We start from the raw sequence: 144,179 nt of genomic DNA, 5'->3' as shown, positions 1-144,179 counted from the left end.
ACAAGTTTTTAGAAGAGCCCTTATATGGTACAGTATGTTTGAACCTCCCTATCTTATTTTTGACACGTTTTTCTGGCTTGCATAACATCCTGATGAAAGGAAAGAGACTACTCCATTCCAGAGGGAACTTAATTAGTTCAGGATTTCTTACCATAGATATTAGATTGCATAGAAATTTTTATCATATTTGTGAAAATGTAGGGATGCAACACTATTGGGAGCATCAGTGGCAGGGTTAGGATGCATATGTTTAGCACTATAACTTTTCCCTTTCAAGGGGACTATTTGAGAAGTGATAAGGCATCACTGTATTTTGAATCCAGCACTGGGAGGAAGAGCTATTAGAAGAGAATCAGACATTAGAGAAAAGTGCTTATTAATACAAGACTAACCCATTTTCTTCAGCTAATTTTTTATCACAGACATCATTTCTCAACATAATGATATCACAGTTTAAGAATGCATTGCTGCATTTGCTTACCTACATGCAATGTGTATTATATGATAACATATCCATAATAATAATATTCTTAATATTCTTAATAATAATATACTTATATTAAGTATAATAATATACTTAATATTCTTAATATTAATCTTAATAGTTACTTACTGCAACTCAGAATTTTCCCTGAGTTGCCTTTCCAAGATATTTTGACAGTGACGAAGGCAACAAAAATATCTTGATATCAGGGTTCTGAAATCTACCTCAAAATTTTTCCTTTCCTAATAGGATTTTTTTTCATGCACTGTAAAGAAAATCTTCAAGAAATAAAGGATCTGTATTCACATTTAAGAATTTTCCCCTTCCCCCCCCCATCCATTAGAATGTGCCTTACCTGAAAAATGAAAGGAGCTTCCAACTTGATTTCATAAAAACTATAATATTTTTTATTTTATTTTTAAGGACAAATTGACCTGATCATGTCAGAAATCAACAAACTGCAGAACAGTAAGAAGTTACCATTAATCCCTTTACCATTTACCAGTTACCATTACTTTGCTTTAAGAGCACAACACATTGTACCAATATTCTAGCTAATGCTGGAGCCTGCAGTTAACTTCAAGTGCCATTTCTTGTGGGTTTTTCCCCCCTTTCCTCTGTCTTGGCATTTCTTTTACTTTAAATGAAGTAATCAAGGCTCCAGATCTAGATAATTAAAACAATGCTTCAATTGTGTGAAAAACGTGTGAAAATTAATAAAACAAATAAAATTAATAAAACAAGTGAAGCATTGTTTTATTAATTTTCACACGTTTTTCTATCATAAGTATATTTCCAATAAGTTAGAGAATACTACTGCTATAATGTTTAGCTTCTATGTCTGGGATGTACACTATTATAATATATTTGTAAGAGTTATATCATTTGTATGACACACATAGATTTAAAAGGCATATATTTTATATATAAGATTTGGAAAGTTTAAAAGCTGTCTGATCCAACAACCTATTCCATTGAGTACCTTTACTAACTACCGGTATCTAAGCTCCAATTAATATTTTGTATGAAGATGAGCTGACTGGCTATATTAAAAAAGGAAGAGTTAAGCTCAAATTAATTACAAGAGCTGCTTTTCTCTTGGCATAAGAAGAAAATAATAATAAAACCTCTAGTTCTCTTAAGTATATAAAGTTCTTTCTGTGGTTATTTTTGCAAAGGACCCATATCAATCTGTTATAGTAGTGAATGAAAATCTCTTTACAAAAGAAATGAGTCATCATTTGTTTACACATGTGCATGCATCAAACTCAATGCTAAGAAGTATTTATATGAGTTTCCACTCTATATGATATATGTATTCACAAATGGCAATTAATTTCTTTTAGAAGTTCTGATTTCTTTGTCAACAAGGGACAGAAATGACTTTACCTCTGACATCCTTGTACCAAAGTTATTTTATTTATTTATGTATTTATTTTTGGATTTATATACTGCCCTACTCCCAAAGGACTCAGGGTGGTGAACAGCCAAAAGATAAAACACACATACTACAAAATTTAAAAAATCATATAAAAACACATTAAATAATTTGACCCATACAAATTAAAACACCCCTATTGTTTTAAAAGCCATGCTCTAAAGGTGGTAACCAAAACCTTGAAGTGCACCTGGAAGACCACCGGGAGCCAATGCAGCTCGCGCAGGAGAGGTGTTACATGGGAACCCACGTCGCTCCCATAACCACGCACGCAGCCGCATTCTGGACCAGTTGGAGCCTCTGGGTGCTCCTCAAGGGGAGCCCCATGTAGAGAGCATTACAGTAGTCCAGGCGGGAAGTGATGAGGGCATGAGTGACTATGTGTAAGGAGTCCCGATCCAGAAAGGGACGCAACTGGTGGATCAGGTGAACCTGATAGAAAGTCCTCCCGGCCACAGCCATCAAATGCTCTTCTAAAGACAGCCGTGAATCCAGGAGGACATCCAAGTTGCGAGCCCTCTCCATGGGGGCCAACGACTTGCCCCCAATAGTCAGTGATGGCACCAACTGACTATATCGGGACGCCGGAAACCACAGCCACTCGGTCTTGGATGGGTTGAGCCTGAGTCTGTTTTTTTTTTTTTAATTTGATTTATATGCCGCCCTTCTCCGGAGACTCAGGGCGGCTTACAATGTGTTAAGCAATAGCCTTCATACTTTTGTATATTTATACAAAGTCAGCTTATTGCCCCAACAAACTGGGTCCTCATTTCACCTACCTTAGAAAGGATGGAAGGCTGAGTCAACCTTGAGCCTTGGAGAAATTCGAACCAGCAGTAAATTGCAGGCAGCTGTGTTAATAACAGGGTGCGTAGACCACTGTACTATCACTGTACTTCCTCCCCATCCAGATCCGCACGGCCTCCAGGCACCAGGATATCACTTCAAGGGCATCATTGGGGTGGTCCAGGGTGGAGATGTAAGCTGAGTGTCATCAGCGTACTGATGGTACTTCACCCCGAAACCACGGATGATCTCACCCAGTGGCTTCACATAAATGTTGAACAGAAGGGGCGAGAGGACCAGCCCCTGTGGCACCCCACATACAAGGCCCTCGGGGTTGACCTCTGCCCCCCTGCCAACATAGACTGTGACCGGTCAGAGAGAAAGGAAGAGAACCACTGCAGCACGGTGCCCCCCACCCCCAATTCTTCCAACCAGTGCAGCATGATACCATGGTCGATGGTATCAAAAGTCGCTGAGCGGTCTAATAGGACCAGGACAGAGGAGCAACCCCTGTCCCGAGCCCTCCAGAGATCATCAAACAACGTGACCAATGCCGTTTCCGTGCTGTACCCAAGCCTGAAGCCCGACTGGAACAGATCTAGATAAACCGTTTCATTCAGGTACTAGGGAAGCTGTCGCGCCATCACACTCTCAACAACCTTCACCACAAAGCGAAGGTTGGAGACTGGACGATAGTTTGCTAACACTGCAGGATCCAGGGAAGGCTTCTTGAGGAGAGGCCTCACCACCGCCTCTTTCAAGGCGGCGGGAAAGTCACCCTCACTCAATGAAGCATTAATAATCCCCTGGAGCCAGCCTCGTGTAACCTCCTGAGAAGCCAGCACCAACCAGGAGGGACACAGGTCCAATAAACATGTGGCCGTGCTCAGTCTACCCAGAATCCTGTCCATGTCTTCGGGAGTCACAGGGTCAAACTCTTCCCAGATAACATTCTCAAGACCTGCCTCCATCATCCCTCCTGAATCTACCCAATCAGAGTCCAAGTCTTCCCAAATCTGAGTGATTTTGTCATACAGATACTGAACAAAGTCCTCAGCCCTGCCCTCCAAGGGGTCCTCCCACACTCCCAGGTGGAGCAGGGAGCGGGTCACCCTAAACAGGGCGGCCGGGTGATTATCTGATGGCGCAATAAGAGCAGAAAAATAATTATGTTTTGCCACTTTTATCGCCACTAGGTAGGTCTTAATATGAGACCTTACTAGTGTTCAGTCAGATTCAGAAAGGCTGGCCCTCCAACTGCTCTCCAGGCATCTTTTCCAGTGCTTCATCTCCCTCAGCTCCTCGGTGAACCGAGGAGCCAGGTGAGACCAGCACCGGGTCAGAGGCCGCAAAGCCATGACCCAGTCCAAAGCTCCAGTGGCCGCCCTATCCCAGGTGGCCACTATGTCTTCAGTCGAGTCGTGAGCCAGAGCCTCAGGGAATGGCCCAAGCTCCGTCTGGAACCTATCCAGATCCATCAGGCACCTGGGGTGGAACCACCTCATTGGTCCCGCCTCCCTGCGGCGGGGTGTGGCAGTTCGAAGGTCAAAGCGAAGGAGGGAGTGATCCGATCATGACAAAGGCTCAATCACTATATCCCCTACCTCAAGATCACTCAACCACTGACCAGAGACAAAAACCAAGTCCAGCGTGTTTCCCCCCGTGTGAGTAGAGCCATGAACTAACTGGGTCAGGTCCATAGCCGTCATGGAAGCCATGAACTCCCAGGCCACTTCAGACGCCTCACCGATGGATGGCAAGTTAAAATCCCCCATGACCATAAGCCTGGGGATATCAACCGCCGCCGCCATGTGGCAGGGAGCCAGGTACGTGATCAGCAAGCCCATCTGTACCCCATGGCCCCACTTCACAAGGAGGGACTCACATCCGGCAGTCTGAGGAACAATGGCCTCCCTCGGATCACGACCTTCTTTAATGACAACTGCCACCCCCTCCGCCCCTCCCCTGTGACCTCAGCTGATGAAATGCACGAAAACCAGGTGGGCACATTTCCATGAGGGGGACCCCCCCTCCTGGCCCAACCAGGTCTCCATAATACCCGCCAGATCCATTCCCCCCTCCTGAACAAGATTGCAAATGAGGGAGGCTTTATTTACCACGGATCTGGTGTTGCACAACCAGTTGAAGGCCCAGGCCCTGAGGATCTGTGCAACCCGGGGAACGAGAGGAGCATTGGGGGCCGAAGCTTGCCACTGCTCGAAGACAGTGAGCACGCACTCCCACAACACGATATGGCCCCCTGCTCCCACCATATCTGCCCCTCCCACCCACAGTACTGATGTGATGCCCATCCTCGTCACAGGCTCTAACCCCCTCCTCGACCCCGAGTCCTGCACCTCCTATGCCGTGCCCATGTGGGTTGTCCCCCACACCCACAACCTTAGTTCCAATCCAACCCTTCCCCCCTGGAACCTCTTAAAAATTGAGTTAAAAATTTGGATAAAAAACCCCTCAACCTCCTCTTCACTGCATGCCACCTCTCGGGGTCTATATTAGGCAAAAAATTAGATTGAGGACCATAGAACAATATTTCCAAAGTGCAAATGTTCTAGTGTCATTAACTTCATTTAACAACAATAACAACAAATCATATCTAGTTTTATTTTTATCTTTTACTAGGACAGTGAAGAAGCCAACTTGATTTGAGTTGATTCTGATTCAAATAGTCAGAAAATAGCCTCTTTCAACTCTTTCCAATGTTGGAACATAAAATGGGAAAATATGCTTTTCACTTACCTAGCTTAGAAAAAACAACTATCTTTAATCCCTACATCTGTTTTGTTTTTTATCAGAATGGAACAACTTTTACAGAATCATTGTTTTCTAGTTATTGTTCTTTAAAATGTGATTTATGAAAATGTCCATTTTTGCTTTTTCTCAGAATAGGATGAAACTTAAAAAAACTGAATCATTATAAAGAAATGAAATATCAAATGTCATAGAAATTAGTGCTGGATTTCCCCTCACAGTCTTTGAATTTTAACAATTTGACCATATATTTCTGTGGTAGTCTAAAAACTCTGTTATACTGCAATTGACTAAAATCTGTCTTTACCTAATAAAATAAAAGCTAATTAACAATAACTTTTTCAGGTTGATCATTTATTTAGAAAATCTATGCTAAATCAAAGAAAGAAGAGAAATAAGAAACAACCCAATTGTAAATATGTTGCGAAAAAAGACAAGACAGAAAAGAACTGAAAAATAGATAAACAAACTTGTTGAAATAAAATCAACAAAAATGGGAATTAGGATAATAGGAAAAAAATCAGATATCATTATTCAGATACAGTATAATGCTATTCAAGGCCAGAATCTGGGCAATTATGAAGTTTCATTCTAACCAAATTTGTCTGAATGACATTGTCATTTGTCCAACAGTCTGAGATTGAGTTGATAGATTAATTGCAAAGGTAACTGTGGTTTAAGGCCAGACCTATCCACCAGTTATACAGTAGTACTGCCTTCTCTTCCTATCCCAGTTCATTTTATGCAAGCAAATGACACTAGGTGTTTTAGCATGATTGCAAAGTCAAATATAGGAGTTTCCCTCTCAGGGTAAATTCTTAAGGAAGGCTTTTTAAAACCATCATAGCATATCCACAGACATGTGATCCAGAGGTGGTATTCAGCAGGTTCTGACCAGTTCTGGAGAACCAGTAGTGGAAATTTTGAGTAATTCGGAGAACCAGTAAATACCACTTCTGACTGGCCCTGCCCCCATCTCTGCCTGCCGAGTCCCAGCCAATCAGGAGGAAATGGAGATTTTGCAGTAACTTTCCCCTGGAGTGGGGTGGGAATGGAGATTTTACAGTATCCTTCCCCTGCCACACCCACCAAGTCATGTCCACCAAGCCATGCCATGCCACGCCCACCAAGCCATGCCACGCCCACTGAACTCATAGTAAAAAGTTTTGAATCCCACTACTGATGTGACCAAAATTAGGGCACTTGGCAATTGACAACTTTATGATGCTACAGTGACCAAAGGTCATGTGATTGCTTTTTGCAACCTTCCCAGATACCTTTCAACAGGCAAAATCAATGGAGGAAATCAGAATTATTTCATGACTGCATGATTCACTTAAGAACCGCAATGATTTGTTTAACTATGATTTTAAAAAAATTTAAATTGGGTGTGACTCATTTAATAATCACCTTGTTTAGCAATGGAAATTCTAGTGCCAATTGTGGCTGTAAATCAAGGATTATCTGTAATCTTGATTTTCATCACACAAAATCCATGGTAGCAATTAGTAAACAAACATCAAGTTAAGCCACTGAATGTTTTCATTTGTAACCATAGTATAAACATATCCTGGCTGATCAAACCTTATTTTTCTGTTGTGTTTCCTGAGGAGTGTGGTGGCTCATGTGGTTAGGACGCAGGGTTGACGATTAGCAAGCCCATGTACGAAACCCAAGTGCTGCTTGCATCAGGGTGATCTCCTGTCATTTGCTCCAATTCCTGCCAAGCTAGCAGTTTGAAAGTGAGTACTGGTAAATAGATAGATGGGTACCACTTCAATGGGCACATTAGCGGGGACATGAAAGGAGCTCCCAACCAAGTGTCCCCCAGGCAACAGTGATGTTACTGACTAATCCTTTCAACCTGGAAGAGGTTTGGTTTAATCTTGTCCCCAATTTGTGACTCACACAGGTTTTAGCTTTGATAGATTTGCTTGATTAGGTGCCATTGTTTTTGTATTAATAATGTGACAACATAGATATACTTTCTCCAAGATGATTTGCTCCTAATCTGGTCTTTCAGGTGTTCCCACCTTTAGCTGTAGAAGCAGTGGTGAAATTCAAAAATTTTCCCTACCAGTTTTGTGGGCGTGGCTTGGTGGTCATGTGACTGGGTGGGCGTGACTTGGTCACGTGACTGGGAAAATCATTTTACACAAAAATAACACAAAAGTTACACAACTGACTCACACACAATGCAAAAACAGCTGGACTTCAAACAAAATGGTCCCTGCAACAAGCAGGAACTTCACAGAGTCACAAAGAGGTCAAAAACAAACTACCACACTTTACACAAAAATACCAGTCTGGGCATAGGTATTAAATAGGTATTAAAAAATGCTTTAAAAATTAAAAAAAAGAGTTCCAACAATCGGGCAGGACAGCTGATTGTCGGAACCTTTTTTCCCTTTTTTTAAAGCATTTTTTTACTACCTTTTTGCCCGAACTGGTAGTAAAAAAATGCTTTAAAAAGTTAAAAAAAAAAAGTTCCGACAACCAGTGGTGCCATGCGATTGTCAGAACTTTTTTTTTTACTTTTTAAAGCATTTTTTAACTATCAGTTTCGGGCAAAGCAGTATCATTTTTATTACTGGTTCAGATGAACCATCCTGAACCGGTAGCATTTCACCCCTCTGTAGAAGACATAATTGAAAGTAATATGCCTTCCTGTTCTCATTACTCCATCATCCTCCAAGTACAGCCCAATTGCTTATGAAATTGTCAGCTATTAATCAAGTGACTTGGAACAAAAAATGATTAAAACTACTAATAATCTCTACCAAGAATTGCAGCTGTTTGAACTTTATGACCTGTAATGGACCAAAAGCTATTTCTAATATACAGCAGCTCCATAGTAAAGAACAGAGAACAGATGTCTCCATAATAGAGACATCAATGTTCATGGCAGAAGTTTTTTTGCTGAGAGAAGGAAAAATGGATTGCAGGTCAACTCAGCAAGAGAGAAAATCCTCTATGTTGCTTAATACAGTTCAGTATCTACATCTTTCTCTCCCTCGTTTGGGAGTCACATACAATGTAAATAATTGCAAGACAAATGCAATCTTCATTTCAACCTGCTGGCTTCTGCAGAAATTGGTAGAACAAGAATATTAGTCAGAATTGTAATCAAGTTTGTCTGTTATCATTTCTTATTGTTTCACTTAGGCATCAATGGAGCAGGGGAAAATGGGAGAAAACTGAAATCCCATCCTTCATGTACTTAAGTGCAATGTCATAACACAAGCTCAAAAGTGTGCAGCTTGCACTATGATGTCACAACACATCATCACTTTGCCATCTTTCTGGTTAGAAATGAATTCCTACGTTTTTCCTCACTAATTCTCTCTGAAGACAATAACTGGACTGTTGCTATTTCATGCAGTAAGTGGTAGTTGTACAGTTGTACAGTACTAATTGAGAAGCTTCTGACAGAGGGTCTGATCAAGACAATATGCAGAACAGATGGTGAATGCTGAAGGAATGGTTTGCAAGTAACATAGAATTCCCTCCTAAAGTATTTCTGCTGAATATTAAACAGGTAGTTTGCCAGGTCAGATAATTATTGAACTGGGATTAGTCACAATGTGATGCTATTCATAAATTATAATTTAAGCTACTTACCTCTTAGTGTAAGAGGATTCATGCCCAACAATCTGACTACAGATATGTCTCTGGCAGGGATGAAATCCACTTACCTTCACTACTCGTTCGCAAATGTGAGTGCGCGTGTCTCCTTCATGCATGCATAGAGCTTTCTGCTCATGTGCAGAGGGTAAAAAATGGGACATGATAACATCTGGACAGGTGGGCAGAGCCTCCTGCTGCCGGCGCTACCGGTTCACCTGAGCCAGATAGAACCAGCTGAATTTCACCACTGGTTTCTGGCCAAAAACTTTATTACTTTAAAAAAAAAAACCTTTTAATTACCGTATTTTCCAGAGTATAAAACGCACCGGAATACAAGACGCACCTTAGTTTTGGGGGAGGAAAATAAGAAAAAAGCTGATTGGTGAGTGGATCTCCCAGAATACCCCCAATCAGCTGTTTCTAGAGGTGCATTTTAGCAACAGTTTCCTTGGTTGTGACCTCTGTGCCTTGCTTTTTTTTCTGCCTCTGAAACTTCTGAAACTCAGAAAAAACTTTTTTTTTCTGCCTCTGAAAGCCACCAAAACAAAACTTCAGAAAAAAAGTTTTTTTTCCTGAAACTTCTTTCAGAGGCTTTTTTCAGCCTCTGAAATTTCCATTTGTGAGGTGGGGCGGGGCTACATTCAGAGTATAAGACGCACCCAGATTTTCACCCTCTTTTTTGGGGGGAAAAGTCTTATACTCCAAAAAATATGGTAATCATTTTAATTTAAAATCTTGTACTAAATGGAAAGACATTCCATGAGTGCCCACAACAAGTTTTTAAAATGTAGACATGGGCCAAGTTGTCTATTCTTACCTCAGAGAATGTTTATATATGTTTGAGTATGTCAACTAATGAATTTAAACTAGTTCACAAAGGTCTCCTCATGAAGCATAATAAAATAGTGTGGGAACTAATGGTTTTCCAGATATTATTAAACAAAAATCCTCAGCACTTCATTGTTGACCTGTTATATGAAGCTGTTGGAAACAGTGTTTCAGAAATGTCACAGGTTCCTCACTATTGTGATGGAACCAATCAGTTCCTTGGAACCCCATCCTGAAATGTTTGCTATATCCCATTCCTTTTATATCCTTTTGCAGGTTCAGGTGTCTTGTCTGACGACTGATTAGTGGCTCTTCCTCCTGTCCTTCAAGGTGATTCCCACATACTATTACTGATAATGGTGACAGTCTCCTATTCTTTGCTGTAGCTGCACATTGTATATTCCTAAAGTGTCTGTAATTTAGCATCATGCTTGGAAATTGGCAAAATATATTTATTTAAAAGGAAAAGTTTGTTTAACTCCCAAACACTTTACTTTTACCATGGAATAATGCTTTTACATTTGCTTATGGGAATAGAGGTAAATTAGTTTTTTTCCCCATTTAAACTTCATCTGTAGGACAGGATGGTTTATATTTAGGACCATGTCTCTTTTGTATATGCATAAAGAGGGAAAGAGAGACCCAGTATGTAAAGTGTAAGACAGAGGTGTGGAAAAGAGAGAGGCAGAGATATACAATTTGCATGCCATTCAAACTATCTATTTCACAGTAGGTGACAGCACCTAGCTGATGTTTTTCACTGATCATGGAAAAGCTAGGCAGGATCTGACCAGGAAAGTAACATTTCTAAAGGAGGGAATGGCAAAGTATTTCCATATTATTGCCAAGAAAATGATGTGGGATAAGTCACATACTCATCAGGTATTGAACCCCTCTCAAGAGAAACTTCGCCCTTTATCATTTATATGACATTATAATGTGCGCCCACTTGGAGAAAAAAAATTGATACCTGTAATAAAGTACTTCGTAAGAGAACTTAACTAGGGGAATAACCCACTGAATGCAATATAAAGGTAAAGGTTCCCCTTGCACATATGTGCTCCTGACTCTAGGAGGTGGTGCTCATCTCTGTTTCAAAACCGAAGAGCCAGCGCTGTCCGAAGACGTCTCCATGGTCAGGTGGCTGGCATGACTAAACACCAAAGGCACACGGAATGCTGTTACCTTCCCACCAGAGGTGGTCCCTATTTTTTTACCTGCATTTTTACATGCTTTTGAACTGTTAGGTTGGCAGAAGCTGGGACAAGTAACTGGAGTTCACCTGGTTATGCGGCACTAGGGATTTGAACCGCCGAACTGCCAACCTTTCTGGATCGACAAGCTCAGCGTCTTAGCCACTGAGCTACCACATCCCTGAATTCAAATATACATTATTATTTGCAATTTTAATTAATATGTGAACAGATATTCTCATTCTGATTGAAAACAGCATCTGCTTGTTGTTTATGAGACCTGCTGCAAACCAATTCTATAATGCTCGGGAAAAATGCATTACTATTTCATCAAATTCGCATATAAACAACCCAGATGTCAACTCACAAAGCATCCCTGGCCTGCTCTTGAGTTGCCATAGGCCAGGGGGGATGGGAAATTGGTGAAATTGTGCAGCAGCAAAAAACAGATGCACATTCCACACTTATCTCTCACAAGGCTGTATCCCAGGGATACTTACAGCAGTCAAAGGGGAGTGACCTCTACAACCCGCGATATTGCTCCATTGGCAAATGTGATTGATGACACACCCTGGGGCAGGTGTGAAATGCTACCATTTCAGGCCAGTTCACCTGAACAGGTAGTAAAAATGTTACTGGTTCACCCAAACTGGTAGTAAAAAAATGTGTTAAAAAGTTAAAAAATAGTTCCGATGATCAGCTGTGAATCAGCTGTCCTGCCCGATCATCGGAACTTGTTTTTTATTTTTAAAGCATTTTTTATTACCTATTGCCCAGACCAGTATTTTTGTGTAAAGTGTGATAGTTCGTTTTTGAGGTCTCTGTGACTCTGTGAGATTCCTGCTTGTTGCAGGGGCCATTTTGTGTGAAGTCCAGCTGCTTTTGCATTGTGTGTGAATCAGTTGTGTAGCTTTTGGAGAGGAGAGGAAGGTGTGTTGGATATATTTGCCATCTTTATTATTTTTATTTGTAAAAATAATAAAGATGAGATATAAATACAGAGCCGAGGTGGCACAGTGGTTAGAGTGCAGTACTGCAGCTACTTCAGCTGACCGCTAGTTCAGCAGATCAGTGGATCAAATCTCACCTGCTCAAGGTTGACTCAGCCTTCCATCCTTCGAGGTAGATAAAATGAGGATCCAGATTATTGGGGGCAATATGCTATTTAGTATACTGTCTTTGGTGTAAGCCGCCCAGAGTCCTCGGAGAGTGGGTGGCATAGAAATATGACAAACAAACAAACAAACAAACAAACAAACAAACAAACAAACAAATAAATAAATAAATAAATAAATAAATAAAATATATAGAGAGACGGGCAAATGACACAGTGAAAAATATTGCCATGCATATTGACGTGAACAATCACATTTGGTCTAAGGATGCTGAGTGTTGCGTTGGGGATACACATTCATAGTGATATTGTTTCTTTCTTTCATCCTTTGCTATGAATCTCTGTGGATAGCCATAATCCCCTGCCTCTCCTTACCCCTGCCCCACTTGGATTTTCCTGACTTCATCTTGTAGTTACTGCCAGATATATTTTTTTTTTGAAAGGTTCTATTTCTGCAAAAACGTGTGATCATGATCTTTTCTTTTCACAGTGAGGAAGCTACAGCTGCTGGTTCTTCTAAAGTCCCTTAAGCCAAGCAAAATGGACAGGAGTAGATGGATAGGCCTTACAAGTGTAAATGAAGGCCAGCAGCTGATCTGCTTTTTAAAAAGAAACACTTTTCACTTTCAATGGAACTGCAACACAAGCTTTTTTTTTCTTCAAGAACCTAATTTTTCTGAGACAGTGGAATATAGGGGCAATTACATGTCTTACTGTTTATGTCAGCAGCTTTTGCTTCGGGTAGACATCTCTTTCTCCCTTGCCTGCCATTCTTCCATTTCTTTTCTGGGGCACAAAACAAAGTAGTGCCATTCAATCAGTAAAAGTCCAAGCTTTTGAACCACCCTCCCACACCAAGGGTTTGTCTGTAGATCAAACACGATTAGAGGGAATGGCATCTTTTACATAAGAAGGGGCCTTTGCTCTGACTTTTCTACTGAGAGAACTATAGAATTATTTGGACCTCAGGATTGGATCTATTTAGAAAATTGGCAGTAAGTCAGGAAGGGCCAGGTAAGTGGGGAAAGAGCAAAGAGCAGATATATTAAAGCATGAAATCACTTGGAGATGGAGAGCCACATGAGGTACAGGAACTGCAGGATATCCTTTTATTTAGAGACAGATGACTTAGCAGCTGCTACTTTTTAATCTGTTGTCAGCACTGTGTTAGAGGATGCCCATGAAGAACCATTCACTGGATATATTGTAGTGCTCTTACAGTTAGCATGCTAGCTAAACTGCCTCTGTAATGCAATTATGGCTTTGAACTATTGTACTAAAGTATGGCTATATAAAAGCATAACATAATAGAAGTATTTTAGATCATAGCTATTAAAAATGTAGTAGAGGCTTTGCAAACATGTTGTTTCAAACTGATATCCAAATCTAGACATGAAAGATAACCATGAATACTGTTAATGTCAAAGGGAACCTTTATTTCCTGTGATAATTTTGTATAGAGCTGATCTTGGTGTCCCTTGCAGAATTATGTTCTCCTGCAGCTTTTTCTTGTCAGGTTAACATTTTGAAACTGTAGATGACTGTATACCTCAAAGGCAAATCTCAAAAGGCCTCTATGCCTAAGAATTTGAGCATGATGATAACTGTGGACTGCCAGATATTTGTGTTCTTGTGCAAAGTCCTTTAAAGAAGCAGATATTGATGGATGTAGGAACTTCCAAAGTATATCAGTGTCATCTGCTTTAAAATAGATAGTACAGAGGGAAATATCAATAACATCAGAATGTGCGCAAGAAAGCAGTCCTGTTTGCAATGCTATTCCAGAATTTGACAGCCATGATGTTGACTTAGGCCCCAAGGAGTTTGACTCTGTAAAAAAGAGACATTGATTTATATTGTTTGAAAGGTAGTAAAAGGTCAAAATAGTCTTCTAGATTCTTTGACACAATATAAAAGCTGAAACTGATTTCTTGGTTAACAGTGGGCTCTCTTTTAGGTCATAAATTCTTGTGCTTAGCTTTAAACTTGTGCATGGCTTCTAAGAAAATGTTTCTCCTAAATACAAAATATAGCTTTTTTCTGTAATGGCTTTGCTGTTTGGAGAGGATGAAAGTTGTAGAACAATAAATCGCAAAAACACCAATTTGGTAAAGACTGAGAAAGAGCATATTGTTTTGTTGTCTCATTTATTTGTGAAAATCATTTGTATGCTTCATTCATCTGCCATAGGACACCCCCTTGGAGAGGGGGGGGGCACAGTATATTTTAGAATAATTATCCAATGTATTAATATAGATTCCTCAGAGAATAAATATCATTGGGAATTATATTAGATTTACATATTATGTTTCTCTATTATCTCCCTTTTGAGTAAATCTGGGGAACATGTATCAGTTTTCCAGGATTGGTTGTATGTATTTCTGAGCCTGCAGATTTCTGAAAAACTAATAATGTTTTAGAATAGTTCAAATTTAAAATTGAAACTTGTTCACTTTAGAGGAATACTATATTAATATTAGTCTGTATTAAATTTGTCCAAAACTTCAATTCTGAATTTGTCCAAATCTGATGAAACTGTACTTCACTACTTTATCTTTTTTTTTGAGGGGTAGGAAAATTTTATTTTATATAGTAGAAATGCAGGTCATTATAATTATTCAAACTTAACTGATAACTGTGTAGGAAGGGAACACCACCAAGACAGTGTCAAGACCTCATCAACTCATGAAGGGGAAAACCCAGACATAAGGAAATGACCTTCCCAAAATAGAACACATAGATATCAGAGTCAGATAGAATTAAAAAGGAAATCCCAGGAAACGATACACAAAGACTCTAGACAAGATCAGGAAAGAAACTATTAACAGCAGAATAAAACAAAAGGTATGGCAGGGGATTAACCAAGGAAAAGATTTAATCAATAACCCAAAGCAATATGATAAGAGTCAAACCGGGGGTAAGGGCTTACCAAATAATAACATGATCATCTTAAGGGAGGAAGCAAATAATGAATCAGGAGAAAACAAAAGAATACCAAATCAGATAACACAAACACCATCTAGTCTGAAGTAGGAAACGATCAGAATAAGAAAAACAGAGCACACACACAAAGGAAACATAGACAAAAGTAACAATAGAAAACAAAGGATTCCCTTTGATCAAAAGGGTATAAGAATGTATGCTTACCTGGTAAAGATGTCAGCTCACCCAGGAACGCTGGTCTGCGACATCGCTCGATCTGACTTCCTGAAAAATAAAGAAAACTTGCTTTCACGCAGCTTGCTTCTCTCGTGGTTTTGCGCGGCGCCGGAACGCTCTCCCAGCCGGGAAATTCGAATCCTCGGGGGGGGGGAACCTCTCCTCCCTTCTAACAATTGGCGATCACGAAGAATCCCCAGCCAACCCAGCCACCGGACGGGGCCTGGAGATTCATCCCAGCCGGCACGGACCACTTTGTCCAGGGAAAAATCCACGGACCCTGCCCGGAGGTGTCGGGTAGTAAAGGGAGTTTTGAGCCTTTGCCTCAACAGCTGCTTGAAAGCAGGTAAGTACCGCTTTAAATTACAATAAAATCCCTAGAATACGGGGCGTATGAGAGTGTGTGAGTGAGTGCGTGCATGTGGGATTTCACCTGGACAGCAGCCTGATCCTACCCCTTTGAACGATCCCTAGCCGCACCTCTGCCTACTGCTAGCTCCACCGAGCCGTGACCGGTAGAACAGAGAAAGCAAGGGGGGATCGCCAAATGTAGGACTTTCTGCCTAACAGGGAACGAAAGCCGAGCAAATAGAAGCGCGTGGAAGGGGGAAATAAATTGCGAGAGGGAATCCCAGTGTACGTCTCAGAAGGTGCAAAGCCCAGACATGGAGATAGTGTGAGGAGGGGCCAGTACTCACTGCTGGGGTCAGCAGGTCCTCCCAGATCCCCTTTTCTGGATCTGAAAACTGTGGCGAGTTTCCTACGGAAGGGGCCCATACTTCGTAAGGGAATCGAAGTCCTTCCCAGAGCTTTTTCTCTGTAAACTTGAGGCGGGCCACCCGGCTAAGTCGAAGTGATCCTTCAGGTGAAAAGACAGGGTCATGGGTAGCGGTAGTTCGCGGGTGGCAGGAACCCCGATTGGAGAGTTGCTCGAGGCCTAGGACGCCAGGCAGATGCCCATTTTAAATGGCATGGATCAAAAACGAGCGGAAAAATTGTGTCAAAAGTGGGCTTTGCTTAGAGACGAAAACGGGAAACAAATTTGGCCTGATAGCGGTACCTTCGATATAAAAATCCTAAAAGCACTTAGACCAGACTAAAGCCCAGTCACATAACCTATTGGTATTGCTGGGCTGAACTAGCTAGGAATAAGGAATCCTTCATAGAAAATAACACACCTAAGATAGAAACAGATAGAGAAGCGAAGATAATGGCCCCCTTAATAAGCAGACCCATATCAGGGAGACAGAGGGGCGAAACTGACTACATTCTAACACACACACCCTTTTCGGCCTCAGATTTAGTAATCTGGAAGAAAGATGCCCCAACCTTCAGAGCAGACCCCCAAACAGTGATCAGGACCCTAAAAACCATTATAGATAGCCACAATCCATCATGGGGGGACATGAACCAACTACTGCATGTTTTTTTGACAAAAGATGAGTTGTTAAAACTTTTTGAAAAAATGGATCAGATTGCTAAACAACCGGTCATAAGGGTCCCGGGTCAGGTTACCCGCCCCAGGGTCGCCTGGCCCCTTGAGAACCCAGAATGGGACTATAACGATGACACCCACTGGGGCACTTATACCAGGGCAAAACAAAACCTACTGGAAGCCCTGGAAGAGATCGGGAAAAAACCCCTGAATTGGTCAGAATTCCAGCGAGTTACCCAGAGGGACCAAGAGAACCCCGATGCCTTCTGGGTCAGGCTTATAGAGGCAGCCACAACTTACGCCCACCTGGATGTGAACTGCCAGAAGGACCAGAGGATTTTAGCCTCGGCCTTCGTTGACCAATCTGCCCGAGATATTAAAGAACACTTTCACAGAATAGTCTCTAACTGGTCCACCTTAGATATCTCGGAATTGCGCAGAATTGCGAATTTCGTTTATGACCAGAGAGACAGACTCAAGGAGGAAGAAAGGGAAAGGAAAGAATTAGAGAAAGAAAGAAGGAAAAGGACAGAAAGACAGGAAGAAATGCAGATATTCGCTGCCATACACAGTAACAACAGGCAAACCCAAGGGCGGTTTCCCAGTAATTGGCAACGACGTATTAGGTGCGAGAAGACAGGATGCCCAGTGTATAAATGCCGCCACTGTTTCCGATGCGGGGAATTAGGACATTCAAGCCGAGACTGTAACCAGCCCCCTCCCCGCCGACAAACAGGACCCCTCCGAGACTTTAGACATAGGGACAACCCATTTAATCAAGACAGCCAGAGAAACCATTACCGCAGGGAACCACCAACGGCACCCCTACCTCCAAACACCTCATTTTATCACAACGAACGAACTAATCCAAACAATAATCATTGGGAGATAGAAAGGGAAAACAACCCTCAAGCTTTATGACTAGGAACAGACGAGGGTGAATTCTCAGCTACCCTCCAAGGGCTTGCGATTCCCCTAAGGAATGGTCTGGAGGGAGAGCCCATGATTTCCCTCCTCATAGGGGGAAAAGAATATGACTGTTTGGTAGACACCGGGGCCACCGCCTCTTTAATTGTCAAACCACCACACAGAAACTCAGTAAAACCTGGAGCTCATGATAAAATAATGGGAGTGGGAGGAACAGCTATCCCGGTAGAATACACAAACGATGTAACAGTTGAAGTAGGTCCCTTTTCATTGAAACATTCTTTCACCATATGCCCCCAATCTCCGGTCTCTCTTCTTGGAAGGGACCTCCTATGTAAATTAGGAGCAACCATCAGGTGTGGGAAAGGGGGCCTTGCCTTAGACATACCAGGAAGGAAAACCTTTCTACTAGCCACTCAAAGCACACTATTACATGCAGATTTGGCAACCCTACCTTCCTCTTTATGGGGATGGGATGCGACAGAGGTAGGACTCCTTAAAGGAGCCACACCAGTTACGATCAGAGTAAAACCAGGACCACCCCCCTGCATACCACAGTATAAAATCCAGGCTGAAGCCATCCAGCCCATACGCAAGCTGATAAACGCTATTTGGAGCAGGGAATTTTGCGCAAATGCACCTCCCCATGCAATACCCCAATTTTTCCTGTGAAGAAATCCACAGTGGACAAAGATGGAAACCCAATATTCAGATTTGTTCACGATCTAAGGCTAATTAATTTGCATGTAATTCCCCGAGCGCCGATCGTACCGAACCCGGCCACGATAATTACGGAGGTGCCGGCTTCAGCTACCCATTTTACTGTTGTAGATTTATGCTCCGCTTTCTTTAGTATTCCCGTGGACCACGCTTCCCAGTACCTTTTTGCTTTTACCTGGGAAGAACAGCAGTACACGTGGACCCGCCTCCCTCAGGGCTACACAGAATCCCCCACCCTATTTTCCCAGATCCTGAAGGCAGACCTCTCTTCCATCACACTGCCAGAAGGATCAACCTTAGTCCAATACGTAGATGATCTCCTGCTAGCCTCTAACAGTGAACAGGCATGTAAAATTGACACCTTTCACTTGCTGAAATCCCTGGCTGAGAGGGGACACAAAGCCTCCCCCTCAAAACTACAATACCTAAAAAAGGAAGTAACATACTTAGGTTATATCATTGGCCCGGGGGTGAGGAAATTGGCTCCAAGCCGAGTAGAAACCATATTATCAATGAAACGCCCCCACACTAAACGACAAGTCAGAGCACTCCTGGGGGTTCTGGGATTCTGCCGCCCCTGGATCCCGTCTTTTGGGGAAATGGCGAAACCTTTAATACAATTAACAAAACAGGACATGCCAGACCCCATAACATGGACTAAATCTCTAGAGCAAAACCTCTCAAGAATTAAAAAGACCCTGGCTTCGGCTCCCACGCTAGGTCTCCCAGACTACAACAAGCCTTTCACCCTATTCATTCACGAAAAACTAGGCATCGTGTCTGGAGTCCTGACCCAGCGCTTCGGTCCAGGGCAGAGACCAGTCGCATACTATTCTGTTAGACTAGACCCGGTAGCCCAAGGGACACTCCCATGCTTAAGAGCAGTAGCGGCAACCGTTGAAATAGTAAAAAGAACCAAAGATCTCGTTCTAGGGCAACCTCTGACATTAAAAGTGCCTCATGAGGTTTTTGCCATTCTTCTAAAATCACAGACCCAAGCCTTCACGCAACAACGCTTAGCACAATACGAGGCTGAATTGTTTACTTCAGACCACATAACATTTGAAAGATGTAGCACCTTAAATCCTGCTACCTTGCTTCCCACGGATCAAACAGATGATCACTTACATGACTGCCTCCACCTAATACAGGATGCAGAATTGCCTCGCCCAGATTTAACCGACACCCCCTTGCAAAACCCAGACTTAGAAGTTTTTACGGATGGCTCTTCCTTCATTCATGAGGGAAACAGGGTTGCTGGAGCTGCGGTAGTATCTCTTTATGAGATCATTTGGGCAGGACCACTCTCCGCCTGTTTTAGCGCCCAAGCTGCTGAACTCATTGCTCTAACGAAAGCCTGTGAAGCAACTAGGCATCTATCTGCTAACATCTATACAGACTCCAAATATGCATTTGGAGTCTGCCATGCTACTGGAGCTTTGTGGAAACAGAGAGGGTTCCTAACATCAGCAGGAAAACAAATTGCACATGCCACCCAAGTCTCCCAACTATTACAAGCCATCCAGCTACCGAAAGCCCTTGCAATCATCCATTGTAGAGCCCATCAAACAGATGATTCCATGGTCACTAAAGGAAATCACTATGCTGATACAACAGCCAAGTGGGTAGCTACAGAACCCCTTCCCTACAACATCGCTGCCCCAACAATGAGAGTTGATCCTGAAATTCAGTACAGGGACTTCCTAGAGCAGGGAGAAGCACAGATGTGGGAGGATAAATTAGGGGCAACATTTTCAGATGGGTTTTGGAGAGTCCCAGATGGTAGACCTATTGCCCCACGCCGCCTCATACGCTTAATCTGTCAGAGGCTACATGCAAAAGGTCACTGTGGGACCCAGGCTATAGTGGATGCTGCTAGGAGAGTATGGCATGCACCAGGTATATACACACAGGCAACCAGAGTAACCAGCAGTTGCCAGACATGCCAAGCCAACAATAGCACATCCCGAAAAGCCATCTATGAGGGAGGGAGGCCATGGGCACAAAGACCATTTGAGGCAATACAAATGGACTATATCCAATTGCCCAAAGCCAATGGATACCAGTATGCCCTCGTGTGTAGGGACCAGCTGACACACTGGGTGGAGGCTTTCTCATGCCGCCATGCCACAGCCCTGGAAACTGCCAGACACCTCATTAAAGATGTAGTGCCAAGATTCGGTGTGCCACGAATCTTAGATACAGACAGAGGGACACATTTCATAGCACAAGTCCTAACATACATATACCAAGCACTAGGCATAACACAAAATCTCCACTGCCCGCGTTCTCCACGTTCGTCGGCAGGGACAGAACGTGCGAACCACGAGGTGAAAACACTATTAAGCAAGCTTTGCCAGGAGACATACCTCTCCTGGCCACAAGTCTTGCCCATTGCCTTATTCTATATAAGGACGAGACCGAGAAGGGACATGGGAATCTCCCCTTTCGAGATTCTGTTTGGCCGTCCACCTGACACGCTATAAGGCCTTGACCCACAGTCTCTCAGCCTGGACAGGGGGGATATGGTCCTTTCTTCATATCTTTCAGCCTTACATAGGAGACCACAGGAGCTGTGGACACAGAGTGCCCTGACACAGATGCTGCCCCTGGAGGAAAACCTGCACCCGTTCGAGCCAGGTGATAGCGTGTGGATCCAATCCTTCACAAGGACCTCACCACTGCAACCGAAGTGGACAGGACCCTACCAAGTTCTGCTAACAACCCAGACAGCTATCCGAGTAGCAGAGAAGGACAGCTGGATACACTAGACACACGCCAAACCTGCAGTGGTGGACAACAGCCCAGAGATCCCTCCAATCAGGCTGAAGAAAAACCCAGGCACAGAAGAATGGACCTTGCAAGCATTTTTTGAACACAACGAACTTGACCAGTAATATCACCTTTAACACCATTTTGGTTATCTGGATACACATATTTACTTTTTTTTTCTCTTTTTTTTTTATTATTAGTATTTGTTTAAGGGGGGGGGATCGAATTGTAAAATGGGAAAACAAAAATCTATTGCAAGCATGCTATGTAACCTTTATGGTATATTGTTAATTGTAACTCAAGTAACAGGGTTCCTAGAACCAAACCTTATCCCAGAAAAAGGGAACATCTGGGAATATCTGGCAAAAGAGATACTGAACACCACAGAATTTTGTTTAGCCGGGGGGAAATCAGTAAAAGACATTTTAAAAACATGTTTAATAGGAGTAGCAATAGGGCCACAGGCTATACTCAATCACACATGGCTTAGACATTTCCCTATCACACAACCATACTCAACCATTTATGAGTGGGGAAATATTTCTATAACAAAAGATCTTGACATGTACACCCTCCATGTGGCTGCTGTCTCTGCCTCATCCTCGTGTTTTGAAATCTATGGGTGCAACAAATTGGGAAATGGAAATTGCATCAATTTAAATAATACTGAATTGAGATGCAATAATACAGAGCAGATCCCTTTTTCTTATAGCTACTTGAGGCTCCCTCATGGCTGGTTCATACTGTGTGGACTACAAGCCTATTCATATCTGCCAGCCAACTCAACAGGAGGGCCATGCACCTTAGGGAAACTGACCATGCTAATGCCATCCCTACAGAGACGACACAGGAGAGCTTTTTATTCCCTAGAGGCAGACTGTGACTCTCAAGTAAGTTTACTCACTAAAGCAGAATATGTTTCATTGGCTGTTTCGCTAGTGGGAGTGCCAGGACTAGCAGTCCGGAATTCCAGAAACCTAAATAGCTTGGCATGTACCCTAGCAAAAAGTTTAAATTCGACTTCCCACGCATTGGATGCCCTAAACAGAGAATTGAGACAAGTTAGGGAGGCCACCCTTGAGAATCGTGCAGCGATTGATTATTTATTACTAAAACACCATCATGGCTGCGAAGAATTTAAAGGGTTGTGCTGTTTTGACTTGGAACAAAACTCAAAACTTGTAGACACAGAAGTCAACCACCTAGAGGAACTGGCACAAAACATTGGCCATAGCCAGCCATCCCTAGATCTTTCTTGGCTTTTTTCTTGGTTACCAGACTTCTCTTGGCTCAAAATCGCCCTAACAGGTGCGGTCACTATCTGTGTACTGGGAGGCCTTTTGTGTTGTCTCTGTCATTGCATCCCTCCCTGCCTTAGCTGCATAAGGGCATGTAAGCCAGATCTTCCCCAGAGAAAAGCAGGACATAATCAAACAGCTCTCATGATGGTCCAGATTGATCAGGAGTACCAGATCTACTCCAATTCAGAAGTAACCCAAGGGAAGGGGGGTGTGAGGGGGGTTAGGGAGGAGGGGGGGGAAAGGGGGAAAATTTGTATTTGAAAAACTTTTTCAATTAAAAAAAAAAAAGAAGTAACCCAAGGAACAGAAGACAAAGAGACACCCATTTAACACATGCACACACACAGAAAAGAGAGAAAAAGAAGTGGGGATTGTAGGAAGGGAACACCACCAAGACAGTGTCAAGACCTCATCAACTCATGAAGGGGAAAACCCAGACATAAGGAAATGACCTTCCCAAAATAGAACACATAGATATCAGAGTCAGATAGAATTAAAAAGGAAATCCCAGGAAACGATACACAAAGACTCTAGACAAGATCAGGAAAGAAACTATTAACAGCAGAATAAAACAAAAGGTATGGCAGGGGATTAACCAAGGAAAAGATTTAATCAATAACCCAAAGCAATATGATAAGAGTCAAACCGGGGGTAAGGGCTTACCAAATAATAACATGATCATCTTAAGGGAGGAAGCAAATAATGAATCAGGAGAAAACAAAAGAATACCAAATCAGATAACACAAACACCATCTAGTCTGAAGTAGGAAACGATCAGAATAAGAAAAACAGAGCACACACACAAAGGAAACATAGACAAAAGTAACAATAGAAAACAAAGGATTCCCTTTGATCAAAAGGGTATAAGAATGTATGCTTACCTGGTAAAGATGTCAGCTCACCCAGGAACGCTGGTCTGCGACATCGCTCGATCTGACTTCCTGAAAAATAAAGAAAACTTGCTTTCACGCAGCTTGCTTCTCTCGTGGTTTTGCGCGGCGCCGGAACGCTCTCCCAGCCGGGAAATTCGAATCCTCGGGGGGGGGGGGAACCTCTCCTCCCTTCTAACAACTGTCATTAGAGCTATCATTTTTTGGCAATTACTTTCTAAAAGAACTGTTCTATTTTTGCACCTTTATTTTTCTAGGACAAAAAATGTGATTTAAAATATTCATGAATTAAGTGTGTTTCAAACAGGGGAAAATATTGCTAGTTTGCTGTTGTACTCTGGCTCTTGAAGAGGTCTCTTCAAACAAAACACTTGCATGCTCTTGCAATCACAAACATTTGGACCAATACAAAGAAAAGTCTTCCAGCCTATTTCTCCTAGGTCATACATTTCTCTAATATTGTGTAGGAAGAATAATAAAACACCTCCCCTTTTATTTCTATGCCCCCAGAGAAGGCAAAGAAAAACCATCCACAGAAACTAAAGCAATCCTGCCTCACAGCCAGAATGGCCTCAAGTAACCTCAGTTAGAAGACTGAGACAGGCTGAATTGACAGGATTAAGTCAGAAAACACAAAGCCACACAGAATACATTCCCCACCTTTCCCCAAGGCTAGCCTTGGCCCTGATCACCCTCCAGGAAATCAATTAGGGACAATTAGAATACAGAAAGGCACATTAGTAATCTAATCAAATAACCCCACTAGGCATCACAATCTCAAAGGTCCAAAAGGGTATAAAAATCACTTTACTTCCCATGCCAGGTTATCAGCTGTCACAGAACTGATGCTGAGTCACTTCGCTTCTGAGACCTCCTTTCCTGCAGCCTGCTTCCAAATTCATTGGCTCTTGTGTCTTTCCTGACTTGGAACTGGACTGGATTTTAGTTCCAACAATTGCTTAACTGACATGAATCATAAGGTGTGTTGGTTTATTTCCACTGTTCCTTTCAAAAGTTGCTCAGCATACATTTATAGCTTGCCTCTAAAAATGGCCCAGTAAAAGATCCCTTCCAATTGCTACTTTTTAAAAATCTGTGTAGAAAGCTAATATTGTATATTTCTAATGATATTGTTTTAAATTTCAACCCTGCCAGTTTTTAAAGAATAAAGCATGGTAGAATATTTAAGTAAAGCGTAAGGTAAAAGCAGCTGTAAGTGTAAAATGGCTCTTATAAATTTATCCGTTCAAATATCAAAAGGTTTAGTTTTTAGCATTTTTTTAGTTTCATGTAACAGAGCCACTGTAACAAAGTTTGACTGAGTTAAACATTCAACTTCAAATTTCACTCAACTATTAATGATATTGGATGATCTTGCTAGAATCATTCACAGCTTGTTCAGCTTGCTTAAGGTGAAAAGATTTTGGTCTTATACATACCTGGGCATTTTATGGCTTGCAGGCCACATTCAGTCCTTTGACTGTCCTCATCCAACTCATGGTAGCAGGAGGTTGTGGCAAGGTTCAGCAGCAGGGAATGGTTGCAGGGGTGGTGGCTGTTAGATATATATTGATGGTCGTGCTCATTTGGTTCTATGAGGAAGCTTCAGGTTCAAAAAGTTGTTTTTATTATTTACAAATATATACATGCATATGATAATGAACAGGGTGTCCTGTTATATTTTTACCCTAACTGTATGACTCAGATGTTGAGAGGAGAGAGAAGATCACGTATTGTCTCTCTGAGAGATAGATGAGAGAGAGAGAAAAAGACAGGGAAGATGTCTATGTGGTTTCTGGGTAAGAGTCCAATAAAAGAGTTCATTGGCTGATATAGTCACATGTGATGTCTGTAAAGACTTAACCCCTTCTAGTCTCTGGTACATCATATGCAGGCAATATTCTGACAGTGGCGGCGGAGGGTGGGGGAAAGCGCCCCTCCACAACAGTCCCAGTTTCCTATATGTCCCATTGGAAAATTAATTGCTCATCTCTAATCTCATAGGATCTCTATGTTTTTTACTATGATTATACGGAGGGAATTATTGCCTCAAGTAGCAGATACTGAAGGTCAGGAGCTGCCCTGCTATCCTCAAATACTATGGAAGATTACCCTTATCAGGGTTTTTATTCTATGAAGTTTCCAACCTCCAAGGTCAGATGTGTTTTAATTTAAGATGGTAAGAGATTTTGATCTGATTTTTATATACTTATCAAGGCATCAATTCCTTATCATTTTGCCATTAAGCCCATTTTTCCTATTAAACCCCACTGTGTAAAGATTTCTCCTGTCCAGTCATGTCTGTCTGTCTCTTTCTTTCTTTCTTTCTTTCTTTCTTTCTTTCTTTCTTTCTTTCTTTCTTTCTTTCTTTCTTTCTTATATAAAATGCAAAAAATAAAAAATTGGTAGAAAAAATAGAGGAGGGAAGGGGAAGGAAAGAATGCAGAAAAGAAGGGAAAAAGAAAGAAAAGGCGACTAGGCAGTAAAATAACATCCAACCTCAACTTTTTACTTTTACACAGTAGAATAAACTAGCCACTTCTATATCAATAAATCTATCTAATTGATAAAATCCAAAATCAAAGTTTCATTTTTTTTCCCACCTCAAGCACAGTCCAACACTAGGGGACATCTCTATTTCATATCCGAGGGAACCAGCATAATCTGAAGCCACTTCCATGGTTATGTGGATGGCCTGATTATATGCCAAGACATAAGGAATGCTGTTCTTTTCCTACCAAAGTGGTACTTATTTATCTTCTTGCATTTCCATGCTTTCAAACTGAAATGTTGTCTATTTATTAACTTCATAAACAAATGGTTAGTGACTCTAGGCATGAAAAGTGCAATACCAATCAGTAACGCATAAAGGACGTAACTTTTAGTAAGCTTTAAAATGTTATGAATGTCACAATATGTCACCTGCTGACACTTCAATTTAGGTATATGACGAAAGAATTAGCAGGTAATTGAGCAAACAAACTAAAATGTATAAAATAGCTATTTAACGATAGATGTCAGTTTATATGGATGTTAAAATAAGCTTCCTACCTAGACCTATCAATAAGTTCTGATTATAACCCTAAAGTGGAGAATTAGGAAAATTCACTATTGATTCAAGGAACAATAACAATGTCAAAAATGACAACTAAATACAGATGAAAAAATATAACAATATACATATTGAATGTTTATTCATTTGCAGACAACTGAATATTTATTTGAAACAAAATGATACAGGAGCTAGCCACTATCAAAGAGTTCTAACTTTACTAGATCTTCAAGCACAAAATTGAAGCAAGTGGTCTTTGGTGCTCTTTGAACTTGTTTTCTTGCAGGCATTTCATTACCCAAACAAGGTATCATCATCATAGTTTGGGTAATGAAATGTCTGCAAGAAAACAAGCAAGCTCGGAGAGCACCAAAGACCCCTCAAATCAATGTGAGTTACAAATAATCTCCTATATTAGGATAAAATTGAAGCATTTGTGTGATAAATTATGGAGAAAATTTTCTGAACAAAAGACCATTCTGTGATATGAACATGATCATGTATTGCTGTTTTCAAGGTAGAAATATTCTATCTGGATTCTGCTCTCAGGTTCATATTCTCTGTGCTTTTTTATTATTATTATTATATATATATATATATATATATATATATATATATATATATATATATATATATATATATATAGTGACGAATGAGACTTCGTCGAAACATTGCCAAGAAACCTCCAATTTTACGCGGGAGAAAACCCGAATAACCAAAGACCGACCTACCTACCTACCTACCTACCTACCTACCTACCTACATACATACATACATACATATATATATATTCTGAGGTTTTTGCGGGTGTTTGTATGTAGGTCTTTGGTTATTTGGGTTTTCTTCCGCGTAAAAATGGAGGTGTCTTGACAACGTTTCGATGAAGTCTCATTCATTATCTTCAGGCTGATGTTTTCGGCTTCGTGCTTCTAGGAGCAATGTGTGTGATCACAACTGTTTCTTCCTTTTAACTGCCAGTGGGGGTGTGAACTGATTGGGTGGGAGCTTGGCTGTGTTCTGATTGGGTGGAGGTGTGTTCTGATTGGTTGGGGGTTTGGCTGTGCTCTGATTGGCTGGGTGTGTGTTCTGTTTAGGTGGGGGCTTGGTTGTGCTCGGGTTAGTCTGAGTAGCAGAGGGATTTGAGCTGGTGAGCTGTGCTGCTGTTTTTTGGCTTCGTGTTCGTGGCTGTGCCACCTCTTCATGGTGAGTGTCAGTCTGCTTCATGTATGGATTGGGGGGGTTTAAAGTGGCTAATGATGCAGCTGTGGTCTGGCTTCTGGTCCGTGGTCGTGCCTCATCATCAGCGTGGGTTTGAGTCTGCTTTCTGCGTGGATGTGTGGTGGTTACATCCTGTGTGGCTCTCATGAGTGTGGGTCTGGTGTCATTCTTTGTATTAGGGACTCGTTTGTCAATAAGGGCGGGTTTCCAAATGGCTGGTAGGCGGGAGGTATCATCTTGTTTATTCATGCTGTGTGGACGTTTTTCTATCTCGATGGCTTCTCTGATTATTCTGTTGTTAAAGTGTTCAGTTTTGGCGATAGTTCTGGTCTTTTTAAAGTCAATATCATGTCCTGTGGCTTTGAGGTGTTGGACCAGGGAAGAAGTTGCTTCCTCTTTTCTGACTGAGTTCTTGTGTTCTTCAATGCGTGCACTTATTCTTCTGTTGGTTTGTCCGGTGTATGTGGTGGGGCAGGTGGTGTATGGGATTTCATATACTCCTTGATTTTCTAACTCAATTTTGTCTTTGGGGTTTCTTAGGATGGTGGATATTTTTCGGTTTGTGCAGAATGCTGTCTTGATGTTGTGTTTGTGGAGGATCTTGCTGATTCTGTCTGTGGTGCCTTTTACGTATGGGAGGAGGGCTTTGCCGTTTTCTTGTTCTCTGTCTTGGATTTTAGTGGGGGTTTCTTTTTGGATTAGGTTGGTAATCTTATTTCTTTGGAATCTGTTGGATGTTAGTACGTTAGTGAGAGTGTGTAGTTCGGTTTTTAGGTGTTGTTCGTCAGCTAAGCGTTTTGTTCTGGAGATGAGTCTCTTGGCTACGGAGTTGATCTGTGCTGGGTGGTGGTGTGAGAGTGCGTGCAGATAGCGGTTTGTGTGTGTTTTCTTTTGGTAGATGGTGTGTCTTAGGGAGCCATTGGATTTTTTGTAGACTAAGACATCCAGTAAGGGAAGTTGGTTGTTCGTTTCTGTTTCCAAGGTGAACTGTATATTGGGGTGTAGGCTGTTGAGGTGTGTGAGAAAGTTGTCCAGTTTTTCTTTCCCACGTGGCCAGATTACCAAACTCTCACCAAACAACTACAGCCCTATGCAGAATCCATCAACTCACATGTAAAAAACTCATTCCAGTTCATAGAGATCATAAAGAAACAAAACTTACAGCCCTGCGACCTACTCGTGAGCTTCGATGTCATATCCCTCTTCACCCAAGTGCCAATCAAAGAAGCCTTGACAGCTATCCAAAACAAATATAACCCCCCCCCAAGCACATCCTAGATCTGACCAACCACTGCCTATCCGACACATACTTCATCTATAACGGACAAAAATACAAACAAATAGAAGGAGCACCCATGGGATCACCCCTCTCACCTGTCATTGCTAACCTCTATATGGAACACTTTGAAACACAAGCTCTAGAAAAATCTGATCAGAAACCCAAACCCTGGCTCAGATACGTAGACGACACCTTCATAATCTGGCCACATGGGAAAGAAAAACTGGACAACTTCCTCACACACCTCAACAGCCTGCACCCCAAAATACAGTTCACCATGGAAACTGAAAAACTGAACACTTTAACAACAGAATAATCAGAGAAGCCATCGAGATAGAAAAACGTCCACACAGCATGAATAAACAAGATGATACCTCCCGCCTACCAGCCATTTGGAAACCTGCCCTTATTGACAAACGAGTCCCTAATACAAAGAATGACACCAGACCCACACTCACGAGAACCACACAGGATGTAACCACCATACATCCACTCAGAAAGCAGACTCAAACCCACGCTGATGATGAGGCACGACCACGGACCAGAACCCTGACCACAGCTGCATCATTAGCCACTTTAAACCCCTCCAATCCATACATGAAGCAGACTGACACTCACCATGAAGAGGTGGCACAGCCACAAACACGAAGCCAAACAACAGCAACACAGCTCACCAGCTCAAATCCCTCTGCTACTCAGACTAACCCGAGCACAACCAAGCCCCCACCTAAACAGAACACACACCCAGCCAGAGCACAGCCAACCCCCCATCCAATCAGAGCACAGCCAAACCCCCAACCAATCAGAACACACCTCCACCCAATCAGAACACAGCCAAGCTCCCACCCAATCAATTCACACCCCCACTGACAGTTAAAAGGAAGAAACAGCTGCGATCACACACATTGCTCCTAGAAGCACGAAGCCGAAAACACCAGCCTGAAGATGTCTTTGGTTATTCGGGTTTTCATCCGCGTAAAATTGGAAGTGTCTTGGCGACGTTTCGATGAAGTCTCATTCGTCATCTTCAGGCTGGTGTTTTCAGCTTCGTGCTTCTAGGCATTTCATCCACCATAAAATGAAAGACAAATAACATACAGTATATACTACTGTATATACTAGTCTTGTACAGTTAGTTTTGACCAACATATTCATTTTTTTTAAAAAAATTGGTTTATATGGTTTACAATGTGTTAAGCAATAGCCTTCATACTTTTGTATATTTATACAAAGTCAGCTTATTGCCCCCACAAACTGGGTCCTCAATTTACCTACCTTAGAAAGGATGGAAGGCTGAGTCAACCTTGAGCCTGGTGAGATTCGAACTTACAGTAATTGCAGACAGCTGGTGTTAATCACAATGCTATTAGTCTGCTGAGCCACCAGGCCCCAGTATTCATTCTAGTATATATATATTATATCTCATTCCAGGTCTACTTAGCCAAATTATTTCATGTTCTGGCTCCCACTGTGCATTTCCAGTCATTGATAAAATCTTTTCCTAGTGTCATAATATTCTATCTCTCCTTTGTTTTTTAACTCTAACGTTAATCTATTTATTTCTGCGCATACTAATATCTTCCTTATTATCTCCTTTTCTGAAGGGGAAAAGCGTGTTCACTTTTCCATTGCTGAGGATATACCATTCTCGCTGCTGTCAGGATGTGCAGTATTAGGTATATTGATCCTTTACTATAGCCATCTGTTCTGGTTTAAATTCTATATATTGTCCAACCATCCTTTCTAGCCACATCTGAATTTCCTTGCTTTTTTTACAGGTCCACCACATGTGATAGTATGTACCTGGTGATTGTTTACATTTCCAACGTTTTGGGGATATGTTGCTAAACATTTTAGCCAATCTTGCCGGACTAAGATGCCACCTGTAGAACATTTTATAAAGATTCTCTTTATAAAATAGTTGGAACTATTTTTTTTACTTTTTTAGTATTTTTTTACTACCGGTTCTCCAGAACCGGTAGTTAAAAATGCTTTTTAAAAAAAGGCTCTGATGATCACAGCTGTGCCATGCGATCATCAGAGCCTTTTTTTAAAAAGCATTTTTTGCAACCAATTCGACAAATAGGTTGTAAAAAAATGCTTTTAAAAGGTTAAAAAAGGGCTCCAACAATCACAGATGTGCTGCGCAATTGTCAGAGCCTCTTTAAAAATTTTTTAAAGCATTTTTTACAACCTATTCAGCGAATAAGTTGTAAAAAAATGCTTTTGAAAGGAAAAAAAAGGCTCTGAAGATCATGCGCCACAGCTGATCACCCCGCGTGCTGTTCTACTTACCCCATGCCTTCTTTTGCTGTGCACTGCGCACCTGCGTGCACCTCACATTTGGTGTATGGTGTGCACTGCGCATGCGTGTGCACAGCGCATGTTTGGCATGCAGCACGCATGTGCCCCCAGCAAAACAGTAGTAAACTGGTTCAGATTTCACCACTGTGTTATATCCAAAATTTTTAGCCCATACAACTATTGTCTCCTTAACTTGTTCTTCCTCCACTTTAGTCTAGTAAATATTTATATGTTGCCTTTATCAATTTATCATCGGTACCCACTAATAGTTTATCTAATATCGTTAATTCTCTATAAATACTTTCACATCCTTCACGTAGCATGATTGTATTTGCAGGTATGACCACACTCCAATTCCATCCCTTGTTCTTTTATTCTAATCTGGTTTTCAATTCGCCCTTCTTGTTTAATATATCCTTATATGAAACAATTTTTTCCATATTTATAAGGTTTGGGTGTATCAATGCTTCTAAGATGGAGAGCCAGACTGGTATTTTCATATAATTTTGTTCTTTGATTTTATTCCACGCCACTAATAATGCATTTCTTATGTAATGCCTTTGAAAGTATTGATGTGCCATGCTTCTCCTGTACCAAAGAAATGCATGCCACCTAGCTGGATATCATGACCCTCCAATAATAATAATCACCTATTCCTTAAGGTTATCCACTCTTTTACCCATGTAAGTACGGCAGCTTGATGGTACAATTCCCAGTTGAGCAGGCCAAACCCTCTTTTCTCTTTTAATTCTTGCAATAATTTCAATTTAATTCTCAGGTTTTTTCCTTGCCGTATAAACTTCGACATTATTTTGTTCAAGTTCTCAAAATACTTTTTCTCTAATTTTATAGGTATATTTGAAATAAAAAAAGTATCTTCGGCAGAATGCTCATTTTTATTGCAGCTATTCTGCCCATTAAAGAAAGTTGCAGATTTTTCCATCTCTCTATGTCCAATTTAATTTGATTTGTTAGTTTTGAGTAGTTGCCCTCTTTAATTGTTATACGCCTTGCTGTTAAATAAATTCATAGATATTTCACTTTTTCACTATCTGAAAGTTCATTTCCTTTATTAGTTTATCCTTCTGTTTATCTGTCATATTTTTGACTATCATTTTGGTTTTTTTCTTGTTTATTTTTAGCCTGGCTATTTCTCCGTATTCCTCCAGTTTCTCCATAAGTCTTGGGCCTGATTGTAGTGGTTTTCTGTGCTTTTTTTATTAAATGGATATTAAATCTCAAATATATGTACTTGCAAGGATGTTTGTATTAAACAACTTTAAATCCAGCACTAGCTCTTTAAACAGTATTATGATAACTTATATCTAGACATTTATATTTAGATAAGATCCAGTGGTGAAATTGTTTTATTACCGGTTCTATGGGTGTGGCTTGGTGGACGTGGCAGGGGGAGGATACTGCAAAATCTCCATTCCCATCCCACTCCAGGGGAAGGATACTGCAAAATCCCCATTCCCACCCCACTCCTGGGGGAAGGATATTGCAAAATCTCCATTCCCACCCCATTTTAGGACCAGCCAGAGGTGGTATCTGCTAGTTCTTCAAACTAGTCAAAATTTCCACTACCGGTTCTCCAGAACCTGTCAGAACCTGCTGAATTTCACCCCTGATAAGATCTCATAGATTCTTGATTTGAAATCAACATATAGAAGTTTGACTTTCATTCAGCAACTAAATAGATTATTTTTATATTGTTCATTATTTGCCAGGGAAAAAAATTGCTCTTTGTTTAAAGTGTATACAGGACACATAAAATGTATGCATACATTTTTATGAGTAAGAAAGTAAGTCCCACTTATTATAAAAATTTTGTTCACCAAGATCACCATTTTCTCCTACTTCAAATGATAAATTTTATAAATTATTACAATTATTATATTTCTCTTAATTCACAATTGTTATTCTCCAGCTATCAACTCTTCTTCACAATCGTTCTGAACGTTGTACATTTGCCAAAAAATGGGGAGGGAAGATGCAATAGTTGAAATGTGTTTGAATATTAGTAGTTCGGAACTTCGGGTTCATAGTTAGGCTGTTGGTTTGATGCAATACGTTTGAGACAACTCAATTCCTTATATAGGTAGTCAGGCTAGAGTTACTTTCTATACATATCTAAAAGAAGTCCTAACTTCACATTGAAGAGTTGAGGCCATTTAAAGCCAGTCCCCAAGATTTCTGATTCTTCTTTCCTTAGAAAAAATTCAACAACTACCGGTAATCTGAAGTTCCGAGGAGGATTTGATTTGTTATTAAGTGTATCGAGAGCGGTCTGTATGATTATTTTTTTTTGCACCCGATCTTTCGCTCTCTCGCTTTCCCTCCGATTTTGCCCGCGCCATGATTGTCTAGAGAGGGAGCTCCAATCGCGCAGAGGAAGAGAAAAAGAGCGCGCAGGCAAAGCATGGATTGAGTAGTATCTAGGAGGTGCGGGCGATCGCTTCGGATTGTTGTCTGCAGGCTTGTGGTCAAGAATCTGTTGTTCCGCTCCGTTGCCATGTAGGTCGTGTCTACATCCTTAGGAAACTCAAGAGGTTGTTATGGCTTAACTTCTTGGCATTCTCCGGGTGGCCGTCCATTCCCGCAGATTGGACTCAATTTCTAGTTTAATTTATTATAGGAGGCTCCGACAATCAGGGAAGCTCCAAGGAGTGGGCATTAGCATAGATGGTCAAGTTTTTCTGAGCCTGAGATCCCTGCGTAATTATCAACCCGAGAAAGCAGGAAGAAGAAGAAAACTGGCTGCCAAGATAAGGTGCATCTCCAGCATCCAGAACTGAGCGGCCAGTAAACGGCATCACAACATTCGCGCAGTAGGAGCATCACACGCGCTTGCAAGAGTCTTGGGGATTAGAGGGCAGGGATAAACGCGTGAAATAGCAAGTCTCCCTAACCCCCCCCCCCCGTCCCCTTAGCGCAAAGAAACATGTGAGCCGGTCACATCTTAACTCCTTTTCTTTTTAAGGCGGGAATTAAAACAAAGACTCATAAGAGGTAGACAACGCGCCGCGTGAAGCCTCGTTGCTTGCTTGTGTTGGACCCCCGACGGGTTGGGAGATGGAAGTGGAAGGAGTTTCTCCATGCTCATCGGAGCCCATCCCCCAAGCGCGAAGGTTAGGAGGCTGCCAACCGCCGACGTCGCAGGATGGGCAGACAGGGAAAAGCGCCGGCGACAGGGCCCAACTGCCAGAGAAGAAGAAAAGCGACGAGAAGGAAGAGAAAAAGGTAGGTTACGAGCCCGCTTGCTCAGGCGGAAATCGTTTACGCACAGAAAGGTGGAGCCGCTTTCAAGAAATTGGGAGGATCGTGGCGGTGGGGTGGGGGAGACTGGGAAGAGAGAGAGAAGGGGGGGAGGGAGGGAGGAAGAGGAGGAATAATCCGGATGGGGAATGAAAGATTGAAAGAGGGTGGGGATCTAATCTGGTGCTGTAGAGAGGTGGAAGACTCCAGGTTTCTCTGCAGAATTCATCTCGCATTCTCGATTTTGAAACCCCTCACCCTCGGGTAATACAGTGTATGCTGCATGAAGTTGTCTTCTTCTTCGCTCTCTTTTTTTTAGAAGCGTTCCCATCACTTTATTTCCTTTCTCTGAAATAATGAGTTCAGCTACTTAAGGAGAAGAACAATTATAAGATTGTAGAAGGATCAGGCAAATTTAGAAGAGTTCTGTGTGAGAAAGACCTTTTCCCCATCTTGTGAAGCTAGATAATTTATGGACATGACTGTGTTTCATTTTGTGAAATAATTCTTTAATCATAATGCAATAAAATTAAAATGCAGCAAAGTGGCTGGCTCAAAAGTTTCATTTTATGCTTAACAAACTCTTCTTTGCTCTATGTGTAGTGCATATGTTTGTGTGCATGTATGTTTTTGTGTGGGGGCATGAATATATATTTGAACAGAAGCCTAGAATTGAATTAAAATTGTTTGTGTGTGTGTGTGTGTGTGTGTGTGTGTGTGTGTGTAGACAAAGGGAATGTGTAAGATATATATTTCTTGCATCTAATATTTTTTGTTACATCTTTGCTGTGTTATTGCCAATTGCCAGCTCTTTTTTTGTATAAAGAGCATACCTTTACTTTTGGAGTTAGGTAGAGAAATGGGTCAACCTTGCCTTCATTGCAATTGATTTTATGAAATTTCTGCCTCCATAAATTCTTTGAAACAACTGAAAAAAATAATAAAATGTCACTAAAGACAGTATTAGCAAAGTGTATATCTGTAGGCATGCTTTCTTTTTCTGTAATATTTCTAAATTAATATTTTATAAACTGATGTATAGTTGGCAACAAAGATGCTTATGGTGGCCTACATTTTTAACCACTGTAAGCATGATTAAATGACTGAGTAAAAACATTATATGCTGCCAAACTGAATAATATTTCAGTAAAAGCACAGTTTTTCCTTGTAGATGGTAACTATTGCATCACTAGATTATCTTCTTAAAGCGTGAATGATTGTATAATGCCAGAATTGAATTGTTTCATTTGAGTAGTTTAAACATGATTCTATTAAGATTTGTGTAAAGATACATTCAGACAGCACTGAAATAAGCATGCACAGGTTAAAGAAAAGGTGCCCAGAATGTTGGAGTTCATTATAGCTTAATGAATTCCAGGTAGCACTTAGTATTTGCCGCTCACTTTGCTGCATGTTACATTTTACAAGAGTGTATAATTTCGGTAAGAAGCAGAATTATTAACATTTGTTCCTGGTTTTGGTATACAATGTTATATTCAATAATACTTTAGGTTTATTAACCAATTTGCAATGGATTTTATTAACTGGGTCTCCTTGTAATAAAGAAAATAAATTGAGAATTTTATCATTAGAATAGGGAAGACTGATCATTTTTCTGTTGGTTGTTTTGAATTTAATGTGGCTATGTGTTCAACATGTATGTATTTGCTTCAATATTAAGTTATGATTGCAGATTGCTATAGTATATGCTAATAAGATTTGGCAGTTTAAGTTTACAAACCATGTGGTTTGAATATTAGCCTGTTAGTGAAAATGCACTATTACTGGAATTTGTAGTAGCTGTGCAGCTGACTTTAGTTTTACAAAACCCTGTCATCAGCAGAAATCTGTGATCAATATTTTATATGTATTGTATGCTCTGTCAAATGTTTTAGTAGCAGTTGTAAGAAGAAAGTCAAATAAAACGTATCTGCTGGTGAAAGAAGACATTTACTTGGAAGACAGGATACTAGTGATTTATAGCTAACTGAAACAGATATAATATATAAATAAGTCTTCTGGTCTGATGGAATTTCTGTGATGTTTGTAAGCAGCTTCATATGAAATAAAATTATTGTTCTTTGTAAAGTGTGGCTTCAAAAGTGATACCTCAGCAGCTTTCTAAACTGTCTTTGATGTCTTGGTTAACTAAGAAATTGGTTTAAGACAAGAGGGCAATTATTAGACAGTTCTAAGTCTAGGATGCTAATCTACAACCCTAACTCATTCCTTATTTATTTATTAAAGATTTTCTTTTCTAAATTGGCATGAATGTGTGTATACCTAAGCATCTGGCTTTATTAAATGTGTTTAAATGCTGAATATTTACAAAGTAGCATTTTTTGTCTGAAACAATACAAAGTGTACTTTAGACATGGGCGCAATAATTCTGTGATGTAGGTCACTTAGTACACATTCCCATTTCCCCGAGTAAACTTCTTTAAATTCCATAGGATAGAGTTAAAAGTGCTTACATAAAGAATTTATTTCACAGATGGAGGAATGAGACCATGGTTTCCTGGATCCATTTTCTCTACTGCTTTTTTTGAATATTGAAACCACATCAGGTCTTTTCTAGTCCCCTGGCACCAAGAGTGCTAAAAGATTTAATTCAGTTATGTCAATAGCACATTATAAGGCATTGCTGCTTATTTAGTTAAAGTTCATTAGAATTGTACGCCACTTCTTTCCTTACCTGAAATATTATTCTCTGCTAAATAGCCTTTCCTCACAATATTTAAATATCACCATTGGGCCCTGATTTCAGAATAATATCTCAAGCAGCATGAAATCTTAAATATTTCAATTATCTTGTACATTTGTATAAATTTTTAATTATTCTGCAGCAAGAATTCTGCAGCAGGAATGACTAATGGAAAACTGAAAACAATGGGAATATCAAATCAATATAACATGTTTGTGCCAGTTTAAAGTTATTCCTGGAAAATAGATGGGAAAGAACTGGAGGTAGTGACAGATTTTATTTTCCTGGACTCCAAGATCACCGCAGATGGGGACTGCAGCCAAGAAATTAAAAGACACTTGTTCCTGGGAAGGAAAGCTACGGCAAATCTAGACAGTATTTTAAAAAACAGAGCTAACACCCTGCCAACAAAAGTGCGTATAGTCGAGGCTATGATTTTCCCAGTTGCAATGTATGGCTGTGAAAGTTGGACCATAAGAAAGGCTGAGCGCCAAAGAATTGAGGCCTTTGAACTATAGTGCTGGAGAGGACTTTTGCGAGTCTCTTGGACTGCAAGGCGATCAAACTGGTCATTCCTAGAGGTGTTCTGCCCCAGCTACGGATCCCAAAGAACACAGCACACACAAACTCTGAACAAAACTTAGTTTACTCAAGTAACACAGTTTTAGCAAATGCCGGCTGTTAATAAAGCATTCTTAACAGCCTGCCAGAATTCCACAGATAAGTAAGTAAGTAAGTAAATAATCTTTTATTGCGGTCAGAGACCAAATTAAAATAGACAAAGAAAGGGAGCATATTTTACAAATATGGATAGATCATGGGACAGTACACCATCTACTGCCTCAAATACAATCTGTACTGTCAATACTAGTGATCCTCTGCTGTCGGGCTTACCTGTCTCTTTTCCCGTTTTTTTCCAGCCACGATTGCAGCAAATTTTTTTGCCACCTTTAGGGGCATATTGGGGTCTGTGTCCTGGAGTAGGAAATAAAGGCTGAACATATCAGGTGAACCAGGGAATCTCTGGGAAATAGGAGAAATGAGTCTTGATCTTATATCCCGGTAGTGGGGACATACGAATGTAATATGGAATAGGGATTCCGGGGATCGGCCATCAAATGTACAATGGATGGATTTTACCCCCCCCGAAAGCCTACTGTCGAGGACATTTGAGGGGATCACATTAAATCGTGCCTTCATAAATGCGAGCCTGTGTTTCATAGAGTGTAACGCGGAGAGATAAGGCGGAGGGTGATACGAGGGAACAATACCAAGGGAAAACGGTGAGCATGTTTCTGATCCATGTGCCAGATTTAGTTGTCTATCAATGTCGTCCAGCCGTTGAAAGATCAACGATTTGGCAGCATCAGGGCCTAGAATAAAAGCTTCAATGGGGAAATTCCGATCTTCAAAAGTTTTGTATGGATATTACGGGCTCAGGGACTATGAAAAGGATCCCACCATAGGCATTGGCCTAGGTAATAGCCTGGGAGTCTGGTCCACAGGAACAACCAATAGCCAATTGCACGTTTCCACAAGATTGTTGCAAGTGAGGATATGCCCAGTTCCAAACGAATTGCGGCGTTACTTACGCGGGGGGGGGGGGGACTCCCATCAGATGGCATAGGAACTGGCTGTGAACAAACTCAAGAGAAGAAATGTTGGATTGGACCCAGAGGGAGGCGCCACAGGTGATAGCAGCTATCACCTTTGCCCTGTAGACTTTTAATGCTGAGGGGATGTGATGAGCTCCCTCAGTATGAAAAAAGTGCAGGAGGGCATGGGTGGAGATCTTAGCCTTATTACAGAGGGACTTAACCTGCGCAGGCCACTTGGTATTGGATTGAAAGAGGATACCTAGATATTGGAATCTGTGGACCTGTTCCACTGGGATGCCATCAAGGTTCCATTGATAGATTTTCCTGCTTCTTGCAAAAATCATGATTTTAGACTTTGAGTGGTTTATATGCAGTTGGTTAGCAGAGCAATAGGCAGAAAGGATTTTTAAGGCTCTAAGTAGGCCTACCCGGGAAAATGAAAGTATTGCAGCATCGTCAGCGTAGAGCAGGAGCGGACATCTATAATCAGCTAATCTAGGGGCATGGATGTAGACCATGTGATCCGAAAATGCCTTTCTCCAGTCACTGATATATAAGTTGAAGAGAAAGGGTGCCAGAATACATCCCTGCCTAACCCCCTTATTAACGGGGATAGCATTAGAGAGATCCCCCTGCGGGGTAAGGCGCACTTTTGCTTCTGTTCCGTCGTGCAGTTGGGAGATAAGCCAAAGTAATCTTTTGTCAATACCCCAGGCGGAAAGTTTGGCCCACAGCTTAGTTCTAGGGATGCTGTCGAAGGCAGCCTTTAGGTCTATAAAGGCAACGTAGAGACGACCCTTCCTGGGGGTGGAATATTTTACGGCAAGATGATGAAGGATCAGGGCATGGTCAATTGTAGAATGGTCTGGACTGAACCCTGCCTGCTCATATCCGAGCAGCTCGGCCTCTTTAGCCCAGTACTCCAGTTTGGACAGGAGATAACGGGCATAGAGTTTTCCCAAAATTGAAAGAAGACTGATGTTACGGAAGTTGCCGGGATCGGAATGGGCACCTTTCTTATGTATTGGGATAATTATGGCATCCTTCCAGAGCTTGGGGATGCGGCCCGTCTGGTTGATCACATTAAATACCTTGGTGAGAACTGGGGTCCACCAGTCCTTATGGGCTAGAATGGCTTCAGCTGGGATGAGATCCGGGCCGGGAGCTTTTCGAAGTTTGAGTTGTCCGATTAGTTTGGCAATCGTGGATGGTTCCACAGGAGGCCATCTGGGAAGGTGGTTAGGGAAAGAGCCTGAGGTCAAAGAAACTGGCACATCGGTGTCGTAAAAGACTAGGCGTAGAAAGAGTTCCCATGTGGTGGCAGAGATGGAGTGAGTGAGCCTACTAGTTGGCCTCCTGTTTAACAGACTCCAGAAATCTCGAGGGTTGTTGGATTTCGCGGCCTCTAGTAGTGCATTCCACCTTAGCCAGTGCCAGTCTTGCTTGGCTCTTGAAAGGGCTAGCTTGTATGCATTCTTGGCCTCGAAATAAGCGGGGGGGGGGCGTCGATGAACCTGTTCATTTGTGAGCAGAATATATAAATCTCATATGGTTCCTGGCTTGTTTGCATTGTGAGTTAAACCAAGGGGCTCCCTTCCTCCGGAAAACTCTACCAGGGGTAAGAGTGGGGGGCTGAAAGGAGGCTATAAGACTGCTTAAACACTCAGTGAAGGCGGTCAGTAACACACCGGGTGTAGCCTTGGTGCCGATTAAGGCTGACAAAGTATTGGCTGCTTCTTGATGATAAAAGCGTGCGTGAAAAAGGGCCAGAGACTTTGACCATTTCGGCAACATCAGGGAGTCTCTGGGATTAGACTCTATTGAGACAGCGTGAGCAGAATGGTCTTGAGGTCTATATAGCCGTGCAACCGTAATGAGAGGAAGGTGATCACTGAAAATCCTGTCATCTACTTTGAAGGAGGAAATGTATGGCAAAAAGGCTCTCGAAACCAAGGTATAGTCTATTGTGCTGTTGCCATTTTTGGCCAAGTGGGTAAATTTCCCAGGGACATCCGGGGCACATCTGCCATTAAGGGGGAAGAGGTCTAGTTTGACGGTAAGAGCTAGACAAGTCCCCGCTTTGTCAACTTTCCGATCCTTGGAGACTCTCCTTTTCAAGGCATCCAGGGGGTGGTCATCCCTAGTTGGGCCTGTCCACCAACGAGAGGCAACCAGGATTTCTCAAGTCCCCGCAGTGCAGGCGTTTAGATCCCCAGCCAGAAGAACCAGAGAATGAGGAAATCTAAGTGTGATGGTAGCGAGAAGGTCTTCCAGACCGGCCCACAGCTCATCCAAGTCCCAGTGAGAGCCCCCAAGAGGAAGATAGACATTAAACACCAGGAGCGAGAGCTTCCCGACGAATATCAAATTTGCCTGGGCATAAGGGGGAAGGGAGTCCACAGGAGTCACGTTTGCGTGCAAATCCAGGGAGATGCCTGTTGCAAGGCCGTCCTTCGAATGACCACCAAGCAGTGAAGGACGGGCTGGCAGGGATATGATTTCAAAACCACATAGTGAAATATTGTTAACCTCTCACGTTTCCTGAAATATGAGAATTTGAAAGTTTTTGAGGTAGTTCAAAAAGTCCGGGTCGGCTTTTTTGGATGCCCACCCTGCAATGTTCCAACTCATGATGGACCAAGGAAGAGTTGGAGAGTAGATCTTTGACTGTCATTTGGAAGCAACAGGGGGCTGGTGGAAGGACCGGGGGACAGTTAGACTAAAGAAATCTGTTATCTTGCCTTGTTTATCTTGCTTAGTTTTGGGATCATTGTTAGATCTTGGAGAATTCTGGTAGGAAGCCAGATTTGGAATGAGGTTATTGTCCTGGTCTCGGTAGTGGCTTGAATGTCGTACAGATGGAACTGTCGGGGGAGACAATGTATGGTATTGTTGTCATCAAAAGAAATGCAGCCGTTATGTGATTTGTGATAATGATAGACGGCAAAAGAGGGGGAGCCCGAGGAGTCTGAAAGGTCAAACCAGCCAGTTGTGGGGACTGAGAGTGTGGCATTTCGGGAGGCGAGATTCTCGGAGCAGAAGGGGAACAAGTGATCAGGGATAAGGGGACGAGTCCTGATAAGCCTTCAGCATCAGAGGTAGAGGGGGTTGATTTGGGAGCGCAACATTTCTAGTCCGGAGGTCGTCCTCCCGTTGTTGCTGGGTCACCAGCGAGTTTGTGGGACTGGTAGATGAAGCCCTCAGAGGGCTACCAGGTTCCGTGTGAAGGTCCTTGCACTCCGGCTCCGTCCGAAGGCAAGTGTCCACGTTGATTGGCTTCCTCCCAAGAGAGGATAGGTGAGTATTTATAAAGCATCTCTGAGGAAAGACTCCAAAGTGGGTCAGATGGTTGCGAAGATCACATAAAAGCAAGGGTGTCTTAGATGAGCTGAACTTGAGAATCAAACGTTTGTGGTGGGATGTGCTAGGAAGCCATTCCACGGAGAGCAGCTCATCGTTCAGGATGTGAGAATTGGATGGAAGCCTTAATGTGTCTAAAATGGTTTTGTGGTTGGTCCAGTCGTACTTATTAAAGTGAGAATGGGCCAGGTGCAGACATAAGGTGGCTGTGAGCAATTGGAGATTCACTAACGGCGTTGGTCGTGGAGGAAGATGGCTATCCGTTCGGGACGGACCCAGTGCATGTCTGGTAATTCTACAAGAATGTGATGCTGAGACCGACTTACTGAGGGATTCCACTTTGCCCTCCAGCACTCGAACGGAGGATGTCAAAAGGGTAATAGAGTCGGCCAGACGGAGACAGAACTGTTGCAAAAGCCGGATATCTGAGGGCTGAACTGAGTCAATAGGGACGGCAATGCAGTGAGACAGGGCAAGACAGAACTACCATCTGATGGTGTCGGGCAATCCAGCAAAGAAGATGTGTTGCAAAATGAGGCAGCCAGGGATTCCGATTCTTCCAAAGGAGAGCTGGGCAGAGATGTTAAGTTTTGGAAGAATTCTTCCAAAGAAATAATTGATAAGTTTGGATCCAAAGAAGTAATTGATAAGTTTGGATCTTGGTTCAATTTCATGGTGTCAGTCTTTTTGATCTTAGGCAAGGGGCCCATTATGTTTTCGAGGGAGGTCTCCAGACAAAGGTCCCTCGGGGACAAGGAACGACGACGTTTGTGTGGACTCATATCAGGGCAGCCAGTTGATCTCTTGGTGGAGGATGTTGGGTAATAATAAGGCCCAATGCTGGTTAACGTTCTGATAGTAAATTAAAGAAGACCCGGCTTATAGAGTCCCCCGGTTAAAAACAAATTGTATGGGTAATGCTTCAACGGAGGTCAGCCCATATACATCAAAGCAGTCAGAGCAGTCAAGGCAGCTCATAGGGAACATTTGCCGAGTTGTTAGCAAGCAGTATGAGTAATGAAGGCAGGACACTGGGCCAGGCAATTAGGCCTAACAAACAAAAATATCAGAGGAATTGCAAAACCGGGCTCGTTGCCAGAGTAAAATGGGAGTTGTCGCGAGAGAGTTGGAAAATTAACTGGTATGCAATTTTGCATTAAAACTCCCCTGCAAAAAATCGGGGGGTAAAGGCTAAAAGCACAATTAAAACCGCAATAAAAGACGAAGTAAAAAACCCACAGATAAGATATTCAGAGTCTTACTGGAGTTGGCAGAAAGCCCAGAAGTAAGGTTGCAGAGACATCCCAACGCGATGATTAGCGAACTAAAGTTGTTTCCTGCAGCTTGTTACCATCTGCATACTTTCTTAAATAGGCTAAGGGAGTGGCCAATTAGCCCCAAGCCTTACTCTCGAGGAGACCTCCTCCTGAGGAACCACTCCTGCCTTTTGGCAGCTCTGCGTGCCCGTGCATTGAGAAGAGGCTCCTCCTCTTCATCCTCTTCACTTAAAGGAGCCTCTGGAGGTTCTGAAGGCCCTGACTGAATCCCTGCCTCTGGCACCACATCTTCTTCAGCCTCTTCGCTGTCCAACTCAAGCGCTGGCTGCACAGACTGCTGGCGCAGCACCACACCAGCCTCCTCGTCGTTGGGATAAGCAACAATCCATGCAGACTGCTGGCGGGCCACAACAAGAGGAGATCAACCCTGAGTGCTCTTTAGAAGGCCAGATCCTGAAGATAAAACTGAAATACTTTGGCCACTTAATGAGAAGGAAGGACTCACTGGAGAAGAGCCTAATGCTAGGAAAGATTGAGGGCAAAAGAAGAAGGGGACGACAGAGAATGAGGTTGCTGAATGGAGTCACTGAAGCAGTCGGCGTGAGCTTAAATGGACTCCAGAGGATAGTAGAGTACAGGAAGGCCTTGAGGAACATCGTCCACGGGGTCACAATGGGTTGGACATGACTTCGCAACTAACAACAAAGTTATTAACCAAACAAATATCCAATCCAGCTTTTTGATCCAGGGCTTTCAGAAAATAGATTTTGCATTGGATTGTACATTTCAGTACAAATTGCCTTCAGAAGTTGTGGGTGCCTCATCACTGAAGGCTTTTAAGTAGAGACTGGACAGCCATTTGTCAGAAATAGTATAGGTCTCCTGCGTTGGACTAGATGACTAGATGACATCCAAGTCCCTTCCAACTCTGTTTGTCAGCTTTGGAAGCCATATTAGGCCAGAAGCTTCAATGCTGCCACCTTCTCATGTGTGGGAAAGTAGGAGGGGGGATTAAGGAGAGGGGTTGTTAGTAGACATAATAGCATTCTTCCTGTTGGTCAAGGTCAGGGCGATCCAGCATCTGGAGAAGGAATGGTTAGGGGGCTAGATCAAGATGGAATGGACGTTGATTGGAGCGTGTGATCAACTGGGGGGGAAAGGGGATGGTTTTGGGAGCTTTGACTTACTGAAGGAAAACCCGGGCTTTTCAGATTCAGGTTTTCCCAGATGTGCCAGTTTGCCTATTCCAGTAAAGAGAACTTTGGAAAAATGTTTGCTTCCGCGTCTTTACTTGGAGTTGGGCTTTTTTTGGAACGCTTACATTAACCTGAATCTCTCTTAAAGCCTAACAGCACCCCATAAGGGGGCTGTTGGGGGTGCTGAGCCCCAGCATCTATCTAAACCCTGGGTGGTGCAAAGACTCAGTGAAGATGGAGGAGAAAGAACTCGGAGAGGGGCCCGCCGGGGATACGGATGCTCAAGGAATTGCCGACCCCTTGCTTTCTCCTTCTGAAGAAATAGGGCAAGCCATGAAGGCTGCAGAGGAAGCCCTTCAGCTGGGAGCTCGGCCCAAGGCATCAGATTCCTGGAAGAGTTGCCAGTCTGACCCAGCTCCAGGAGGGGAAATGAAGTCACCCTGTGAGCCAGACTGAAGGATGGGGACTGCTGTGGGATCCGGAGACTCCCGGGACTGGGACCGGCTGCATCCAATGTGAAGCCAGTCCTTAACTAGGCTAATCCAGCTGGAATGCCCCCCCTCCCTCCAGCACAGCAAGCAGCTCAATAGCCAGGCCCCCTCCCCCAGTAGCCGATGACGTTGCCCCCCTCTCTCCAGCCCAGCAAGTCTCCCAGCAGCCGGTTGGAGTGCAGCAACCAGGAGCAGCCCTGCAGCAAGTTCTATCCCAGCCAGCCACGGCTGGAGCCCTCCACCTGCGAGGCCAATGCCACCCCGCTTCAAAGCAGCCTTTGATGGGACACCGGCCAAATTAGCTTATTTCTTCAACAGGGTCTGGGCTCACGTGGATCAGTATGGGGACGAATCAGAACGGGACTTGGTGTCGGCAATCTCAGATGGGATGAATGAGGGAGAGGCTTCTGAATGGATAGCCCAGCTGCACAATCAGGGCGCTGCAGAACTGAATGATGCCAATGGGTTTATTACACTGCTTCATTCCCGATTTGAGGATCCAGACCGTATAAATGAAAGCGAAGCCACACTAAAGGTCATGAAGCAAGGTAATCGACCTATAAAAGACTTTGTATGGGACTTTAGACGAGTTGCAGGGAATCTAGGGCATTGGCCTGACTGCATACTCCTACACTACTTTAAAGAAGCTATTGACCCAGAAGTCAGAAAAGCCTGTGGGATCCGGGGGGTGCCTGAGCGTCTCCACGACTGGTATACCATGTCCATTGCTCTAGACAGAAGTCCAACCCCACAGCAAAACCCCAACAGAGCAGCCACCTCGGAGAGCATTATCTAGAAGGCCCATTTCAAAGGCTACTAATATCACCTCCCCTCAACCGGGTGGGGGGCAATTAAGTGCTATTGGTGTAGACAAACAGGACGTCGAGCTTCTGAGTGCCTGGTCCCTGCCCCAGTTTCACAACAACGTCCTGCCACAGCTGCACGAGGCAAGAGGGCTCCAAGGAAACCCCCAGACACCAGCCAATTTGCCAGACAAGCTATGGAAATTCCCCTCCCCACTGAAGAGAGCGAGGACCCTCCGGCTAAAGAAGCCCCTCCCGGCATGGTTAGTGGGGAATGAAGACCCAATGGTGAGTGCACCCATCCCCCCCTTCTCAATTAAAGTAAAACTGGTGCTGCCAGAGTCAGGGAAACAAGCAGAACTGCCAGCAATAATAGATACTGGCTGCACCAGATGTCTAATCGGCCTTAAAGTTGTAAAACAATTGGGGATCAGGACAACAGCCTTAAACCACCCAATTAAATTTCACCAGGTGGATGGAACGTTAATTTGGGGGGGGGGTGTCCCTGCCACCCATATTACTGAACTGATTAAATTAGAGATGGGGAAATATCATGAATTTATATGATTTATAGTAACCCCAAAAATGTCAGAATCTATCATACTGGGCTTGGCTTGCTGGACAAATGGGCCCTCACCATCAACTGGGAAGATGGATACTGGAAAATCAGAATAGGGGTTGGCCCATTACCCCCTGCCCCTCCCCCCAAAGAGCAACCTACCCATAATGGCCAGCGGCCAGAAACAGCAGCAGTTTGTTCAGACGGGCCTCCAGGCGAACATCAGATTCCTAAGGTGTATGCAGACTTAACCAAAGCTTTCAGTGAGGAAGAATATAACCTCCTCCCCCCTCATCGGCCCACAGACTACGCCATCGAATTACAACCGGGATCCAAATTGCCAAAACCCAGAATGTACTCATGACACCTGCTGAAATGACTGACTGAAATGAAGTACATTGACAACAACCTAGCCAGAGGGTTCATCGAGCCTGCGAAATCCAGGATGGCCGCCCTGTCACTGCGTTTTTGTATTTACCAGATGAGCTCATATTTTTGGACTTTATGACTTTCCGTAGCTTGCCAAGTTTCTTATCAGTAAGCTAACTATGCATGTCCGCATTCCTTCACTTTCTTTTTTCTAATTTTCTTTGTTCTCCTGCCAAGAGGTCCGGCCCCAGAGAGGTGGCCGGCAGGAACATTGCCAAAATGTAATTAATTTAGATAGTGAGATGTTTTATTTTCTTTATAACAAATAAATGAGTTTTTCTTAGAAAAATATATCTTAGGGTTTATTTTCTTGCAAAAGTATGCTTCAAGGAAAAGTCTTGATCCACGTCTCTAAATCAAGGTGCGATTACCCAAAAGCAGAATGGGATTAATTAGCACTCTGACACGCCCCAGTACTGTTTAAAGAAAAAAAAAGATGGTACATTGAAATTGTGCGTTGGTCAAGGTCAGGGTGATTCAGTATCTGGAGAAGGAGTGGTTAGGGGGTGGATTGAGATGGAACGGACGTTGATTGGAGCATGTGAAAGACTGGGGGGGAAAGGGGATGGTTTTGGGAGCTTTGACTTACTGAAGGAAAACCCGGGCTTTTCAGATTCGGGTTTTCCCAGATGTTCCAGTTTGCCTATTCTAGTAAAAAGAACTTTGGAAAAATGTTTGCTTCCGCGTCTTTACTTGGAGTTGGGGTTTTTCTGGAATGCTGACACTGTTATTGTTATGGTTCTTTAAGATTGGTATATTGTAGCTGTAGCACAGTAAACGTTTTAGTAATGTGGTTTTTTTTAGTAATTTTTTTTCCCCAGCCTGCAAGTATATATTAAGATTTCCTCATATCAGGTTAATTCCTGGCAATAACAATTGATGTCTATGTTGTGTTCTTGGCAATTAAATAGATATGGGATTTTTTTTCTTTCCAATGTCGTGTACAGTTTAGGATTCCCTAATGATCTTTTATAGTGATTAGGTCTGATCTAATTTAGCTTTCTTGATATAAACCAACATTAGCTATACTATATGTGCATATATCAGTATTTAAATGTTTAAGAGGGGTGAGGGGTGTTGCCCGTTCATAGAATACATCTGAAGGGAAGTACAGGTAATGCTTGACGTAAGTTCACTTAGTGACTATTGAAGTACTGAAAAAAGTGACTTATCACACTTAAGCATCCCAATGATCACATGATTTACATTCAGATGCTTGACAACTGATTCATATTTATGATGGTTGTAGTGTCCCGGGGTCATGTGATCACCTTTTGCAACCTTCTGACAAGCAAAGTCAGTGGAGAAGTCAGATTAATTTAACAACCATGTTACTAATTTAACAACTGCAGTGATTTCTTAACAAATGTGACAAGAAAAGTTGTAAAATGGGACAAAATTTAACAAAATTTCTCACTTAGCAACATAAATTTTGGGCTCAATTCTAGTTGTATGTTGTATAGGCCTTCACAGTTGTGGCTTTAGTGCTTTCTTTCTCTAGTAAAGCCAGCACACAAACTTTTTGAAACATTGCAAATTTTGTTTGTTTATCCTGCCTTTATTGTTTTTACAAATAACTCAAGGCGACAAACCTATCCAACACACCTTCCTCCTCCTATTGTGAAATAGGTTGGGCTGAGAGGGACTAGTCCAAAGTCGCCCAGGCGGCTTTCATGACCAAGGCAGAAAATTACTTTTCTTCAAATAATTTGTAAATTATACTATTGGTATCTTAAACTAGGCAGAGTACTAGGCAAGGTAAACTAGGGCTGACTTAATATCTTAATTTCATACCCTTGGTACAAACTAGATTTTCTTTTAAAATTGGAGTTTCATATTAACTTACCATATTTTATAACTGAGTAAGTAAGACTATGAGATAAAGACTGGTTTCACTAAACTGTAATGTAGTTTGAATGGTTTTGGTTTACTATGTAACAGTGTGAGCCCCCTGGTGGATTTGATTTAAATCTAGTTGATTTAAATCACGATTTAAATCACGATAGTAAAAAGGTTTGATTTAAATCAACTCAGTTTAAATAATAATTTTTAAGGAGCTGTCATCTCTGTCACGTAGAAGCTTCTTCTCTGACACACTGTTGACTCACCGACAGGCCCCATTCACTTTAATGGTGCTTGTTGGTAATGTGGCAGTGACACAGGGTGAGGGACGTCGCAGGCAGCAGGTGAGTGGATGCCCGTTAACAGGTGCTTCCATGATGTATCTGAAATGATAAGTGCTTCTTAAATGTAAGGACTCATCCTTGCTGGTAATTAGAATCTTTAATATTATTTGCAAAAAAATGAAGATTTCCTATTTAGGTTGCAGAGCTTGGATTGATTGAATGAGTTTACAGAAAAGGTAAATATTGCAGAATATACAGCCTCATAACTAAACTCCATTTCCTGCTGAATAAACTAAATTATTAATGTATCTTAAATAGAAAACTATCTTTAGATAGATTTTTATTCCAAAAGCATTTTATTAAAATAAATTTGATTTTAAAAAAATCCAATTTAAATAAAAAAATCCTTTAAAAATAAATAAAAAATCATCTATTTTTATCCATTCTGGTGAGCTCAGTCATTGCAGCTTATAAACCATGATTTATGCTTTAGCATTATTTGTGAACAGAATTTCTTGTAATATTAATTAAAGAAACTAATGTTTAAAGTAATATGTAAATCAATATATATTGTGTCTTCTTTATCATTTTGGTACTATAATAAGATACTGTTTAATATTGTCTTCTTATATACTACTTGGAAAAACATTTCTAAAATATTTGTCCAAAAATACTTGGTAAGATAATAAAAACTACAGTAAAATATTTTACTTTAAACAAATAACCTTGGGCTAGTCACTTTTTCTCAGCCTTAGGAAGGAGGAAATGGCAAACCACTTCTGAAAAATCTTGCCAAAAAAACTGCAGGGACTTATCTAGGCTGTCTCTGAGAGTCAAACATGATTGCACAGAGGGAAAAAAAATTAGGACACATAGCATACCAATTCAGCAAGTGAAAAAAAAAGTTGTTTGAAGGCTCTTAGGGAATAGGAGCCAGGTTCTGAAGTTAAAACTGTCAGTATAAATAGCACATTTTTGAGTGATTTATTTTAAAAATCCATTCTGTTGAAATAGGTTCTTTCATGTTCCAAGCACTCTCCCGTTTGCATAGGAGGGTCATATAAAATGTCAAATATATTTATGCTGATACTTTGCTGAGTTTAACACATGCTTTTAAAATTAATATGTGTGGAATCCTTTGCTTCAGTGATGTGTGGGAACATGTATATCATTTAAACTGTCAAAAATCATAGCATCCTTTTCTGCCATTTAATGCAGAACTTTAAGTCACATTCTGCTAACCACAAATACATGTTACAATTTTGTTTTAAAAAAATTAGGCAGGTTAATCAGATATTCTCTTTCACTTTTGTTTTAAGGGATATCTATTCTTAGAAGCTCTCAAGAATATTAATTGGTACAGATTACTAACTAGTAGTGACATCCAAATTGCAGCTTGTTTCTAATTAACATAAGACTCTGGTGACTAGTTTGCCAACTTTCTAGGAAGCATGAGTAAAAACTCAGGATATAAACCCATGAAGAAACGGCATTGGTCGCGTTGGTGGATGATCTCTGGAGGGCTCGGGATAGGGGTTGCTCCTCTATCCTGGTCCTGTTAGATCTCTCAGCGGCTTTTGATACCATCGACCATGGTATCATGTTGCGCCGGCTGGAGGGGTTGGGAGTGGGGGGCACCGTTTTGCGGTGGTTCTCCTACCTCTCTGACTGGGTGCAATCTGTGTGGCAGGGGGGCAGCGGTCGACCCCGAGGCGCCTTGTCTGTGGGGTGCCGCAAGGGTCGGTCCTCTCACCCCTTCTGTTCAACATTTATGTGAAGCCGCTGGGTGAGATCATCCGGGGCTTTGGGGTGGAGTTCCATCAGTACACTGATGATACTCAGCTGTACATCTCCACCCCAGGCCACCCCAACGATGCCTTTGAAGTGATGTCCCGGTGCCTGGAGGCCGTGCGGGCCTGGATGGGGAGAAACAGGCTCCGACTCAACCCTTCCAAGACCGAGTGGCTGTGGCTTCCGGCGTCCTGATATAGCCAGCTAGTGCCATCGCTGGTTATTGGGGGCGAATCATTGGCCCCCACGGAAAGGGTTGCAACTTGGGCATCCTCCTGGATACACGGCTGTCTTTAGAAGAGCATATGACGGCCGTGGCCAGGGGGGCTTTTTATCAGGTCCACCTGATACGCCAGTTGCATCCCTTTCTAGATCGGGACTCCCTACGCATGGTCACTTCCCGTCTGGACTACTGCAGTGCTCTCTACATGGGGCTCCCCTTGGGGTGCACCCGGAGGCTCCAGTTGGTCCAGAATGCAGCCGCGCAGGGGATTATGGGAGTGACGGGGCGCTCCCATGTGACACCTCTCCTGCGCGAGCTGCACTGGCTTCCTGTGGTCTTCAGGATGCGCTTCAAGGTGTTGGTGACCACCTTTAAAGTGCTCCATGGCTTAGGGCCGGGGTATTTAGGAGACCACCTTCTGCCGCCAATAGCCTCCCACTGGCCAGTACGCTCCCACAGAGAGGGACTCCTCAGGGTGCCGTCGGCCAGACAATGTCGGCTGGCGACCCCCAGGGGGAGAGCATTCTCTGTGGCGGCGCCTGTCCTCTGGAACGACCTGCCCCCAGAGATACACACGATACCAGACCTCTGGACTTTTCGACGGGCCCTGAAAACACATCTTTTTCACCTAGCTGGGCTGGCTTGATCCCACTCCTTCAATTTTTAATTTGTAATTGGTTTTAACCCGGGTTGTTTTAATTGGATAGCCAAATTATTTAATGTTTTTAAATTGCTTTTAAATTTTATATGTTATGTTTTTACCATGGCTGTTCACCACCCTGAGTCCTGTTGGAGAAGGGCAGTATACAAAATAAATAAATAAATTAATAAATGAATGAATGAATGAATGAATGATAGATAGATAGATAGATAGATAGATAGATAGATAGATAGATAGATAGATTGGATGTACTGTATGCTTTAGGTATGTGTGAACTATTGCAATGGGGCTGAGTTGGAAATAGTTGTGATAGTAATGCAATATTAATAAGGCTGAACATTGCTTGAGAACAGGAATTAATTGCTTATCTGTGATTTATTAAAGCAGCTATTATTTTTAAGTTAATATTTTTTCAATATTGCATGACTGTAGGGTATCAATTGCAGCAGTATGATGCTAAAAACAGATGCAGCCACAGAATATTCGGCGGATGCCTCATTGAATTCAGTTAAATTTGCCTCGCAGGCGATGGCGGCTGGCATCACTTCACGGCGTCTCTTCTGGCTGCATCCGTGGAAAGCCGATGTTAAGACTAAGTGGAAGCTGGCGGCGGCTCCGTACAAGGCTTCCAACTTGTTTGGTGAAGCCTTAGACCCAGTCCTAACTGAGGACAAGGACAAGAGGAAAGTTTTACCCTCATCCTTTCGCAAACAGGACAGACGTTATACTCCTTATTCTCAACGCCAGCCCTTTCGTCCTTATTCGGGGTCCGGAGGCCCCGCCACTTTCAGACAATCTTTTCAGCTGTCTGACTGTTTCACGGACAGGCAGTGTTTCCAAGACCGCAGCAGACATCAGACCGCGTCCAAACGCTCCTTTCGTGGGTCCAACTCCAAGTCCTTCCAGAGGGGCAAATGACTCACCGACTCAGGGTCCTGTGGGTGGTGTCTTCGAGCTTTTCATCGCAGATGGGAGATGTCCACTCCGGATACGTGGGTGTGTTGTACGATTTCAGAAGGGCTCTCGATAGAGTTCACGGATCGCCCCCCGCAATGGTTCATCCGCTGTCCAGTTCCCTTGTCTTTCGACCGTCGCAGGCTCATGAAGGCAGAAATTTCACACTTGCTGGAAATCAACGCAATAGAACCGGTTCCATTAAACCAACGAGGGACCGGATTCTACTCGATTCTATTTTTGGTGCCAAAGTCCTCGGGAGGCGTCAGGGGGATTCTCAATCTCAAGCAATTGAACCAGGTGGTACGTTATTGCCGCTTCAAGATGCACTCCCTACGTTCAATCCTAGCTTCGATCCGCAAGGGGGACTTTCTGCAGTCGGTGGACCTGAGAGAGGCTTATTTTCATGTTCCGGTACTTTCCTCGCATCAACAGTTTCTACGCTTCGAATATGCGGGCGAGCATTACCAGTATTGTGCGATGCCGTTCGGTCTCTCTTCGGCGCCCAGGACGTTCACCAAGCTGGTGACGGTGGTGGCCGCGACTCTCAGTGCCGTCCCGGTGAGAGTTTTATGTTACCTGGACGATGTTCTGATCCTCTCGTCTTCCAGGGTACGAGCGGCACGCGACATGGAGCACGTACTGTTGACCTTCAGAGGGCACGGCTTCACGGTCAACTTGGAAAAGAGCGATCTCGTCCCTTCTACTTCGATCCTACACCTCGGGACCGTGATTGACTCTGTGAGAGGGCAGGTGTTCCTGTCGCCAGAGAGGGTGAAGAGCATCCACACGCTGTTGGACCAAGTCCTGGTCCGGAGGTCTGTGCCTCTGCTGACTTTATCGCAGTTGTTGGGGAAGTTGGTCTTGTGCTTCCGCATTGTGCCGTGGTCTCGCAGGCACTCCCGCCCTCTTCAATGGCTACTTCTTCCCTTTCAGCGGACGGGCTGTGCTGACTCTACGAGGAAGGTGATCTTGCCCCCCCAGGTCCGGCTGTCGCTTTGGTGGTGGAAGTCGCCTGCTCTTCTGAAGGGATGCAGTTTTCTGGAACTGGAACGGATTGTGGTCACCACCGATGCCAATCTTCACGAGTGGGGGCCCATCTGGGGGTCTAGGTGGCCCAGGGGCAGTGGACCCTGACGGAACACGCCCACAGTATTGATATGGCAGTATCAATCTTCTCGAGCTTTGGGCGATTCGTCTTGCTCTACTCCACTTCCGCCCGTTGATCCAGGGGCGCCACGTCCTAGTCCTGACAGACAATACGTCCGCAAAGGCGCATGTGAATCGAGAAGGGGGAACGAAGTCGAAGGTGTTGATGCTCGAGTCGGAGAGGCTGTTCAGCTGGGTGGAACGCCATCTGTTGTCAATTCGTGCAGACCATATTTCAGGGACGGCCAACACTCGAGCAGACTGGCTCAGCAGGGAAGTAATAGATCAAGCCGAGTGGCAGCTGCTCCCGAGGCTGTTTCGGGAGGCCTCTCTATGTTTCGGAGAACCGGTGGTGGATTTGTTCGCCAGTCCCACCAATGCCCAACTTCCCAGGTTCATCTCTCGTTACCCATCCCCGTTGGTAGAGGACGTGGATGCGTTGAGGTGTCGGTGGCCGGTCGGGCTACTGTACGCCTTCCCTCCGATCACGTTGATCCCCCAGGTGATCCGGAAGATGATTGTGGAGAAGGCGGAAGTGTTGCTGGTGGCACCCAATTGGCCGCGCAGACCGTGGTTCGCAGACCTCATGGAGTTCTCGGTGTCCAATCCATGGGTGATTCCGCCTCATCGAGTAGCACTGTGCCAGGGGGTCATTCACCACCCAGACCCCCAGTGGCTCCAGTTGGCCGTTTGGTATTTGAGTGCGTCATCCTCAAGAAGGGCCACTTGCCAGACAGTGTGATTGGTACGATGCAGGTGGCCCGCAGGCCTTCCACGACTAGAATCTACGAAGCTTCGTGGAGGGCCTTTTGTCGTTGGTGTGCCGGAGCTCACGTTGATCCGACATCAGCTACGATTCAGGACGTTTTAGTTTTTCTCCAATCGGGGCTGGACAAAGGTCTTGCCCCGTCCACTTTGAGACGTCAGGTGGCAGCCTTGGCCACGGTACTCTCTTTTCCTCCATACACTTCACTGTCCCATCACCCATGGGTGAGGGGTTTTCTTCATGGTGCCACGAACCTGAGGCCATCCACTGTTCATCGTTATCCTTCGTGGGATTTGTCGCTGGTTTTGCAAGCTCTTACTGTTTCCCCGTTCGAGCCTCTGGGTTCAGTTTCTCTTAAGTATCTATCGCTCAAAGTGGCCTTCCTGTTAGCAATTACGTCGGCCAGGTGCATTTCAGAGCTGGCCGCTCTGTCCGTCCGGGAGGACTTATGTATCTTTCACCCTAACACCATGGTGCTTCGTCTTGATCCGGCATTTACACCCAAGGTGAATTCGTGGTTTCACCGCTCGCAGGAGTTAGTTCTGCCGGATTTTTGCCCATTGCCCAGACATCACCGCGAGGTCCTTTGACACACGCTTGATGTTCGCAGAGCCTTGAGGCGTTACATCCAGAGGACGGCTTTGTTTCAGAAATCGGAGGCGCTGTTCATGTCGTTCCATCCGGCCTCGATGGGTCAAAAGGTGTCGTCGGCCACGATTGGTCGTTGGATCAAAGCTTGTATTGCCTTGGCTTACGAGAGGCAGGCCATACTTGTTCCGTCGAGACTCCAGGCCCATTCTACTCGGAGTGCAGCTACGTCGGCTGCTTGGGCGACTCAGGCTTCTGTGTCGGACATTTGTAGAGCGGCTACTTGGACTTCATTGTCGCCTTTTATTAGACACTATCGAATTGATACCTACGCTTCTGCTGAGGCGTCATTTGGTTGCAGGGTTCTGCAGAGTGTGGTTTCTGGGTCTTCTGGGGAGAGCAGTCAGTTGCCCGGCCCTGATAATTAGGCTTGGGTATGTCCCAATGCTGGAGTGTAGTAGCAGCGTTCTGGAAAATGGACGTTGACTTACCTGAACGTCCTTTTTCGGAACGCTGCGGATACACTCCATCCCCCCCGTTTGGTATTACCTTTTTGAGTTGTTTTTGTGGTTGCCGTTGTGTTTGGTTTAATAAAGAGTTTTGTTTCCAGTTACTGAGCTGTGTCTTCGTTCAAGACTGGGGATTCGAGTGCAAAAGAGGGTGTGGTAGGAGCACAGAGTGGCAGGCTAATTTAAATACAAGTTCTCTCAGTTGCTGTCAGATATGAGGATGCTGGAGTGTATCCACAGCGTTCTGAAAAAGGACGTTCAGGTAAGTCAACGTCCATTTTGGTTTAATTTACTTTTAAAAGTGCTGGATTTCTGGAGCTGTGCATCTGGAGAAGGTAGGAGATATTAATCTCTTTAGCTGCTGGTGGAGGGTTAGAAATCCCTGGGAACTCCAGGTCATCTTCCCCCTGGTCATTTTGCTGAAGCAGTGTGTCCCGTTTTGGGCGCCTCCGTGATTAAATTGCCACCGGTGAGTTGCTGGTTGGCCAGCTTAGCTCCTACTACCATCGCATTGTGGCGGCTCCGTAGTCACTGACTGGGACACCGGTGCAAACTCCGAAGACCAGGGAAGTCTTCACGACGCTTAGGAGGCTTGTTTGTTCTCCGCACCTATTGCTTTGCTGCAGGACTCAGCAGGGTCTTTAAAGGCATTTTAAATTGCGCCTGCCATTTTTGGAAGTGCGGAGCAGTTTCGGGTGCCAAAAAAAGCTGAGGCTGTTTGCACTGGTGCAAAGGAGTCCTTGCTTACGCCCACCATTTTGGCTATTATATGGGCGTTGACGGAGCAGAGAGAACCCGAGATCCCTAGTGTTATTTGGGGCAGCTGGCATAGCTTTTGGACTGGTGAAGCAGCATTTTTGGGTCATTTGACTCTGTGCCTCATTTCCTGGTCAAATTGTGTTTGGAGCTTTCTGCTAGCTGTGAATCTGGCAGTCTGTCTTCAGTGCTGGGAGCACTGCAGGAAAGGTTTGCCTGGGAGCAACGTGGTCCTTGTCTACTCTGATAATTAAGCCCAGCCATCTTATTACGCTGGCATTATCTGTCTTTTGATTGGAAATTTTTTTTGACATAAATAGTCTGTTTGCAGACATAGTCTTTGAAGGAATTTTCTCTGGCCTTTTTTTGTGAAGGTGTTTTTCTCTGTATATTCCATTTTCTGCTTATCATGTCTGATTCTGATTTATCTTCTGACATGGAGCATGCTCCCAGCCCTCCAAAAATCCATAAGTCCACACATGCTGGATCTAAATGTACTGCTAAATCTACTAGAAGTAAGTCAGCCAAAACTGGATCTTCATCAGGAGGATCTACAAAGCAATCTGCAGTGGCAGATAAAGATACTAGCAGGCACTACAAGGCCTTGGAGAAGCAATTTGATAAGGCACAGCACACTGCTTTGGTTGCAGAGCATATGCGTGCTTCTATATCTGGAGCCATCTCAGCTGCTCCAGCTGTTTTTTTTCCATTACATCCTATTGCTAATGGCCAAGGTTGGGCGACATCTGAGGCTGGTGTTTCTTTTCAGCCATTACCTGAGGTTGTGCACGCTGATCCTGGTGTTAGCCACAGTGCAACACCTGTGGGAAATATTGGTCATTTGGCGCCAGGGCGTCAAGCTCCTGAGGCCACATTTACCCCGATGGCAATGGGGTTACGTGCGGAAGAAGGGTCTTCCTCTGATAGACCCTTGGACATTCAGGCTTTGATTTCTGACACTCTATCCAGGATGCTGGCTGCAGAGATTCAGCAAACCAGTCAGGTGCCTGTGATGGCGACTAAACCTCATCAGCAATTGCATCCTGCTTTGGCAGGCAGACCTGCATCCCCTTCACAGCATGATTCATCTAGTGGTGAGGCTTCATCGAGAGGGGATGATTGCCAGGATGATCTGGAATTTTCAGAAGACGAAGGATTACAGCCAGGCAGGCTGGCATTTATAGGTTTTTTTCGACCATCGCTTTTTAAGTCTTTACTTCATAAAACTAAGGTGACGACTAATATGGGAATCGTTGAGGATCTTCAGGATCAACATCAGGATATAGCTTCTCCTAATGATGACTTGTTTCTTATACAAAGAAGGAACAGGAATTCATTCCTTGTTATGAACTTTTTTCTGAGGTAATTAAATGACCATGGAGTCAACCTGGTTCGCTTTCAGCTCCTAGTGGACATGACAAGAAAGTATATTGTTCGGAGCCTGAACTTGAGAAGTCACTTCTTTTGCCTTCTGTGGATGCCCAGGTAGCTGCTCTCAAGTCTTCCAACATTCTTTCCAATGATATGGTAGAAGGTCTTAAGCCTGAGGATCGGAAAGCAGAACTGACCTTTCGAAAGGCTCATGAGGCGGCAGCTTGGGCCATGAAGGCTGCAACGTCGGCCTCATTTTTTAATTGGGCTTCCTTGGTATGGCTTCGCCAACTATAGGAACAGCTCCCGCAAGATGACATTGGATTGCATCAAAAGGTTAATAAACTTATTGCAGCCACTGAATATTCAGGTGATGTGTCCTTGAATGCGGCGAAGTTTGCCTCTCGGGCTTTGGCATCCACAGTTACATCATGCTGCCTGTTATGGCTGCGCAATTGGAAGGCTGACATGAAGTCAAAGTGGAAGCTTGCTTCAGCCTCTTACAAGGGTTCACCTCTGTTTGGCGAGGACTTGGACCCAGTTCTCATCAAGGATAAGGACAAATGGAAGGTGTTGCCTTCTTACAAGCGAGCCAACTGCAGATATTTACCTTACTCGCAACGGCAGCCTTTTTGCCAGGAACCTGGGGCCAGTGGGTCTTATTTCAAGCGATCCTATTTGCAAGGCTTTGACAGACCATTTGAAAGGCAGTCCTTCCAGGAGCAGTATAGACGCCAGCACCCACAGAAGAAGCCCTTTTGTGGGGGTGGAACAAAGCCTTTTCATTGCGGTAAGTGACGCCAAGCCATCACTTCCCAGTGGTTATCTACAATATTTCCACCACCAGTGGGTGTCCGCCACGACAGATGCTTGGATTCTTCAGATGGTGGAGTATGGTCTCACCTTGGAATTCCGATCCAGCCCTCCCAACCGTTACCTGCAGTGTCCGGTTTCCAACCAGACCAACAACAAACTACTCATGGAGGCCGAGATCCAACATCTCCTGGATGTCAGGGCCATCGAGCTGCTACCAAAAGGCCAAGAACGAGCGGGTTTCTATTCCATCCTTTTCTTGGTGCCCAAAAGTTCAGGGGGCTGGAGAGGAATCCTGAATCTCAAACACCTCAATCATTTTATTATATACAGGAGATTTAAAATGCAATCTTTGAAATCTATTCTGGGATGCATATGGGAGGGGGCCTTTTGCAATCAGTGGACCTCAAAGAGGCCTACTTACATATCCCGATCCACCCGGCGCATCACAAGTTTATACGCTTTGCTTACGCCAGTTGCCATTTGCAGTATTGAGCCATGCCATTCGGTCTTTCGTCGGCTCTTCAGACGTTCACCAAGTTACTGGCGGTGATGGCAGTGTCTGTCCAGGTGGTTCTAGTCCGCTTCCTGTGTTACTTGGACGACATTTTGATTCTGTCATCCTCCCTATTGGAAGCTGCGAAGGACAGCGAGACAGTAATTCGTATGTTGCAACTCCATGGGTTTTCCATCAACTTGCCAAAAAGTCACCTGTAGCCTACCACCCACATTCTACACTTGCGCGTGGTGATAGACTCGTTCAAGGGCCAGGTCTTCCTGTCGCCCGAATGCCATTGCAGCATCAAGGTGTTGGTATCACAAGTAATCTCCAGAAGGTCAGTTTCCTTGCTCCAGCTGTCCCAACTACTTGGGAAGATGACTTCCTGCATAGCCATTGTACCCTGGGCTCACCAACACACTCGTCCACTGCAATGGTTCTTTCTGCCCTTTCAGAGGGCAGGGTGCAGCAACTCAAGGGCCAAAGTGGTCGTGACATCTCAGATTTGGTGCTCGCTTCACTGGTGGACTTCAGCGGCTCTGCTTCAAGGGTGTGTGTTCCAAGAACTCAGCCAGGTCGTTCTGACGACGGATGCAAGTCTTCAGGGCTGGGGCACGCACCTTCTGTCCCAGGTGGCTCAGGGATACTGGTCCCCAGTGGAACAGAAGAACAGCATCAATTGGTTGGAATTGAGAGTGGTGCCACTGGCCCTTCGTCACTTTCGGATCGAGGTGACAGGTCAGCATGTTTTGATTCTGACAGACAATATGGCCACAAAGGCACATATGGCCACAATATGGCCACAAAGGCATATTTTTTTTAAAATGTTTTTAATTGTCTATTATTGTTTTTAATCATGGGGCCAAATTTATATATATCTTTTTAATTGTATTTTAATGTTTGTAGTTTATGTTTTTACTTGGCTGTTCACCACCCTGAGTCATCAGGGAGAAGGGCGGTATACAAATTTAAAAATAAAATAAATAAATAAATAAATATCAATCGAGAAGGGGGCAGTTGGTGCAGGGCACTGATGGCTGAAGCAGAGAAACTGGTGCGTTGGGCAGAGATGTACATGCTGTCAGTGAAAGCGGAACACATCTCAGGAGCTTCCAATTTCACAACGGACTGGCTCAGCAGAGTGCACCTGAATCTGAATGAGTGGCGCTTACATCCTCATTTATTCCAGGAGTTGTCTCAAAGGTTCGGAGCTCCCATCCTCGACCTATTTGCCAGTCCAGAGAATGCACAACTGCTGAGGTACTTCTCCCAGTTTCCAAATCCAGGAGTGGAGGGTCACAATGCCCTTCACTGCCAATGGCCTCAGGGGATTCTTTATGTGTTCCCGTCCATACTACTCATTCCAAGGGTGCTTCAGAAACTGCTGGTCAAACAAACAGAGATACTTCTCATTGCTCCTCATTGGCCTCGCCGGCCTTGGTTCACAGATCTTGTCAGCCTCTCCGTATCCGGTCCCTGGAGGATTCTACGGGACAGGATTTTGCTCAGCCAAGGGGTCATTCTTCACCCAGAGCCACAATGGCTTCATTTGACGATCTGGCACTTGAGAGGGTCCACCTGAGCAAGGCTAAGCACCAGAAAGGTAATCCGCACGATGTAGGTGTCTAGAAGTGCATCGACAAACTGAATTTATGACACTTCCTGGTGAGCTTTCTGTCGGTGGTGGGCAAAGGAACATGTGGATCCTATGGGACTAGACAAAGGTTTGGCTCCCGCCACTCTTCATCAACAAGTAGCCACCTTATCGATGATACTTACTTGTGATTCTCACCATTCCTTATCTTGGCATCCGAGGGATCGTTCTTTCCTTCAAGGAGTGGCCAATCTCAGCCAGCCTGTGGTATATTGTTACCCCATGTGGGACCTGTCTCTTGTTCTTCAGGCTCTGACGTCTTCTCCATTTGAGCCGCTGAGTTCCTTCAGCCTTCACTTTCTAACTCCCAAGGTTGCATTTCTTCTAGCAATTACATCAGCTAGGAGAATATCGGAACTGGCGGCTTTGTTAATCCAGAAAGACCTTTGTATTTTCCATTCTAACAGAGTGGTGTTACGAATGGATCCAGCCTTTATGCCTAAGGTGAATTCTTGGTTTCACCATGCGCAGGAGCTCATTATTCCTGATTTTTGTCCAGATCCACATCATCCGATGGAAGTAAGGTGGCATACGCTAGACGTTCGACGGGCTCTCAGCAGGTACATCAGACGGACAGCTTCCTTTCGTCGGACTGAAGCCTTGTTTGTATCCTTTCATCCTTCGTCTATGGGTCGGAAGGTTTCCTCTTCTACGTTGGGCAGGTGGCTGAAAGCCTGTATAGCAAAAGCATATGAGAACAAGGCCAGACTTTTACGTGGATACATTTTGGCCCATTCTACTTGCAGTGCGGCCACCACAGTTGCTTGGGCCACTCAAGCTTTGGTTTCGGACATTTGTAGGGCGGCTACATGGTCGTCATTGTCATCATTCATCAGACATTACAAATTGGACATATTTGCCTTGGGGGAGGCATCATTTGGAAGGAGAGTTTTGCAAAGTGTGGTTTCCACCCAGGGCCAGGGGATCAATCAGGATCCCGCTCAGTGTTCATAAGCTTGTGTATATCCCATGCATGGAATATTGAAGCAGCACACTGTAAAAAGGACGTTGACTTACCTGAATGTCCATTTTCAGTGCACTGTGGAGATATTCCAACCTGCCCTGTAAGGTGCCTGACCCTGGCAGGGATGGGTGGGGTTTTTCTTTTTATCTCCTTCTACTACAGATTCTTGAACCACTGTGCCTTCGTGAAAAAGACTGAAGACCATAGGAAACAGGAGGCATGGTTATGGAAAAAGAAAAAAATTACACTCAGTCTTGAACAAATAGATGAGAGATTAACCCATGCATGGAATATCTCTGCAGCACACTGAAAATGGACGTTCAGGTAAGTCAATGTCCTATTTGTTTATAGATGGGAAGAAAAAGTGGTAGAAGATAAGAGAAGGGGTTTTGGGAGAAACTAGAAAGTTAAGTTGGCCTGTGCAGACTTGTGAATTGTATGCCTTAAATCAAGCTTTGAATTCCTTTGAAGGTCGAGACAATAATTGAGCTGACTTGGAAGCCAGGATGGCAGTGTCAGAAGGAACTGAATGTTTAATGTTAGGTGAGAAGGAGTTAGAGATTGTGTGAGCAGTAAAAGGAGGTAAATGGGATGGAAGGCATATTACCTTCCAGGTAATCAGGGTAGTCATTGGAGGACTAAGGTATGATGTGACTTATTTGTAGAAGCTTATGGATGCTGTGGATTATGACAAATATGTGAAAAATGTATAGTATGTAAAACAGTTAATAAACAAGTTCTACACATAAAGAAAAGAGAGGGCAACTTTAGCATGAGACCATTTCAATGCATTAAACTACCTCAAGTGGGGAGACTTAAATATTTATAGTGGGTCACTTGACTGGATGGGTTGAGCTTATCCAGCCATGAGAGCCACTGCAATATAATTCCAAAATTATATTGGAATAGATTCTACCTAGATATGGAGTAGTAGAAGCTCTAGACAACAACCAAGGGACTCATTTTACTGCTTCAATCAATCATAGAGGCATTGGGAAATCAGTGGGAATGTCATGTTCCATGGAATGCAAAATTGTCTATGCCATGAACCAAATCTTTACATTGGCCTTGCTCAGACTTCCAAAAAGAGTTACTGGTATTTTACCTTCTGAAACGATGTTTGGATTACCACACTTGTACAGAATGGGGGAAATTCCACAATATGAAACTAAAGAACTGTATACTTGGCCTCTCCTCTTCTTTATCTTACCTCAGAAACAAAGGACTAGTAGCTCAAATCCTACCTCTCGATTTTGCTGTTCATATGTTCCAGCCTGGTGGTTGGGTCCTGATAAAACCTGACATGATGAAAAACTTAGCCAAGCCTGGGACAGGTCCTACTAAGTCCTGCTGACCACTGAAACAGCAGTCCAAAATAAAGACAAAGGGTGGACCACTACACCAGTGGACCAGTGGAAGAACTTAAAAGAGTGGAAAGTGATTCCTGGCGAAGACCTGCTGAGAATAAGCATTCCCAAAAACTGATGTGGTCATTGTAATATGAATGGGTTTTGCTTGGGATTTTTCTCATTGCAGGAGTAGCAACTTTTTGGCCTTTCCGGCCTGAGTGGTGGCCTCTCTTATTCCATCTGAAGATCCCAAAAGAAGCTGTGCAACTTCGTACTCTACAGATTGTGTTGGTTCTGTGATTGTAGCTGTATCACTGAATGTTGTTGTTATTATTGTTGTGATTGTGAACTGATACATGCCTGTGGGGAATAGTGGGATACTGATTGTAGAAATGTGCAAAGGATTGCTCCCCATGTAAACTCTATATATTGGGACATTGAATCAGATCAATCTGACTTGAACACAGTAGCCCTAGGAGTTAGTGATATCAAAATCCCTGAAGATATAGAATGGATTAATTTAATGCAATGGTTCCATATTTGGGAATAATTTTCTTATGCATAGGACTAACAGGAGGAGAATATAATGCAATGATAAGTGTGAAAAATCATATATTACATACAAGGGTGTTTTCTTCATATAATGTCACCTTTCAGTCTGGAATTAACCTGACACAACCTAGTAATCCATTTGAAAATATAACTAGACTGAGTGGATTATGGATGGATGTGGTAACTCTTAATTGGCATGCTCTGGATGGCTTATATTAGATATGTGGAAAGTTTGCCTATGTGCAATTGCCTGGCTGATGGTATGGAGTATGTGTATTTGGAACTGTGAAACCTAGTTTTTTCTACTGTCCATACAATAAGGTGAAAGACTGGGTGTACCTGTTTATGAGGAAGTAGCCACAGAAAGATGACTGGCCTTTAGACAGAATAATTCTGGTAAATGGACCAGCTACCTGGGCAGAAGCTGGAATGTATGGTCATAGAAGTCCCATTTATATGCTGAATAGAATTATAAGGTTACATAGGCAATGCCTACAATGTATAGACATTTTAATCTCACAAACTGTTCTTTGCAAATAGATGATCAAGGACAAGCTTTAGAGGAGATAACTGCCAAAGTGGGGAAGGTCGCACACGTCCCAGTGCAGCAGCCTTGGACTGGGGCAGTTGACTTCAACTAGTTTGGCAGTATATTCTCTGACTGGTGAAGGAATGGGTTTCTACTGTTGTTAATCTTTGGAGGTCTCCTTCTCCTCCCCTGTTTCATCCCTTTAGAGTGAATGGGCACACAAGGAATTTGTCTAAGTGCATATGCTTTCAGTGTACAGTGTATTCAGTGTACTTTAATCCAAAGTATAGTGTCTTCTATCCCTCCCGATAAACCAGCAAATATCATGGTGCTCCAGATCATCCCCATTAAATATATACCCCTATTCCACCATTGACAGGACGCACCCTGTCCTAAAAGAAAAGGGAGGAATGAAGGGACATAATAATAGTAGAATAGGTAGAATTACTAGGACATAATAATAACTTGCTATTTCGCTTCCGTAAGAATTGCTTTGCTCCTGTAAGAATTAGACTTGCTCTGCCATTTGCCTCTACCAGTGATCTAACTCCTGTTATCTTGTTTTTGTGTACAACTCAGTGCCTGGTGTGGGGTATGTCATGGCCTGGCACGGTTACATCAGGCAAATACCTGTGTTGCTAACCACCCAGCCCCTCTGTTGCTAAGCACTCAGCCCCCTTGTTCCTTGCTGCATGGGCCAGGGGGCCAGAATTGGGTACTAAGCTGATTTCTCTGGAGGTATAAAAAGATGCCATACCTTCCTCAAGGTGTGGCCTTTCACTGCATGCTCTTTGTCTGTATGTTGTGGAATGGTCTACCCAGCTCTTCTTTGTACAAATAAAACCTGATATTTTTTCAAAGCCTCTTCTTGGGTCTCTCTCTCTCTCTCTCTCTCTCTCTCTCCCTCCCTCCCTCCCTCCCTCTCTCTCTCTCTCTCTCTCTCTCTCTCTCTCTGGCATTCTGATGACTCAAGTACATTTTGGGACCTTACAATATTATATTCAGTAGATTGTATTTGCTATATGAAGGGCATCAGATCTTAAACTGTTTCCTGAAAATACTAAAGCCATGGTAAAAACTTTAATAGGGCATTATGGAAAATTCAAGTCAAAAGGAAGCCATCTTCATAGAGCACATATAGCTCATTGCCATCAATATAGTGATGGCAATGAGCATAGATAGTTTTAAAGAGGAAGTATGGGCATTTATGAGGAAATGTTATCAGTGGCTATGAGTCATGATGCTATATATTTACCTGTAGCATTGCAGACAGCACTTATTGTTGCTGGAATCAGCAGCAAGAAATGACACAGCACTTGATGAGTTATACTAGTGTCATGGTGTTCACCATTCTGACAACAAAATTCATGCAGATATGCATTTTGTTGATTTAGTGAAGTTTTGCACTTGCTAATTTAAAGGCTGTTTCATAGGAGTAATTCCCAGCTTTGAAAGTAGCATGTTCTGCCTTTGCATTGGGAAGGGGATCTTTTGGATCCATTATCATGGAAAAACATAAGTAAATAGCTTTGTGTGTGCTTATCAGAATGGGTTGAATTTCATAAAAACATTGAACATTAAAAATGCAAGGGTTTATAAATTGTTTGCTTAGTTGCTTTTGACTCATGATTTGAGACATGTTATTTTGTCATGACTGTCTTGTCACTAATTGCTTCGTTAAGCACAGGCTTAACGAAGCAATTTCAGTGACAGTACCTAGCTACCTTCAGTGACAGTACCTAGCTACCTTCTCTAATGTTGGTTTTGTTTTAATTGCCTTCAGGTTCCCTTATATGTGACTTTGCCTCTTTCAGTAAATATGATGTTCTAAAATAACATGATTTATAACTACAAACGATCAAAATCCCATAGTGCAATCAACTAAAGAAAATAGTTCTTATAAAAGGCTCATAAAAATATGAGAAGTCAAAAAACTGGTTGCATATATTTTGAAAGATATAATCTTCCAAAGAAAATATACCAGACAGAAATATATTACGTAGAAAAATACAGAAGATCTCTGTACTTACCATCATTTAGTGACGGTTCAAAGTTACAATAGCAATGAAAAAGTGGCTTATGACTGTTTTTCACACTTAAACTGTTGTAGCATCCATATAGTTATATGATCAAAGTTCAGATGCTTGGCAACTTCAGTGTATTTATGCCTTAGGGTTATGTGATCACCTTTTGCCACCTTCTGACAAGCAAAGTCAATGGGGAAGCCTGATTCACTTAACTATGTTAATAGTTTAGTTTAGTTTATGTCATTGCACCTTGTGCAACGAAATTAAATGCCATCTTCAGTGTACATTATAACTATAAACATAAAACAGAAACACACATCCTTCACATTCTATACAATTGAACTGAAAGAGCCTTGGTACTACAGTGGTTTAAAGCACCCTGTTATTAACACAGTTGCCTGCAATTTACTGCTGGTTCGAATCTCGCCAAGGCTCAAGGTTGACTCAGCCTTCCATCCTTTCTAAGGTAGGTTAAATGAGGACCCAGTTTGTGGGGGCAATAAGCTGACTTTGTATAAATATACAAAAGTATGAAGGCTATTGCTTAGCGCATTGTAAGCCGCCCTGAGTCTCCGGAGAAGGGCGGCATATAAATCAAATTAAAAAAACAACAACAACCCAATATTGCATTAATATTGCCTATATACAGTGGTGGTATTCAGCCAGTTCTATCTGGTTCGGGCGAACTGGTAGTGGCAGCTGTGGGAGGCTTTGCCCACCCACTCAGACATCATCACGTCCCATTTTTGATGCTCTGCATGAGCACACTCACATTTGCAAACTGATAGCGAAAATAAATGAATACCACCCCTGACTATACAGTAGAATTCAATATAGTTACTGCCCTGGGATAGAAGCTGTTTTTCAGCCTATTTGTCCTTGTTTTTATTATCCTGTAGCATCTGCCAGATGGTAATAGTTCAAAAAAAAATGGTGCCCAAGATGAGATGGATCTTTAAGAATGTTTTGAACTTTCTTAAGGTAGCAGGAGCTATAAAGCTCTTCCAAAGAGGGGAGAAGGCAACCAATGACCCTCTGGGCAATGATGTTAACCTTCTGGTGTGCTCTTCTATCTGTCATTGTGCAATTGGCAAACCATACACAGGTGCAGGAAATTAAAATACTTTCTATGGTGCAGTGGTAGAAGGTCACCAGCAGTTTTTCATTCAGCTGTTATTTCCTGAGAAGTCTCAGGTAGTATAATCTCTGCTAGGCCATTTTGATCAGTGCTGCAATGTGAGTGCCCCAGGTCAGGCCCGCTTTTATGATCACACCCAGAAACTCAAAACTGGCCACTTGCTTCACTCAGTCTCCTTTGATAAGCAAGGGCTGGATGTCTGATCTATTCCTTCTAAAGTCCACTATAAGCTCCTTGGTCTTATTTGTGTTATGGACCAAGTTATTGTCTCCACACCATGAAAACAACCAGTCCACCTCATCTCAATAGGCAGACTCATTCCCCCCGCCCCCTGGAGATGTGTCCCACCACTGTTGTATCATCTGCAAATTTAGTAATAGTATTACTAGCTTGAGTGCGAATGCAGTCATGCACATAAAAGAGTATAGAGTAAGGAACTCAACACGCAACCCTGTGGTGTACCAGTGTTAAGAATAAGGGCTGAAGAAATATGATTACCTAATCTGACTCTCTGAGAATGGCCAGACAGGAAATCCATAATCCAAAGGCAGATTGAATAAGAAAGCCCAAGATACATAAGTTTAGACATTAGTCTATGTGGAAGTATTCTGTTAAATGCAGAGCTCAAAGCATCTACGAAAAGCATCCTCACATACCCCCCTCCCCCCCACTGTTCCAAATGAGTCAGAGCAGTCTGAAGAGTGATGGCTATAGCATCCTCTGTAGATCTATTTCTTCTGTATGCAAACTGGTGTTTATCAAATGTATGCAGAAGGCCAGAAATGATGTACTGGCAGGCCAATTTCTCAAACCACTTCATGATGATAGGAGTGAGTGCCACTGGTCTGTAATCATTGAGGTTATTGATAGGGAACTTCTTTGGCAGCAGAACAATGGTAGAACCCTTACCTCGGTAGAGCCGAGGATTTTGTACAGTATCTGTATGACAAAATCGCTCAGATTCGGGAACACCTGGACTCTGACTGGGTAGATTCAGGGGGGAGGACAGAGGCAGGTCTTGTGAGTATTATCTGGGAAGAGTTTGATTCTGTGACGCCCGAAGACGTGGACAGGATACTGAGCAGACTGAGCGCAGCCACATGTTTACTGGACCCGTGTCCCTCCTGGTTGGTGTTGGCCTCTCGGGAGGTTACACGAGGCTGGCTCCAGGAATTATAAATGCTTCTTCTTCTTTTCTTTTTTTTTATTGCAAAAGTTTTACAATTACATTTTCACCCCTTTTTTCACACCCCCACCTCCCTCCCCAAACTTCCCATCCTCCCTAACCCTCCCTAACCCTCCCCCCCCAGACTTCCCTATTATGTACTCATAACTAATAACACTGATATATAAGCTTGAACCCATCCCTCCCCCTGTGTAATTTTTCCTCTTTGTCTCTTTACATTAAAATATTTCTAATACATTATTTTCAAATAAAAGCTATTTGATACTTTCTAGTTTGGTATTTGTTCTGAACATATTCTATCCACCTTTTCCATTCCCATTCATAAGTCTCTTGTGGACAGTCTTTTAAATATGCTGAAATCTTCGCCATCTCTGCAAAACTGGCCATCTTCAAAGTCCATTCTTCGATAGTGGGCAAAGCTTCATTCTTCCAATATTTACCTATCAACAATCTTGCTGCTGTTATCATATACAATATCAGTTTTATTTCACCCCGTGTAAAACCCTTAACTATACCCAATAAAAACAACTGTGGAGAAAATTGAATTTTTTTCTTCAAAACATTCTGCATGACCCACCAAATTTTTATCCAAAAAGCCCTAACTTTCCTACAGGTCCACCAAACATGATAATACGTAGCATCTAAACATTCACATCTCCAACATTTTGGCTGAACATTAGGGTACATACATGACAACTTTTTAGGATCTAAATGCCATCTATAAAACATTTTATAAAAATTTTCTCTCAGGTTTTGCGACTGTGTAAATTTAACATTCTGAACCCAAATTTTTTCCCAAGTTTCCAGCATCACTGGTTCTTCAAAATTCTGTGCCCACTTAATCATACAATCTTTAACTAATTCCGTTTCTGAATCTCTTTCTAACAGAACATTATAAAGCCTTTTAATATGCATTGGACCTTTCTCTCTTATATGTCTAACCAGTTCTTCCTCATGCAACATAATACCAGTTTTTTGGTCCTCTTTCCATCTCAGTTGTAATTGATTATATTGTAACCAAGTTAAGTTAAACCCTTCATCCAACAGTGTCTGTAATGTCTTCAGCTGCCATCTGCCCGCATCTGTGAAAAGAACCTCTTTATATAAACCCCCCCCGAGTGACATTATATTTGTATTCCACAAAGTATGACCAAGATCCAGCCATAGCGGTATTTTATAATCCCATTTGAGTCGGTGCTTCTTCCAGACTCTCATCAAAGAGTCTCTAAGTATATGACTTTTAAATACTTTATCTACTTTGTCGTCATAAAATAAATAAGCATGCCATCCAAATTCAAGATCAAAACTTTCTGCATTCAATATTCCAGTCTTTTTACTTCCAAACCAATCACTTGTTAAAGTTAAAGCTGCTGCATCATAATATAACTGTAGGTTTGGGAGTTTAAGGCCTCCTCTTTCTGGAACATCTTGCATAATTTTCAATTTCACTCTCGGCTTCTTCTCGTTCCAGACAAACTTATTCACACCAGACTGCCAAACTTTCAGTTGTTTATCACTTTTAAGCACCGGAATCATTTGAAACAAAAACAGAAATCTTGGCAAAATGTTCATCTTAACTGCTGCTATTCTTCCAAGTAAAGACAGTTGCAGCTTTTTCCAAGTCTCCATGTCTTTCTGAACCTCTCGCCACAACACCTCATAATTATTTTGAAACAATTTCATGTTTGATTCTGCAACCTGAACTCCAAGATATTTTACCTTAGGTACAATTTCAAAACCTGCCCTCCTTTCAAGCTCATGTTTGCGATCTTGTGTCATATTTTTAACTATCATTTTAGTCTTTTTTGAATTCAGTCTAAAACCTGAAACTCTACCATAGTCTTGTATAATGTCCTTCATCAGGATTGTTGATTCCATTGGTTGTGATAGGGTAACAACCAGATCATCTGCAAATGCCTTTATTCTATAATCCTCTTGCCTTATCATTATGCCTTTCAAAATTTTAGAGTCCCGTATTGTATTTAGCAAGACTTCCAATGTTAAAATAAATAAAAGTGGGGACAACGGACATCCCTGTCTTGTTCCTTTTTCAATTTTAAACTCTGTCGTCAAACTTCCATTAATAATAATCTGTGCCTTTTGCTCTTGATAAATTGCTGAAATCGCCTGTATAAATTGGTCCCCAAAGTCCATCTTTTTTAAAGTCTTTAGTAGAAAATTCCAATCCACTCTATCAAAGGCCTTCTCTGCATCCAAAAAAACCAGCACTGCAGGAGTCTGTTTATTCCTATCAAGATATTCCAATAAATCTATTACTTGCCTTACATTGTCCTTCATATATCTGCCCTCAATAAATCCCACTTGATCCTCATGAATCACCTTTTGAATTACTGGCATCAACCTGTTGGCTAATACTTTTGCATAGATTTTATAGTCTGTATTCAAAAGAGATATTGGTCTATAATTCTCTGGTTTTTTAGGACCAACTTGTTCTTTTGGTATCAAAGATATATAAGCAGTTGTCCATGATGGGGGTATTTTACCCCCTTGTTGAATATTGCAAAATAAATCTCTAAGTTGTCCCACCATTTCAGCTTGTAAAGTTTTGTAATACACTGCGGTCAGACCATCCGTGCCACGAGCTTTGGCTGTTTTTAACTGTTTAATTGCTGCTATTATCTCCTCCTCTGTTATAGGATAATTCATTCTTTCCTTTTGTTGATCAGTAATTTTTGTAACTCTCTTATCATTTAAATATTTTTCTATAAGTCCATTCTGCACCTCCTCTTTGGCATATAGTTTGGTATAATAGTCCACAAAAGCTTCTTTAATTAATTTTTGTTGAAAAATTTCTTTCCCTCCAATATCAATACTATCAATAGTCGGTATACTTTGTTTTTTCCTCAATGTGTAAGCTAACCATCTGCCCGGTTTGTTAGCGTTGCAAAATGTATTATGCTTCGCATATTGTAAATTTGTTGCAACTTGTTCTGCCATAAGCATTTGAAATTGGTCTTTCAAAAGTTTTATAGCACTTCGTATTCTTTCATCTGTTGGGTTTTTAATAAGTAACTGTTCTTTATTCTTTATTTCCGCTTCCAATTCAGATCTTTTCTTTTGTCGGAACAGTCTATGTTTAGAGTTCATGTAGATAAGTACCCCTCTCATATAAGCTTTACTTGCGTCCCAAACAATTTCAATTGGGGTACCTTTATTCAAATTTGTTTCAAAAAATTCTTTCAAATGCTTTTTAAGTTCTATTGTATTTTTTTCATATCTAAACAAGTTCTCATTTAATCTCCAAGAACGTCTCTCAACCTTATCCATCTCAATTTCTATCCATACAGGGCTATGGTCAGTCAAAGTTCTTGGAAAAATCTTTGTTCTTTTTGTCTTAACAAGTAGATCATTTGACAACAGGATAAAATCAATCCTAGAAAAGGATCTATGTCTATCAGAAAAGAAAGTGTAATCCAATTCTTTTGGGTTATGTATTCTCCAGACATCTTTTAATTCCATATCTTCTTTCATATCAAAAAAAGTCTGTGGTAGTCTAATTCTAGACTTTGCCAAACTCTTTTTATCTAGTTTAGAATCAATTACTCCGTTCCAGTCTCCCATAATTAAAATAGATCTATAGTCCCATTGCAATATTTTAGTATGTAACATCTTATAAAAATAGTCCTGTTGTTGATTGGGAGCATAAATTCCAATCAAAAGAATTTGGCCATTTGCTGTAAACAATTCAATTGCTACAAACCTACCATCTTGATCTGCTTCTATAACTTTAGCTGTTAACTTTTTATTTACATAAATAACCATTCTTTTTCTGCGAAGTTGAAGATATAAAATGTGTTCCTAGTTTTGAGTTTATCAAATATTTTTGATCTTGAATTGTAATATGCGTTTCTTGTAGACATATTATATCATTATTAAATTGTTTCAAATATGTAAATAGTTTCTTCCTTTTCTGTGCTGAGTTCAACCCATTGACGTTCCAAGATAAACACTTAAAGGTCATCAGCCTCTTTCTGGAGCACAGAGCAAAATGCTTGAAGATCATCCGAAAGCTTCGATCTCGCTCCTCCCATCGCTCCACTCTCTTGTACAGTACTCTTAACTGCCTTCTTGTCTTGTCTTTCCTGTTGTTGTTGTTGCTTTTGTTTAAGTAGTTTAGATTGAGCTCTAGTTATACGTTGATCTTTAACTTCAGTCAACTGAATCAAATCCAAAATTGGAGAAGAATCAAACAAGGGCTCACTCAGAAAACCTCCTTCTGCACCTTGCACTACTTCTAATTCCTGCTTAGACTGTTCTTGCAATTGCCTCTCTTCACTCTCTTTAATCTCCAAAACTGTGGATGTACGTGGAGATGGTGTTCTTTCCTTAAGAATAGTAGTGTAAAAGTGTTGTGCCTTCTCCACGGTATTCAACCGATATCCTTCTCCCTTATATCTAAAAATTATCCCAGCAGGAGCGTCCCACCGGAAGGGTATCTGTAAATTTCTCAATTCCTTAACAAGAAAACCAAATTCTTTTCTGGCTTTCAACATTTTAGGAGGTAGTTCTTTAAAGATTTCAAGTCGTGAACCCCCCACTTGTACAGAAGTATGAAAAGATTTTTGCAGGATATCATTTCTAATTCCTCTATCTGTAAAATATATGACCACATCTCTAGGCAGTTGTCTTTGTCTGGCCACCCAAGAGTTCACTCTATAGCTTTTATCTATTTTGTGAAATACCACATCAGGATTAACTTGTAAAATCTTGGCCAAGGCTTCAGAACAAACTTGTCTCAAATCCTGTCTCTCCCCCTCTCGAATTCCCCGAAGCCGTATGGCGAATTCCATCGCCCGGAATTGTATCATAACAATCTCATCTTCAATTCTCTGCATTTTATTGTCAAGTTCATCAATTTTATAATCATTGTCTTTCATCTTGACATTAACTTCTGATTTAAATTCTTCAACTTTAAAATCAACTTTCCCAATAAATTCTGCCAGGCCAGACACCACTTCTGAAATTTTTTTGGTCACCTTATTTTGATTCTGTTTCACCATATCTTTAACTTCATTAATTTCCTACATAAATTCCTGGTGTGACTTTTGAAGTTTATCATCTATCTCCTGTTGACATTTTAAAAATTTATCATCCAGAGTTTTAGAAATAAATTGTTTTAAATCTCCCACATCAAATTCTTTTTTCTGGGTCTGTAACTGCTGTGCAGAGGGAGGCTGCGTTTCTTGTTTATGTGTGGGGGATCCCCTCCCTGCTGCCTTCCCTTCCTGCTTCTTTGAAGCCATCTTGCCACGTAGTCTGGATTTTCTAAAAGGGGAAGTTCCTTTTCCTTTCCCTCCTGCACAAAGACTTCTAAAAAAGTCCCCCAGATTTAATCAGTTAAAAGCTAAAGTAAAACAAAGTCCAGTATTAAAAAGGGAGAAATTTTCCACTTGCTTCTCTTCTCTTATAGCAAACAAAGTAACTTTGCAACAACTTGGAAACTTGTAACACAAAATAACTTCACCAATCCACATTCATTGGCTCGTTAACTTTAAGGCTAAGCGCCATGTTGTTTTTTTCAAAGCACTTTCACTCACTCAAATTTGTCTCGGTTTGAAAATTCAACAAAGCGCTGATACTTGCGTTTCCAAGTTTCAGGGTTCAGATAGGTTCGCTGTTTGTTAAAGCTGATTCTTTTCAAATTACGTTTCCTGCAGCCGGCTTGTTTTGCGAAAGCAAAATCGTCCCACGTCGCCCGGAGTTTCCGCAGGGTGGAAGGGAGCCACACCCGTTCTCTCCCCAGAAACGCTTCCCTGGGGGACAACGGGGGCTCAACCTGTGCCCTGCGATCTCTACTTCTTCAATCCTCAGGATTTTGAAGCTTTCAAGCCGCTTCTAAGTAACGAAGCGGCTCTACGGGCGACGGGGCTGGCGGAGCTCCGAAAGGCACCGCCGTCGCCGAAGGCAGAGAAACCGGAAATGCTTCTTTGAGTGAGGGTGTCTTCCCTGCCGCCTTGAAAGAGGCGGTGGTGAGGCCTCTCCTCAAGAAGCCTTCCCTGGACCCGGCAGTGTTGGCAAATTATCATCCAGTCTCCAACCTTCGCTTCGTTACGAAGGTTGTTGAGAGTGTGGTAGCGCGACAGCTCCCCCAGTACCTGGATGAATCGTCGTATCTGGATCCGTTCCAGTTGGGCTTCAGGCCTGGGTACAGCACGGAAACGGCATTGGTCGCGTTGGTTGATGATCTCTGGAGGGCTCGGGACAGGGGTTGTTACTCTGTCCTAGTCCTATTAGACCTCTCAGCGGCTTTTGATACCATCGACCATGGTATCATGCTGCACCGGCTAGAGGAGTTAGGAGTGGGGGGCACCATCCTACGGTGTTCTCCTCCTTTCTCTCTGACCGGTTGCAGTCCGTGTTGACAGGGGGGCAGAAGTCGACCCTGAGGCCCCTTGTATGTGGGGTGCCACAAGGGTCGGTCCTCTCGCCCCTTCTGTTCAACATTTATGTGAAGCCGCTGGGTGAGATCATCCGTGGTTTCGGGGTGAAGTACCATCAGTATGCTGATGATACTCAGCTGTACATCTCCACCCCGGACCACCCCAATGATGCCCTTGAAGTGATGTCCCGGTGCCTGGAGGCCGTGCGGATCTGGATGGGGAGAAACAGACTCAGGCTCAACCCATCCAAGATCGAGTGGCTGTGGTTTCCGACATCCCGATATAGTCAGTTGGTGCCATCACTGACTATTGGGGGCGAGTCATTGGCCCTCACGGAGAGGGTTCGCAACTTGGGTGTCCTCCTGGACTCACGGCTGTCTTTAGAAGAGCACATGACGGCCATGGCCAGGGGGACTTTTTATCAGGTCCGCCTGATTCACCAGTTGCGTCCCTTTCTGGATCGGGACTCGTTAAATACGGTCACTCATGCTCTCGTTACTTCCCGCCTGGACTACTGCAATGCTCTCTACATGGGGCTCCCCTTGAGGAGCACCCAGAGGCTCCAGCTGGTCCAGAATGCGGACGCGCGGGTGGTTATGGGAGCGACATGGTGCTCCCATGTGACCCCCCTCCTGCGCCAGCTGCACTGGCTCCTGGTGTCTTCCGGGTGCGCTTCAAGGTTTTGGTTACCATCTTTAGAGCGCTCCATGGCATCGGACCGGGGTATCTACGAGACCGCCTTCTGCTACCAATAGCCTCTCACCGACCAGTACACTCCCATAGAGAGGGGCTCCTCAGAGTGCTGTCGGCCAAACAGTGTCGACTGGCGGCCCCCAGGGGGAGAGCCTTCTCTGTGGGGGCACCTACCATCTGGAACGAGCTCCCCCTAGAGATATGGAGGATCCCGGACCTGCACACTTTTCTTTTCTTTTTTTTTTATTGAAAAAGTTTTACAAATACAAATTTCCCCCCTCCCCCCCTTTCCCTCCCTAGCCCTCCCTTACCCTCCCCCCCATGGCTTCCCAGGATGAAATCCAAATCCAAATCATATTATATAATACTTTACCACCCATCTACTCTACCCCCTGTGTGGTATACAATTCCTGACATTCTAGTATTCTATCCCCTGTAAACTATACATTTCTACACAACATTCAACTAAAAATTATCTGGTACTTCCTAGTTTAGTATTTATTCTACACATAATCTATCCATGTCCTCCACTCCCTTACATAGATCTCTTGTGTCCAGTCTTTTATATATGCTGATAACTTCACCATTTGTACGAAACTGGCCACCTTCAGAGTCCGTTCTTCAATAATTAACATGACATCCCTTTTCCAATATAACCTAGCCTATCACCATATACCATATCAATTTTGTTTCACCCACTTTCCCACAGGTCCGCCATATATAATTATTTATAAAATCTAAACAATCACATCAAATCCTTCTTCCAAAGGTGTATTTAATGTCTTTAGTTGCCATCTGCCCCCATCATTAAAGAGTACTTCTGTATATAAAAAAAAACCCCGAGTGACTTTATATTTATATTCCATATGATATCTTCTGCAAAGTCTTTCATCTAGATTATTAATTCCATCGACCATGTTAGGGTAACAACCAGATCAACTGCAAATGCCCTTGTTCCGTAGTTCTCTTGCCTCATGATTATTCCCTTCAACGTACACATAGTCCATCTTTCTTAAAATCTATAATAGAAAGTTCCAATTCACTCAATTACAGGCCTTCTCCACATCCTTAAATACCAGCACTGCAGGGATCTGTTTATTCTTCTCAAGATAATCCAATAAGTCTATAGTTTGCCTCATATTGTCTTTCATATCTGCCTTCTATAAGTCCTGCATAAACATAAATCAGTTCTTAGATAACTGGCATTGATCTGTTGGCTAATAATTTTACAAAAATTTTATAATCCATATTCAAAAAAGATATTGATCTAAAATTTTCTAGTTTTGTGAACCTGCTTTTTTTCTTGCCTTGTGCTGGCTTGAACCTCTGCTGTTGTTGTTTTTCTGGAATTTGCTTGTATGCTGTTCGAGTTATATGCTGATCTTTAACTTTGCAGGACATCAAATCAAGATCCAAAGCCACTTCTCTTGTATTTTTAGGTGGTCCACCTAAAACCTTTAAAGGTTGATCCGAGAACGGGTCATCCAAAAAGCCCCCTGTGGTTCCTTGTATTTCCATTGGCTCCACCTCCATCTGCTTCCACTGGACTTCAATCTCTTGTTCAATTTGCTTTTCTTTAACTCCCTCCTGTATTCCTGACGCTGAAAATATACATGGAGATGTTGGACCATTTTTAAAAACGTTGCGATAAAATTCTTCCGCTTTTTCAACAGTATTTAATCGATATCTTTCTCCTTGATATGTCAATCTTATACCAACTGGAACATCCCATCTATATGGAATCTGTTGTTTCTTTAGTTCAGTCACCAAAAATCCAAAATCTTTTCTGTCTTTTAGCATCTTAGGCGGCAACTCTTTATAAATCCCAATCTGCCTTCCATCCACTTGTAGGGTAGAAACAAAGGACTTTTGCAAGATGTCATTTCTTATTCTTTTATCTGTAAAGTATATCACTACATCTCTGGGCAGTTGCCTTTGCCTTGCCACCCAAGAATTCACTCTGTAAATCTTGTCAATTTTGGACAAGACCTCTTCAGGGCTAACCCTTAACATCACAGCCAAAGCATCAGCACAAATCCTTCTCAAATCTCTGTTGTTTTCCTTTATCCCCCTCAGTCTTACAGCAAATTCCATAAATTTGAATTGCATCATTGTCACTTCATTTTCAATCCTTTGCATTTTATTATCCACATTATAGATCTTATAATCAGCTTCTTTCATTTTAGACTCTACTTCTAAACTGATTTCTTCCATTTTTTTATCCATCTGGACAATTACTTCTGAAAAGCCAGTCAGAACTGTCAAAATATCTCGTTTCATCTTATCATACTTTTCTTGAACCACCTCCTTAGTTTCCTGTTGAAATTTCTCAAACTTCTGATCCATAAGCACATCTTGTCTCATCAGAGCCGCAATAATAAATTCCTTCAAGTCTTTAAAATCAATCTCCTGTCTCTGGCTCTGAGTCTGCAAGCTTAAAAACTGCTCTTGTGACTTATAAATAGGGGAACCGCCCCATAAAGCTTTATTATCTGGCTTTGAAGCCATTCTGCCACGCAGACAAACTCTTTTTTTTTAAAGGAAGTCTTCTCTCCCTTTTTACTAGCACAAAATCCTCTCAGAGTTAATCAAGTCTCTAAGGGAGACAGTTTGAGGAAAGAAAAAAAAACCTTTTCCCTTCTCTTCTAACCAGCGCTGTTATTTTAGATACTTTGTAGCATACTGAGACAATCAGGCAAGTCCACTTTCGCTTTCAGCTTTTTTTTTTCTTTTCAAGCAGCTAAAGCCGGACGCCATTTTAAACTTTCACTCTTTCTTCATTCCTAAATTCAATCACAGCGCTATTATATATACTTGCAGTTTTGAGTTCCAGATCTGGATTTCACCCTGTTTATTTTAATAAATCCTTTGACTTTCACTGGTTACGTTGGTCGCATCGTCTGGCTCTGCTACAAGCAGAGTTCCCCCGGCGTCAGGAGCCTCGGCGATCTGGATAGGGAGCCTCATCCTGTTTCCTCCCCAAAAGCAAAAAAAAAAACAATCTGGGGACTTCACAGGGGGCTCTACCTAATCTTGCCAGCTCTTCTCACATTTCCTCGAAGAAACAGAGTTTTTCGAGCCGCCTCTCAGCTGTGGAGGCGGCTCTTTACGGGCGGCGGGGCTGGCGGTCATGAAAGACCGTCTGGCGACGACGACGGCACCAACCGGAAGCCCCGGACCTGCGCACTTTTCGTCGTGCTCTCAAAACTTTTTTATTTCAGCAGGCTGGCCTGGCCTAACTCTCCTCTTTTAAATTTTTAATTCGTGATTTTATAAGTTGGATGTTTTAATCTGTGTTTCGGCCAAAATATTTAATAATTTTAAGGGATTTTTAATATTTGTATTATCTGTATTTTATCTTGGTTGTTCACCGCCCTGAGTCCTTCGGGAGCAGGGCGGTATAGAAATTTGATAATTAATAATTACTTAATAATAAATAAATAAGTAAGTAAGTAAGTAAGTAAGTAAGTAAGTAAGTAAGTAAGTAAGTAAGTAAGTAAGTAAGTAAATAAATAAATAAATAAATAAATAAATAAATAAATAAATAAATAAATAAATAATAAATAAAGAATGAATGAATGAATGAATGAATGATAATGAATGAATGAATGAATGAATGAATGAATGAATGAATGAATGAATGAATGAATGAAAGAAATAGTGGACTGGGGTAAAGACTGACTGAAGATTCTGGTAAAGATGCCAGCCAACTGATCAGCACAGTTTTTTAAGTACTCAGACAGAGATACCATCAGGACCTGCAGCCTTTCTAGGGTCCACAGCCCTCAGAATGCTCCTCACCTCCTGTTCCTCCACAGTGAGGTGGGGGCTACAATGGGCTGGTGGCTGTATTTTAGCTGTCTCTGATGTCTCCACTTCAAAGCTAGGAAAGAAATGATTGAGCTCCTCTGCCAATGAAGCATCCCCCTCAGCAGGGATAACATTGGTCGGTTGATGGTTGGTAATTTGTTGAATTCCTCACCACACCTGCCTCATGTTATTACTATAAAAATTATCTTCAATCTTCCTTTTATTATCAGTCTTGGCCTTCCAAATACCTTTCTTCAGACTAGCTTTGGCAACACTGTATCTTACCCCATCACCAGATTGGTCCTGTCACACAAGGCAGCTGTGCACACTGCTGGCTCATATTTAAATGGTTGTCCACTAGTATTATATGTATTCATTTTCTTTTTATTTTGAGATATTTTTTATCCTGCCTTTATTTTTATTAATAATTTAAAGTGGCAAATATATTTTAACACTCCTCTTGTTTCTCCTATTTTTCCCACAACAACATCCCTGTGAAGTGAGAGGGAGAATGACTGGTTCAAAGTCACCCAACTGGCTTTTACGACTAAAGTAGAACTAGAACTCTTACTCTTCTGGTTTCTAACTGGTTTCTAGACCAAACTAGCTTTTCAACTGGCTCTTCAATTAAAAAGCCAACTTTAGAGATAAGAGTAATCCTGCACACTTGTTAACTAGCCTTCTTGGCAAATCATGTTACGGTCAGTCAGCAGAATCAAAGAATATTTCACATTCAAATGAATGCAAGTGTCGGGGTTTATTTATTCTATATCTGGAGAAGATAGAAAGAGAACAGCATAGTAGAATCATGGAATATGGGACAATTTCCTAAATGTAAGAATGGGAGTAAGGAAGAAAATCCAGCTCTTAGCTGATCAGTTCCTTGAGGGCAAACTATATGATGTAGAGCTGCATGAATCATTAATCAGGTCCAATACATATGCAGGATTTTATGCCATAAAATAGGTTTGACAGTTGACAGTATTTTTATATAGATCCTATTGAGAGTTATATATAGATTTTGTGTGATATACTGCAAGAGGTTTAAAATATAGTCATTTTTATACATGTAAATCTAGCTTATTGACCTTATCTTTTATATTGTGAAATAAACAACCACAGTTTTTCCCTTATCCCAACTTCTTGATTTTCACTCATTTAGTCAGCAGTTTATGCTTGTATACCTGGGAATAAGATTCGTTGTAGAGAGTCAGACTTCTGAGGATACATATGAGAAAGGATATTTCACTGCTCATTCTACACAAACTATTATGAATACAAAATCTAAGCTTAAACAAATTAAGAAGTGAGACTCTAGCACAACTGATTATAATCTAATATAATTGGGAGCAATGACTGTTAACCCAAGGATTGGAAAAAAATAGTAATTATATTGTTTGGTGTTCTTAGTGTGTTATATTAGCTAGTTGTGCTTGTAAACAAGCTATGGCTGAGCATGACAAATATATAGGCAAACTCCCATTTTTTCCTCTGCTTATGATCTTCTGCTGATTTATTGTTTCCTGCAATGTTTTTTCCTCATGAGATTTGTCTCATTTTTGTAGAGGTTTTTTTATGTATGTATGTATTGCATAACAGGATATAGCTATAAGTATGTCTGCAAAAATGATTTGGCGAGATATGACTGCTCAAGACTCCCCCAAGTAGTTTATAGTATAGAAAAATCTTTTGCTGGAAAAGTATGGGTAAATAATAGAATATTTAGTCTCAAATGGGGTGGGGTGGGGAGCATGTATCTAACTTCACAGTTAGATAACAGATTCTATTCTAAAAGAATCTGTCGTATTCTTTGTCCAGTAAAGTAAAATAAAAACACAAGAAAAGTAATGGAGCAGATTGTTGAGGCTCTCATGACTCAAGGGAAATTTCAGATTTATATTCTCCTAGATTAGTTGTTAGAAAGTCAGGACAATTCATGACCTCCAGAGGCTTCAATTCCCACTATATCTTACCCACTTCCTGAGTTTTTCCCCACTATTCCTGAATCTTAAGACTGGAGGCAGAATTCTTACTGAAGCAGAAATTAAGCCCCTAGAGATGATATGAGGCTCTTCTATCTATCTACCATAATAATCCAATTAATCAAATGCCATAAACACAATCCCCTCTTTCCGCCCCCAAATATGTGTGATGTTAAAATGGAACCTTAGATTTCTTCTTCAGCAGGAAGTTCATGGGTCTTGGGTTAGGCAGCAGATATTCTCTGTAAGGAGCCCATGCTTTGAAACAGATTTCTGGAGGTACATGTAACTCTCAATCCTTGTTTTCTGCAATGCAGCTCAAACACTTTAGTTGGGGTATTAATTCTAGTGTGTATACTACAATCCCCCCCTCTCCTCCCTCCCCCCCTCTTTTTGTCTACCACCCAGTCTTGCATTACTTCTTTAGGAAGTAATTTCCAATAATTTTTGAACAGTTCTTCCTGTTTCAGGAAAACAGAGTGGAATTTTTTGTTTCATCATCTTTTAAAATACAGTTTTTAGTGCTTTAGTGTGCATCATCCTGAGATGCATACTAAAGCACTAAATGCACTACTACTGCAATGGAGTGTTCAAACAATATTAGATACGAATATTTCTACATATTATACTGTACGATACAATATGCCATACAAGTAATATAGGCATTTTTCATTAAATAAATTATTAAACAATTAAAATGAATGAAATTTGGCTAATAGAGAAAAGTGCCTACTGCATCTCTAGCTAGCTAACTAGCTATAAAATCTTTTTCATAATACAAGAAAAAAGAATGAAAAGAAAATTGAGAGAAACAACTTTATTGAACAAGAATACTGACTTGTTTCCAGCTGTTTTCTTGTCTACAATGCTTACTGAATGCAATTAATTTGTGAAATTGTGCTGGGAATTGTATCATTGTCTAATAATAGGGAGAAACATAGTATGATGGCATAGATATTGAACTAAGGGCAGCAACAAAAAGAGTAAAGAAAATGTGGAATTGCAGTGGCTCTGAGGGTGTTATAACATCTAATTTCTCCCTAAATGGGGGGAAATGGTGTTTTCAGGAAGGAAAAATTGCTTTAGACATAATCGCAAAGCTGTGTGACACTCTTTAAAAGCAGCAGCAGTGTGAACTCTGAGCTGAAAATGCTCAGCTCCCTAGGAAACTAAAAAGCATGCCTCTATGAGAATCCCACACAATAGCCTAACCAATTCAGCTTACAGTTGATGTGACATTCAGACCATTGAATCACAGGCTATGCTAAACATGATTAAGTGCTGTCACAATAAATTTAGTCCTCCTGTTATAGCAAATGCCAGGTTAAAGGGCATTTAATGCTTTTATTTCCTGTAATTGATAATTATACTCATTAAGTATTATTTAGGAACCTTGTCTGAATCAAAAACTTTATTTAAATAGGTGGCAGGTTCTGCTATCTGATATAAGGCAATTGACATAAGCTTTATTCATTTCATTTTCATTTTCATTTTATTAGATTTATATACCACCCTACTCCCGAAGGACTCAGGGCGGTGAACAGCCAGGAAGATAAAACACACAAACTACAAAATTTAAAAGATAATATAAAAACCCATTAAATAATTTGGCCCAAAACAATTTAAAACACCCCTAATGTTTTAAAACCAATTTTAAAAATTACAATTAAAAGGGAAGTTAGCCAGGCCAGCCTGTTGAAATAAATAGATCTTGAGGGCACGGTGGAAGGTGCGCAAATCTGGGATCCTCCGTATCTCCAGGGGGAGCTTATTCCAGATAGCAGGTGCCCCCACAGAGAAGGCTCTCCCCCTGGGGGCTGCCAGTCGACACTGTTTGGCCAACAGCACCCTGAGGAGCCCCTCTCTATGTGAGCGTACTGGCCGGTGAGAGGCTACTGGTGGCAGAAGGCAGTCCCGTAAGTACCCTGGTCCTAAGCCATGGAGCGCTCTAAAGGTGGTAACCAAAACCTTGAAGCGCACCTGGAAGACCACCAGGAGCCAGTGCAGCTCATGCAGGAGAGGTGTCACATGGGAACGCCACGCTGCTCCCATAACCACCCTTGCGGCTGCACTCTGAACCAGCTGGAGCCTCCGGGTGCTCCTCAAGGAGAGCCCCATGTAGAGAGTAGTACAGTAGTCCATTATTATTATTTATTGAATTTCTATACCGCCCTACTCCCGAAGGACTCAGGGCGGTGCACAGCCATGAAATAAAACACATAAATATACAAAATTTAAAATCGAATAAAATGAATTAAATAAATTTGGCTGAATTAATATCCAATTTAAAATACCCATATTTTAAAATCCATTAAAAATTTAGAATTTACACTTAAAAGGGGGAAGATTTAGGCGAGGCCAGCTTGATGAAACAAAAGCGTCTTCAACTCGCGGCGGAAGGTGCGCAGATCTGGAATCCTCCGTATCTCTGGGGGGAGCTCATTCCAGATCGTCGGTGCCCCCACAGAGAAGGCTCTCCCCCTAGGGGCCGACAGCCGACATTGTTTGGCCGACGGCACCTGGAGGAGCCCCTCTCTGTGGGAGCGTACTGGTCGGTGGGAGGCTGTTGATGGTAGTAGGCGGTCCCGTTATGCCACATGATTGTAATAGGAATGAAGACATTAATGAAGTTCTCTGTCCCAATTTGCTGGGAAATTTTTGGAAAAAAGAACAGCTTTGAAAAATTGGCTTCTGGCCCCATGAGAATATTTCTTGGCTCCTAACTTTCATTGTTTTTTTTAAAAGAAAGAGTATGATATCTTTTTAGCTTTTAATTCTTTTTAAAACTCAGTGTTTTAAACTTTTAGTTTAGTTATTTAGCTTTACGATCTATTTGTACTTTTTATTTTTCATAACCAGGTTCAATAATTAACAATAAAAGTCAATATAATAAAAATAATAAAAATCTGAGATGAATCTGATTAATCAGCCCTTACCCTCCTGAGACAGCCTGGTAAGCATCTCATGGATATCATGCTACCAGTAAAAAGATTGTCAGTTTTGCATTCTGGGGCAGGCAGCAGAGCTTCTACAGGTAGAAATAACAAGTGGTTTCTACAAGAAGTGGTCTGGTCTTCTTAGAGTTTTACAAATCAACATCAGCAACTTAATTTGAACTTGAAAACAACCTGGATAAATGTTTTGTGATGTCTTCAAGAGTGGATCATTTCAAATTGCTTGTAACAGCATCAAATTTTCTTAAGTATTATGAATCAATTCTTCAGTATCTAAGATTACAATATTAAAGCTGCCAATGTAGAAATATTTTCCCCTCATATCTTCTGTCTCCAGCAGAGAAATGGTTAGAAAAACCTGAGCTTTGGTGTGAAAATCCTAGTTTTGTTTTAATTTATTATATTTGGTTTTTGCCCTTTTTAAGTTTCTCAAGTTAGCAAACATGGGATCATCCCTAATTTTATCCTCATATCAAGAAATCACTTCTGTGATGTAGGTTGAACTGAATAATAATGGCTTGACTTTGTTGATAGAATAAGGCTGTAAAGTGGAAATACTTAGCTTATATATTGCATTTTAGACAACAATTTTCAATTATTTATTGTTTCCATCAGAAAAGAATCGAAGTTTTCTATTTTCAGCAATTGTGGACTTAAAACGTTCTAAATGACCAGGCTTATGGTCATGGGTGATTTCAATCTGCCGTCCGTTGGTGAAACGTCAGAGATGGCTCGGGAGTTCATGGCTTCCATGACGGCCATGGACCTGACCCAGTTAGTTCATGGCCCCACTCACAGGGGGGGACACACGCTGGACCTGATTTTTGTCTCTGGCCAGTGGTTGAGTGGTCTTATTATAGGGGATATAGACATGAAACCCTTGTCATGGTCAGATCACTCACTCCTTCGTCTGGACCTTCGAACCGCTACACCCCGCCGCAGGGAGGCGGACCCAATTAGATGGATCCGCCCCAGGCGCCTGATGGATCCTGATAGGTTCCAGACGGAGCTTGGGCCAATTCCTGAAGATCTGGCACACGACTCGGCCGAGGACCTGGTAGCTGCCTGGGATCGGGCGGCTGGTGGGGCCTTGGATCGAGTCGTGCCTTTGCGGCCTCTGACCCGGTGTCGATCCCTCGCGACTCCTTGGTTCACCGAGGAGCTGAGGGAGATGAAACGCCGGAAAAGACGCCTAGAGAGCGGTTGGAGGGCCAGTCTCGCTGAATCTGACCGAACACTGGTAAGGTCGCATATTAAGACCTACCTAGTGGCGATAAAGACGGCAAATTTTAACTACTTTTCCGCCTCTATTGCGTCATCAGGGAATCGTCCGGCCGCCCTGTTCAGGGTAACCCGCTCCCTGCTCCATCCGGGAGCGCGGGAGGATCCCTTGGAAGGCAGGGCGGAGGATTTCGGACAATACCTGTATGACAAAATCGCTCAGATCCGGGGGGATTTGGACTCTGACTGGGTAGATCAGGGCAGGGTGATGAGGAATAGTCTTGAGAATGTTACCTGGGAGGAGTTTGATGCTGTGACTCCGGATGATGTGGACAGGATTTTGGGGAGACTTAGTGCGGCCGCATGTTTACTGGACCCGTGTCCCTCCTGGTTGGTACTGGCCTCCCGGGAGGTTACACGAGGCTGGCTCCAGGGTGTTATCAACGCTTCGTTGAGTGAGGGTCACTTCCCCGCCGCCTTGAAAGAAGCGGTGGTGAGGCCTCTCCTCAAGAAGCCGTCCCTGGATCCGGCAATATTGGCCAACTATCGTCCTGTCTCCAACCTTCGCTTCCTGGCGAAGGTTGTTGAGAGTGTGGTCGCGTGACAGTTTCCACAATTCTTGGAGGAAACATCCTATCTAGATCCATTCCAGTCGGGTTTCAGGCCTGGACACAGCACGGAAACGGCATTGGTCGCGTTGGTTGATGATCTCTGGAGGGCTCGGGACAGGGGTTGTTCCTCTGTTCTGGTCCTGTTAGACCTCTCAGCGGCTTTTGATACCATCGACCATGGTATCATGCTGCACCGGTTGGAAGAGTTGGGGATGGGGGGCACCGTATTACGGTGGTTCTCCTCCTTTCTCTCCGACCGGTCGCAGTTCGTGTTGGCAGGGGGGCAGAGGTCGACCTCAAGGCCTCTTATATGTGGAGTGCCTCAGGGGTCGGTCCTCTCGCCCCTCCTGTTCAACATTTATGTAAAGCCGCTGGGCGAGATCATCCGTGGCTTTGGGGTGAGATACCACCAGTACGCTGATGACACCCAGCTGTACATCTCCACCCCAGGCCACCCCAACGATGCCCTTGAAGTGATGTCCCAGTGCCTGGAGGCTGTGCGGATCTGGATGGGGAGGAACAGGCTCAGGCTCAACCCTTCCAAGACTGAGTGGCTGTGGCTCCCGGCATCCCGATATAGTCAGTTGACTCCATCACTGACTATTGGGGGCGAGTCGTTGGCCCCCACAGAGAGGGCTCGCAATCTGGGAGTCCTCCTGGATAGGCAGCTGTCCTTGGAGGAACATCTGACGGCTGTAACCAGGGGGACCTTTTGTCAGGTTCGCCTGATCCGCCAGTTGCGGCCCTTTCTTGATCGGGATTCCCTGTGCACAGTCACTCATGCCCTCGTCACCTCTCGCCTTGACTACTGCAACGCTCTCTACATGGGGCTCCCCTTGAGGAGCACCCGGAGGCTCCAACTGGTCCAGAATGCAGCAGCGCGGGTAGTGACGGGAGCAGCCTGGCGCTCCCATGTAACACCGCTCCTGCGCGAGCTGCACTGGCTCCCAGTGGTCTTCTGGGTGCGCTTCAAGGTGTTGGTTATCACCTTTAAAGCGCTCCATGGCATAGGGCCTAGCTATCTTCGAGACCGCTTGCTGCCACCGACGATCTCCCATCGACCCGTGCGCTCCCACAGAGAGGGTCTCCTCGGGGTGCCATCAGCCAAACAGTGCAGGCTGGTGACCCCCAGGGGGAGGGCCTTCTCTGTGGGGGCACCTACCCTCTGGAATCAATTGCCTCCGGAGATAAGGAGAATCCAAGACCTCGGTGCCTTCCGCCGTGCCCTTAAAACCTTCCTTTTCCAGCAAACCGGGCTGGCCTAATTTTTTTAAGTGTTTTTAAGTGTTTTGTTTATTGTTTTTAATTAATGGGGCCAAATTTATATATGTATATTTTAACTGTATTTTAATATTTGTATTTGATGTTTTTACTTGGCTGTTCACCGCCCTGAGTCCTCAGGGAGAAGGGCGGTATACAAATTCAAAATAAAATAAAATAAAATAAAATAAAATAAAATAAATAGGGATTAGAATCAGAATCAGAATAGAACTGAAAGGGACCTTGGAGGTCTTCTAGTCCAGTCCCCTGCTCAAGCAGGAGATCCTATACCATTTCAGACAAATGACTGTCCAGTCTCTTCTTAAAAACATCCAGTGATGGAGTGCCCATGATTTCTGGAGGCACACTATTCCATTGGTTAATTGTCCTCACTGTTAGGAAGTTTCTTCTCAATTCCAGGTTGCTTCTCTCCTTTATTGGTTTCCATCCATTGTTTCTTGTCCTGCCCTCTGGTGCTTTGGAAAATAAATTAACCCGTCCTCTTTGTGGCATCCTCTCAAATACTGGAATTCTGTTATCATGTCCCCCCAGTTGTTCTCTCTTGACTAGCCAAACTCAAACCCTCCAATTAGGATTAGAAGTTTTGGAATCAAAATTCTGAAATCTGCAAAAAGTAGGAAACATAATGTCTTCCAGAAAAAAAAAATGTTTTAAAAATAATATCTGTTCTTATTATTTTAGATTAGTTTGACTGTCTTTGCATCCATACACACAAGGCTACTTGAATTCTCCCTATTAATAAAGTCAGTTCACCCATAGAAATTCATAGCATCATCCTATCATTCCTTTGACAATGTATATCCTATCTGTATTAGTGATATACTACTGAATTCTGGAAGACACTATAAATCAGTGTTATAGATAATATTCAAATTAAAAATTATGCATTCTTCTAAATTTGCTGGATGTTTTGTAGAAATTTAGAAAAATAATCTTTTGGAGAATTACACTTGCAAACTCATTGTCAGTATATATTAAGCATTAGGACATATAGCCATATGATGGAACTGAAACTGGAAACAAAATTAACTAGCAGATGTAATCACTTTAATTAGTAGGTAGATTGATTTTAAAATATGATATATTTTTTTTTACTTTCCTGGCCAAAATACCGCTAGGCATCAGTTTCAGGCCTGAGACAAATATTTCGAGCTGAATTCAAACAAGGTACATTAGCAAAGAAAGAAAGGGAAAATGTTTTAACATTTAAAAACATTGACCATTAGGAATGCGTGCAGTATAAAGCAGACATGTAAGTTAAGAATGTATCTAATAATTGGAATATTCAGTGCTTTGAATTCAAAGATCAAAAGGTGCTTTCAAACATTCAGGGTGCATAAACAACAATTATGTGTAATTTCTAAACAGGAGAAACAACAGCAAAGGAAATAGAAAAGAGAAAATCAGGAGAAGAATTTCTATTTGTTCCAATTATTTGATACTTAAGCATTTAAGTACAGCAGGACAGCCTTCCATAACTTTGTAACCCCAGATGTGTTGTAAATAAACATATTCTCTGAAGAAAAAATCTTGCAAGCTTAATAAAATATGGGAAAATGAGGTTAGATAATTGATGTAAAAGAAATAAAGAATGGCATTACAAAGCCAGTTTGGTGTAGTGGCTAAGCATTAGGCTAGAAACGGAGATATCATGAACTCTAGTTCTACCTTAGCCATGAAGCAGGGTGGAAATGGTAAAAATTGATGATTAAAAAAAATAAATTAAAAAAAAACAGATTTTAAAATTTTAAATCGGATTTTAAAATTTTAAATTGGATTTTCTTGATTTTTATCAAATTTATCTTAATAAAATGCTTTTGGAGAAAAAATCTTTCTATTTAAAATACATTAATAATATGTAAAGCCTCTGGAGCCTGGGGAGGACAAAAAACGGGCCTTCCGACCCACTGGAAGTTGGCAAATGGGCTGTTTCTGGCCTCTGGAGGGCCTCCGGGGTGTATGTGTGGGGGAGAGGCCATTTTCACTCTCTGGAGCCTGGGGAGGGTAAAAAATGGGCCTTCCGGTCCCACCCGAAGTCAGGAAACAGGCTGTTTCCAGCCTCTCCAGGGGGTGGGGAAGGCTGTTTACACTCCCCAGGCTCCAAGAAAGCCTCTGGAGCCTGGGGAGAGTGAAAAATGGGCCTACTGGGCCCGTTGTGCCGTCGCGTACCAAAAGTGGGGGGAGAAGGGGGGGCGGGGTGCATTGAATTATACATGTGGGCATTTACACACGTGACCCCCCCGCGCTCCCCCTGCTTTTTTTTTTTTGTTTTGTTTCCATTTCTATACCGCCCTTCTCCAATAGGACTCAGGGCGGTGAACAGCCAAAGTAAAAAAACAGAACATACAAAATTTAAAAGCAGTTTAAAATAATTAAATATTTTGGCTGTAAATTAAAACAACTCAATTTAAAATCAATTTAAAATTTAACTCAAGCCAGCCCAGCTAGTTGAAATAAATAGGTTTTCAGGGCCCGACGAAAAATCCGGAGGTCTGTTATTGTACGTATCTCTGGGGGAGGTTGTTCCAGAGGGTAGACGCCACCACAGATAAGGCTCTCCCCCTGGGGGTCGCCACGCGACGGCAAAAAGGTTAGCCATCACCGACTTAGGGCAATGACAAATATTTACCTCTCATATATATCGAAAACTCTTTCCTAACCCAGTCTTTTAAATATATAAATATTTTAAAAACACATGCCCTATAATTTTATTGTCATTTTTTGATCATAATTATGTTAATGGGACATTTGTTCTGGTAATTCTTCTGATTCTGAAATAATTTTAAGATGATTTTTATGAAAGGATTGGAATGCTAAGATAAGTAGAGGAGAGCAGTTTTGTTTTAAATTATATCTTTGTTACATTTTATTCTTGAAATATCCAATATTAAGGATACATCCAAATCAAATCTTTTCTGGTGAAACATCTGCATGTTTTATATATGCTTCTTCTTTATCCTTTGCTTGTATTATCTTGAATTTTATTTTGTAGACAGAAACTTTTGTGTTTCGCTAAGAAAACACTCATTTATTCTAAAAATGAATGTACAATTAAACACATTGTTGGAATAAAAGCCTTTAGAGCAAATGTACAACTGAAATATTTTTGTTCAATAAAATAAAATGAATAGGAAGAATGAAGACCTATCTGTTACAATTTTCTGATCTTTCATAGAGATTATCTTCAAAGAAGTTGAAATGTTTTTGGTTTTTTCCTCCCAAAGTCTTCGTATAATGGAATCATAGCTGAGATTCTTCTGAAAGTACATTTATCTATACTAACCCAAATAATATCACATATATAGCAATGAAATGCCTATGATTCTATCATAAGAATATCAGAATAACATTTCATAGTGCAAAATTAAATAATGCAAAATAGTAATACATTTTAGCCAGCAGTGATGGCTCCACCTCCATCTAATTGTTAAAGAATTACTATTGTGGCCATTGCTGGCTTCATCTAGTGCAATGAGCATCTTCGGTTCTTCAGAGTCCAAGAGCAGTGGTACACTTGTCTTAGATTTAGCAGTTGAAATGTGATATCTTAGGAGAAGGCCAGGAACTAGTTACTCAGAACTATTAATACTGGAGAAATCAGTCTTCAATCTTATTACTTATTCTAAAGCCTTGGCTGCAACCATTGCTCATTGATGCTAGTAACCAAACTTCTGCTAATAAACACAAATGATAAAAATACTCTTGACTATTCTAACTGTTGTGCAGGTTTATATTAGGGCAGATGGTCCTGAATTTGGAGAATTTTTAAATACAGGAGGTAAGATTATATTTGGCATAATATTTTTCTTTGGATTACAGATATGGAAGTTGTGACCCTCCCAACAGCCTCAGCCTCCTGTTGTAATTGTGCAATTTCAATAAAGAATAACTTTTCCACTTGGGGCTAGACGTTATAAAGTATGTAAAGTATGTGAATAATTTATATTTTGTTCATAGAAAGTGCCATTTTTCTTTCAGGCTAGTGATAGCAGCTATTAATTTCAGCTTATTGAAAATGGTGTAGGTTTTCAAAAAAGCCCAATTTAAAAAAATAATAATCTTAGAAATCAGAAAATATAAAGTAATTCCCTTAAATTTACCTGAATATAATTCCTTTCAGTGAATCTAACTTATTCAAAGCTACATGCCTCTACATATTTTCCATGACTATTATCATCTCATCAAACTTTTTTTTAAAGGCAAAATTTTTGATTTCCATATTTTCCGGCGTATAAGATGACTTTTTAACACATGAAAATCTTCTCAAAAGTCGGGGGTCGTCTTATATGCCAGGTGTCGTTCTCCTGTAACCAGGCAGAGCAGCCCGAAAGGCTCTGACGAGCCTTAAATGGCTCTGGCGATCCAAGCTCTGACTATCCCAGCTTTGCCTGCTAATCAGGCAACGCAGCTGGGATCGCCAGAGCCATGTAAAAGGAAAAAACTTTTTTCCTTTCACATGGCTCTGGCGATCCAAGCTCTGACGATCCCAGCTTTCCCCCTCCAGCTTGTTTACCTTAGCTGCTAGTCGCAACGCTTGCCTTGCTTTGCTTGCCTGAATCCATTCCATCAGCAAACCACTCCCTGCCTGCAATCAAGCAGGCAGGGAGTTGTGGACTTCAACTCCCAGAATTCCTCAGCCAGCAAAACAAAGCTGGCTGAGGAATTCTGGGAGTTGAAGTCTACAAGTCTTAAAGTTGCCAAGGTTGGAGACCCCTGTTCTATTGGGTAAGTTTTTTTCCCCTTTGGGAGCTTTAAAAAAAATAGTTAATTGGTTTTTTTTTTAGTTGTTCTTTTTTAGACCTAGCCATTTAAAGTTTAGGAAGTTTTAAATTTAGTTTTCATATAAAAATAAAAATAAAATAATATAATATTTGTGCAGCTTTCTGAGATTTAGTGTGTTTCTGTAGCGTTTCACTCTAACTATACAACACACAAAATCTCACAAAGCTGTATGTGGAATTTTGTGTGTGTGAAGTGTGAAAGTTGGTTTTTTAGGCTTTTTGTGGCTGTGTAAGGTTCCTGCTTGTTGCAGGGGCCATTTTGGGTCTAGCACAGCTGCTTTTACATTGTGGGTGAGCCAGTTGTGTTGTGTTGTGTGAGTGTAAAGTGTGAAAGTTGTTTTTTTGGGCTTTTTGTGGCTGTGTGAGGTTCCTGTTTGTTGCAGGGGCCATTTTGGGTCTAGCACAGCTGCTTTTACATTTGTGGGTGAGCCAGTTGATGTTTTTTAATTTTTATTTGGTGTGCGTTGGAAGAGGGATAGTCTTATATGGCGAGTATAGCCCAAACCCTATATTTTAACAGGAAAAGTCGGGGGTCATCTTATACGGCCAGTCGTCTTATATGCCGGAAAATACGGTAGTAGAAATCATCAGAAAATGTATTGCTATCTTTCCCAGTCTAATTTATATAATGTGTCACTAGTTAAAACCTGATACTTATTATTGATTATTAATGTGTTTTGATTTAGACTAGGTCGAGATGGAAAAAACATAATGGAAGAATGCAATGCAAGCAGCTTTAATGCTGCAGCCAAGAAAACTATATGAAAACTCCCATGTCATCACCAAGACTTTAACTTTTTAACATTTTGTTTGTTTCATTTGATCAGGGCTTGAGTTTCTAGAACTGTGTGAGTATTATTGAGTATTATTTAAATCTGAACCTCTTTCCCTTTAAATAATGCTCACTAATTTTCTCGCTAATTCATTCAGCACAAGGAATGGATTATCACAGAGATAGAGCTTTAAAATATAACTGGACAGACTTGTAAAACCCAGATGGGTATGAAGATGGGAGAAGAATCCTCCCAGAGCAGCAGGAGGGTTAAAAACATAGGAGACAAGGAATCAAAAAGGTTAGCATGTTTCAGCAATAATGAGGGTGCTTTGTCAGCTTAATATATTAAAAATATTCTAGTTTGACAACACTTTTGGCTTTGGTTGGTTGGCTTATTTAGCCCGAGGAATCTAACTTTCTGCTGTACCCAATAGAAATCAGTAGTTACATTATAATTGGAAATGGTGAGAAAAGTATTAGCCTTGTGGCCTTGTAAGCGACAAGTGCTCTTAAATTATCCAATCCAAACTAATACATCTATCCATTTCATAGAAATGCACATAGAAATGCGACAAAATAAATAAATAAATAAATTTCAGTGCTTGGGCTGCAAAGATTATTATGGTACATTTTCCTATTCATTGCTGGGAAAATGAATCAAAACTAATGAAAAGAGATGCCTGAGATCATTAGTATTTTTCACTAATCTGTGTAGGCTTATCTCTTTGATATGAGAGTAATCCATTACTACTTTTGCTGGAAGAATATACTCTCAAAGCCTTTCCATTAAACATGGGGCTAGTCGGCCGATTCATTCCCTCTCAGGCCACTTACAAGAGGTAGACACTCTTGAATGTGGTAAAATCTTTTTCATCTCCCTCCAAAGCTTCTCTTCCTCTTTTTAAAATATTCACAACCTTTCCTCTTGCTGCTGCCTTATCATTTCTATGATTATATTGGCCCAGGTATCAGTGCCTAACCCTGTTTCAGGCTACTCTACATTTTGATTTGGTTTTACAATAGGTCTAGGGTGGACATCCACCTCTGTCAAAGTAGTACTCTTCTCTAATAGATAATCTGTCCTTTTTTCCTTTTCCCTGTCTGCTTGTGTAGTATATGGTCAGGTAAGAAGTAAGTGTTTTCTTCAGGCAGGACCCTATTCATGCAAGGTCTGCACTCTGTGAGGGCCAAACTCCTCTACATTTGCAGCTTTTTGGCCAAGGCTGGTTTCTTTTCATGGACTATTTATTGAACTTGTGGGGTCTATGTCACCTCTATTTGTGTAATTTCCACCTTGTGCTGAATATCCCATATTTTTCCATCTTTTTTGAATATCCAACTGTTGCCACCACTTTTGTCATGTTTTTTAAAAAAATGTATATCTAAATTGGTGGGCTTCAAAATCCAAGAAAATCCAAAAAAGCCAACAGCCTAGGCAACATACTCCACTCCTTCCCACTTCTACATCACCTCCCCCTTCTACTCCTTCAGCTACTAATGTGTTTCACCAAAAAAGGACCTATCCTAAAAATAAGCCCTAGTTAAAATTGTGAAATTTCCAAAAACCATCTCTAAAATGCCCTGCATCCATCCTGATCTAATGTAGCACCCTAAATATGTATATAACTTATTCAGATGCCTTCCTTTGGCATAGAAGGCATGGCATGGAAGTGCTTTGTTAGTGTAGTTAATATACCATATTTTTCGGACTATAAGACGCACTGGAGTATAAGACGCACCTTAGTTTTTGGGGAGGAAAATAAGAAAAAAGCTGATTGGCAGGTGGATCTGTTACGGAAATTAAGACTCACAAGATTTCTGTGAGTGATCAGAGAGGTTTATTGTGCAAGGTTCAGTGCAACACAAGAAGCAAAGACTGAACCCCAAAAGATTCTAATGCAGTTACATTTATACATACTTTTGACATTTTAGGATTGGTTACATTTCTGACAGCCCATAGCGACAATTCCCCTCCCCTTTGCTGCTATACCCTACAAGCTTACTAACGTGTTTCCCCTCTTAAGTGGGTCACAGGTGTTCTTGCAAACCTATCTAAGTTTCCTGCCGTTATATCTGTGGTTACCTTTGCTTAGCTAGATGTGATATCTTGCTCATGATGGTGTTTCCTGAACTTTCCAGCTGAGGAGGGTTTCGTTAACTCTGTGGTTCCACTTTTTGAGCCTAGTACCAAAGAAAGGGGGCCCTCCAGAGATCCTCTAGACTGACCCAAGTATTATATCACTTTTATATCTAATTTCATTATTCCATTTGGCTTTGGTTTTCCATATTATTTTCCCCCTTTGGAAGTTTTTCCATGCAGAAACTTCCACTGCTTCCCATCCGTTCATGATTTTCAGTAGGTAACCATTCTATACTTTTTAATAAGTAAGCAAGCATATAATATTTTGTATAGCATAATCAGTTCAGGATAAGATACATAATAGAGAGACAGAAAAGATAAGTAATACATATGAAATGACTTTCAATTCTCAATCTCTGAAGACACTCCCTCCATTTCCCTGGGTGCAAGTTGTACATATGTTCCTGGATCAGAAACTTCATTTTCATCAAAGAGATCAGGGTTAATTTTACAGTCTATAAGGCTTTCCATCAAAATCAACTCATTTTTTTTTCAACTCTTATCTCTTTCACTGCTCTCATAGCTAGTTGTCTGAACAAAGAATAAAAGCCAGGCCTATCACAACAGGAATAACATCTGTCTAATCCAGCCTGGCCCAGATAACAACACCTATTTTGGGGAAAGATGTACATGTTCCAGTCCAATTTGTAGGTAAACACAAATACACATTTTTCCCACATAAGCAGCACCTATTTTTCCTTGCACCCACACACACATATGTTCATGGAAAATGTATGGGCTCATTGGTTTTTCTCAATAGTCTAGACCCCTAAAGTCCCTGCCACTAACATGCCACCAGTGACTGCATAGGACTTCTAGTGTAGGGTCCTTTTGCTTTTCTCTGAGAATAGTGCCTTCAAAAAGTTAACATTAGCTTGCATTTCCAAGGGGAAGTAGGACACATAAGCCTGTGTTGGCTCTAATGGAGACATGTGGTGGTATTGAGAAAGTGAACTTCTGTTGAAATAAATAGTGGGCATAAGGAGAAATGCCGCTAGTTACACCTTTAAGTATCATTCTAGGGTCAAGTGTATTTCTGATGGACATTGATTTCCCATCAGGGATCCTACAGGAATATCTGGTTCCTGATGTCACTTTACATACAAGGAGGGTGACCCTAGGATTTCCACACTAACAATGGGGAACGGTTTATTCCCAGCATTTTGAATGCATTATAAAAGTCTCCTTGCAATTTGACTACTGCTACTTTGGTTCACCATTTAATATCTTTCTCAAGGACTATTGTGGCCCTGGTCCTGACCCAAAGATCTGGCTCACTGGAACAGCATTGTAAGATGAAGGACTAGCAGACAAACACAAGCAGCATTTTTGGCTTAGGGTAGGGTCAGACTGATTAATTAGGCTTTGACTCAATTCCAGTATTCTTAACATGTAGTTCCCCTTTCTCAATTGTTACAGGGGCCCATTCTCCCTTTATTCTACCCCACTCTGTTCTGGGATTGTCAGACGCTTGTCTTTAGGTCTTGGGGTTAGCTTAGGTCCAGGGTACCGACCCCACCTATTTATGATACATCGTTGGCAGGAGTGGACCTGTTCCAAAGAGTTCACACCTTGTGACCCATTCTTGCCTTGTCTTTTGGGGTTCTCAACTTCCCCAGATCCTTTCTCAAGGGCAAGGGTGTCACTTGGGCATTCTCACAACATTGGGAACTACTATTCAGTGTGTTATTACTCATTAGGTCCTTTGCCAATAATAGCCAAAGCCACAGAAAACTCATAATTGTCACAGAACCTATCCAATCACAATTCCCTTAATCTACAAAATCACCACATCAGGAAGAAGGTTAGGGTTATATGTGACTTGGAAAAGGCGATATTATCTTATGTATCTTACAGAACCACCTCTTATTTGTTAATACAATATCCACATTCTTAGAGTTAGAACAGCTCCACAGAGAGCTCACTCCCTGGCTTAAATATCTACAGGAGTTTCATACTGCTCTCTGTCACAGTCAATGATTTCAGATTCAGCACCTGTCTTTTTAAGGAAGGGGTGATTCCAGCATACTATATACAGCAAATCACAACTAATCACAATAACAGCAAGCACGCTTATTAAATAAGAGACAGTATACTTATGGCTATATATGTTGACTTCTCATTCCAAATCTTCAGCCGTACGTAGAGGGTTAGCTTCCGGTGTGACACCAGTAAGGCCTCTTCTGCCCCGTATGTTGCCTGCCCGTTGCCGGTAGGACAGTTATAGGGGGCGCTTCTTCAAGCATACTACTAGGGGTCGGGCCTAGTCCTAGTCTGCCTCCCAATATTCCTAAACTGCGGACTTAACTCGAGTCCAGTGAATCCAAGACTTGGATTTCAACATTTTTACTGTAAGTGGGAACACATGACCACAGTATACGGGCCCTTCCACCTAGGCATTAAACTTTTTCCTTTCCAGTGTTTTACCCATACAATCCTCCAAATCATAATTTAATCATTTCTACTTTTATCACAATATAATTTAAAATATTTCAATCATTACAATTTCCCTAATTAAATTTTGAATTGTTCTAGCTGGTATCCAAGTTACAACTTAATCTTTTTTACTTTCACCACCATATACCATTAAGGTATTTCAATTGTTACAGTTTATACTTATTCATTTTTTTCTAGAAAAGATTAAAAAAAGAAAACTTATCATTGTCTAGATTTCAAAATACAAAGACAAATACTCCAATTATTATTCATTTCATTTTTTACAATCATGTTTTCCCATTTATTTCTTACTACTGTTTGAATATTATAACTAGAGGTGGTCAAAAATTGTGGGCTAAGGGACAGATAATATTGTTGGATTTCTTGTATTTGCTTATTTAATTCTCCCACCATCTGATTCACCCACTTAATTCCTATCTAGCTTAGGTCTCCTATATGATTTTCAAGTATTTTGAAAGGAGATAATCTAATTCCTTTACGTGGAGAACATCACACAGATCAAAGTACTAGCGGTAATGCATTTACTCACTTAAGGTGATTTTCAAGGCACACCTTTGTCTGCTTTTTATCTTAAAGTCCTGGTAAGGCTGGTCAGTCAGGCTTGGGAAGGTCTGCTCCACTCTGGTTGTTGTGTTGACCTGCATATGTTGTTTCAATTTCAGGACCCAATGCTTGCACAAGAGTAGATGAGTTAAAGCATTCGTTTGTTTGATGTCTTCTTGAACAAGTTTTTCATTTTCAGCTATTTTACCAGAAGCATCATTTCTTTGGAGATAGTAATTGCTGTAGGTAAATCTTTTAGTCTTGCTTTTCTAATGTAAGTTGATTCTGATTTTATTTATTATTATTATTATTATTATTATTATTATTATTATTATTATTATTATTTAAGCTGTCATCTTCAAATTGCATAGCTTCTAATTTTTCTTGTTCATTTCATTTTGCAAATTATCTAATTGCTGTTTAGCTTGTATAGTTATATTATCTTTAAGATTTTCAATATTTATTTTGTGTCCTTTTTGTAAATCATTTTTCACTTTTGATAATTCTTCATAACTGAATAAAAGTTGATTTCTCAATCTCTTTAGTTCTGCTTTTACAGATCAGAGTCTTCTGTGCAGGGCTAAAAACATGAGAACCTTTGTGGGTGGGGAGGCATTGCAAAGTAGAAAAGGGAGAGGGTAGATAGTTTGTGGTCAAATTTGAAGGAACCCATCAGTATTGTAGTTAGTGAACTTAAAACCTTTACTTATAAACTTTTACTTATAAACCCTTACTTATAAACTTGAGTTTATCTTGAAGCATAGAGAAGAAGGAAAAGTTTAACTTTGTTCTTCACCCTGTCTGGTTTGGCCAGACCAAACTGGATGAGATAATTTCTTTCTTCTCAATACTCTCTCTAACAATTTAAAATTAATATCTCTAGAGATCAGGCAATTGCAGTTACTTTGAAGGTACACAAAGACTTTAGACATACACACTAGTCATTCCCGCCTGAAATTTTAGTTAAATTAGAGAATGCACAGATCTTAACAATTATTTTTAACAGAATCATATCAAATTTAATCAATTCAATTATCTGAGTCTTCCCATTTAGACAGGCTTTTCTTTTTATTACCTGCTAAACCCCGGGTGGGAAGCATAATAACAATTTTCTTCTCTATCCTTAGTTCTTTTAGAGTTCTCTGTTTCTTCTTAAGAAGGGTCATTTATCAGGATCTTTATAACACTGCAGTAATTCTTTTCTCCTGCTACACATAACAGCATAAATCTTTTTGGTCAGCCTCAACATCTGAATCATCTTACTATATGGTGGGGCTTCTCAACTTCTATAATGGTAGCCATCAAATCAATGATTTCTTGAGGTTTCTCTGAAAATGGCCCATAATGCTGTCACCAATTCAACAAGTCAGTTGTTGTAAAAGGGACATATTGAAGTGCAGGAACATTTTGAGGCTGTCCCTGGGCATTCACTCCTGGTACAATTATTTCTCTAAGAAGGGCAATAGTTTCACCCCGGGCCTTTGTTTTACTTCTAGTATGGTTTAACACAGAGTCTTCAGAGCTTGCTGAAGACCATGAGGCACTTCTCTTTATTCTCTTCTTTGATTTAGGTTTCATCAGGTTCTCTATTTCTGGTGGTACAGGAACCGGTTCAGCTTTTATTGCATAAGGTTTTCTTTCTCCCCTCTGTTTTAGATTTCATCACACAGACCCTAGCAAACTCTGCCTGACACTTGATTAACCAAGGGGGGGGGGTGTCTCTCTTTTCAGTCTTCCACTGATCAATATATGGATACTAGTCCCAATGTCCATCTCTTGTTACTCTTTGGTGGACTCTCGAGATGAGCCCTGGGTCCATAGACCCTTCCTCTGGCTACCTCATGCTGAAGGTAGGCCACTTATTACGGCAAAATGCCCGTAGGGTATCAGGGTCACATTGGGGATCTCCATAATCTCTCAGGAAACCTACTTTGAAGTTTTCTAACATGCATTGCAGAGGTGTCCATGAGCCACCTCTTTTGCTACTACTACCACCACCCATTCTAAGAAAACACTCACGGCCGATTCAGGACACTGGACATTCCAACGGCTATCTCTGAGAAATGCAACCGTTTAACCAACCCACACAGTTTCCTACCTATCTGAACGTAGGCACCCGACCTCTCCAGTCGAGGATGTTCCTTCCCCGCTTCCAATCCTACAGATTGGGTACAGTCCTATTCCATACTCACCTGCAGGTCTTTGTGGTCCGGGATGTCCACTCAGCAACTGGTCTGTCACCCTGAGGATCCTTGGCGTGATTTCGAGTGCGGGCACTGTGATCCCGGTGTGGCTGTAGATGTACCGAACCCTTCAATGGAGGGTTGGCCGGCCTAGTAGATCAGCCAGACCACAGCGAGAGCTGTGCCGGACTAAATCCGCCAGGAGAGTCAACGGCTCCTTCTTATGAGTCCCTTCCTGGTTGCCATGGAATGTTATGGAAATTAAGACTCACAAGATTTCCGTGGGTGATCAGAGAGGTTTATTGCGCAAGGTTCAGTGCAACACAAGAAGCAAAGACTGAACCCCAAAAGATTCTAATGCAGTTACATTTATACATACTTTTTGTTAAATAGTTTGTTCAGGCATGAATTAGGCCGAGGTTGCGTTTAAACAGCAACAGGCATTGAGAAAACACGAACAAGGCTGAGGAGAACTGACAGCCTATTTATACTCCTTAGCTTGTCAAACGATAACCAATCAGCAACCACAGATACTCCCGCTTTAGGGAGGCCACGCCTCTTGGCCAATCACGGGGTGGCGTCCCCAGTTGCCGGGGCCGCCGAACACAACACTCCTTCACCCCTGGCTTGAACAGACGTAGTCTTTAAGGTACTCTGGGCGCCTGCGCAGATGAGATGAATGTCTCAGCGCCGGCGCGGCTGCAGCGGCGGAGGGGGGCAGATCAGTGTCAGGAGCTGGCATGGCCGGCGAGCCATCATAGCCAATGGGGACATCCGGAAGTGCTGGTAAGTCTTGGGCGAGACTTGGCCCCCGGGGGGTAGGAGGAAGTGTGACGGCCACCGGGGCATATCTGGGTGGTGTTGCATCTTGTAGGACTACGCTTGGGTCTCTTCTGTCCCCAGCGTCTGATGGGGTATCTTGTCGGCCCCTCAGTTGGTCCGCGTGTCGGCACCATGATCGACCATCACTCATTTGAATCCTGTAAGAACGGGCCGGTTACATCTATCACCCGTACCGGTAACCAACGAGGTTCGCCCCCATAGTTTCTGGCAAACACCTGGTCTCCTTCCTTAAATGCCCTAAGCCCCACACTAACACCCTGATAGCCCTCTGGAGCATAGGTAGGGTGCAAACGATCCATCACCGTTCACAGCCGCCGCCCCATCAAAACCTCCGCGGGACTGCGATGGGTGAGCGGGCAAGGAGTCACATGTTGAGCAAACAGATAAGTGTCAATCTTGTCCTGCCAGCTTCCCGAGGTAAACCGGGCCAACGCGTCCTTGGCAGACCGCACAGCCCATTCAGCCAAACCATTCCCTGACGGCCGGTAAGGGGCAATCTGGGCGTGACGGGTTCCTAAACTCGCGAGGAAAGACTGGAAAGTGGCAGAGATGAACTGAGGTCCATTATCAGTAACGATCACATGAGGGATCCCATGGGTGGTAAAAAGGCGTCGTAATACCCTAACAGTGGCCTCGGCGGTTGTGGAAGGCATGAGTTCCAGTTCCACCCATTTTGATAGGGCATCCACAACGATTAAGAAATGTCGGCCCCGGAAAGGGCCGGCAAAATCCAGGTGCAGCCTTGACCAGGGGCCGTGGGGAGTTTCCCAATCCCTGGACGGGGTGGATGGAGGGGCTGGCCGGGAGAGCTGACAAGGCTGACACCCAGAGACCCATGCAGAGACATCGTGGTCGAATAAGGGCCACCACACATAACTACGCCCTAACTCTTTCATATGTACGATGCCTGGGTGGCCTGTATGTAAACATCTAAGAACCTCAGGCTGGAGGGAGGGAGGAACCACAACCCTGTGTCCCCACAGTAGACACCCTAGGTAAACCGATAACTCATTTTGGCGGGTACGGTAAGGAGCAAAAGCAGGAGGCACCTGCCCTAAAGGCCACCCCTTAGTAACCCAGTGGAGAACCTGAGAGAGGATCGGGTCACGGAGGGAGTGGGCTGCTATGTCAGTGGAGGTCAGTGGTAATGACAACTCGTCCACCAGAAGGACGGGCAGGGCCGGAGATGGATCCAGCACAGGGGCCGGCAAAGGGAAACGACTCAGTGCGTCTGCGTGGGGAATGAGTTTACCCGGTCTGTAGACTAATGAGTAGTTATAAGCAGCCAGGAATACTGACCACCGGGACATGCGAGGGGACATGACCAGAGGCGTTTGGCGGCAACCATCCAGTAACCCTAACAGGGGTTTATGATCTGTTACTAATTCAAACGGCCTGCCATACACATATTCATGAAAGCGTTTGATAGAAGCGACAGCCGCAAGAGCCTCCTGGTCAAGCTGACTGTAGTTACGTTCTGTGGAGGACAAAGTCCTCGAGTAGAACGCTGTCGGTGCTTCTAACCCATTCGGAAAACAGTGACTCAACACCGCCCCAATTCCGAATGGGGACGCATCAGCTGTCAGAGTGAGGGGTAAATCTGAGCTGTATTGGACTAACACAGCTGACGAAGATAACAGGTCTTTAACTGCCTGGAATGCACGGTCATGTACTTTTGTCCAAACCCAGGGAGTTGCTTTGGACAGCAACCGGTGGAGGGGTTCAGCTACCGTGGCTTTGTGGGGTAAAAATACATTATAAAAATTTAAGAGACCCAAAAAGGATTGCAACTCAGCCAGGCAGGTGGGCACCGGTGCATGCTTAATGGCAGCGACCTTAGATGGGGTGGGACGGATCCCCTTACCATCCACTAAGTAGCCTAAGAATTCAATTTGGGAAACACCAATTTTGCACTTGCTCTTGTTTAATTTTAAGCCTGATTCATGGAAACGGAGGAGGACAGCCCTTACTCGTTCGATGAGCTCGCCCCGACACGAAGCGGAGACAAGCACATCGTCAAAGTAAGGCACTACCCCCGGCAGGCCCTGCAAAAGACGCTCCATTAAATTTTGAAAGAGGCCCGGGGCTACGTTCACACCAAACTGGAGGCGCCGACACTTAAAAGCTCCACAGTGAGTCACGATGGTTTGAGCCTCAGCCGAGGCATCATCCACCGGGAGCTGTTGATACGCCTGGGCCAAATCTAATTTGGCAAAAATGGACCCTGGGCCTAGGGAATGTAGTAGATGTTGAACTACAGGAACAGGGTAAGGATTAGCTGTCAACGCCTTATTTAGGGTGCATTTAAAGTCACCACAAATCCTAATAGACCCATCAGGTTTGATGGGAACCACGATGGGGGTCTCCCACTTAGAGTGATCGGTTGGCTCAAGGACACCTTGTGCTAAGAGCTTATCTAATTCCGCGTCCACCTTTGGCCTAAGAGCAAAAGGAACACAGCGCAGTTTAAGCCTAATCGGGGCAACCCGGGGGTCCAGATTGAGGGAGATGGGGGAGCCCACATACTGACCCAGGCCCCCATCAAAAATGTCAGAAAACTCATTAAACAGGCCCCCAAAACTGTCCACGTGTGTGGAGTGAATCCCTGATACCTGTAACCCCAATGCCCGAAACCAATCCATTCCCAGTAGGCTGGGAAGGAAACCCTTGACCACGATCAATGGAAGAAGTCCCACAAACCCCTCAGTTTCAATTAAAAAGGAATCCTGTCCTAAAATAGGAATGAAGTTCCCCTGGTAGTCTCTCAATCTGACAGGGCAGGGTTTCAAACGTCTCTTCTGAATCGTTGGAATTAGCCGCTTTAACACCCCCATGACACAAATGACTTTGCTGAACCAGTGTCCACCTCCATCGGACAGGAGGCGCCTTCGATGAGCACTGTCATTGAAAGTTTGTTGTTACTGGTTAGTCTGGAAAGGGAAGTCACCTCAGTGATACGGCAGTCATGCGAAATTGAGAAACATTCCTCCTTTTTAGGACGGTGAGACTTCGGCAAAACAGCAGGTTTGGGCAGAGATCGGCATGCTCGAGCAATGTGGCCCAGTTTCCCACAATGGCGGCAAGTTGCAGATCTAAATCGACAGGTCGCCCTTGGGTGCTGTTCACCGCAGCTGAAGCATAGAGAGGGTTGAGGTTTAATTGGCCAACGTTTGTTCTTCGGTCTAGGCTTAGAAGCTTGTAGACGACTAATATCAGCCTCCTCATCCGTAGACTTGTCAGAGGCAACGTCTTGCAGGTTAACAGTAGTAGATGACAACCCCCTGGAAGGGTAGAACTTTCTAATGTCGGCAGTAGATTTGTCCGACATTTCAGCTGCCTGTGCCTCCTCGATCGCAGTCGGGAGATCTAAATTCTTTTTGGCCAGTAAACGTCTTTGCAGACGGATGTCTTTAACGCCACACACCAGTTGTTCCACCAGCGCGTCATCAAGGTCGCGGTATTCACAATCGAGGGCAGCGGTCCTCAAACGAGCCACATAACAATTGATAGACTCCCCCTCCTCTTGTAACACCTGTTGCAGTTGAAACCGACGGGCAAATCGGGAAGGTGCAGGGGAGTAGTGGTCTTTTAACTTAAGGCGCAGGACATCCCAGGCAACTGTGTGCACCGAGGTAGGGGCAAACAAAGCCCGAGCGGTCGCAAAAACCTCATGGCCATAAGAATTCAAGAAATGAGCTCTCTTTTTACCTCCAGAAAGGTCGGTGAAGTCGTTTGCCTCTAAGAAACATTCGAAGGGTTCCATATAAGCTTCCCAGACCTCAGTGGATGGGTCAAAAGGAGCAAAAGTCGGTGGAGCCATTGGAATTCTTCCTCTTTCTCGTCGCCAGTGTTAAATAGTTTGTTCAGGCATGAATTAGGCCGAGGTTGCATTTAAACAGAACACTTTATTAAACAGCAACAGGCATTGAGAAAACACAAACAAGGCTGAGGAGAACTGACAGCCTATTTATACTCCTTAGCTTGTCAAACGATAACCAATCAGCAACCACAGATACTCCCGCTTTAGGGAGGCCACGCCTCTTGGCCAATCACGGGGTGGCGTCCCCAGTTGCCGGGGCCGCTGAACACAACACTTTTGATACCTTAGGATTGGTTACATTTCTGACAGCCCATAGCGACAATTCCCCTCCCCCTTTGCTGCTATACCCTACAAGCTTACTAACATGTTTCCCCTCTTAAGTGGGTCACAGGTGTTCTTGCAAACCTATCTAAGTTTCCTGCCATTATATCTGTGATTACCTTTGCTTAGCTAGATGTGATATCTTGCTTGTGATGGTGTTTCCTGAACTTTCCATCTGAGGAGGGTTTCGTTAACTCTGTGGTTCCACTTTTTGAACCTAGTACCAAAGAAAGGGGAGAGATCCTCTAGACCAGCAGTTCTCAACCTGGGGGTCGCGACCCCTTTGGGGGTCGAATACTCATTTCACAGGGGTCGCCAAAGCCCTCTCTCGCCCCCCCCACGCCTTCACTCACCCTCACCCTCTGCCTCTGTTGGATCGCCGGTCACCGGTCGCTTACCCTGCCCACTCCCAATCTATTGCTGCCTCCTGAGTCCCAACTGATGGCTAGAAGGAAACAAACCATTTAAATTCTTGCTGGGGGCTTCAAAGGGCCGCCCTACAGCTGATCAGTGTTAAAAGAAAACAAATGAGAAGACCGGTGCCTGCAAAAATAGAAAAAAAACAGCCCCTTTCAGCTTCAGCATAGGTTAATTACCATAAATTGATTTGATCAATTTATGATTGACTCTCAGCTGATTTGCTCTCAGCTGTTTTGCGGAGGGCTCTGTTGCTAGCTGCAAAGAGAGGAGCAGATTTTTCCCCCCTAGCTATGCTGAAAAAACGAAACTGAAAGTAAAGCAGGGTCTTTGCTGCAACGTGACAAAATGAGGCAGAGAGAGATTTCTTTTTCTTTTTCCTCACCAAAAAAGGTAGGTGCAAAACTGCAAACAATGGGAAATTTAAGGCAAAAGAGGAGGTTCAAGATTTTAAAACACAAAAGAAAAAAAAGCTCTATTTAACTAGGGAATTTTAATAATTGAGATACTATTAATTGTATATTGTGTTGAAAGCAGAAATGGTTAAGTTGTGGTTTGGAGGAATATATGGGGGAAATTATTTGGTTTATTATTATTGGTAAATATAATTAATTGATTTTTAAGAAATTGGATTGCATGGAAATAATTGGAATATTCATGTTCATATTGATTGATATACAAAAAAGATAGTTATATAACTAATTGATTTATATTAAAATGTTGAATTTATATTAAACAACTGTATTACATGATTACATAATTAACCAATGTGAGGATGGATATAAAAATAGATGACAATGGGAAGGGGTATATATAGAATAGAAGGGAAAAATAGTATTTGATTAAGATTAGAGATGAGGATGAAGGGTAATATTGGTTTTTTTAAAAAATAGATGAGGAATAAATATGGCAAAAAGAAAATATAGAAATTGTAAATTTAATTGAAATGACTAAATACTGGTTAAATTTGTGAACCGGCCAAATACTCTATTCAAAGAAATTCATTGTATGTTTATATGTGTGTTTCTAATTATTGCTATTTATTCATATTTGTTCTCTTTTATTCTTTAAAGTTTAACAATTCATTCTTTATCTTAATATCTTTATATTTATTTGGGGTTGGTTTTCTTCCCTTTCATTTTTTTTATTGTACAACAATCTTTCTCCTCAAACCTACCACTTCTCTCTTTTCTTTCCTTCTTACTTTCTCTTCCCCCCTCTCTTCTTCTCCTTCCTACTTCCTCTTCCTTTCTCCTTCTCCTCCTCTGTTCCTCCCTCTCTTCCCCTCACTCCTACTCTAATTTCCCTTCCCTTCCTTCACCCCTCCCTATTGCTGTATCCTTTTATGCATATGGACTACTCAGAAGGCTGAAAAAGTTATTTTTGACTGGTCCTCGCACTTTTGACCAGTCCTCGAACTTACGACTGTCCTCATATTTTACGTTTTTGCCCTGTCTTGTCACCATGGTGAAGAGAAGCAGTTGTGAAATGAATGACACGGTTGTTAAGAATGCTACAATGGGCATGATGACCAGTCATAAGTGCGAAGACCGGTCAAAAGTGTGAGGACCTGTCAGATATCACTTTTTTCAGCCCTCTGGGTAGTCCTTTTGTGCACATGGATTACTCAGAGGGCTGAAAAGGTTATTTTTGATTGGTCCTTGCACTTTTGACCAGTCCTCGAATTTACGACTGTCCTCACATTTTACGTTTTTTGCCCTATCTTATCACCATGGTGAAGAGAAGCAGTTGTGAAATGAGTGACATGGTTGTTAAGAATGCTGCATGGGCATAAATGTGAGGATGGTCATAAGTGTGAGGACCAGTCAAAAGTGCGAGGATCTGTCAGAAATGACTTTTTTCAGCCCTCTAAGTAGTCCATATACACATAGCCATGGCCACCTGGTCACATGACCAGCTAGCCACGCCCACCCAGTCACATGACCTCCAAGCCACGCCCACAAAATAAGTCACGCCCACAGAACCGATCGTAAAACATTTTAGAACCCGCCCCTGGTTGGGGGTCACCACAACATGAGGAACTGTATTAATGGGTCACGGCATTAGGAAGGTTGAGAACCACTGCTCTAGACTGACCCAAGTATTATATCACTTTTATATCTAATTTCATTATTCCATTTGGTTTTGGTTTTCCATATTAGATCAGCCTCCTGGAATATCCCCAATCAGCTGTTCCCAGAGGTGAATTTTAGCAACAGGTTAGTTAGTTGTCAGCTTTTTTTTCAGCCTCTGAAACCTCCCTTTCAGAGGCTTTTTTCTGAAGCTTCGTTTCAGAGGCTTTTTTTCTGAAGCTTCATTTCAGAGCTTCAAAGGCTTTTTTTCTGAAGCTTCGTTTCAGAGGCTTTTTTTCTGAAGCTCTGTTTTAGAAGCTTTTTTTCAGCCTCTGAAACCTCCCTTTGAGAGGCTGGGCAGGGTTACATTCGGAGTATAAGACATGCCCAGATTTTCTCCCTCTTTTGGGAGAAAAGGTGTGTCTTATACTCTGAAAAATACGGTAACTTGTATTCATTTGGAATATTGGACAAAATTGTAACCTTATAAAGCCATATTACTATTCTTAAAGGCTGGTGCTATGGTGTTACCACTTCCTATGTTACATTATATGTAATAGTGTTTTCTTCTGGAAAAAAGTTTAGGGACTTGCTTCTGCAAGATTCTACAATCTCAATAACTGTAGAAGATTACTTATTGTTTATTATTCAATTGATACCATTCTTTTCTGATTACATTTGAATTCTCAAGGCAGTTTATAACAGAAGCAAGAAAACATGTACAAGATAATACAAAGTCTACCACACAATTGTTTACATTAGCTTCTTAGCTAAAGAGAAGTATCTTTAACTGCCTATCCACCTGTGGAGAAAATGGGGATCAAATGCAGCTTCTCTGGGCGCTGTGTTCCATAACCTGCTTCTCTTGCATACTTTAATGCCCAAATAAATTCATAGCAGTTTAGTTTGGCTGTAGCTAAAAGGAGGGAGGGAGGGAGATGTCCAATGTTCCCTGCAGGCATCCCGGAAGGAAATTCAGTTATCCCGTTGTTTCAATAATTTACTTGAGAATTCATTTACAAAAGTCAGCAGCAATTCCCATAATATCTGCTTCATGGTTTCAGTTGCTGAAGTTTGAGGGGGGGGAAAACCCTTAAGGTGTTTCAACAATAATAAGTTATGAAAAATAAAATGGAAAATATTTATGTCAGTTCAGATAAGAGCAGTTTTGTCACATATAAAGAATGGAATTTGTGAAATATTACAAATATATCTTGGAAGGGAAGATATATGGACATCATCATGGAGAAAATGTAGATATCAGCTTATTTTGTGCCATGATAATTACTTCATGGCACAAAATAACCTGATAAACAGCCACAAGGCTCAAAACTTTTACAAATTGTCTATAAAAACATGCAATATATACAGTTATCTGTAAAATGATTCTAGATCTCTAGAGAATTAATTCCAAGTGAGTTTGTGAACATACGATAACTAATGTAGGCTTCACACAGGTTTTGACTTATTTGAACTAATTAAAGCAAATACAGAATAAAAACATTTAAAAATTGAGGATCATCAGCAAAATATAATTAACATTTTTAAGGTTGATTTTAAGAATAAATTGGAGTTCTTAGAATTTGTTAGGTTCTTAGAATGGTGGAAATGGAGTTTGCAATTACATTATGGTTAGCAGAAAACTGATGTTCTAGAAAAGGCCAAGAGGAGGAAAGTAGGTCAGAAGAATGTATTATATTTAATGAATGCATAATAGATATATAGGTGTGGTATATAATATGGATAGCTGAGAGATCTGATGGTGTGGAAATACGAATAAAAGTACTAAAAAGAATAATGATTGTAGAAGATCAGGGATGAAGGTGAGCACATAATATAAAATATTTATTTATTACACTTATATGCTGCCCATCTCACTCTCTCTAGGCAGCTTACAATATGATAAAAAGGTAAAAAAGATAATACAAAACAATTACAATTAAAAGAATTGAATAAAAACCAAATGGGCAGGCAATATGGAGGTAGGAATATTCTCTACCCCATCAGCCACCCAAAGTGTAGCACACAGGTTTGACTACTTCTGTTCTCTTCTTCCCTTTCTTGATGTGTTTTTCTTCTCTTTCCCTCTGTTCCCATAAGATTGGCTATTTTATGAGCAAAGAGGGAAAAGAGAAAGAACAAAACTCGTCAAGGAAGCACACAAAATTTGTGACTATCCCAATGGGCTTTTGTCAAATCCACAAAAAGATCCAGTAGGAACACTTCCACAACAGTCAGGAAAGAAGAAAACAACATGTTTCAGAGTGTTAACGACTGGTTGTTTGCAGAGAGTATAAATCCTTTTCATTCCCCACCAGTTAGTTAGAACTGAAGAGGTTTCTTGGATAAGAAGTGAAATGTCATAAAGAAAAATCAGAAAGTCCAGTCAACTTTTTTTTTTTTTTTAATCACATCACTTTTGGGACAACCATGACTTGGATGACTGGGAACCTTCATAGAGAGTTAAACCATTAAACAGACAACATTCTGTACTGTTCCAAACGGGAATTTTAGGCCTTAAATCGGGCTTTTGGTTTAGAAAATTTTATTTACATTCCTCAGTGGATTAGAACTGTACAATGTGAAGAATTGCCTGGCTTACTATGTACTTACCTACATATTAAGACCTGCAGGAAAAGTCATTAATAAAAGCTGAGGAACAACTACAAGATAATCCACTATCCATAGGAGCAAAAGAACAGATAGCACTCCTAAAACACTAGCTTAATCTCTTGGAGCTGGATAAATTGAAAGATAAGATAAAGGCAGCAAAGCAAAAACACTTTGAATCAGCTAATAAATTAGGAAGATGGCTCACATTTAGATTAAAAAAGGAAAAACAGAATAGACGAATTGACCAGTTAGAAGACAAGGAAGGAAATTTAATAAAAGACAAAAAAGGGAAAGAAAAAATTGCAGTGGATTTTTACAAAGAATTATATAAAAGAGAGGAGATCTTAACAGGTGCGATAAAAAATTATATAGAGAACTCGGATTTACCCAAGATACCCAATTTAACGAAAGAAATATTAGAAGAGGAAATTACCTTAGCTGAGATTGAAAAAGCAGTGAAGAAACAGGGAAATTTGAAAACGCCTGGCACAGACGGACTTCCGGCTGAGTTATATAAAACAATGTTTGAGGTAATGGGAGAGCATATGAAAGATTTATTTAATGAAGTCCTGGGAAAAGCAGAAATTCCCCACTCATGGAGGGAGGCCAATATCAGTTTAATTCCTAAAGAGGACCACCCCCCTCGACAGATATAAAAAATTATAGACCAATATCCCTTCTGAATTCAGATTACAAAATTTTCACCACAATTCTAGCAAGCAGATTAAAAGGCTTCCTGAATGAATTTATACATAATGACCAAAATGGATTTCTACCGTCACGACAATTATGAGATAATTTAAGAGTCATGCTAAATGTATTGGAATATTACAAAGATCACCCAGGCAAACAGGTCGCACTAGTTTTTATAGACGCCCAGAAGGCATTTGACAGAGTCAACTGGGAGTTTATATTATTACAGTTAGAACACATGGGCTTTGGACAGAGATTTATAAATGCAATTAAAGCTATTCCAAACAAACGGCCAGACTACTGATAAATGGGGACCTGACAGAAGAATTCCCTATTGGTAAAGGCACAAGACAGGGCTGTCCTTTATCCCCTTTACTTTTTATCTTATCACTAGAAACATTATTGCGTAAAATAAGGAATGAAGAAAGAATAAAAGGCCTTAGAATTGGACAACAGGTATATAAAACCCAGGCCTTTGCAGACAATATGGTTTTTATCTTGGAAGAGCCCATAGAATCTTGTTTATATTTATTAGAGACAATTGAGGAATTTGGGGTGGTAGCAGGTTTATTAATCAACAAAAAGAAAACAAATATATTAACTAAGAATATCTTAGAGGAAGCTAAGGAGGGCTTACAGGAAGTGACTGGATTAAAAGTAGTTAACAAAATTAAATATTTGGGAATTTGGCTAACTGGCAGATGTTCGAGCATACAAGAAGACAATTATAATAAATTATCAATTCAAACAAGAAAAGATTTAGATAAATGGGGTAAAATTGCCTGGACTACTGCAACGCTCTCTACATGGGGCTCCCCTTGAGGAGTACCCGGAGGCTCCAACTGGTCCAGAATGCGGCCACGCAGGTAATTATGGGAGCTGCTTGGCGCTCCCGCATAACACCGCTCCTGCGCGAGCTGCACTGGCTCCCAGTGGTCTTCCGGGTGCACTTCAAGGTGTTGGTTACCACCTTTAAAGCGCTCCATGGCATAGGACTAGTTATTTCCGAGACCGCCTTCTGCCACTGACGACCTCCCATCGAGCCGTGCGCTCCCACAGAGAGGGCCTCCTCGGGGTGCCATCAGCCAAGCAATGCAGGCTGGTGACCCCCAGGGGGAGGGCCTTCTCTGTGGGGGCACTCACCCTCTGGAATCAGCTGCCCCCAGAGATAAGGAGAATCCAAGACCTCCGTGCCTTCCGCCGTGCCCTTAAAACTTTCCTTTTCCAACAAGCCGGGCTGGCCTAACAATGCCTTTTAAATGATTTTAAATTTGTATGTTTTTTAATTTTTGGCCAAATTGAGATATTTCCTTTTAATCTGTTCTTAATGTTTATATTATGTGTTTTTATCTGGCTGTACACCGCCCTGAGTTCCCAGGAAGAAGGGCGGTATATAAATTCGAAGTAAAATAAAATAAATAAAATAAATAAAATACAACTCTCACTTCTAGGACGAGTAATAACAGTAAAATCCTACGTTCTACCGAAGTTCTGTTAGCCTGGGTAAAAGAATGGATTACTTTAGGTAATAGTCGTCTTCTTAAAATAGAAGTCTCGGCCAGTCCACCCAACTGCATTGGAAACAAGCCACCACCAGAACGGAATAAAGCAGTTGCAATCCTTTAATTAGGTTCAGCACAGCAAACACAGGCAGGAGAAAGGCACAAGCCGGAAACAAGGTTTAAAGTTAGCGCTACACGCAATCGCAGTGTAGCGCCTTTTATATACCCAGCAATAAATCAAGTGGCAATTAAACAATTAATATCACCCCTCCTTCCCCTAGCTGGCCTGTAGGAGGAGCGCAATAAATCAATCGGCAATCAAACAGTTAACATCACCCCCCTTCCCCTAGCTGGCCTGTAGGAGGAGCACAATAAATCAATTAGCAATCAAACAGTCAATATCATCCCTCCTTCCCTTAGCTGGCCTGTAGGAGGAGCGCGCCTCTGTTACATCACAAGGCAGCATCATCTGCAAACTCCATGCCCCCTATCTCCGATGAAAGACTTTGCTTCGTTTTGTGCGCGAGTGGTAAAGACTTCTCAAACAGCTGATGACACGCCCCCGGAGAGTCCAGCAGCTTGCCCCCTCCTCGTCGTCCTCCCCAGTGATGGCGAGACCCAACCGAGGCTCGACAGGCGGCTCCTCTCTACCAGGAGTCCACCTGCAGGAGACAAAATAAAGATGTTAGTATAGCAACCGTTCTACCCACTGGGACCTGTTTATTTACGATGATACCGACGGAGCAACCTGTCGGCCTGAACGTCTGGAGCTGCCACCCAAGATGCTTGTGCTAGTGGATAACCCTTCCACTGTACTAAGTACTGTAACCTGCCTCTACGTGGACGTGAATCCAATACTTTATCTATCTCATATTGATCTGAATGACTCGGTCCTGGGGAAACAGGCTGATGTGTGGGCCTTTCCTCTTTGACAGGTTTAAGAAGGCTGCTATGAAAAACAGGATGTATTTTTCCTAACAGTGAAGGTAGCTTAAGCATGACAGTGACAGGGTTGATCACACGTGTTATAGGAAAAGGACCTATGTATTTGGGACCTAGTTTCCTACTAGGTAATCGTAATTTCAAGTATTTTGTAGATAGATACACGTGATCCGCTACAGAAAACGGTTTTGGGTCGGCTCTTTTTTTATCGACATAAAGTTTGTATTCATTTGTTGCTTTTTGAAGCGCCGTTTTTACTGCTGGCCACGTTTGTCGGATCTTGTCGGCCCAACCAGAATGCGTAGATACACCTGTAGCTGGAGGTTCTACCTCAGGTATGGCAGGGAATTCTCTTCCATAGATGATTTGGAAAGGAGAAAATCCCGTGCTACGGTGGCTGATATTGTTGTACGCGACTTCAGCAAATGGGAGTAAGGCAGACCAATCAGTTTACTGATACGAAACGTAGCAATGTAGATATCGTTCCACAGCGGCATTAGCCCGTTCGGCTGCTCCATTTGTACTGGGATGGAAGGCTGAACTTAATCCTTGAGTAGACCCTATCCTATGAATGAAAGACCTCCAAAACTGGGCGGTGAACTGGACACCCCGATCTGATACAATATGCTTCGGGACCCCGTGAAGGTGGTAGATATGTTGTATAAACATGTCTGTCAATCGTCGGGCAGATGGTAAACCCCGACAGGGTATAAAATGCGCCTGCTTTGAAAATAGGTCTACTACTGTCCAAATAACGGTATGTCCATTGCTGGGCGGAAGGTCCACTATAAAATCCATTGCCACCTCCTTCCACGGACGACTAGGATCAGCCACCGATTGTAATCGACCGAGTGGTTTCCCTGACCATGGTTTTGCTGCCGCGCATGTTGGGCATGTTTTTACATAACATTCAATTTCACCACGCATTCGTGGCCACCAAAATTGACGTCTAATCAGGTGAAGTGTTTTAAGGAAACCATAGTGACCTGCTGGTTTGGCATCATGGCACCGTCTTAAAACTGTAGCTCGAAGCGGTTCTGGAATGTATAAACGATCCCCATTCCACCCTAATCCATCTCATAGGATTATTGACGTTTGGTTTTGATTTACCCACGTATCCTGGCTGATAGCTATCCGAAGATTCGTTAAGAAGGACGCTTCTTTCCGTAACACCGCCGCAACCGCATGCCCACTCTCAATAGGTGGTATAAGAGATTCCACTACTTCCTCACTCTTACTGTTATATTGTGGCATACGAGAAAGTGCATCGGTGAGGAAGTTCTTTCCTGCTGGCACATATTTGAGTCTGAAATTGAATCTTCAAAAATATTGTGCCCAGTGTAGTTGCTTTGGGGACAGACGTCTAGGCGTTTGTAATGCCTCTAAATTTTTATGGTCTGTCCATACCTCAAACGGGATAGTAGCCTCTTCCAGGATGTGACGCCACGTAAGTAGAGCCCAACAGACAGTGAAGGCCTCCTTTTCCCAGATCGCCCACCCTCGCTCTGTGGTGTTTAATTTGCGTGAGGTATAAGCACAAGGGCATATCCTATCCTGTTCATCTTTTTGCAGCAACACAGCTCCCACAGCAACGTCACTAGCATCGGCTTGAATGATGAATTCATGAGACAGATCAGGATGTTTAAGTACCGGTTCTCTGGTGAAAAGATATTTCAACTGTTCAAACGCACTTTGACATTGAGCTGTCCATTGCAATAACTGGTTTGGTCTTGGTTTTATCACAGGGGATTTAGTGTGTAACAGGTCTGTTAACAGTAGTGCTATAGCGGCAAATGCGGGGACGAATTGGCGATAGAAATTCGTGAAACCAAGGATACTTTGGAGTTGTTTCCTGGTTTTCGGTGCTTGCCACTCAACTATAGCTTGGACTTTACGTGGATCCATTTCTATCCCATTGCTTAAGATCCTGTACCTGAGGTAATCTATTTTTGATTTATGGAACTCACATTTCGAAAGTTTTATAAACAGTTTAGCAGCTAACAACTTCTCTAAAACCTGACGGACTAACACAACGTGTTCTTCCAAGGTGCACGTATATATTAGAATGTCGTCTAAATAAACAAGAACTCCTCTATACAAATGTTCATGCAAAACTTCGTTGATAAGCTGCATGAACACCGCTGGAGCGCCTTGAAGTCCAAACAGCATAACTCTATATTGGTAGCTACTAAGAGGGCAGTTGAAACTGGTCTTCCATTCATCGCCCTGTTTGATACGTACTCGGTAGTACGCTTCCCGTAAATCGAGTTTTGTAAATACCTGTCCTGTAGATAGCGCAGCTAACAAATCCTTCATAAGCGGAAGTGGGTATAGATGTTCTATACATACTCCATTCAAATCTCAGAAGTCAACACATAACCGAACCCCACCGTCCTTCTTCTCCCTGAAGAAGACTGGGGCAGCCATCCTAGATCTACTAGGGATGATGAAACCTCTAGCTAAATTTTTGTCGATATATTGTCGTAACTCGGATAATTCTTGTTGGGTCATGGAATACATTCGAGGTTTCGGTAACTTAGCCCCAGGCACCAACTCGATAGCGCAATCCGTAGTCCAATGGGGGGGTAGTACTTCGCATTCCTCTTCACTAAACACGGCTGAAAGGTCTTGGTAAACAATAGGAAAGTCCGGTGTAAGCAACACCTCTGTGGAGGCACAGCTATTGTCCTGTCCCTCACTCGACTGTCCCACTGAAGAAGCAGGGGATGGGACAGCAGGTCCCAAAGGGATTCTAAGCTTACGATAACCCCCCTCCCACCAGATGTGAGGTTGCCATTTATCTAACCATGTGAGACCCAGAATAACTGGCTCTATCATTTTTTCAACCACAATAAACTGGATGGACTCTTGATGTTCACCTATCGCCAACAACACTTGTTCAGTTACGTGGTTAGCAGGCGCTCCCCCCAATAACGACCCGTCCATCTGTTCGAACTTCACAGGAACTTTTAGCTTTTTTATCTGTAGGCCCAGAGCATCCACCACACTTCTCCGCACCAGACAACAGGTACATCCAGTGTCTATTAAAGCACCATACTGAAAACCCGTTGTGCTTCGGGGATTCCTCAGCACCACAGGTATGACAAAAGGGAACACAATTTTGCTCACCATAGGGTCCTTCAGCTCGTCGTCATCACTGTCCCCGACACCACCGGGAATTTCCCTGCCACAGTGGTTGGTGTAATATCACAAGCCTGATGGTCTATGATGGACTTTGGTCCTTGAAGTGCTTGGATACGCTCTTGTGGCTGCCCTGGTCGGCCTCTGGTCACTACCCCCATAGCCGGCTTTTGGGCCTGTACTCGTAACGGAGGTACAGGGCATTCAGCCACTCTGTGTTCTATCTGATTGCAGCGAAAACAACCAAACGCTGGTTGCTGAGACCTTTCAGGTGGGACGCTGCTGGGCAGAGATACTTGAACCCGCGTGGTTGGCGGCTTTTCTGAGGCCCTGTCCGTGGGAACCCGTCTCTGTCTCACATTAACTTCTGACCGAGGCCTAAACTCCCGGAGGGTAATGTCCAGTTCAATAGCGGCTTTAAACCAAACAGCCAGGCGCGGAGCCAGGCCTCGGTATGCACAGGTTTGATGTAACTCACGATCCAGCCCCATCCGAAATTGCTGGACTAGCATCCGTTCGGGCCAGTCCCTTAAGCGACTAGCAATTTTCCGGAAATCACGTACATAGTCCTTTGCAGGAACACCCCGCTGTTTGAGGGCTACAAGATCTCCTTCCGCGATTTGTACACTGGAGTCATCCTCAAAAGCAGACTGGAGAGCTTCCAAGAACCTACCCACGTCCACCAGTTCTCTAGCATGGTTGCGATGTAATCCCGCCACCCAGTCTGCTGCATCGCCGGTTAACACAGCCGTAATGGCTACCACCATGGCCCATTGTGATGGATACCAGTGACCATACTGGTCTAGATGACTAACCACCTGGCTTAAGAACAACGCCACATGGTCTGGGCTCCCGTCAAATGTGGCTTGCAGTGCAGGAGGGCCCCAGATTGGAGGTGGTACCCACATCCCAGGAACCGGGATCCATGCTGGGGGTGGTACAGGCGGTCTGTTCTCCCCATCTCTCCTCAGGTCTCCAACGGGCCTCCGTTCCCCCACAGGACGTTATGCCCACCTTCCAGCTCCTACCTCTCTTCTGGTCGATGGTTGTTCAGAGCCCCTGGTGCTATCCTCCCTCTTAGGCAGGTGGTAGTCCCGGTCTTCGATTTGGCCCTTTCCTTTTCCTGTTTCCTGTTCCCTAAGGAATTCGGGGCTAGCGATGTGAAACCGAGCCTCTGGCCTGGAAAGGCCCTCATCCTGCCAAGACTTGCCTTGTAACGGCTCCGCCCCAGTGGCCCAGGGTTGCCAAGACGGGGCATCCCGGAAACTCCCTTCTGCAAACCGATCTCTTATGGCATCCATAGCACTGGGTTCAGGCCCTGTAGTATCATAGCCCCAGTCCGCCTCTTCGTCATCTGTCCAACGTCTCTCCCGCCAACCTCTAAATGACGGACCCAATGGGGGCGTGGATGGCCATTGGGGCCCGGTATGAGTAGAACTAGGCCACCAGCCCCCACCGGAAACCTGTCCCGAAGGGTCTAGCCCTTGACTCTGCGCACCAGCCATCTCCACACAGTCCTCCTCACGTGGCTGGCGCAGCTTGGGTCTGACCACCGGTTGGTGAGGGGTTGCTGTTTGTAGCTTCTCCTCTTCCACAACCACCTCCTCCACGTCAGCCTCTAGAGGGACCTCCAACTCCGAATCACCTAGCGCCGTCCCTTCTGCCATCACTGACAGCCTTTCTCGCCGGACCGCAGCTAGGGAACGTAGGCAGTTGAAATTGGTGGGTGGGGGAGTGCTAACTTTCTCTCGGCCAGTCCATCCAACTGCACTGGAAACAAGCCACCACCAGAACGGAATAAAGCAATTGCAATCCTTTAATTAGGTTCAGCACAGCAAACACAGGTAGGAGAAAGGCACAAGCCGGAAACAAGGTTTAAAGTTAGCGCTATACGCAATCGCAGTGTAGCGGCTTTTATATACGCAGCAATAAATCAAGTGGCAATTAAACAGTTAATATCACCCCTCCTTCTCCTAGCTGGCCTGTAGGAGGAGCGCAATAAATCAATCGGCAATCAAACAGTTAACATCACCCCCCCTTCCCCTAGCTGGCCTGTAGGAGGAGCACAATAAATCAATTAGCAATCAAACAGTCAACATCATCCCTCCTTCCCCTAGCTGGCCTGTAGGAGGAGCGCGCCTCTGTTACATCACAAGGCAGCGTCATCTGCAAACTCCATGCCCCCCCTATCTCCGATGAAAGAGTTTGCTTCGTTTTGTGCGCGAGTGGTAAAGACTTCTCAAACAGCTGATGACATGCCCCCGGAGAGTCCAGCAGCTTGCCCCCTCCTCGTCGTCCTCCCCGGTGATGGCGAGACCCAACCGAGGCTCGACAAGAAGGTTATGACCTACAACAGGGTTGGCATATGGCACTTTGGAGAGATGGCAAATGGTTCACCCGACATTACATAAGAAATATTTTAATTCAAAACTGGGAAAAAGTTAGTAAAAAATATTATATTAAAACACTGTGCTGGATATCACCTCTAGAAGCATTGACATACGCCAAACTTTATAACCCTGTGAAAAAATTAATATATAAGGATTTGCTGAATGTACAAGGAAAATTAAAATCTAAACAGGAATTGAACTCCCAAGGACTGCAAGTGGATTGGTGGACCTATCTACAGATTCAATCTAAATATAAAAAAGACAGAGACAAGAAAGGTATAAACGTTGACTTACAAGAATTAGACAAAATCCTGATGGGCCAAGAAAAAGGCATGATTTCGAAAACTTATAAATTGTTGATGAGAATAGAGATAGGGGACAAGATAATTAAGGATACAATGATTGCCTGGGGGAAAAATTTGGGATATTCAATCCATTTAGAAAAATGGCAAGAGATTTGGTGGGGGAATATGAAATTAGTAGTTTCTACGGCATACAAAGAAAACATCTACAAGATGATATACAGGTGGCATCTCTCCCCCCCCCCCGATAGACTAGCTAAAATGTTCACTGGACAGTCTGCTGAATGCTGGAAGTGTGGGTTTGAGCGTTGCACCTACTACCATCAGTGGTGGACGTGCCCGAAAGCAGTAAAATTCTGGGGAAAAATAAAAAAATGGCTTAATGAGATTTTAAATCAAAGGATTGAATGCCGATCAGAGACATGTCTGCTCGGCTCCAAACCGGAAAATATTAAAAAAGACTCATGGTATCTTGCATTACACATTATCACAGTGGCGAGATTGACGTACGCTCAGTTTTGGAAAAATCAAAATATCCCATCAGAGGAGGCAATTATAAAGAAGATTTTAGAATGTGCAGAAGCAGATAAATTGACCAAAAAACTAAAAGATAGAGACCAAACACAAAGATGTTTGTCCTGGGAAAAATTATATGTTTGGCTAGAGAAGAGGAAATTATAACCCAAACTAGATGAGGAATTGTATCTATTGAGAAATGTATACTATACAAGTAAAGTGAGGTCGGATAGACCTAATTGATTTATAAAGGTATACAAGTTGTTCTGTCTTCTCAGGAATATAATATAGATATACTGTACTGAATACTAGGTTATTAAAGTACTACTTATAGGTATGCTTGTTTTTTGTTGTGTTGTCCTGTATGTTATTTATATGGTGTGTTGTCTTCTGTTTTTAATGAAAAATGTAAATAAAAGATTATTTTTTTTAAAAAAAAAAAAGAAAAGTCATTTAAAATGTTTTTGTACTTTTACCTACACAGCTTCAGCTTGTAGAATGTTTTCTTTGAGAGATTCCATTGAGTTCTTATTTTTTCTACTTTTAGAAAAGGAGACAAGATATAACTAGCAAGTTGAGTTGCACAAATAATACAGGTAGTCTTCAACTTACAATAGATCATTTAACAACTATTCTGAATAGATTATTCAGAATTACAACACTGAAAGAAGTGGTTTATGACCATTTTCCCACTTATAACCATTGCCACATTCCCATAGCCACAGATCAAAATCCAGACATTTGGCAACTGACTCATATTTATGATTGTTGCAGTGTCCAAGGGTCATATGATCACCTTTTGCAATTTTTTGACAAGCAAAATCAATGGCAAAGCCAGATTCACTTAACAACCATGTAATTAACAGTTGCAGTGATCCATTTAACAGCTATGAGAAGAAAGGTCTTAAAATTGGGCAAAATTCACTTAACTATCTCACTTAGCAACATAAATGTTGGGCTCGGTGTAATAACTATCTGAGAATTATCTGTATTAGTTGCTTTTAGTTGATTTTTCATAGCAAGCAAGCATATTTTTATTATATGCATTTTCTTTTAGGTTGTTAATTTCCTGGTGTTGTCCCCTGATTAAAAAACAATCATCATTATTATCTATTGCTAGGATCACTCTAAGAACTTGCTTTTCTAGGTTCCTACAGGCTTCTTTAGAAAGGAAAGTTCAACTCTGAATTCCAGTTTCTTTTTTTGCTACCTATGATAAGACTCTAAGAATGAGGCATGGTACGAATAACCTCACAACTTTGCAACATGTGCTTGCAAGCTCTTTAAGAATCTGTTGGAAAATATTTGCTGAAGAACATTATCTATTCTTTATTAACTGATGAAACATCTATGGCTCAGTCTTTTCTTCTATATTCAGGAAAGTTTCTCTTTTTCTCTCTACTCTACTTAGAACATGTCCTCACAGGCTAAGTAACGTTTTCCTCTTTGAACTCTTGCTTATTCTGTATAAGAAAACAGCTTACTCCACATTTCTTAATAATTAAGATGAACTTTTCAATTGAGTGCCTGAATGAGTTAAAAGCAAGCTGAATCTGGTCCTCAAATTGTTATTTTCAATTATAAGCATATAATCACATTAAAAAAAAAAACTTCCTCTAACTCAAGAATTAGAAGCCCACAAGGATTCCTGGAAACTAATCAGATAAGTATTCCTTTATTTAACTCAACATATGGAATTATGTTGCCAATGACCTCTTTAGAGTCACACTGCAAATTAGTTATAGAGTGTTTAAACCATTTTTTTCTTTATTTCAGACATTCCTCTCAGTGAAATCTTCTACACCTCATTGACAATGGTAAGAAATTACCGCTATCACCATTTTTGTGAAGATTTTTCTTTTACTTCTTTTACTTCTCCTGATGATATTTCTTTTAGTTCTCCTGATGATTGTTCTGTAAAATACACAATATCTACTATGGAAAAGATTACATTGGTTTGAGTTTGAGTTTCAAGAATAACGAAATGAATATGTATTACTTTCTAAGTCAATTCATTTTCAGCAGTTTCAGAAAAATCAAATGAGGAAATATGCTTTATTGCCTAGGAACTTTTATTACAGATAGAAAAAGACCTCTAGACCTTCATCTGGTATCTACCAGATTCCATGTCTAATTATTTATTTTAAATATATTTTTCATTAGCTAACTAACAAAACAGCATCCTCCAGCATTATCTTTATTTTATGAATGGCCCATATAATATTTTTTAAAAAATTCAAGTTTGTATATAGCCATAGATCTTTATGTCAGAAAAAAGCATTTGGCTAGATTTTTCAGAAGTGGTTTGCCATTGATTCCTTCCAAGGGATGAGAGAAAATGACTAGTTCAAGGTTACCCAGCTGGATTTGTGCATAATGCGGGACTAGAATTCAGGTCTCCTGTTTTTTCAATTTAGACTCCACATATGCAAGCACAGACATTGACTGATGAGAAGAGGTAGTGTTGTTGATTGGTTTTGATTTGGCTCAGTTAATGAAATGGGATTTCTCAGTAGAGTGTACTTGCTTACATGCAATTTTGCATGCAACTAAAATTTGCTTGGTTGGATCCGAATGATCTTTTGAAGATGAGATGGAAAGGAAAATAAGGAAATAATTATTTCATAGCAGGATAAAAGGGATAGGACATTATTTATCTAAGATGGTTCTCCCTGTTTTCCATCAAGATGTAACTTTCTAAAACAAAATTTGTAAAAAGTTGAGTCTAATATAAACATATCGACAGCCCTGTTTTCTTTGCTATTCTCTTTATAATTGCCAAGTGACATTCAGGAGCCCTGTGGCTGCCTTGATTTTCCTTTTGGTTCATCTGTAATCCCTATCACTAAACGTTCAGGACTAACTTACACCAGGATTTCTTTTTTGTTTTCTCCCATCTGTGCTTCATAAAATACTAAGAGACTGTTCTTTTCTTTTCTTTTTCCTCCTTTCCAACCAGATGGAAAATTGAAAAGAAATTATGTAAAAAGACTTAGAACATGATGTACCTGATGGTCAGCATATTCTCATGACGGTGGGCACGGCAGTCATGCCTGGGAGTGACACTGCCTTGCTCCAATGAGACCGAGTCTGCTGTAAAGTTCTTAAATCATGCCTCTTCCTGTGTAGTTCAGTTTTTCGACTCGTCTTCTCTGGGACAGTCGTGTCTATAGTTTCTCTACTAATTTTAGAGTATTTACTCTGCTATTTTATTTTATTTTATTTTATTATTTTATTACTTTACTTTACCTTACCTTACCTTACCTTACCTTACCTTACCTTACCTTACCTTACCTTACCTTACCTTACCTTACCTTACCTTACCTTACCTTACCTTACCTTACCTTACTTTACTTCTAATTGAATCTAACTGGAGCGAGAAAGGCTTTTTGCCACACCCCACTCTGAGCCACTGGAGCGGCTTTGGTCTGCCGGCTGGCAGAATCATTTAAAAAATTTTTCTCTTCCGCCCACGAGCTTGCTCTGCGGCATTCTGAGCCCACAAAAATCATTTGGAGCCTGGTGGAGCCGTTTTTTGGCGATCCTGGAAGCTTTCTGAGGGCTGTGAGCTGTTTCAAGGGCTTCGGCTCTACAGCTGGTTGGTGTGAAATTTTTGCTGCGCCTGTGTTGCACCAAACTGGACGGCTAGCGATCTCAGCGATCTCAAAACGGACATAACAACAAGTATTTGGGAAGTTCTCTGTCAAATTGGCTCCTGTAATCTGTTAATTGGTGATTATTTTCTCTGATTTGTGCTGTGGGAGGCTTGTGTGCCTTTTAAAAGTCTCTGAAAACTTAATTTGAAAATCCAAAATGGCCGACGCTATTCATTCTAAGGCTTCTCACAAGTCATCTAAAAGAAAACAACAGTATGGGCCTGATCCAGGGGAGGGCTGCTCTTCCCACACACACCCTTCTGCTAAAATAGCTCGATCATCTGCCTCTAAAGGATCTAAATCCCTAAAGATGAAGAAAGACGCCACAGAGCCATGGAAAGGACTTTCAAAAAGGCTCAAGCTGATAGAAACAAAGCCCCACCCATCCCAGCCTTCCTCTCTCTCTGTAATGGCTCCTCCCACAGATGTTCAGGCTACTAGATCACAGCCATCTCATACTCCTTCTCTATCTCCAGATAGATCATTGCAAGGTGATACTAATTTGGTAGATGCTTCCACTGTTTTTCCAGGGTCCACAGCAGAATCCAGCAATAATCAGGCTGAAACTCAAGAGGTTGCTCTGACTGCTCCTGCTCAGTCAGATTCTGAAATTGGGGGAGGGGGATCATTCTTCTCCTGCCCAAGATGTTCCAGAAATTTCTCCTGCTCTAGCCTCCCTCATTTCTATGGCAATCTGCCAGGGTATTGCTGAAGGTCTTCATCAGAGAGCTCCTTCTGAGGCTTCAGAGATACAGAGCCATCAGGGCCATTCTCGTAGGCATCAGAAGGCCAGAGATACTGTAATTCATCATGAGGTTCATAACTCTCCTCAATCGGATAGTCAGGATTCATTATCTGAGGGTGAGATCATTCCAGATCAGGAACTGTCTGAGGATGAGGGCCTAGAACCAGACCATCCGGCATTTGTGGGCCTATTCAAACCTCAGATGTTTAGATTCTTGTTATTCAAAGCTCAAACCACTACACGTATGGGTGTTCCCAGTTCCAGTTCTGGTTCCTCTTCTTTGTCCTCTGATCCAACAACATCTGTGGTTCTGGAACCCACTGTTCAAGCTGAAGTTGTTCCTGCTCCCAAGCTGTTTTCAGACGTAGTTCAGAGACAATGGAACTTCCCAATACAGGTCCTCTTCCTAATTCACTGGACAAATGTTTCTATAACTTGGCAACTGACTTTTCAAATATATTGCAGGTTCCTTCTGTGGATTCTCCTGTAGTAGCTTTGTCCTCATTGTCTCCAGTTTCAGGCCCAGCTGAAGAGGTCTTACACCCGGAGGACAAAAGAGCGGAGCGAAGTTTCATCAAGGGACATCAGGCTTCTTCCTGGTCGGTACAAGCTTCCTCTGCGGCCTCTTTCTTCAACCGCGCTATCATCCTGTGGCTGAAACAACTCCAAGAGAGAATTCCAGCCACTGATCATAAGTCTCACCAGGACTTAAACAAAATTTTGGCAGCGGTGGAATTCTCTGCAGATGCCATCCGCAATGCAGCTCAATTTTCTGCTAAGGCTATTGATTCTTCAGTTACATCCAGGCGTCTCCTCTGGCTCAAAAATTGGCAGGCAGATCAAAGAGCCAAATGGCGCCTAGCTTCTTCTCCTTTCCAGGGTGACAAGTTGTTTGGGGCTCCTCTAGAACCCCTCCTGGTTGAGACTAAAGACCATCGTAAAATCTTGCCATCTATTTCTAGAGGTCAGAGATCCGCCCACAGACTTCCTTTCGTTCGGGATCCTTTCGGGCCCACGATTCTGGTTTCTACCAACAACGTTCCTCTTGGTCATTTCATCCACGAGGATCTCAACAACAGGACTCTCAGGTCAGACAGGGGTACAGGATCTCCTCTAGGAGACCATTTAGAGGATCCAGAGGCCGGCCTTTTCGCCGGGCACGTTAATTCTCCTCCTGATTCTAGGATTGGGGGCAGGTTATCCTTTTTTGCTGACATATGGGATAACACAGTCTCAGATTCTTGGGTTAAAGATACTATTAGATTCGGCCTAGCTCTTGAGTTCCTCTCCCCCCCCCAATTGTTTTCTGCGCTGTCCTTTGTCCTTGGATAGAGCCAAACGTGCTTGTGTTACAGTTGCCATTGAACACCTTTTACTAATAAAAGCCATCCAACCCGTCCCTTCCCTTCAACAAGGTCAGGGGTTCTATTCCCGTTTATTCCTAGTGCAGACACCTTCGGGGGATTGGAGGGCTATTCTAGATTTAAAATCCTTGAACCGGTATATAATTTACCGCTGGTTCAAGATGCAATCTCTCCACACTATTCTTTTAGCGATTAGGGAGGGAGATTTTATGTCCTCTATTGATTTAACGGAAGCTTATTTACACATTCCTATTCTCCCTGCCCATCGTAGATTCCTCAGGTTCTGTTACAATGGTAAACATTACCACTACAAAGCCCTTCCATTTGGTTTATCCTCAGCACCTAGGGCGTTTACAGAAATTATGGCGGTCCTTATTTCTCACATTTCCTCCATCCCGATCAGGATTCTTTTTTACTTGGATGATATACTCATCCTTTCCCGATCTGAGCTTCAAGCTCGTTGGGATGTGGCCACATCTCTCGATATTGTAAGGACTCATGGGTTTTCCATTAACTGGAAGAAGAGTCACTTGACTCCTTCTACCCATCTTCAGCACCTAAGGTCTGTAATCGATACAGTGTCAGCTAAGGTTTTCCTATCACAGGATCGACAAGATAGTCTCTGTGATAAGACCCATAGGTTTGTTCAGTCCAGGTCAGCTTCCCTACTGAGCTTGTCTAGCCTTCTAGGCAAGATGGTGTCCTGTTATGGTATTGTACCCTGGTCTCGTCTTCACAGCAGAGAGTTGCAGTGGCTTCTTCTACCCTATCAGTGGAACCTCAACAGTTCCTCAACCTCCATCCTACATCTGACCACCAATGCTGTCAAGTCTCTCAAATGGTGGACACCAGAGAATGTTTCCAAGGGCTGGAACCTCAACGGTTAGTCATAATGACAGACGCCAGCCTAGTCGGTTGGGGAGCTCATCTGGAGATGCGCATGATTCAAGGCAGGTGGTCCCCTCCGGAATGCGATCTCAACATAAATCTCCTAGAACTCAGGGCGATCTTCCTCGCTCTTCAGGGATTCCTGGCCCAGATCCAGGGCAGAGATGGCCTAGTCCTCATGGACAACATCACTGCCAAAGCATACATAAACAGGCAGGGAGGGACCTGTTCCTCCAGGAGTCTCTTCGGCTGGGGATCTGGGCCGAGTCCCACCTAATTTCTCTCAGGGCAGAACACATTTTGGGGGTGTCCAATGTCCAAGCGGACTCCCTCAGCCGCAATCCAATCGACCCGACAGAGTGGAGCCTACACCCTCATCTATTCCAGGAGCTTTCCAGAAGGTTCGGCCATCCTCAGGTGGACCTGTTTGCCTCAGCAGTCAATCATCAACTACCCCGTTTCTTTTCACATTTCCCAGCTCAGGGGGCAGAAACAGTAGATTGTTTCTACTGTTCCACAGTAGCCCGTGGCCAAGGGGAATCCTTCTCTACACCTTTCCTCCGTTCCCTCTGGTAGCCAAGGTAATCCGGAAACTCATCAGGGAGGGAGCAGAACTGATACTGGTGGCCCCCCATTGGCCTCGCCATCCTTGGTTCGTGGACCTAGTGTTCCTGTCGGTGGCCCCTCCCTGGCAGATTCCCAACAGTCAGGTGTCTCTGCTACAAGGACGACTAGTTCATCCAGATCCACAGTCCTTCCAGCTAGCCATCTGGAGATTGAGCGGTTATCTTGACGGAGGCTCAAGTTCCCCCGGATGTCATCACAACCATTCAGGCCTCTTGACGCAGATCTACAACTTGTATTTACGATGCCACCTGGACTGCTTTCTCCAAATGGTGTAGGCGATGCAATATCGTTCCCAAGTCAGCATCAGTTGTTCAGATCCTTGGCTTCCTACAAGACGGTTTCTCTTCAGGTCTCTCTCCGAATACTCTATGATGCCAGGTATTAGCGATTTCTTCTGTTCTGTCTTACTCATCAGCTGTATCGCTGTCTAAGGATCCTTTGATTTGCAGTTTTTTGTGTGGAGCTACAAACTTCAGACCTCCAGTCATACACAGGTTCCCTACTTGGGACCTTCCCAAGGTATTGTCTGCACTCACTAGGCACCCCTTTGAACCTCTTCAGGAGGTCGACCTCAAATTTCTGTCTTTCAAGGTTTCTTTCCTGGTGGCCATAACCTCAGCCTGCCGGATCTCAGAGTTAGCAACCCTGTCGGTCTGACAAGATCTGTGTATTTTTCATGCGGACAAGGTGGTCCTGCGTCTGGATTCGGCATTTATTCCCAGGATCAATTCTGTTTTTCACAGATCACAGGAACTTGTTCTTCCCAATTTCTGCCCTTCAGCACCGACTGGAACGGGCGTGGCACACTCTAGATGTTCGCAGAGCCCTTAAGATATACATTGCCCGCACAACTTCTTTCCGTCGCACAGAAGCCCTGTTTGTCGCCTTCCAGCCCTCTGCCATGGGCGCCAAGCTGTCTTCTTCGGCCATTGGCCGGTGGATCAGGGCTACCATAGCTACGGCGTATTCAGTCCAGGCCTTGCCGGTTCCCCAGAATATTACGGCACATTCCACAAGGAGCGCGGCCACATCGGTGGCCTGGTCCACCAGGGGCCCCCTGGAGGAAGTTTGCAGAGCGGCCACCTGGTCCTCTCCTACTCCGTTTATCCGGCATTACCGGTTGGATACCTACGCTTCGGCTGATCCGGCATTTGGAAGGAGAGTTTTGCAAGAAGTGCATCTGGAGACTGCTTCCCGGGTCCGGCCTGATCCCACCCTATAGGACATTGGCTTTGGTATGTCCCAGGCATGACTGCCATGCCCACTGTCATGAGAATGGGCGTTGGTCTTACCTGATACGCTCTTTCTGTGATAGGTGGGCCCGGCAGTCAGCCCCTTCCTGTTGGGCCGTTCCGGGGCATGGGGGTGGGTGGCAATCTCACGTATGTTCTAATTTTCCAGACATGACAATCTGCTGATCTACCTTGTCTCAAAACTGGACTACACAGGAAGAGGCAGGACTTAAGAACTTTACAGCAGACTCGGTCTCATTGGAGCAAGGCAGTGTCACTCCCAGGCATGACTGCTGTGCCCACCTATCATAGAAAGGGCGTATCAGGTAAGACCAACACCCAATCTCTGGAAACAGAACAAAATTAGACCTTACTTGGTATTGTGGGGGGTGGGGGGAACAGCAAAAGAAAAATTCACTTAGAAAATGAGTTAAATCCAACTAGGGACTGCAGAGGGGGAAAAAATCATCCAATGTCCAGTGCATTACTCTAGAAATTGGGCTGTGACTCAGAATGCTGATAAATACTCCATTCTTAATGTCCTCATTCTTTCACTTTGGTCTTGTGACCCATGTAATGCTGCTATTGAGGATTTATAAATAATGCTGCTTGCTTTCCCTATTTTATTTTCTGATTTCATACTCTCCCTCAAAAAAAGGGAAAAATCCATTAAATGACCCAACTATAGTTAATAAACTGCAACTGTTATTAATAAACAATTACTATTTATAATATGAGGTTTAAAGTTTAGTCCTGTTGCAAATTTATCTCTTCTTCTACTTAACAGACTACTTGTCTTTCAGCTGGCTGGCTTGCTTTGATTAACCTTTTATTTTTAACAATAGATAGATTTGTTGTTCCCTTGCATTTTACTGACAGTGTGAGAGTTAACTGTCATACTTACATGTACCACAGGTTGTGGTAGCTTGCACCCCACTGATCCCCATCTGATTTTTAAGAAATCCCTTGTTTCTTTGAAGAGGTTTGTATCAATCACAATTAGCCTATAGGTGCTATCTCATGAACTCACCAAAACCAGTACAGGTTTATACAGTCTTGATCTTTATCTGTGAAATAAATAAACTTATAGATTCACTGATCCTAGCTTGCTGACCAGTTTTACTAGATCTGTCCCTGTTGCTGCTGACTTCCTTTTATTTCTTCTTGGTTCCAGGCAACCTCTGAGAAGACTACCCAAAAACAGAAAGAAAATGGAAGCTGTCTTTATGGTTTTATAAACACCCATCCAAGAAGGAAATTCTCCTGAGTGATTAGTAAGTATTTGAATTTCCTGGGCTATGGTTTCCTTTATCCTTTCAATGGCTAGACTACTTGAAGTGGAATTTCCCAACATTCATTGCATCTTTACAGTGTGATCAGGATTTGCACCACCAGAGTTATAAAACTTTACTTATCCCTCCTTGCCAGTTCCTTTTCCACTGCCCAATTTAGCTCTGAGGGAACCCAAAGGTAAAACAGAGACAACAGTTGGCATTCATTGATTTATTTATTTATAAAAATCATAAAGCCACCCAACTCAGTGTTACACTGGCATAAAAATATAACAATAACAACCCTAACACCACTATATATCATTAAACTTCTACAATACATAGATGTAAAATGCAAAATGCATGCATGCATGTATCAGTGTACACATATGCAAAGTGTATAAATAACTCAGAGGGTTTTCTATTGCACCAACCCATAATCTTACAAGGATAGATCTTCATTGAATCACAGGTCATAAGAACAGATTTTGTTCTTTTAAATGAATAAATATTGAATACACTTGCCTATCCTTTAAAAATGCAGTTTTATTATCTGGTAGGGAATACCACTAAATTCACTGAAACTTATAACTGAATGGACTTATATATGGTTTTTCTCTTTATGGCACCTTAATAAAGTGGGAGCACACTGCCCATTTATTCATTATTTTATTTATTATTAATTTTTTATGCTACACACCTCAATCTCCAAGTGACTGTAACAAAGGTACTTTTTCAAAAGGCAATTGGGCTTTCTTTGTTTTTCCTTGAAGACATTTCACTTCTTATTCAGGAAACTTCTTCAGTTCTGAACTGAAGAATGGAAGGTTTTATATTCCTTGCAGCCATCTGGTCGGTAGCACTCTCTGTCAGAGTTATTGAGGCCACTTGGAGGTTTATCTGTGCCTTTTGGGTCACCTTAATAGTGCAAATGGATGTGGAACCTTCTTGGAACTTCAGCATATTTCTATGCATTAGAATCTGAGTATACTCTCCACAGTTAATAGCAAGTGTTTTTAGGCATCCAAAACATGTTGATTCAATTTGAAATGTTTGTCACCCCTTCCATCTGAAAGGTAAATCTCCAGGGCATTTGCTTGTTGCATACTTTTCTCAGAAATATGGCTGTATTACAAGCATAACAGCTGCTGCTTCTGCTGCTGAAACACAGCTCTAGCACTTGCATGAGAACATAGAAGGAATGATACAGGTATTGAACCTGGCCTGCTGCTTTTAAGCAATCTAAATTTTGCCATGCTGAACACTGAACTCATTGGTAATGGGACAGATTGTATCATTTTCTTGTAATTATCAATTGTTAGGTATGACTTATAGACAAAGATATGGTTCTGTGGTCAATTAATCTTGTTTCCTCTCATTTCCCTCCTGCAAGCCAAATGTGAAATATTGTTTTGGATCCTGTCACTCATTGTGGCAAGTTAGACATTATGTTTTCTAGTAAACTAATGCTGGCATAGATACGTTGCATGTTAAAAGGTGTAGTGTTCACCTTTGTGGTGAACAGAAGGATCTGGGTCAAATGGGCTGACCCTTTATTGCCTTGTATATTTTGACTTACATGGATAAATAAGTATAGATAATTAATTTGTATTGATTAATTTATTCAGATTTTTCTAGTTTGTTCTGATTCATTCCTCCAACTGAAATCAAATGTTCATCATATGCTATTGACAGTATTTTTTCTAACCTATTCCAAAGATTATCTGTCATTGTACCAACATTTATACTATTCCTGAATTAAGTTCAATTAATGACAAATTCATTTTTGAAAAACAGCCCTGGCTGTTAATTGGCATAAATAATACAAGTTCATTCCTCAATTTTTCTTCATGTTGTCCTTGTCTCAATTATTCTGAGGTAAAAAAAAAAATCAATCTTGGAAAGATTATTTTTTTAATTTTGTTTGGAGTTTGATGTTATCAAACTCCAATACTTGAATGACTGACAAACAATACTTTGATTTGACAACATATCTTGATTTTATATATTTAACTGACTGTTGTAATCATTTGAACTTCCAAATATTTGCATTTTAACAGAATTAAAATTATATTAAGTTGTCCAACTTAATTGTTTTCTGATTGCTGGAAAGGAATGTATGCTGTCATACAATATAATCTTGTTTTGTTACATCTTGCTGATCAATTCACCTATAAGTGATAATAATTCTTTAAGTGCTGTCCGTCCCTTCATACCTATGAAAGGAAGTATCATCAGATTTGATCTTTGAAAACAAAAGGGAGGAAGGAAAGGAAACAAAGTATAGCGAAGAAACAGTTCTATATATAATATGAACATTAATTATTCTTAAATATTTTTCTTCTTAATTTTTAGTTTATTTTAATGCCTCTAATGTACTGGATGTGTTTTTTTTATTCTATTATTTCTGGTGTAGTCAACTTTTATTTTTATTGTTACCTTTCACTGTTAAAATAGTTTTTAAATATATTTGATTTTTAGAAGTAAATACATATTTTGCAGTACATAGGAAATTTAATTAAAACTAGTCTGGTAAATGTAGGGCATGTTTATCGAGTATAGAAAGCTGATCCACTCTTAAGAGAAGTAGTAAAAATAGATACTTGAGAAAAGGAACATACTAGAGTATCTAGCATGTTAAATCTGGGGTAATAATTTTTTGGGGGGGACTTTGAGTTTACCTCAGGTATCATATTCATTTTGATAATTCAATACAAATATAATATAATTTATATTGAATTATCAAAATGAATATGATTATGCCAAATGAATTTAACCATTTCCTGTTTCTATCATATTAAAAATTTGTGGTTGCTTTTGAAGAATTTTGAGTGGGTGTATGTAGCTCTGGGTATTCAAGCTGTATATTTTCATATTAAAGACATTGTTTGAAAATAATAGTTTGTTAAATGTTTCCAATAGCCATTCAGATTAACTGTTAATTTCTGTTCTTTCGTTTCTAGGCCTATTGTTGATACTACTACTATCAACAACCTACTAACCTGAAATATCTTCCAAAAAATATTGACATTTAGCTTTCTAACCTAAGAAGAAAAAAATTTAATTTCAGATTTTGTAGTCAACATTCAAGTGGATATCTTTTTCTAAAATATTCTTATTTCTGTGATTCATATTATTTTTTCTAATGTTTGTTAAAAGTATTATACATTGATTAAATGAAAATAATTTTAGAGTGCGTATTTCACCATTGAAGTAAATTATCTGTGTTGAACTCTGAATTAACATTAAAATGAGATTATTTGCCTGTATTATTTTTGCACATTATTGTATTAAAATATCAAGAATAAATTCATATCCGGTGATATTTTGAGCAATACATGCTTTTTCTCAGCAAAACTAAAAGTTGGTTTCATTTTGCAAAATCATATGTAAAAATAAGAGCATGCAGGCACATATGCACCCATATGAATTATAGAAGCATAAGTATAATGATGTGAATATCTAATGTTCTATTACAGTAATTTCTTTATCTTCAAAATTCATGTCTTGTAGTAGATAGAATTCAATCCTTCCAGAGAATAATCAGTTCCTTCCGATAAATATGATGCTATTTTTTCTATTACTCTAATTATCTTAAATTGTTGTCAACTATATTGATCTGTGTACTCCTCTACTTTTTTAGTGATTATCCTTGCAACTTTCCCATTAGCATCTTTCTCAAGGTTACTTGTCTTCCTTAGCTTGTTTTTTTTCTTTTCTCTGGGGAAGTTGTTTGGGAGACAGGTCCTGCACAATTTTTTGAAATGCCTACAACTAATTTACATTCTATTGATTTCTACAGGATGAAAGCATATTTTCTTCTCAGTCCTCATATGTTCAGTAAGCCAAGAAACAGCCTAATTAAATCACAACTGAATTATTCTTCAATTTATATCCATCGATACAGTATTTTAGCTCATGATTGTAAAAGTGTGTTCCATATTTTTATAATTCAGCAATTGTCATATAAATTTTAATCTGTTTGTAAATTCTAATGATAAATAATCTGCAATCAAATGAAATAATCCCAGTTATTCAATATCATAAACTATATTCCCAATGTAACCCTACCTAAAATTATATATGTTGTTGATTCAGAAAAGACTAATTTTAGACAGCACTAGCTAAACAACAAATAAAATATAAGAGTTCAGCAGTTTGTGAATAGAATAGTAATACAAATCAACAGTGAGCCTAGAAATTAATTAAATAACAAAAGCAGGAATTATGAAAGCAACAATTAAGAAATGAAACAGTAATAACTATGCTAAACTAATTGAAAAGAAATAAAAACACTTAAATGTTTACAATGAACCTGCCTTACTATATTTAGACATTGACTACATTAGATGATTTAGCACTAATTCTTTTTTTTATGTAAATCTGGGTTTAAAATGACAATCTATGTTTCCTTGCTTCAAAACCAGTGGATATATGTCCTATAAATCTCCTAAATATCATAAGAAAAACAGTTACACTTTGCATTTTCCTATGTCTCTGCATTATTATTCTCTGCTTCCCATGAAATTAGCAACAAAAATTATCTAGACCACTTTCAGTTGGGGTTCAGGCCAGGGTTTGGGGCTGAGATGGCATTGATCTTACTCATGAATGACTTCTGGTCATTCTCTTCTTTACCTCTTAGCATTTGATACCATTGATCATGGTATGCTTCTTGGCGGGCTCTGGGAGCTGGAGGTGGGTGGCACTGTGTTTGTTGGTTCACCTCCTTTCTCTAGATCAGCTTCAGTGATGTTGATAGCAGGGAGAGATTTCACCTATGGGTTGCTTCTATTCTTTCTTCACTCCTATTTTTCATCTACAGTACATGAGGTGATTGTGTGAGGTCATCCCTCAGTTTGCAATGAAAAATCCTTAATGTGCAGATGATATACAGCTTTATATCTGTTGAGTCCTCGCAGTACCGACGCCTGCGGACGCCGTTGTTGCTGCCCTCCCGCGATTGGCTAAGACACGTGGGACTGCCGAGCGGGAGAAATACACCCTTATGATTGGACGTTCTAGTCTGACAGCTCGCTATTTAAGCAGCTGTCAGGCAGTTTTGTGTTCGTTCGTTACTGAGGTATTCGTTGTACTAAAGTTATCTGTTGCCTTAATAAAGAATTGATTAGCCTAGCCGTGAGTCCATGCCTTTGTTCTAGGACAGAACGTTTGGCGACGAGGGTGGGATCGGCAACGGCTGCGGCAGTGCTGTAGAAGCAGCACCTGTCACTTACCCACACTGACCATGTCAACGTTTTTGCCAGTATTTTCCCCGTTCGTCCCATCGGCGGAAACATGGGACACTTATATGGAGCGTTTTGAGTGCTTCCTTCAAGCGAATGCATTGACTGATTTGTCCAGCGCTCGGAAACGGGGCTACTTCCTCAGCTCCTGTGGAAGTGAGATCTTCGGAACTGCCAGGGCTCTAGCCACCCCACAACAAGTGTTTGACGTTTCATGGGACACGTTATTAGAGAGACTTAAGAACCATTTCTCCCCCACACCGTCTCGTATTGCGCGCCGTCATGCTTTTTGGCAGCGCTCACAGTCGGAGGGGGAATCTGTGAACCACTACATGGCCTCCTTGCGCTCCGCAGTGCTCCACTGCGAGTTTCGTGATTTGGACGAGATGCTTTTGGATCAATTAGTCTGTGGCATTAAGGATTTAAAGCTGCAACGGAGATTATTGGCACGGTCTGAATTGACACTCCAGGTAGCCCTGGACGAGGCCAGGGCCGCTGAAATGTCTGGCTGCTCTGCCGCTGAAATTCAACGGTTCCAAACGCCCTCGGCAGCCGCTGCGAAGCCTCTGTCCGTCCATTACGAGGAGGTTGGCCTGCTGGATTCCTCTGACGACTAGAGAGAGGTGAGTCGCCTCAGGGCGACTCGTCGGCGACAGGGAGCGACCAGCAAAATTCTGAAGTCAGCCCAAGACTCTTGTTTGGGCTGCGGTGGCAACCATCGTAGGACCAACTGCAGATTTAAGACCGTGATTTGCCGCCGCTGTGGCAAGCGGGGCCACCTATCTCGGGTTTGCCGGGCTCCCAATCCTATGGCCGTCCCTTCTACTGCACCTCCACCAGATCGCCGCCAGGGCCGGAGATCGGCTGTTCGCCACGACGACTGTGTTGCTGTGATCCGTTATGAGGACCCGCTGGAAGTTGCTGTGAGCAATGCCTCTTCTTCTCCCGCTGCCAACAAACTTTTCCTCACGGTGGTTCTGGAAGGATCGGCCTGCCGCATGGAGGTTGACACGGGTTCCTCCAAGTCCCTCATTGCCTGGTCTACCCTAACCAAATTACTGCCTGGGGTGTCCTGCCGGCAGCTCAAACCTTGCCCAGTCATATTAAGGGATTATCAAGGGAAGTCCATTGCTACCTTGGGTTATGACACCTTCCAAGTATCCTATCAGTCCTTCTCTGGCAAACTACCACTAATTGTCGTAAAGGACAATCTACCTAGCCTGCTAGGCCTAGACTGGTTTGCCGCGCTAAGGTTGACAATCTTGGGCATACACACCGTGTGCCCAGATGTTGCTTCCACATTAGCCCTTGAATACCAAGAGCCTTGGTACTACAGGGGTTTAAGGCACCCTGTTATTAAGCTTATTAAGACCAGCTGCCTGCAATTACTGCAGGTTCGAATCTCGCCAAGGCTCAAGGTTGACTCAGCCTTCCATCCTTTCTAAGGTAGGTGAAATGAGGACCCAGTTGTGGGGGCAATAAGCTGACTTTGTATAAATATACAAAAGGATGAAGGCTATTGCTGAGCACATTGTAAGCCGCCCTGAGTCTTCGGAGAAGGGCGGCATATAAATCAAATAAAAAAATTAAAAAAAAATTTGCAGATGTGTTTTCCGATCAACTGGGCAAATACACGGGTCGACCCATATCTTTTAATTTGGACCCCCAGGTGGTGCCTGTTAGACTCAAACCACGAAGGGTGCCCCTAGCCTTGCACCCACGGGTGGATAAGGAGCTGGATAAGCTCATTGCCCAGGGTGTCCTTGTACCTGTAGATCACGCGAGCTGGGAAACCCCCATTGTCATTCCTCTGAAACAGGACGGGTCCATTAGGATCTGCGCCGACTATAAGTGTTCCTTAAATAAGGCGCTGCAGGCCAACCCCTACCCGGTGCCGGTGGTGCAGCATCTGCTGCACTCCCTGGGCCATGGCCGGGTCTTTGCCAAGTTAGACTTGGCCCAGGCTTATCAGCAACTCCCTGTTGATGAGCTGACGGCCATGGCCCAGACCATAGTTACCCACGGGTGCGTTTAAATGCACCCGACTCCAATTTGGTGTAAGTGTTGCCCCGGGAATATTCCAAAGCATCATGGAACGATTGCTTCAGGATATTCCCGGGGTAGTCTCCTATTTTGATGACATATTGGTCTCCGCTGGAGACCAATCTGATCTCCTCGCTAAGCTGCAGTCTGTCTTGGACCATTTGCGCGGCACTGGCCTCCGCCTTAAGAAATCGAAGTGCGTTATTGGGGTGCCCCAGGTGGAATTCTTGGGGTTCCTCATAGATGCTCGAGGAATTCACCTGACCCCTTCCAAGATCGCCGCCATTAAACACGCCCCCACCCCCACCTGCAGGGCAGAGTTACAGGCTTTCCTGGGGCTCCTTAATTTCTATTCGGTTTTTCTCCCTCACAAGGCGTCCCTTGCCGAGCCCTTGCACCACCTCCTTGATTCAAAGGCACCCTGGGTGTGGAGTCGCGCTGCTGCCGCGTCATTTCAAGCTGTCAAAGACACGCTGACGTCACGGGCTGTTCTCGTCCAATATGATGAGAGCTTGTCCTTGTCCTTGACTTGCGACACCTCGCCTTATGGCATCGGCGCCGTTCTTAGCCATGTATTCCCTTCTGGCATTGAAGCCCCGATTGCTTTTTACTCTAGGACCCTGTCCGCCCCGGAGCAGAATTATAGTCAGTTGGATTGCAAGGCTCTGGCGGCTGTCGCCGGGGTCAAGCGATTCCATGATTATCTATATGGCCGGTCATTTACCCTCTTCACCGACCATAAACCCCTGCTTGGGCTGCTCTCCGGGGACAAACAAACACCCATCATGCTCTCGCCCCGTATGTCCCGCTGGGCCGAGTTCTTGGCCGCATATTCATATCATCTAGTCTACCGTCCCGGTTTGGCTATAGGGCAACTTGGCAACTCCTGATTCCGACCCGGCTCCCACGTCCTCCGTCCTCCTCATTGAAGATTTCAATTTCCTTCTCACTGCTTCTGACATACAAGCTGGGTCCGCCACAGACCCAGCCATTTCCCAGGTATTAGATTGGGTCCGCAGGGGGTGGCCCAAGGGTCCTATCCAGGCCGAGTTTGTTCCATACCTGCGTAGGCAGAACGAGCTCTCTACTCTAAAGGGTTGCCTTCTCTGGGGCCACAGGGTCGTTATTCCGACAGGGTTAAGGCGCCCTGTCTTGTCCCACCTCCATAACTCTCACCCGGGCATTGTTCGCATGAAGGGGCTGGGCCGCAGCTATGTCTCGTGTTCCGGCATGGATCGCGAGATTGAACACTGGGTGGCCACGTGCCCTCAGTGCCAATCGTCCCGGCCAGCCCCTCCAGCGGCCCCAACTAGGGAAGGGAAAGTGCCACGGGCTCCCTGGGCACGAATCCATACGGATTTCGCTGGCCCTTTCCAAGGTTACATGTTCCTAGTTGTCGTTGATGCCTATTCTAAATGGCTGGAGTTGGCTCTCATGCACTCCACAACGACCGACACAGTCACTAGGGTCCTAGAGGGGTTGTTTGCTACACACGGGCTTCCCGATACCATAGTCACCGATAACAGGCCGCAATTCATTTCGGCACCCTTCCTGCAGTTTGTGACCAAACTAGGCATCCGCCACACAACAACGGCTCCTTTCCATCCAGCCGCTAATGGTCAGGCGGAAAGGGCCGTGAGATCAGCCAAGGAGGCTCTAGGCCGCCTGGGGCCTTCAAATTGGCACCACAAAATTAGCCAGTACCTTTTAGCTCAACATACGACCCCCTGCCGGTCTCAAAAACAAGCCCGGCCGAACTACTTATGGGCCGGCGACTCCAGACCGTATTGGACCGACTACACCCTGCTTATGCGCCAGATGATTTTAAGGCAGGCAATAAACACACCTGGACCTTTGCTATAGGGGACCCTGTCTATGCACAAAATTTCGGAACAGGTGTTAAGTGGGTCCCGGGCCACATTTGCCAACTAACCGGACCCTACTCTTATAGGGTCCAGCTCGATGACGGATGTGTCTGGAGGCGGCATGTGATTCAACTGCGGTGGAGGGCCTTTGCGACGGAGGGCCTTCCCTGTGAGCAGGCAAATCCAGCCGAGACCATTAAGCCACCGTATACACCCACTAGGCCGCCCTCACAGTTTCCACCTTCAGCCTCTCTACAACCCGATGCTTTCTCATCGGCAAACTCACCTGTTCGAGTTGATTCTCCCGCGTTGACAGTTGTTCCGCCCACTCCTCGTTCTTGGCCCTCCAACCTGGCACAGGACAGCACCATGACTCCGCCTATGCCGAAGGCCAGCCCTGAACTGAGACGATCTGGGCGGAACCAACGTCGGACTGCGTACTTAGAAGATTACGCATGTGCGGTCCAGGTGGGAAGGAGTGTTGAGTCCTCGCAGTACCGACGCCTGCGGACTCCGTTGTTGCTGCCCTCCCGCGATTGGCTAAGACGTGTGGGACTGCTGAGCGGGAGAAATACACCCTTATGATTGGACGTTCTAGTCTGACAGCTCGCTATTTAAGCAGCTGTCAGGCAGTTTTGTGTTTGTTCGTTACTGAGGTATTCGTTGTACTAAAGTTATCTGTTGCCTTAATAAAGAATTGATTAGCCTAGCCGTGAGTCCATGCCTTTGTTCTAGGACAGAACAATATCTCTACTCCAGGGCTCTTCAGTGATGCTGTGGATATCCTATCCCGATGTCTGGATGCTGTTCAGATCTTGGTGGAGCAAAATGGGCTTCAATTCAACCTTCGCAGGAAGATTCTTCCATCTGTAGTTCTGGATGTGCTGCCACTACCCCAGATAGACCTGATATGCAATCTGAAGATCTTCTGAGAGTCACAGCTCCTACTTGAAGAGTACGTGACAGCTCTGGCTTGGAGAACCTTTGCACATCTTCAGGCAGTGCACCAGTTGTAACCATTCCTGCACCAGTAGGGCCTTTTAACTACTGATGAATTAGGATGGCTCCTTTCTAGAATTTTTCCTCAGACTATTAAGCCTTTGGGGACTTCGCCTTCTCTGTGCTAGTAAGGCCACAGTTGGAATACAGTGTCTAGTTCTGATCACCACGATACAAAAAAGATGCCAAGAAAGAGTACAGAAAAGAGCAACAAAGATGCTAAAGGAAATGGAAGTTAAACCATATGATGAATGGCTAAGGGAACTAGCTATGTTTAGCCTAAGAGAAGGCTTAGGGATGACATGATAGCTGTCTTACAATACTTACAGGAAAAGTAAGAGAAAGATCCAATCTGGAACTAAAGAGAAATTTCCTGACAGAACAATCAGTCAGTGGAACAGCCAGAAGTTGAGGGTGGCCCATCACTGGAGATTTTCCAGAATAAAATTGGACAACCATTATCTGGGATAAAATAAGGACTCCTATCCCGTGAAGAGAGTTGGAATAGAAGACTTCCAAAGTCTCTTACAGCCCAATGGTTCTATGATTCTATGGTATCTATATACTTCAATTCTTTATTGATCAGCAACTTTTGGTTTATCCCTCTGTTCATTGATTTGGGACATCTCAATGAGACTGAAGTGAGTCCATATGGTCTACCCTTATTGAAAAAAGGAGCCAGAAATTACAAATTCAGATTCTAGAGAAAAAGGGAATCCCATAGAGAATTCCTATAACAATTGGGCTTAGCTTGTAAAATTTCTAGTTGACAAACATTTCTAAATGAATTGGTTTATTGTTATAAAATATTTCTAAGGAAGCATACCGCACAATAAAATCATTTCCTCAAAACTTTTAGTGGTAAAAATATCCATATAATACATACTTATAACACCAGCACATTTTCCTATATCACAATGTTGTACATTGGATAAGAGAAAATGCATGCTGTGAATTTTATGGCTTGCTGTTTTTATTTAGTTTGCTTACTCCATCCCATTTCCTCTACTTCACTATGTAATTATAATAGGTTTGTATATTTAGTGAATTCTAAAAACACATTAATGTACATTCCTGTTTACACTGGTTCACTGGACTGAACAAATGTACAGATACAAAAACATGATTCTCTAGGAGAAGGATATTAAAATAAAATTCTAAATTATCTGCAAGCAATAGATCTGGCTATGAATGAGCAGTCTTCAAAGAGGCAACTTGGCCAGCCGAGCCACAGACTGAGCTTTGAAGCAGTTCTCAGGATGCTGATCATCTGATAATAACATCCTGGGAATAGCTTCAAGGCTCAGTATAGTTTTTGGAATGTCTCTGCATTCAGCTAATGAGTTAATCAAGCATGTTCATTTCCCAACTATCCATTTGTCTGATTCCAAATTTGTTATAATAATAAAATTATTTATTTTATGATCATTTCTGCCGGAATTCTTATATGTTGTTCTCTGTTGCAAAACCCAAGCTATACATTATCTACAAGCTTAGCACATTCTCTCACTCTGGTAGAGGTTCTGTGCCTTTAACAGCTGTTTGCCTGGCATAAATTAATGCTCAGCAACTTCCCATTGTGTATTATCATTCTGCCTGAAAAATCTTGCTATTTGAGAGGAAGACAAAAAAATGGATAAGTTTGATGTTAAGAAAGCATCAACATTCAGTACCAGAAAGTGTTATTAACAAATGATTTACTGATTTTCTACCTTGAAAACATTTTATTTAGCATTTTAAGATAATGCCAAGAAAAAGGAATTGGATTCAAGTACTCAAATAAAAATAAAGCAAAATCACTTACAAAATATAAAGCTTCATTCATCTGCTCAGACATTTGTAAAATAGTATAGTTTCAACAGACAAAAAGATCCATCATATTTGTTAATAAGTTTATCTATTAAGAACCAATCTGGCAGAATCACCAGCTTTTACTGGTAACTATAGAAGTGTTATGCCATTGATTTTTTTATGTTATTTTTTTTCAATTTCCAAATATGTCCTTCAGGTTCCCTTTCCGAGAACTAACCATATCAGACCCTGTTATCTTTGTTAAGAGCCCTAACAAAGATAACAAATTGCTGACAGCTGCAGAGATCCATTTCTATTATTAATGATGTTACTAATCAGATTTCCCACTTTAGAGAGGTCTGAAACACTTTCTTTTAAGGAATGTTATTCAAATCTTCTATGAAGCTAAAATGAAACAAGAACAGGGCTCTTCAAATTGCTCATCAGCAACAACTTCACCAGAAGAATAAACATAAATCTATTTCTGTCTTTTTCATTATTGAATAGTACTGTATTTATATTTTATGTGAGAATTTTATTTCTAAATGCTCATATAAGCAGATATATTTTGCTAATCTCATATTTTAACCTCTTTTTAGATAGAGCATAATAGCTATTTTCTAAAGCAGCACTTAATGAAAAGAAACTAAGAAATAGTTCCTAGATAGCAAGGATTATCTTGTTGTCATTCAGTTACTAGTGATGTAGGACATATACAATTGGGCAAAGCTAATAATTAATAATAACAAGCTGTTTTTGCTTCACAGGCACTGTGAATTTTAGAGACTAGTCTACTGCTGTCTTTTTATCTCCTATTATTTCTTTTCTCACATATAAGAAAAGCAACAATGTGCTTTTCTTATTTGTGCTCAACAGCTTATTTTTTAAAAAAACTAAAATTATTATTTTAGAGTAGAGAAGGTAAAACAACAACAACAACAATAACAACAATGAATTAATAGACAAATAAGACATAGCAGAAGATCAAGATCACTATGAATTAGATATATCTCTGCTTTGTGAAAATGGCTATCATATCATATGTCCCCAAATGATTGAGGGCCCTAATTTATGTGGATGGATAAAGCTATCTTGGATTTTAGACAAGAGCATTTCTTCTTCCCAGTATGCCCACTATAATAATTTTTGGCCATTCTGCCAAATACTATCTTCACCGATGTTTTCACCTATTTATTTTATTTATTTATACTTCTAATTGAGCCAAGAATTACTGCTGTAAGTTGTGATGGCTGTTAAGTGACCATGCCAAATTTTATAACCTTTTGCCGCAAACATGCTTTTTTAAACGGGCATTTTTGCCAGAATCCTTTGTAATCCTCAATAGATTTTGTTTCTTTAAATATTCATGTATTTTCTCCAGAGTGATGTTATATGCTTTATACATGTTAAAGTAAAATTGATGAAATGCCTTTTGCATATCTATCTAATCTCAAATACAATTTCTCCTTATGATTTCTTCTTATGATTTCAATATTCTTTTCTTTTCTTTTTCTCTTCATAATTTATATGCCAACCATTTCCTGGTATGTTTGCAAACCCAAAGCTTTTTCATTTGCATACTTAGTTTTTATTTTCAGTTTTCCTACTGTTACCATAGATAACAATATAAAAGTTTAATTTATTGAGAAATACTTCTCTAGAATTTTTTTCATTTTTTTCATTTTATGTCATATTTGATCCCATCAAATATCCTTTTTTGCCTCTTCTTTTTGAGTTCACTGTATGTTATATGAAATAATCTCTGAGAAAAGTTTTACCTGAACCTAAACTGTTCTTTTGTTCAACATTTTAATTAAAGATTGCATTATACAATTAAAACTGTCAAATTGTCAAATTTTTAAAAAGGAAGGTTCAGACAAAGAAAAAAAGAAAAAGAGATAAAGAGAAACCTTCCTTTCATCCACAACAGGTATGATAGAATAGAAGAATATAATAGAATAGAATTTTTATTGGCCAAGTGTGATTGGAGGAATTTGTCTTGGTGCATATGCTCTTGGTGTACATAAAAGAAAAGATACGTTCATCAAGAATCTTAAGGTACAACACTTAATGATAGTCATAGGGTACAAATAAACAATCAAATCATATTAGGAAACAGTCAATATAAATCATAAGGTTACAAGCAACAAAGTGGAAGGAGATGGATGTTGGGGATGATGAGAAGATTAATAGTAGTGCAGATTTAGTAAATAGTTTGACAGTGTTGAGGGAATTATTTGTTTAGCAGAGTGATGGCATTCTGGAAAAAACTCTTTTTGTGTCTAATTGTTCTGGTATGCAGTGCTCTATAGCGTCGTTTTGAGGGTAGGAGTTGAAACAATTTATGTCCAGGATGTGAGGGGTCTGTAAGTATTTTCACAGCCCTCTTTTTGACTTGTACAGTATTCAAGTCCTCAGTGGAAGGCAGGTTGGTAGCAATTGTTTTTTCTGCAGTTCTAATTGTCCTCTGAA

General features: G+C 42.2%; 2 protein-coding genes and 2 long non-coding RNA genes across 5 annotated transcripts; 3 read left to right on the top strand and 1 right to left on the bottom strand.

Annotated features, from left to right (window-relative positions):
* Window positions 1-13,664: 13,664 nt before the first annotated feature.
* On the bottom strand, window positions 13,665-23,588 carry LOC132709410 (uncharacterized). Its single transcript, XR_009620419.2, has 3 exons — window positions 23,435-23,588; window positions 15,387-15,446; window positions 13,665-14,069 (listed from the first exon to the last, which is right to left on the bottom strand). It is a non-coding gene; the product is annotated as an uncharacterized LOC132709410 (long non-coding RNA).
* Window positions 23,589-33,701: 10,113 nt separating this feature from the next.
* Window positions 33,702-123,018, top strand: LOC148114288 (uncharacterized). The gene is made up of 3 exons (XR_015733957.1): window positions 33,702-34,539; window positions 121,757-121,797; window positions 122,940-123,018. It is a non-coding gene; the product is annotated as an uncharacterized LOC148114288 (long non-coding RNA).
* LOC148114289 (uncharacterized) lies at window positions 45,509-46,261 on the top strand. Its single transcript, XM_087891583.1, is given in 1 exon segment — window positions 45,509-46,261. A coding segment is annotated over 1 exon segment (693 nt). The 5' UTR covers window positions 45,509-45,568.
* Window positions 123,019-123,149: 131 nt separating the features above from the next.
* LOC148114287 (lamina-associated polypeptide 2, isoforms alpha/zeta-like) lies at window positions 123,150-134,899 on the top strand. Of its 2 annotated transcripts, XM_087892538.1 has the most exons (4): window positions 123,150-128,495; window positions 128,662-128,818; window positions 129,667-129,766; window positions 132,727-134,899. In XM_087892538.1, the coding sequence occupies exon 1, from the start codon at window positions 124,760-124,762 to the stop codon at window positions 125,711-125,713; it is 954 nt and encodes a 317-aa protein (XP_087748664.1). In that variant the 5' UTR covers window positions 123,150-124,759; the 3' UTR covers window positions 125,714-128,495; window positions 128,662-128,818; window positions 129,667-129,766; window positions 132,727-134,899. The 2 variants fall into 2 exon arrangements, with proteins under 2 accessions (XP_087748664.1, XP_087748663.1); XM_087892537.1 differs by having other exon boundaries at window positions 123,150-128,818.
* Window positions 134,900-144,179: the final 9,280 nt, after the last annotated feature.

The sequence above is a fragment of the Pantherophis guttatus genome, chromosome 4 (genome assembly GCF_059756535.1).
Source record: "Pantherophis guttatus breed Tessera chromosome 4, ASM5975653v1, whole genome shotgun sequence".
Taxonomy (NCBI): Eukaryota; Metazoa; Chordata; class Lepidosauria; order Squamata; family Colubridae; genus Pantherophis; species Pantherophis guttatus.
The sequence above is the reverse complement of the archived record's forward strand: the minus strand, read 5'-3'. Positions and strand labels throughout refer to the sequence as shown.

Excerpts from the sequence above, each read along its gene's own strand:
- LOC148114287 (XM_087892538.1), top strand. The coding sequence starts at position 124,760 with ATGGAACTTCCCAATACAGGTCCTCTTCCTAATTCACTGGACAAATGT.